General features: G+C 42.1%; 4 protein-coding genes and 1 pseudogene across 10 annotated transcripts; 2 read left to right on the plus strand and 3 right to left on the minus strand.

Moving 5' to 3' along the window:
• Positions 1-37349: 37349 nt before the first annotated feature.
• On the minus strand, positions 37350-43003 carry LOC112221536 (annotated as a pseudogene).
• A 742-nt stretch (positions 43004-43745) lies between these two features.
• On the minus strand, positions 43746-49552 carry e2f1 (E2F transcription factor 1). The gene is made up of 7 exons (XM_024384480.1): positions 48086-49552; positions 47802-47904; positions 47451-47670; positions 46990-47142; positions 46790-46904; positions 46419-46647; positions 43746-46283 (listed from the first exon to the last, which is right to left on the minus strand). Exons 1-7 carry the CDS (start codon positions 48329-48331, stop codon positions 46048-46050), a joined length of 1302 nt encoding a protein of 433 aa, XP_024240248.1. The 5' UTR covers positions 48332-49552; the 3' UTR covers positions 43746-46047.
• A 402-nt stretch (positions 49553-49954) lies between these two features.
• Positions 49955-58539, plus strand: LOC112221985 (zinc finger protein 341). The gene is made up of 15 exons (XM_024384487.2): positions 49955-50035; positions 50496-50606; positions 50775-50965; positions 51182-51331; positions 53045-53257; positions 53495-53678; positions 53816-53909; positions 54019-54245; positions 54859-55067; positions 56725-56933; positions 57108-57204; positions 57293-57425; positions 57518-57629; positions 57784-57854; positions 57987-58539. The coding sequence occupies exons 1-15, from the start codon at positions 50005-50007 to the stop codon at positions 58358-58360; spliced, it is 2406 nt and encodes an 801-aa protein (XP_024240255.1). The 5' UTR covers positions 49955-50004; the 3' UTR covers positions 58361-58539.
• A 203-nt stretch (positions 58540-58742) lies between these two features.
• itchb (itchy E3 ubiquitin protein ligase b) lies at positions 58743-81310 on the minus strand. Of its 6 annotated transcripts, none has more exons than XM_024384482.2 (25): positions 81187-81310; positions 80792-80939; positions 75459-75545; positions 74987-75128; positions 73746-73870; positions 69320-69457; positions 69132-69174; positions 68819-69021; positions 68422-68632; positions 68015-68110; positions 67676-67859; positions 66887-66956; positions 66688-66772; positions 66333-66461; positions 65652-65724; positions 65393-65464; positions 65228-65316; positions 61543-61702; positions 61295-61428; positions 60976-61116; positions 60776-60896; positions 60545-60649; positions 60324-60420; positions 60148-60220; positions 58743-60063 (listed from the first exon to the last, which is right to left on the minus strand). In XM_024384482.2, the coding sequence occupies exons 3-25, from the start codon at positions 75526-75528 to the stop codon at positions 59964-59966; spliced, it is 2661 nt and encodes an 886-aa protein (XP_024240250.1). In that variant the 5' UTR covers positions 75529-75545; positions 80792-80939; positions 81187-81310; the 3' UTR covers positions 58743-59963. The 6 variants fall into 6 exon arrangements, with proteins under 6 accessions (XP_024240250.1, XP_024240251.1, XP_024240253.1 ...); XM_024384483.2 differs by lacking the exon at positions 81187-81310 and adding an exon at positions 79855-79958 and having other exon boundaries at positions 80792-81133; XM_024384485.2 differs by lacking the exon at positions 80792-80939 and having other exon boundaries at positions 81187-81295.
• Positions 81311-105983: 24673 nt separating this feature from the next.
• LOC112221986 (calcitonin gene-related peptide type 1 receptor) lies at positions 105984-123087 on the plus strand. 2 transcript variants are annotated; one of them, XM_024384488.2, is made up of 13 exons: positions 105984-106290; positions 115459-115513; positions 115589-115739; positions 116393-116500; positions 116619-116731; positions 119350-119441; positions 119745-119871; positions 120053-120206; positions 121009-121069; positions 121234-121300; positions 121502-121720; positions 121905-121946; positions 122116-123087. In XM_024384488.2, exons 2-13 carry the CDS (start codon positions 115463-115465, stop codon positions 122377-122379), a joined length of 1449 nt encoding a protein of 482 aa, XP_024240256.1. In that variant the 5' UTR covers positions 105984-106290; positions 115459-115462; the 3' UTR covers positions 122380-123087. The 2 variants fall into 2 exon arrangements, with proteins under 2 accessions (XP_024240256.1, XP_042159811.1); XM_042303877.1 differs by lacking the exon at positions 105984-106290 and adding an exon at positions 106731-106877.
• The last annotated feature ends 21092 nt before the right edge of the window (positions 123088-144179 follow it).

The raw sequence follows: 144179 nt of genomic DNA on the forward strand, positions 1-144179 counted from the left end.
TTTGCCTGTCCTCCCCATTTAAAGTGCCACCTGCCACCACTGCAAGTATTATATAGGAATATGTAAACTTAAGGTAAAAAAAAGACCTTGTCAGTACCATTAGGGATGCATGCCTGAGGAGTCAGTGAAAGGCAGGTACTGTAAAACATAAAACAGAAGATGTCACAGATGACAGGTTTCCTCATGTCTGCTCAGCTGCAGTGCAGTCATCATGTGAGCAATGACTTTCAAGGACCATTTGCCAAAAAGTTTTTTTCAAAAATCCTTAAATCAATCAACTCTTGTTTCCTCCTGCTGAACCCCAAAGCCACCATGAATCTCCACTGTTCAACAGAATTAAATTAACTTGTACCATGATCCCTGAAGAGGCTGGGCTTTTCACACAGTGTCTGCTCACTGTGTTAATGACATCTCTTCCCCCCAATGTATTTGGGCTGTGCCGCTGGATCCTTTCCATTGAATTCCATCCGTTTCCTTTCATTCGGAGCAATATAATTTCACACAAGCTGTGAGAGCTGATTACACTAATCTGCAGAGGTCGCCAGTGATTGCATCGCAGCAGAGCAGCTACGCTGAGTGTGCCGGGCTCCACACTGTGACTTCATTATTTAACATCAGGGGGATATGGTGGCCTGACTTTGTGAAATACAAAGCATTGTTTGGCCCATGAGTAAGATGGTGCAATCAAATTAATTGCATAATTTCTTCTGAGATATTTCCACCACACACATGTTTCCCTCCACAAAACAATTGGTGTTCATAAGTGTTGTACCTACTTAAATAAAGGTTCAAACATATATCTTCTTTAATAATAAATGTGGACCTATACAGGTGTAGGATCTTAATTTGATAAATTTCCTGCAATGCATTTGAGGTTTAAAAAGGCTTCTGAAATTAGTAATTTCCACATAAAAACTTCAGACTTGATTTTTCCCTCACGAAAAATGTTTCAGCCCATACATACAGTGCCTTGCAAAGTATTCATCCCCTTGGTGTTTTTCCTATTTTGTTGCATTACAACCTGTCATTTAAATGGATTATTATTTGTTCTTCATGTAATGGATAGACACAAAATAGTCCAAATTGGTGAAGTGAAAAAAAAATGGGAAAAAAACTTGTTTCAAAAAATTCAAAAAAATAAAAAACAGAAAAGTGGTGAGTACATATGTTTTCACCCCTTTGCTATGAAGCCCCTAAATAAGATCTGCTGCAACGAATTAACTTCAGAAGTTACCTAATTAGTTCAATAAAGTCCACCTGTGTGCAATCTGTGTCACATGATCTGTCACATGATCTCAGTATATATACAGCTGTTCTGAAAGGCCCCAGAGTCTGCAACACCACTAAGCAAGGGGCACCACCAAGCAAGCGGCACTATGAAGACCAAGGAAATCTCCAAACAGGTCAGGGACAAAGTTGTGGAGAAGTACAGATCAGGGTTGGCTTATATAAAAATATCAAGACACTTTGAACATTCCACAGAGCACCATTAAATCCAGTATTAAAAAATGGAAAGAATATGGCACCACAACAAACCTGCCAAGAAAGGGCTGTCCACCAAAACTCACAGACCAGGCAAGGAGGGCATTAATCGGAGAGGCAACAAAGAGACCAAAGATAACCCTGAAGGACCTGCAAAGCTCCACATGGGAGACTGGAGTATCTGTCCATAGGACCACTTTAAGCCACACACTCCACAGAGCTGGGCTTTACGGAAGATTGTCCAGAAAAAAATAAGCAAACATATTTGGTGTTCGCCAAAAGGCATGTGGGAGATTCTCCAAACATATGGAAGAAGGTACTCTGGTCAGATGAGACTAAACTTGAGCTTGTTGGCCATCAAGGAAAACGCTATGTCTGGTGAAAACCCGACACTTCTCGGCACCCCCAGAACACCATCCCAGTGACGCATGGTAGTGGCAGAATCATGCTGTGGGGATAATTTTTCATCATCAGGGACTGGGAAACAGGTCAGAATTGAAGGAATGATGGATGGAGCTTAATGCAGGGAAATTCTTGAGGGAAACATGTTTCAGTCTTCCAGAGATTTGAGACTGGGACGGAGGTTCACCTTCCAGCAGGACGACAATGACCCTAAGCATACTGCTAAAGCAACATCGAGTGGTTTAAGGGGAAACATTTAAATGTCTTGGAATGGCCTAGTCAAAACCCGACCTCAATCCAATTGAGAATCTGTGGTATGACTTAAAGATTGCTGTACACAAGCAGAACCCATCCAACTTGAAGGAGCTGGAGCAGTTTTGCCTTGAAGAATGGGCAGAAATCTCAGTGGCTAGATGTGCCAAGCTTATAGAGACATACCCAAAGAGACTTGCAGCTGTAATTGCTGCAAAAGGTGGCTCTACATAGTACTGACTTTGGGGGGGTGAATAGTTATGCATGCTCAAGTTATCAGTTGTTTTGTCTTATTTCTTGTTGGTTCACAATAAAAAATATTTTGCATCTTCTAGTGCTAGGCATGTTGTGTAAATCAAATTATAAAAAATACAAATAAATCTATTTTAATTCCAGGTTGTAAGGCAACAAAACAGGAAAAAATGCCAAGGGGGTGTCACGTTCGAACCTTTATTTCCTTTGTTTTGTCTTTATTTTGTATTGTCAGGGCGTGAGTTGGGGTAGGCAGTCTATGTTTCACGTTTATTGTTTTGTAGTGTTCAGTTTATGTCTTTAAATAAACATTATGGACACTTACCACGCTGCGCATTAGTCCTCTGATCCTTCTCGCTTCTCCTCCTCAGAAGAGGAGGAGGAATGCCGTTACAGGGGGGTGAATACTTTTGCAAGCCACTGTAAATGTCCATTAGTTATAATTCACATAATAATTATAATTTCCTGTAGATGCAGGATTGTTTTCCTGCTGTAGCAAACTGGCTCAAATTAAGATCCTTACACACCTCACTTAAATATCCAACCTCTGTATGTTTACAGTATAGCTGGCAAACATATTTCTGTTAGTTTGTGACATTATTCAGGGTGTGTGAATCGAGGGATCAAGGAGTCTTAAACCATAGGGAAAAAAGTGTATCAATGATACAGATTCAATAAATACAGACAAGACTAGACCTTGTGGGCTTGTGCTGAAATATGTTTGCCAGCTATACTGTACACATACAGAGGTTGGATATTTAAATGAGGTGCATAAGGACAGGGGGTTTGCCGTAATAGAACAGTCTTAATCTGGAGCCTATGTTGAATGTAGGAATCTCCTTATCATCTCAGTGGTTGCAAAAAGTCTGAAATAAATCTACATTGAGAGCAAATCAGTCTCAGCAACTTTGAATAAGTGAAACTTCCTGTCCATTCACATTTGTTTTGATGAACATGGATGAATCGGAAGTGACAGATGCATGCTTGTGTGGTGCTTTCTAGATAAGGATAGACAAGCTTTAATCGTCACCACACAACATTTTCTTTGCGATCCAGAGCAGGTTAGGAGCTGCAGGATTCCTGTGTCTAACACAGCAGTGTTGGCTGGCTTGCGGTAACACAGGGGAAAGCTAATGAATTTTATATTGGAACGAATATGTTTACTGCGATGCTACGGAGGTCTGTGATTTGGTTGATCACTAAAGGACCAGGTGCAGTGCTTGGGGCAGCCAATGTGCACACACACACACACTCACATACTCACTCACTCACATACTCACTCACATACAGGCACCTAAAGACATAAAGGATAGAAAAATTGTGTGTACAAAACATTTCAGAACCTCTTGCATAAAGATGCATTCACACACACACACTTCAGTTTTGTGGTAATTTCAGGCACAAGTGATGCTTATAAATCACATTTTCATAGTCTTCAATATTCCCTATGAATAATTCTGAATAAACTCCTAGGATGGACCCAAAGCATTCAGGGACTGAGCGGCAGACATGAGAGGAAGTCTGTATCCATTAGTGCCTCTCAGAACCAGAACTTGCATACCTCACCATAAATTTTGATAGAGGGATACGTACTGTAACATGCTTTGAAAAAGCTTAAAGGTAGAGCAGCACCACAGATATTGAGATACGCGAGATGCAAGACTTTTCTCTCACATATTCACCTACCGTATCTGTGCATGTGCACAGGTTCCCTTCATGCTGTTCACAGCATGGTAGCCAGGCCACCAAAACAGCAGAGAAGTTGAGCCTCACACTTCTACACTCTTAGTGGTTGTGGAAATTGACCCACTATACAGTTTACTCTACTTTCTGCCATGTCATTATGCTCAGTCTACCTTTTAACCTTGACTTCTCATTCACTATTACATTCAATATTACAATATAGAGGTAAGGTACCATCTATTGAAAATACCTATGATAGCCTGAATACCTTATGTATTTCAAATTATTACTTCATACATTTTCCATGACTTCCAAAAGTACTAGTTCAATTTTGAATAACCTGCAGGACAGACAAATGTGCCAATTCACACACTTATCAAGAGAACATACCTGGTCATCCCTACTGCCTCTGATCTGGCGGACTCACTAAATGCAAATGCTTTGTTTGTGAATTATGTCTGAGTGTTGGAGTGTGCCCCTGGCTATTGCTTAATATAAGGAATGTGAAATTATTTATACTTTTACTTTTTATTTTGATACTTACATTTACTTTTGATACTTAAGTATATTTAAAAGCAAATACTTTTAGACTTTTACTCAAGTAGTATTTTACTGCGTGACTTTCCCTTTTACTTGAGTCATTTTCTATTAAGGTATGCAAAAAATATATATACTGAACAAAAAAATAAACGCAACATGCAACAATTTCAAAGATTTTATTGCGTTACAGTTTATATAAAGAAATCAGTCAATTGAAATAAATTCATTAGGCCCTAATCTATGGATTTCACATGATTGGGAATACAGATATGCATCTTTTAGTCACATATACCTTAAATAAAAGGTAGGGGCGTGGATCAGTATCTGGTGTGACCACCATTTGCCTCGTGCAGCGCGACACATTTCCTTCACATAGAGTTGACCTGGCCTGTGGAATGTTGTCCCACTCCTCTTCAATGGCTGTGCGAAGTTTCTGGTTGGGAACTGGAACATGCTGTTGTACTCGTCGATCCAGAGAATTCCAAACATGCTCAATCAATGACATGTCTGGTGAGAATGCAGGCCATAGAAGAACTTGGACATTTTCAGCTTCCAGGAATTGTGTACACGCCTAGTTAAATAAATAAAAGGTTACATATTATGGTGGCGAACTAATGGCACGACAATGGGCCTCAGGATCTTGCCACAATATCTCTATGCATCAGCGGAGGCTGCTGAGAGGAGGGACGGCTCATAATAATGGCTGGAACAAAGTGAATAGAATGGCATCAAACCATGTGTTAGATGTATTTGATACCATTCCAATGATTCCGCTCCAGTCATTACCACAAGCCCATTTTCCCCAATTAATGTGCCACCAGCCTCCTGTTCTGTGCATTCAAATTGCCATAGATAAAATGCAATTGTGTTCGTTGTCTGTAGCTTATGCCTGCCCATACCATAATCCCACTGTCACCAATCTGTTTACAACCTTGATATCAGCAAACCTCTCATACACACAATGCCATACACGTGGTCTGCGGTTCTCAGGCCGGTTGAACGTACTGCCAAATTCTCGAAAACGACTTTGGTAAAGAAATTAACATTAAACTCTCTGGCATCAGCTCTGGTGGACATTCCTGCAGGTCAGCATGCCAATTGCACTCTCCCTCAAAACTTGAGACATCTGTGGCATTGTGTTGTATGACAAAACTGCACATTTTAGGGTGGCCTTCTATTGTTCTCAGTACAAGGTGCACCTGTGTGATGATAATGTTGTTTAATCAGCTTCTTGATATGCAATATCTGTCAGGTGGATGGATTATCTTGGCAAAGGAGAAATGCTCACTAACAGGGATGAAAACACATTTGTGCACAGATTTTGAGAGAAATAAGCTTTTTGTGCATATGGAACATTTCTGGGATATTTTATTTCAGCTCATGAAACATGGAACCAACACTTCACGTTTATATTTTTGTTCAGTGTATATAAAACATGTTTTTACTGTTACATACACTGGATAGGTGCAGTGGAATGTGTTGTTTTACAGGGTCAGGCAGAGTAGCACAGCAGCTCTGGAGCAAATTAGTGTTAAGTGCCTTGTTCAAGGGCACATAGACAGATTTGTCAGCTTCACGACTCGGGTATTCAAACCAGCGACCTTTATGTTCCTGACCCAATGCTCTAACTACTTAACTACCTGCCACCCTATTAATCTAACAGTAAAATGATTGTGTTGAGACTGAAAGCACTCCCTTATATAGTAAGGAAGCTAATTCAACAGATGTGAGAGGTCAGGGGTGAACACAATGCTAACAGCTGCAGGGCCCAGGGAGCAGGTTTGAGGTGGATGGCAGGCTTGGATACATGGGAATCACACGGGAGCAGAGCTGAGAAAGTCAGGTGTGAGACCTTGATAAGAGCCAGAATTACATTTGAATTAAAAGTAACACTAATGGAGGCAGATAACACAAAAAGTCTAAAATACATGTGCACTTAAAAGTTCAGATTTTATGGCATTTTTAAAGCATCACCGGCATTATATATTAAACAACATGAGTCTTCGGTGCATCTAAACAAAGTCAGCAAGGTGCCCACTTTGCTGATGTGAGCCTTGAGGTGACCTCCCCTCCTCTGAGAGCATGATCCAGGCAGCTTGAAATCAAATGTTGACAAAGAATTGCAGACCCTATCAGAATGCTGAAGTGAGGGTCATGGTGACCAGACCACTGTGGTTTACTGCCTGCCGTCATGGGGCTTTGAAGAGTGCATGACCTTCATGTAAATTAGCCCACATCTCATTAGCTCTCCACAGGCGTATGTAGGGAGGAAGAGCAGGTGTAGTTGGACATATTAGGACATACAGTACCAGTCAAAAGTTTGGACGCAACTACTCATTTAATGATTTTTCTTTATTTTTTACTATTTCCTACATTGTAGAATAATAGTGAAGACGTCACAACTATGAAATAACACATATGGAATCAAAATATATTTTATCTTTTAGATTCTTCAAAGTAGTCACTCTTTGCTTTGATGACAACTTTGCACACTCTTGGCATTCTCTCAACCAGCGTCACCTGGAACGCTTTTCCATCAGTCTTGAAGGAGTTCCCACATATGCTGAGCACTTGTTGACTGCTTTTCCTTCACTCTGCGGTCCAACTCATCCCAAACCATCTCAATTGGGTTGAGGTCGGGTGATTGTGGAGACCAGGTCATCTGATGCAGCACTTCATCACTCTCCTTCTTGGTAAAATAACGCTTGCACAGCCTGGATGTGTGTTGGGTCATTGTGCTGTTGAAAAACAAATGATAGTCCCACTAAGCCCAAACCAGATGGGATGGCGTATTGCTGCAGAATGCTGTGGTAGCCATGCTGGTTAAGTGTGCCTTGAATTCTAAATAAATCAAATCAAATCCAATTTTATTGGTCACACACACATGGTTAGCAGATGTTATTGCGAGTGTAGTGAAATGCTTATTCTTCTAGATCTGACAGTGCAGCAGTATCTAACAGGTAATATCTATTCCACAATAAAACCTAATATCTTACAAATTCCACAACAAAACCTAATACACACAATCTAGTAAAGGAATGGGATAAGAATATATAAACATAAAATATATGGATGTGCAGTGACAGAGCGGCTAAGATGCAATAGATAGTGTAGTATACAGTATATACATGTGAGATAAGTAACGCAAGAGATGTAAACATTCTTAAACTGGCATTATTTTAGTGACTAGTGTTCCATTTGTTAAAGTGTCCAATGATTTCAAGTCTGTAGGTAGGCAGCTGCCTCTCTGTGCTAGTGATGGCTGTTTAACTATCTGATGGCCTTGACATAGAAACAGTTTTTCAATCTCTCTGTCACAGCTTTGACGCACCTGTACTGACCTCGCCTTCTGGACGGAAGCAGGGTGAACAGGCAGTGGCTCGGGTGGTTAAAGTCCTTGATGGTCTTTTTTGCCTTCCTGTGACATTGGGTTTTGTATGTGTCCTAGAGGGCAGGTAGTTTGCCCCTGGTGATGTGTTGTGCAGACAGCACCACCCTCTGGAGAGCCTTGCGGTTTTGGGCGGTGCAGTTGCCGTACCAGGCGATGATACAGCCCGACAGGATGCTCTCAATTGTGCACCTATAAAGTTAGTAAGGGTTTTCGGTGACAAGCCACATTTTTTCAGCCTCCTTAGGTTGAAGAGGCACTGTTGCGCCTTCTTTACCACACTGTCTGTGTGAGTTGACCATTTCAGTTTGTCGGTGATATGTACACAGAGGAACTTAAAACTTTCCACCTTCTCCACTGCTGTCCCGTCGATGTGGATAGGGGGGTGCTCCCTTTGCTGTTTCCTGAAGTTCACCATCATCTCTTTTGTTTTGCTGACATTGAGTGAGAGGTTATTTTCCTGACACCACACTCTGAGGGCCCTCACCTCCTCCCTGTAGGCCGACTCGTCATGGTTGGTAATAAAGCCTACCTCTGCTGTGTCGTCTGCAAACTTGATGATTAAGTTGGAGGCGTGCATGGCCACGCAGTCGTTGGGGAACAGGGAGTACAGGAGAGGGCTGAGAACACACCCTTGTGGGGTCCCAGTGTTGAGGAGCAGCGGAGTGGAGATGTTGTTTCCTACCCTCACCACCTGGGGGCGGCCCATCAGGAAGTCCAGGACCCACTTGCACTGGGCGGGGTGAAGATCCAGGGACTCAAGCTTAATGACGAGTTTGGAGGGTACTATGGTGATGAATGCTGTAGTCAATGAACAGCATTCTTACATAGATATGCCTCTTGTCCAGATGGGTTAGGGCAGTGTGCAGTGTGATGGCGATTGCATCGTGTGGGGACCTATTGGGCCGGTAAGCAAATTGAAGTGGGTCTAGGGTGACAGGTAGGGTGGCGATAGTCATTTAGTTCAGTTGCCTTGGCTTTCTTGGGAACAGGAACAATGGTGGCAATCTTGCACATGGGGACAGCAGACTGGGATAAGGATTGATTGAATGTGTCTGTAAACACAGACACCAGCTGGTCTGCGCATGCTCTGAGGACGCGGCTAGGGATGCCGTCTGGGCTGGCAGCCTTGCAAGGGTTAACACGTTTAAATGTTTTACTCACGTCGGCCACGGAGAAGGAGAGCCCACAGTCTTTGGTAGCGGGCCGTGTCGGTGGCACTGTATTGTCCTCAAAGCGTGCAAAGAAGTTGTTTAATTTGTCTGGAAGCAAGATGTCGATGTCCACGACGGGCCTGTTTTTCTTTTTGTAATCCGTGATTGTCTGTAGACTCTGCCACATACATCTCGTGTTTGAGCCGTTGAATTGTGACTCCACTTTGTCTCTATACTGACACTTTGCTTGTTTGATTGCTTTACAGAGGGAATAACTACACTGTTTGTATTTGGCCATATTCCCAGTTGCCTTGCCATGATTAAATGCGGTGGTACGTGCTTTCAGTTTTGCGCGAATGCTGTAATCAATCCACGGTTTCTGGTTAAGGAAGGTTTTAATAGTCACAGTAGGTACAACATCTCCTATACACTTCTTTAAAAACTGACTCACAGAGTCAGCGTATACGTCAATGTTGTTCTCTGAGGCTCCCCGGAACATATCCCAGTCCATGTTATCGAAGTAATCTTGAAGCGTGGAATCCGATTGGTCAGACCAGCATTGGATAGACCTAAGCACGGCGCTTCCTGTTTTAGTTTTTACCTATAGTAGGGGAGCATCAAGATGGAGTCATGGTCAGATTTGCCAAAAGGAGGGCGGGGTAGGGCATTGTATGCATCGCAGAAGTGAGCGTAGCAATGGTCGAGCATGTTGCTCGCTCGTGTACTGCAATCGATATGCTGATAGAAATTAGGTAGCCTTGTTCTCAAATGAGCTTTGTTAAATCCACAGCTACAATAAATGCAGCCTCGGGATATATGGTTTCCAGTTTGCATAAAGTCCAGTGAAGATCCTTGATGGCCGTCTTGGTATCCAATTGCGGGAGGATATACACGGCTGTGACGATAAACAAGGAGAGTTCTCTTGGGAGATAATATAGTCAGCATTTGATTGTGAGGAATTCTAGGTCAGGTGAACAAAAGAACTTGAGTTCCTGTATGTTGTTACAATTACACAATGAGTCATTAATCGTGAAACATACACCCCCACCCTTCTTCTTACCGGAGAGATGTTTATTCCTGTTGGTGCGATGCATTGAAAATTCCGTTGACTGTACTGACACTGAGAGCATGTCCCAAGCTAGACATGTTTCCGTGAAACAGAGTATGTTACAATCCCGGATATCTCTTTGGAAAACAACTCTTGCCCTGATTTCGTCGGCTTTGTTAACTAGGGACTAGACATTAGCGAGTAATATACTCTGGAGCGGTGGGTAGTGTGCAAGCATCCGAAGCCTCACTAGAAGACCACTCCGGCACCCTCTCCTCCGGCGGCGTTGTTTTGGGTTGGCTTCTGGCATCAGTTGAAATGCCCTGGGAGGTGCAGACAAAGGATCCACTTTGGGAAAGTTGTATTCCTGGTCGTATGCTGGTTGTGCTGATAAATTGACGTCTCTCTGATATCCAATAGTTCTTTCCGGCTGTATGTAATAACACTTAAGCTTTTCTGGGCTAACAATGTAAGAAATACAGTGAGGGAAAAAAGTATTTGATCCCCTGCTGATTTTGTACGTTTGCCCACTGAGAAAGAAATGATCTATAATTTTAATGGTAGGTTTATTTGAACGCATGTCAAAAATGTTATAAATTGATTTGCATTTTAATGAGGGAAATAAGTATTTGACCCCCTCTCAATCAGATAGATTTCTGGCTCCCAGGTGTCTTTTATACAGGTAACGAGCTGAGATAAGGAGCACACTCTTAAAGCACATTACGGTCCTGGAGTGGCCTAGCCAGTCTCCAGACCTTAATCCCATAGAAAATCTGTGGAGGGAGCTGAAGGTTCGAGTTGCCAAATGTTAGCCTCGAAACCTTAATGACTTGGAGAAGATCTGTGAAGATCTGCAAAGAGGAGTGGGACAAAATCCCTCCTGAGATGTGTGCAAACCTGGTGGCCAACTACAAGAAATATCTGACCTCTGTGATTGCCAACAAGGGTTTTTCCACCAAGTACTAAGTCAGGTTTTTCAGAGTCAAATACGTATTTCCCTCATTAAAATGCAAATCAATATGTAACATTTTTGACATGTGTTTTTCTGGATTTTTGTTGTTGTTATTCTGTCTCTCACTGTTCAAATAAACCTACCATTAAAATTATAGACTGATAATTTCTTTGTCAGTGGGCAAACGTACAAAATCAGCAGGGGATCAAATATTTTTTCCCCTCACTGTAAGACATTAAAACATCAAAATACTGCACAGTTTTCTAAGGACTAGAAGCGAAGCTTCCATCTCTATCGGCGCTATCTTCCTTCTGACAGTGTCACCAGTAAAGCACCACCACACCATCACACCTCCTCCTCCATGCTTCTCAGTGGGAACAACACATGCAGAGATCATTCGTTCACCTACTCTGCATCTTTTCTTCTTATTGGTGTCCTTTAGTAGTGGTGTCTTTGCAGAAATTCAACCATGAAGGCCAGATTCACGCAGTCTCCTCTGAACAGTTGATGTAGAGATGTGTCTGATACTTGAAGTCTGTGAAGCATTTATTTGGGCTGCAATTTCTGAGGCTGGTAACTCTAACTCAGGGTCTTCCTTTCCTGTGGCAGTCCTCATGGGAGCCAGTTCCATCATAGCGATTGATGCACTTGAAGAAACTTTCAAAGTTCATGATATTTTCCGCATTGACTGACCTTCATGTTAAAGTAATGATGGACTGCTGTATCTCTTTGCTTATTTGAGCTGTTCTTGCCATAATATGGACTTGGTCATTTACCAAATAGGACTATCTTCTGTATACCACCCTTACCATGTCACAACAACTTATTGGCTCAAACGCATTAACTTTTAATAAGGCACACCTGTTAAAACTTATTGGTGACAGGGGGCAGTATTTTCACATCCGGATGAAATGCATGCCCAAATTCAACTGCCTGCTACTCATCCCCAGAAGATAAATATGCATATTATTAGTAGATTTGGATAGGAAACACTCTGAAGTTTCTAAAACTGTTTGAATCATGTCTGTGAGTATAACAGAACTTATTCAGCAGGCGAAACCAAGAGGACAAACCATTCAGATTTTTTTTTGAGGTCACTCTCTCTTTAATGGGTTTTCATTGGGAATGCAGATTTCTAAGGGACCTTCTTGCAGTTCCTACCATTTCCACTGGATGTCAACAGTCTTTAGAAATTGGTTGAGGTTCTTCCTTTGAAAAATGAAGAAGTAGCCCTGTACAGAACGAGGGTCACTTGTAGTGTACTGTTTGTTAGAGGCGCGTGGCAAAGAAAGCGTGCTACAGTTTGTTTTCCTCCTGTATTGAACACAGATCATCCCGTTTTCAATTTTATCGATTATTTACGTTAAAAAAAGACCTAATGTTGTATTACAAAAGTAGTTTGAAATGTTTTGGCAAAGTTTACAGGTAACTTTTGAGATATTTTGTAGTCACGTTGCGCAAGTTGGAACCGGTGTTTTTCTGGATCAAACATGCGCCAAATAAATGGACATTTTGGATATACATTGACGGAATTAATTGAATAAAAGGACCATTTGTGATGTTTATGGGACATATTGGAGTGCCAACAAAAGAAGCTCGTCAAAGGTAAGGCATGAATTATATTTTTATTTCTGCGTTTTGTGTCTTGCCTGCAGGGTTGAAATATGCTTTTCTCTCTTTGTTTACGGAGGTACTATCCTCAGATAATAGCATCGTTTGCTTTCGCCGAAAAGCCTTTTTAAAATCTGATATGTTGGCTGGATTCACAACAAGAGTAGCTTTAATTTGGTATCTTACATGTGTGATTTCATGAAAGTTTGATTTTATAGTAATTTATTTGAATTTGGCGCTCTGCATTTTCACTGGCTTTTGGCCAGGTGGGACGCTAGCGTCCCACATATCCCAGAGGGGTTAATTGAAATGCATTCAGGTGACTACCTCTTGAAGCTGGTTGAGAGAGCCAAAAATGTGCAAAGCTGTCGTCTAGGCAAAGGGTGGCTACTTTGAAGAATCTCAAGGACACTTCTTTGGTTATTGTAGAATGTAGAAAATAGTAAAAATAAAGAAAAACCCTTAGTAGGTGTGTCAAAACTTTTGACTAGTACTGTACATGCTTGTCACAAACGTCGTCAGGGAAATGACCGGACTAAGGTGCAGCGTGATGAGTGTACATTATCCTTATCCATATATCCAAAATGTCGCCAACAAAACAAGAAACACCAAAAACACCAAAACCGAACATGAAGCTGACTAGGGCTTTACAGGCCACTAACACAGACAACTACCCACAACTAAGGTGGCAAAACAGGCTGCCTAAGTATGATTCCCAATCAGAGACAATGAGAGACAGCTGTCCCTGATTGAGAACCATACCCTGCCAAAACATAGAAACAGAAAACATAGAAATAAAGAAACTAGAATGCCCACCCTAGTCACACCCTGGCCTAACCAAAATAGAGAATAAAAGCCTCTCTATGGCCAGGACATGACATTCCGGACTGGAGGCCGTCGCTGGAGGCTCCGGACGGGAGGCCGTCGCTGGAGGCTCCGGACTGGAGACCGTCGCTGGAGACTCCGGACTGGAGACTGTCGCTGCCGTCTCCGGTTCTTGGGGATCGTCGCTGGAGGCTCAGTGCCATGGATCCTAAATGCAGGCTCCGGGCCATGGATCATCACTGGAGGCTTCGTGCCATGGATCATCACTGGAGGCTTCAGGCCATGGATCAACACTGGAGGCTTCGTGCCATGGATCATCACTGGAGTGAGGAGGCGTATAGGCAGCCTGGTCTGTGGAGCTGCCACAGGGCTTACCAGGCTGGGGAGACATACTGGAGGCTTGGTTCTTGGAGCAGGCACAAGACTCACCAGGCTGGGGAGACATACTGGAGGCTTGGTTCTTGTAGTCGGTACCGGATACACTGGGCCGTGGAGGCGCACTGGAGGTCTCGAGGGTAGAGCCTGCACAACCCATCCTGGCTGGATGGTTACCTTCGCCCGGCAAATGCGGGCGCTGGCACAGGACGCACTGGGCTGTGCAGACGCACCGGAGACACAGTGCGCAGAGCCGGCGCAGGATATCCTGGGCCGAAGAGACGCACTGGCGGCCAGATGCGCTGAGCCAGCACCATCCGTCCTGGCTGGATGCCCACTCTAGCCTGGCCGATGCGGGGAGCTGGAATGTAGCGCACCGGGCTGTGAACGCTGTTACGCACGCCTCTATGAAGAGGGAACGCAACACCTTGCTACAACTAAACTCTATGTGAAGCGAAAAAGGTATGGACTGTAGGTGCAAGTAAGAATGACAACAGGCAGAATGTGGTACCGTTTACAAGGACTTTATTCCTTTACACGGTAATATGGGGAAAAGGGGCTGGACGGAACCAAAGCAAAGAAAGTAAATCTCAAAGCCCCCCCCTCTCCTATTTTACCTGCCTACCCACTACTTACCTAATTTAGCACCACCTGGTGCCCTAACCAAAATACAAGGGGTGGTCCACCCAGGTCTTACCTAGTGTGTCTAGACAGCGAATATGCTACGGGTATATGTATGCCCGCGGGCCTCTTGCCTAAGCACTCCCTAGGTGCCTTCCCCTTCCCCTCTGGGAACAAATGAAACAGAATATTAAACAATTTTAAACAAACTAAGAAACAAAAGGATGTCAAATAAGCTCTATCTGAGCAACAAACTCACAGAACATACCACTTTCCAACAAAATCAACCTCTATCACAATCAATCTCAGCAATCCCTACCTCCAGCAAAATCTCTACCTCCAAAAAGAAGAGATCTCCCCCCTGAACAGAACACTGACTTTTATATAGTGTCAGAAGGAATGGGTAATTGGAGACAGCTGCGTCTTGACGAGGGGGCGGGGTCAGCTCTCCAATTAGCCCTGGAGTCGACCAATCAGCTGCTTGAGGGATTTCAGGAAGCCATTTCCTGAAATAAACACATGTAAATACACAAACTACAACACATAATCTGGGGAACGTAACAAACGCACACTGGAGACACTGTGCGCTCCACCGCATAACACAGTGCCTCACCAGTACCACGCTCCCTATGGTAATCAAACCCATTACCCTGGCGTTAAAAGCACCATGCTCTACCAACTGAGTTACAAAGGATCACTACATCAGATGAAACTTACATGCTATGAGTCTGATGTAGCACGTATGTCCTAATATGTATACCACAAGTGCACATGCTATGAACACAGGGAGGGACTCCAGAGAGGGTCCACGGTGAGATGAGATCCCCTTCTATGACTACATGAGCCATCTAAAACAGACAGACAGGGAGAGAAGGAGCGCAGGTGTGATCTTGGCCATCTACTCTTCTGTGTACTTAGTCCTCCATTTGCTGATTTTCTCTTCTTTCCCACAAGCCTGCGTTCACATTAATAAAACACAAGCACATAGCAAATATATGAATTATATTAAAATCAAATCCAATTGTATTTGTTACATGTACCGAATATAATAGGTGTAGACTTTACCGTTAAATGCGTACTGACGAGCCATTTCCCAGCAATGCAGAGTTAAAAAGTAATACAAACTGGCACAAAATGTAAAAGGAAATAGTAACACAATAAAATAACAATAATGAGACTATATACAAGGAGTACCGGTACCGTGTCTATGTGCTGGGTGTACGAGATAGTTGAGGTAATTGAGGTAATATATACATGTATGTAGTGGTAAAAGTGACTACGCGATCGGATAGATAATTAACAGGGTAGCAGCGTATGTGAAGAGAGTGAAGGTGTGTGTGTGTGTGTGTGTGTGTGTGTGTGTGTGTGTGTGTGTGTGTGTGTGTGTGTGTGTGTGTGTGTGTGTGTGTGTGTGTGTGTGTGTGTGTGTGTGTGCGTGTCTGTGTGTGTGTGCGTGCGTGTGTGTGTGTGTGTGTGTGTGTGTGTGTGTGTGTGTGTGTGTGTGTGTGTGTGTGTGTGTGTGTGTGTGTGTGTGTGTGTGCGTGTCTGTGTGTGTGTGCGTGCGTGTGAGTGTGCAGGTAGAGTCAGTGCAAATAGATGCAATAATAAATAATAAATAAATGCAATAATCAGGGTGGCCATTTGATTAACTGTTCTTCGGGGCAAGTCATTTAGACAGGTTACCTTGGCGTTCTTGGGCTCAGGGACTGGTGGTCTGCTTGAAAATGTACTGCAGGTATTACAGACTGGGTCAGGGAGAGGTTGAACATGTCAGTGAAGACACTTGCCAGCTGGTCAGCGCATGCTCTGAGTACGTGTCCTGGTAATCCCTCTATTACAAGGGTTGTAGCTGTTCGGACTACAGCGTCTCTGACTCTTCATTCAGGTATGACTATGTTATGTCCTCTATGGGTCGGGAATTGGAATATTAAATTGTATCTGTATTATAAATGCTGCTTGCATTTTCAGCCTTAGACATTTTAAAATACCAGAATTTGTTTACCAACTGAAATGACTGAGCAATTGCCTTGCAATACTGATGAAGTAAGGAGATTGGAAATTGGAAGGTTAATGAGATTTTCACAAAGTGTCCGTCTAGCGGTTTGAGCCAAGATTAAATTGACATACTATGATTAAAATTAATTGACCTGTGAAATGACTATGTCCCTCAACAGTCAGAGATTGATGAATATGGGGGTTGGGGGGGGTAAGAGATGGTGCGAGGATAAAGCAGAGACATGGCAGTTGGCTGAAAAGCTTTGAACTCCTCAACAATCACCTAATGGGAGTGAGAAAGCCAGTGCACCAAGGGCACAGGAGGGACATAGATGCTCACATGCATCATGGAACAACCCAAGACATTACAGTTACCAACTGTAAATAGGTATGGTGGTCCCTGACATGGCATGGCTAGGATGACCCCAGTGGTTGAAGCTAGCAAAAAGTAAAGAATCCTAAAATCGGACCTCTTCAAAGGAACTCGACACATCAAGTACAAGTACAAGTATCCAGGCTGCATCACATTCGGCCGTGTTTGGGAGTCCCATAGAGCGGCGCACTATTGGCCCAGTGTCATCCGAGTTTGGCCGGGGTAGGCCGTCATTGTAAATAAGAATTTGTTCTTCACTGACTTGCCTAGTTAAATAAAGGTTCAATCTTTTTTTTTTTAAGTTCCACAATGGGACAAGGGACTGCAGAGGACATAGGAAGAAATCCAACAATTTCTCAAAAAAGTCCTGGAAAAAGTCCCACTGTAAAACAGTCAGAAAATGGTTGTGATAGACAAACAACACAGGCAGAACGGTCAGAGCTGGGGACAGACTAGCATTGTGATAAAGGACAACAACAAAATCATACTTTTTAAACATTACAAGGAAAATGACAGCAGGAACTATAGGCCAGTAAGTGGGACATTATTTTCACCTCTCTCTCTCTCTCTCTCTCTCTCTCTCTCTCTCTCTCTCTCTCTCTCTCTCTCTCTCTCTCTCTCTCTCTCTCTCTCTCTCTCTCTCTCTCTCTCTCTCTCTCTCTCTCTCTTTTTTTTTATTAATTTATTCAACCAGATGTGCCAAAGCAACATTTACCCTGTGGACAACAAGTTGTAGCGACAAGCTACAGGATATTATTCACATCTAGACAATTATTATTTGTACGGTGCAACCTTTGCCACTACGACTTGTTATTATGCATATCACTTTTTTTCCCAGTTGGTGGTGACAAAGCATAAAGTGAAACGTAGCATGAAAATATAATTAATATGCAAATCAGTCATGAAAATGACTGCTGTAGACATGCAGTATCGTCTCTGTCACACACCATCCTTTGGTTTGGTTGAAATTCAAATCCCCAGTTGGGATACTTATGTGACTGTGCGCCTCAGACAAATCTTCAAAGGGAATACTATTCATATCAACAGGCTAAAAAAAAAATACAGAGTTACATTTGTTATAAATTAGTGAAAATGATGAAAATGAAAATAGTGCATAATATCCCACCAGGCACAAAAAAGTTGAGCCAACATTGTTCCAATGTTATTCCTCCATTTCTGAATGCATCATATTGGGTCAAGGTTTTCATTTAATTAAAAAAGTTATCAACACAAAGTACAGTGTTCTAACATCAATTTCACTATAGGTTTAATGCATGAAACTCCAAAATTATTTGACATAAAACGGAAACCAGAGCAAGGGTAGATGATGATCAGTTGTTAGCCATGTACTGTGTACTGTATTTACACATAACAGGAACCTTGCTGTGGTCACTGGTCTCTTCAGTTCAGTGGGGCTCTAGCTCCATGCAGCACTCCAATGCAACAAGGCAAAAGGCTGGGTTGTTGTTGCTATAGTAACATCTGCACAGACCAAAAGTCAGACAGAAACAATTTTCCATCCAGTTTTTATGTGAGTAAAGTCAAAATTATGACAGCTGAAATGAACGTTTCGGTGCAATTTTAAATTCAGACATAATTTGTTTGTTCGACATGGTGGTATTGGTGGAAATGCCTTTGTGCGTATATATTGATATAATAACCACTAAGTAAACTTGGATTCACGGATGATATGGTGTGTGGTCCTCCCACTACAACTCGGGAAAGCATGCAGTTTATTAAGCTACAGATAAAATAAGTTATGATGAACTTCACAGGGTGGTGAAAGTCCACAGTGAGGAAACATTGCCCACAACTTAATGCAAATGCAATGGAAAATCACGTCAAACACTTATCATCAAAACAGTATCATGCTTTTAAAACATTGTTTTACCTTTTTTGTGATTGATCAATTTGAAGACAGGTTGAAACTGAGTGGAAAACATGGTCGTTGCGGATGTTTTGTCAAGGCGTGTGGGTAATTACACTGGGCCCTGTGTTCTAAGGGGACGATTCATTCAACGCATTTAAGACGTTGCATGTAGAACACACAAACGCATACTGCAGCTTATACAGACGTATAGGCCCATATATGAGCCCAAAGCCCGAAAACAACTGAATTAAAATAATGATTGTGCAGTTATACAATACATAGCCTAATAGCCTGCTGCATATTACATAAATCATTTATCATTGAAGGATTCAGGGAATGTCTTACTGACACCATCATATATGGAGTGAAGAAATGATTTTCTACTTCAGTGCTTTTCGATTTGAGAAATGTACGCTGCTTTAAAAATGATATCAGATAAATCATTCAGTATTGGTTGAAGTCTGGAGAGCTATATCATATCAAATCAAGTCAAATTGTATTAGTCACATGCCACGAATACAACAGCCCCTAACCAACAATGCAGTTAAAAAGAATATGGATAAGAATAAGAAATAAAAGTAACAAGTGGTTAAGGAGCAGCAGTAAAATAACAATAGTGAGACTATATACAGGGGGTTAGTTGAGGTAATATGTACATGTAGGTAGGAGTTATATTCCTACCTATGTCAGTAGGATTTAAACAGGGATTAAATGTGCTCATTAAGCTTTGTCTTACTTTATAGGCCTGTCTATTATTTTTAGGATGTTGCTATAAACCTTGGTTAAAAATGTCATTCAAAATCATTTTCAGTTTGTATAGTTTTGCAGCACTACAATGTACTTAATTCAGGCAGCATACCGTTTGAAATGTACACTGAACAACAATATAAATGCAACATGCAACCATTTCAAAGATCTAAATGAGTTACAGTTCATATGAGGAAATCAGCTAAACAAAATAAATTCATTAGGCCCTAATCAATGGATTTCAGAAGACTGAGAATACAGATATGCTGGTCACAGATACCTTTAAAAAAGGGCCTCACAATGGGCGTCAAGGTCTCTTCAAGGTATTTCTGTGCATTCAAATTTCCATTGATTAAAGTCCAATGGCGGCGAGCTTTACACCACTCCAGCCAACGCTTGGCATTGTGCATGGTGATCTTAGGCTTGCATGCAGCTGATCGGCCATGGAAACCCATTTATGAACACTTCTTGTGCTGACGTTGCTTCCAGAGTAGTGATGGGTTGTTCGCGAATGAGTCAGCTCTAAGAGCTGGCTCTTGTAGGTGAACGTCGGGAGCCGGCTCGCATATCAGAAGAGCCGAATCTATTTAGAAAAATATTTCAAAATTATGATATCAATAATCAAAAGATTTAAATGAATAGAATTAACTAATTAAAAGAACGAAAAAATAAATAAAATAATGTAGGCCTAAATGCTCAAGCAGGCACACATTTGTTCTGACTGTCTGCTCGGACTAACATCCTCACCTGTTAGCCTGTCAATCAGACACACAGTGTCAACCAATGAACAAAAGATGCGTGAGGGAGAGCGTTTCTGCTAGTGATAGTGGTTGATAATTGTTACATTTATATGCACTTTATTTATATACATTAAAAAAAGGTATACTTTAAATGCACATGTGTAATAGCATCCTTCTTTTTTACATTCATTTCAGTTTGTGGGATGTTGCAGTTCTGCAAATTTTCATTTATTTTTCTTTGATATGGTGCAATATTCTATTATGCTGTTCAGATTGTATTCGTTTTGAATGGTTTGTTTGTTTAAATACATTAAAAAGTTATACTTTAAATGCAAATGTTTAATAGCATTATTTTTCATAACAAACCAAATACATTGTGGTTAAGGTAGAGTATGATTTCATTGAATAATTGAATTAGAATTGTTTCAACACCAATCATAGTCAAACTATCGCAAACTGTTTGACTTGAAAAAACACAAAACATATATTTTTTTAAAGAGCTGTTTGGGAGCCAAAAGAGCCGGTTCTTTTTGGTGAGCTGAGCCGAACGAGCCGGCTCACTGAAAAGAGCCGGAATGCCTATCACTATTCCAGAGGCAGTTTGGAACTTGTTAGTGAGTGTTGCAACCGAGGACAGATGATTTTTACGTGCTGCGCATTTCAGCACTTGGTGGTTCCGTTCTATGACCTTCTGTGGCCCACCACTTCTCGGTTGAGCCGTTGTTGCTCCTAAACAGTTCCACTTCACAATAACAGCACTTACGGTTGACCGGGGTGGCAGGGTAGCCTAGTGGTTAGAGCGTTGGACTAGTAACCGGAAGGTTGCAAGTTCAAATCCCTGAGCTGACAAGGTACAAATCTGTCGTTCTGCCCCTGAACAGGCAGTTAACCCACTGTTCCTAGGCTGTCATTGAAAATAAGAATTTGTTCTTAACTGACTTGCCTGGTAAAAAAAAAAATTAAATAGCAGGGTAGAAATTTGACGAACTGACTTGTTGGAAAGGTGGCATCCTATGACGGTGCCACGTTGAAAGTCACTGAGCTCTTCAGTAAGGCCATTCTACTGCCAATGTTTGTCTATGGATATTGCATGGCTGTGTGCTCAATTTTATACACTTGTCAGCAATAGGTGTGGCTGAAATAGCCGGATCCACTCATTTGAAGGGGTGTCCACATACTTCTGTATATATAGCGTATCTCTTTCATCCAGGTGACCTTTAAATTAAGGCACTTGTACATGGAAGATGAGGTTGCTATGGTCACTAAATGGAATTACACTTTAAGCACCCATTTGCTTTGTTCTTTCACTTTATCCTTGCTGGTATTGTCATCGGCACAATACAAATTCCACCTCAAAAAACCAGCAGTGAAGAAATCATATTGCCCTCTGCAGGAAAGCCTTATTGGATGAGCATACAGTATGAACAGAGATACCAAGGTACGGTAGTCATGCAATCGTGGACGACTGGAAGTATTCAGGAGTAGTTCAGCAGACATTTTTTGAGAAGATGATTCGCAACACAACATGACACATTTATCCCTGGTGGAATTGGCATTAGTGACGCACCTGAATATGTGATATTGTTAGTGTCCTGTCTTCACAATGCAAAAATGATAATAGGGGAACCTTGTGTCAGACAAACCCTTCAAAGAACACCAGCCCTCACTGTAAGATTTGTAGTCAGTGCGATTCACAGAAAATTATAAACAACAACCATAATGGCAGGGCATGAGCTGAAAATGGGTTTAGTGGATTGGACCAGCAGCATGAAGTCCCATATAAAACATACCCCCCTCTGCAGAGCTATCTGCTGGGTAGCCTAACCCCTCTGAGTGTGTACATAGTGGCAGCTTTGCAGGAGGAGAGGGGAATGATGGGAACACAGGGCCCAGTGTAATTACCCACACTCGACTATTGGACATGTGTTACACTGATAAGCCCTCTGTTCATTTATCTCTCTTAAAAATCAGTTGGCCTTCAGAAAGTTGGCTTAAGGGCTTGGCATGGACAAGATGCCTGGATTGGCATCACACTGAGCACAAACTGGTCTTTCATTCCATGGATCCCCTCTTATTCTTTCTTCCTCTCTTTCTGTTTCCATTCAGCGTTTCCATAGTTAATATGACTGCTGATTTCAAGGTCATCTGCAGCAACCGCTAGAGTTATCCTATTGCCTAGGGAAATACTGTATATTTCTAGCTCACTGCAGCTAGGCCAACATACGTATACGTGTACGTATATGTGTTGTCATTATGTATTCAGGTATTCAGGTATTCAGGTCACTTGTCTGACAGAGAAATACGAGTTGGAAGAACAGAGAGAGTCAAGCTAAATGAAAGAGCTTCGTAATGGATGTTTCTGGGCCTTCTAAGCTCTGTAGCTAAATTTCAAATGCATACTAATCTCTGCCATTATGAATTCCATGTGAAATGTTGATGAACACAAAACAATTCTCAAAAGTACCTCATCTTGAGAATCAATGCAGAAAGGGATAGAGGGATAGAGATGGCCAGCCTCCCAACAAGGCAGTCAAAGTCCATTCTCCTTAGAGCTATGGCAAACAATTACTTTGGTTCCAATTACTCTTGACACGTTCCCTAAATGTGATAAATTGCAGTAGTGGGTGGAAATAACATTCTAAAATTCATGAGATACATTTTGTTTTGTTCCCCCCCAAACTTTAAAACATAATGAATTGATTCGAAGTTCTCTCTGGTCTTAATTACTGTACTTTTTGGATGCTTTTAAATTAAAGATGTGGTTGAGGATGAATTGATTTATTTCCTGTAAGATTCTAAGCAGAATGAGCCAACCCACACTGCTATCTCTCTCTCTCTCTCGCTCTCTCTCTCTCTAACTCATTCTATCTTTCTCTCTCTCACACACACGCATGCAAGGATGCACGCAAGAACACACACAGACACACCCTTGTGTTTTCTCTTTCAATACATGCATATAACACAATGATACTAACACCTGAAAAACAGTGTAACAATTTCAGGCAGATTACAATAGAAAGGGGTTTCTTTCAGAGCTGCAGAGCACTGCGTGTTGAGTGTGACGTACTGACTCAAGTGATTCTGACAGTAGCGAAGCACACGGCAAAAGCATGAAAAGTGAAAGTGTTGATGCCTCATTGTTCATGCACAGTGGAAAACACTGCTCCTGCTCATTCACATGCATGAGCTTATCTGCCTTTGTTGAGACAGCAGCCCACAAGGATTCTCCTGAAATCAATTTACCAAGCCTGGGCCAAGGCGCTGATCAACAATTTAGAGACTATCGATTTAAGGGCTGCAGGGACTGGTTAACTGGTATATTAGGAGTCTTCGTGCTAGGCCGGTTCAATACTCCATATAGAGAAGGTATAGATTATGAACATCTCCAGATGTCGAGCAAGACAAGAAAAGGAGCATCACATATCTCCTGGGGGTATTTTAATCAGGGTTTGTTAGTGAATGCTGATTGCTATTGCACAACAAAAATGCCTCTATGAACAATTGTGTGATGAATTTCGACCTTCTGCTTATCAAACCAGTATGATGGAAATATCCCTTTTCCAACCAAGAGCTACTTCATTCCCTGCATGGCTTTGACTCTTTGCTTTGACTCTCTTGCTCTCCCTCTGGCTGTGTGAGGGAGGGTTGCCATGCAACAGCCTTATAAAACAGAGATCATCCAGTAACGCTACCTGGCATTAATCAGCATACTCACTGAGCCATGAATCATCATCAGCCATGCATTACAGAGCCTTGAGACTGCCCTTCTTTGCACCTACCTGAGAGACTATTAGACCTAAGCCCATTGGCTATGCTTGCAGGCCCTTTGCTTAGCTGCACACTCTTAGGGAAAAGTGTGAATCAAAAACAACACATACATTCTGAATTGAATAGTCAATGTGCTTGGAGGTCATGTGGAGCACAATACTATATAGATGTAGGATCGACATTTGAGCCAGTTTGCTACAGCAGGAATATAATCCTGCAGCAATAGGAAATGTGAATTATTCATATAGATTATAATTAATGGCCATTTTTTGTAGGGATTGATATGTCATTTCTAGGTGGAAATTACAAACTTCAGAAGCCTTTTTAAACCTTAAATACACTACAGGTTTACATGTCCTGCATTTCAGGAAAGTTCTCCTGCAAGAAGGTGATCAAATGAAGATCCTACATTGGTAGCAGCCACGCTTATCTCTTTACCCTGATCGGCTAATTCACCAACCTGACCACTTTTCCCTGTCTCTCCCCTGCCTCCTCTTTGTGTAATATTGATCATTTGTGGCCCCTTAGTTCTTAAGTAAGGGTTTGTGGAGGCACAGGTGATTGTAAACCTTATCTGAATCCCACAGCTGTGTCCCCATCGCCGGCTGGATCATCTGTCGACAGAAAGTTTAGTTGGGGGGTATTTAAAATTAGATTTAACATCTATCATTTCCCTGGGCTGAATGGGTTTGTGTCAGCGCATGGCAGGGGCAATCCTTCACCGGGCGTCCGTCTGTCCCGGCTCAATAGCCCATCAGTCAAGCCTGCGAGAGCAGCAAGGTGACAGACAGGGCCAGCTGTGAGAGGAGGGGCACGGGAGATAAAATATCACCACGGAACAAACCACAAACAATTTGAGAAATAAAACACAAAAGATGCCTCTGGACAAGTGAAGCAAATGTCAACGATATCAAAAGATTCCCTTTAGAACTCTCAGGAGAATCCACAGAAAGGGTCCTGACAGGTGTCTGTGGTCAATGGTTAGGTTGAAGATGGCAGGACAAGTTATGATTCCATGTGGAAGCTTAGAAAATAAACAGATTTGTGGAACCAACGCAGTTGCTAACTAGTATAGCTGGTCCCAGAGCCATATCTGGTCCCAGAGCCATATCTGGTCCCAGAGCCATATCTGGTCCCAGAGGCATATCTGGTCCCAGAGCCATATCTGGTCCCAGAGGCATATCTGATCCCAGAGCCATATCTGGTCCCAGAGGCATATCTGGTCCCAGAGCCATATCTGATCCCAGAGGCATATCTGATCCCAGAGCCATATCTGGTCCCAGAGGCATATCTGGTCCCAGAGCCATATCTGATCCCAGAGCCATATCTGGTCCCAGAGGCATATCTGGTCCCAGAGCCATATCTGGTCCCAGAGCCATATCTGGTCCCAGAGCCATATCTGGTCCCAGAGGCATATCTGGTCCCAGAGCCATATCTGGTCCCAGAGGCATATCTGATCCCAGAGCCATATCTGGTCCCAGAGGCATATCTGGTCCCAGAGCCATATCTGATCCCAGAGGCATATCTGATCCCAGAGCCATATCTGGTCCCAGAGCCATATCTGGTCCCAGAGCCATATCTGATCCCAGAGCCATATCTGGTCCTAGAGCCATATCTGGTCCTAGAGCCATATCTGGTCCCAGAGCCATATCTGATCCCAGAGCCATATCTGGTCCTAGAGCCATATCTGGTCCCAGAGCCATATCTGATCCCAGAGCCATATCTGGTCCCAGAGCCATATCTGGTCCCAGAGCCATATCTGGTCCTAGAGCCATATCTGGTCCCAGAGCCATATCTGTACTTGTTGTTGCAACGAGTTATGAGAATTAGAATTAGAATCCTCTTGGCTTAACCTTTGTCATCTTCAACCTAGGTCAATGAGAAACGGGAAGGGAGATAAAGGATGTTATATGTCTGTTCTACAAGGCCTCAGCCCTCAGCCAAGAGATACATCACGGTAAAGGTAAAGCTTGTCTGAACCCTAATCCCAAGTGATAATTCTTCCCATCATGCCACCTCTCCTGGTACAGTTAAAAGGTAGATCCCCCGCTTCCTATTCTTAAAGTCATCAGAATGGCAATCTATTTTGAACAGGATGGTTTTGTAAATCAGTGAGTTAACCATGCGGCTGTGTATGATCACAGATAGAGTATAAGAAATATTAAAAGCCATGACTTTTCCCTGAAAGATACATTTCTTGATACTATGGGGAAACAGGTCGAATTCAACATTTTAAATTGAACTAAATCTGAACTACCGGTAAGATCTAGTCACTTCCTGTAAATCCTTCTAGCAGGTTCCACATGTTATGACCACTTTGTCTTTGCTCCCCTCTCTCTCTCTCTGCTGTACTCACAGAGGTGATAGATAAGAGAAGACTAGCGAGTATTTGAACAGTTGAAGCTACTGCAGTATATAGAGGTCTGACAGTATGTCAAAGCTGAGAAATGGATTATACAGAACTTATAACTTAAATTAAATTTATGAATCTAGCAGCAGATCTCCTCAGAATATCATTATGAAAAAGTTTGCAGTGGTCTTTTGGTCCATCAGAAATACATTTTTTTTATGTCAATAGATGATTACTGTATATTATGTGCTATTTTTAACAATGATGTATTTCAATGACATCAGAAAATGTATTAATTTGTGCATGTAACTAGTTTGTTTGATGTTGTGTTTGTTAAATTGAATCTATCATAATCTGTCAACAAACACTATGTCACCAACATTAAGTTCCCTCTGCAGTGGATAGTGAGGACATCTCTCCAGTTTACACAATATGATCTAGAGTTATTTCACTCTCGTTGTTGCATATTCTTGATTTACAATCTGTGTGTGTGTTTGTGTATGTGTGTGTGTGTGTGTGTGTGTTTGCATGTATGTGTGAGTGCCAGCCTGTCTCTGGCTGTACATGCATCTCCTACAGCATCTATCTGTAAGCTAGGTTTTTCCAATCCGTTGCTATGGAACATACATAAGATCAGCCTATTTTAACCTCAAGCAGCTTATTGGCTTTGTCTTGAGAGATGTGGCAGACCTGACAGGTTGTTGACATGGAGCTCAACATGCAGAATGAGTCCATGCCTCAGTTCTACTGAAGCCATGGGCTTTGTTCCAATCACCTTTGAGACTATAATGATTTTCTTGAGCATACATTCTGCAGGGGTTGGCACTTCAAAATGCCTTTTACACTGCTAATGACTTCATACGCATGTGGTCCTGGACTTAAACATTGCCAATAGATGTGATTAATGCATGATCGTTTAATGGCTAATTGCAGCTAATAAGTAGTCATTAGATCTTAGTTATAAGGCCATCTATCGTCAGAGAGTGTGAACATTAATCACCATGGTCAATAGATTAACTAGAAACTTCAATATCTATAAAACATTTCACGAAGGTACAATCACCTTCGGAACAGCTTGAGTTATTGAACTCAAGCAATTACGATCCCTTTGAAATTTCACCATGGCTATGGAGTCAAATGTTTATCTTTTTTCCCCCATATTTTGACCTCATCTATGTAACTTGTCCAGAAAATGATAGCATGAAGTCCCCTTTGTGATAACCTATTGTGAGAACAGTTAGGATAGGAAAACATGGATACATCTGTTTTTCTGTCAGTACAGTACCTGGATGTGTCACTCTCCACACAGGGCAACGAGGTCACTGTTAGCTAACCGCTCCCTCATTACTATGGTAAAACTTACATGAAAGGCAGACGGATGACTGACATACTCACGCTAAATGTTGTCTATATTTTGATTTGACACAAACATGCGCAGACAAAACACACACACCAGCACTATCCATCTTCACATGTTCCTGACAAGCAGTTTACCTTTGGATCCATGTCAACAGCATACAAGCAGAGTTGGCAAACAATGACCTTATGTTCTACAACAGAGACAGGGATGATTGATGACCTCAGCATGTGAGCAATACCTGCAACATGCTCGGTAAAATCCAACAAGCCATCCATCTACAGCTACATTATTCCAAAAGCCTCCCACTAAGTTGCCAGACATGCTTTGCACTTTAATATTTTACTCCAGTATTTTGCGTGGTTCTTTATTATTTGGTGAATGAACCAAATCGTACATTTCATTTGGTTGTAACATTTCAGTGGTTAGAGTGGACAGTATGTTGATTGAAACGGTTAAACCTCTATAGTGATATTACACAACCTGAAACACTTGGATGATCATGCTGATTTGAGCCGATTTGCCCCCATTTCATGGCTTTCAGCAACAGTTACTACTACTCTCAGCTGATGTTTGAAAGCCAGAGGCCCACACAGATAAAACTGTTTTCCCTGTGATATACTCCCTGCAGTTTGAGCTTGTGCTGCATAGGGAATGGGCAGGAAATGATGATGATATTTCATGTCCATTGATTTCAGAAGAGAGATTTATATAAAGTATAATGTCTATTGATAAGAATGGATTGTTAGCCAGGGTTATGGGCTGGGCTGCTCCCACTCTCACTCCAGTAAAAACAAACTATTACTCTAGAGGGCCTAAATCAATGTCTCATTCATTCTCCTTTAGATATTATTCTGCTGCACACAAATAAGAAAGTGAATACAAAGGTGGCAGAAAGCGCTCCATACTTTGACTTTTGTTTTAGTCTGTCAACTCAGAAATGAGGGACATTCTAAAAAATAAAAAAAACATCCAAAGCAAAAGCAACTTTACGGATGTACGTCTACAACTATTTCACACAACAACAAAATAACGTTTGAATATTGTATACAAGTCTACTTGTGACAATCCACCAAATTACTGGGGTGTTGAAAGACAGCCGTGAAGTAAGTGTAAACAGAAGCATTGTGGTCCAAAGATGTTTAATCAACAGCAGCTACTGACTACAAGGGGTCTTAAAAGGGAAGTAGTGAGAGACAGACAATGTGTGTTGGTGTTACCTGGGCTGTTGCAATGAACTAGGACGTGATTTGGATTGGGCATTTACACTATAAGACTATACATTAGTATGCAAACAAAAGAAGATAATGTAATATACTTGCCTAGTTAAATAAAGGTTCAATAAAAAATATACAATGAAAATATCTAATGTGAATAATCCCATGGGCAAAACCCATGGTGTCTGTTGGATGAATAGTAGGAATCGACAACAGACAGCAAAAACAACCAGGGAAAATCTGGAGTAGAATGGGTAATGCCAACAGTGATTTCCAGCTCAAAGAGGAATTGATATAGAATAATTCAACTATCCTCCAGGCGGCTAGCTGGAATGAAGAGAATCTCCACTCTCTCTGTGAATGGGTTATTAAGACCAAACAGCATGGAGGCTTCAACAGGCTGGACAACACAGAGGAATATTAATGGAACACAAAAGTGGAACATCAAACTTCCAATATCACATCTGACACAGTAGACAGAGCAAATATCCGTTATTCCCCTTCTAAAGCAGAGGAAAACAACTCTCAGAGAGAGAGGACAAAGAAAAACATAGAAGTCACCAAAGTGAAGTAAATGAATCCAAAACAAAGTATATAATTGTTCTAATTTACATAACGTCTGAAATGAATTTTTGATTCTCTCTTCTTTGTGTATGGCACGTTCATTCTCTCTGCTTGTAACTCCTGGCAGAACGTTCAACGTTACAGTTCCTCTTCTGGCTGCTATCAGGGCATTCAGCGTGAAATTAAAGGGAATGAATTCTGAGTCCAAAATAAATGTGCTCCTCTGATGAGGTTGGAGTTCGTCCAAGCCACTGAGATAAAATGCGTTTACACTTATTTCCCCATCTCCTGCTTATTATTGTTCAAGATTCATGACTCATTCTCTGCAGAAAGGGAACTCTGTGCCAAAAGGAGTTTACTGGAGGAAATCAGACTCATATTTTATTTCCAGTTTTTACACATTTCCATTTTTTTTTATAGCAGTATAGCTCAGTCCCTAATTATCCAAGTAATCTTTGTCCATTGAAAATACAGATCTACAGTAGTAACACACATCCGGTAAATTGTTTCTTTCATGATATCCTATGCCGTTGTATAATGATAAAGACTATCCATTCCTGCCGTTTCAGTGTAGCTCACCTCAACAGAAGAAATCACATCTGTTTGCTAACTCTGTCATCATCTACAGTAAACTACAACAAATTTGGTGACATGTACAGTATGTTCTGACAATGATATGGATTTCCCTCTAGAAGAGGCAGATAGTCTTGCCAAGGCTAAGTGCAGTCAAAAATGAGATTTTACTGTGTTTTATATATATTTCCACACTATGAGGTTGGAATAACACTGTGAAATTGTGAAAATGATTATGTCCTTTTAGTGTAAAAGCTGTTTAAAAAAACTACCTGAAATGTTGGTCTATTTTTGTGGGAGGGAGTTTTGGCCTTCCATGGTGACATCACCATGCGGTAAATTAGTTAATAGGCCAATAAGAAAGAGAATTCCAAACTTCTCTGCCAATAACAGCTCAAATTCAGTTTTACCCTCCCTACTCAAACCACTCCACAGTCCTAGCAAAATTCTTGCTTGATAAATTGCTCTTTGCTAAGAAGCTATTTTTTTCAAATATATTTTTTAACCATTTTAATAAAACAATAGCAATTCGATACTAAATTGTTATCCAAAAATTATTTGTTATTGAGATTTTAAAAAAAGGGCTGCATCGAACCTTTAAATACTAATTAAACTTTCCAGACGAGCTGTCGCTGTGCAAATGGATGTCATAACCCCAGGGGTACAGGACTGATATACTGTAAACACTCATCTGGCACTGTTTGGCTCACCTGTCTAGTCTCTTTTTGATTCATAATATATATATATTAAAAGAGCTGGGGAATTAATTACACTGCATGGCATGCTGCTCCATTTGTACAGGTGCTGCTTATCCTAAAGCTCCCTGATATTCTACTCGTGTAAAACGTATTACACTGTACTTATTTCTGTAGGAAACAGTGTGAAGTATTATTAGAATATTAATGAAATGTAGGGAACTTCATATAGAAAGCCTTGATCAATGCTCAATAGCCTACATGACCCAAGATTATCGATTGTCAATTTTCAAGAAATTGATTTCTTACACTGATTTCAACTCCTGAAAAGATCATGCTTGTATTTGAATGGATGATTACATGAACACTTGGCTACCCATATTAGTTTGGATTCAATTGTTCATTTCTGGATGCCCTTATGCCTTGTGTATGTCTCCTGTTTTGTCTTCATCACACAAAATGGTCTCAACTCACAGCCCACTTACTGTAATTAATAGGGGTTGATCAATGGTCGGTCGGCCAAGTTCTGTGTTAGCTCTAGTTCTGCCAATCCTGCCATATTCATCATCCCCTGGTCTAATTGACTGATTAAACCCTAACAAGCATGCTGACTCACAAATGGCTAACTTGCGTGACACAGATGGGAAAGATTCAAGCTTTCTATTTCTCCACTCCTCCTTACAGTTCTAACAAGGCGGTAGCAGGTATGCTGGCTGCAATATTGGATTGAATCGTGTGACATACTGCATGTCTTCCCGCGTGCTGCTATTCTACGGCATGGAGCATGATAGTGTGGAATGACATGACCCTCTAACATGTCCTGCTGTGGCTCTACAGAGAAGTAATAGCTTTAACATGTTGTGATTCAGGGCAGGACTAGGTGGGCTAGACAGAGGTCAATAACAGTTTGTGGCAAGTATTGATTTCGCCGTAAACATGGTGACATTTAATTTCAGGGGTATCATATTTTTCTGATACAGGCACTAAAACTCCAGATGCAATTCATGTCAATGCAGGTGACCATCCCAATCCTTTCCTCTTACAAAGAAACACAGAGACCTGGGCATGAATAGCAAATTCATCAATTAATTGTTCCTTTGGTATTTTCAGGAAACCAGCGAGAACGATTGCATTTGTCGCCTGGCCCTCCATCCTGCCTCTGATGTACAGAATGGTGGTAATAAAATACCCATTTCCACAGAGGTCCCCCCAGACCAGCCACCACAGCTCTTCAGGTGTAGTTATGGGGGCCACAAAAAACCTGCAGTAGCACTACAATCCAACTTCACCAGATACCAGAGATTCAAGAAGAGAATGTGGTTAGTCAACAACAGTAGCCTTTAAAACAGAAATAGTGTAACCTGCCGCTTAGAGGCGTTGGAGAGTGGAACGACAACTATAAGATAGTTAAGGGCAGACAGAGGTATCACACAGGAGCTATGTATAACATGTCTTTATTCTCTTGAAGCAACCCCCATCTCCATCAGTTCACATGACAGACAGGAATTTATAGACACAGGTCAGGCATTACTGATGAACATCTGATTGTCATTGTTACAATAGCATACTGAAGAAATACAAGAGAGGTAAGCTAAGAACTCACTGCAGGAACAATAGCCCACCTCTGCCCAGCAGACTGCACCACGGACACAGTAAACATGCTCAATAAAACAAGGCAAGCACAACAGAACACAGATCTATACTGGGCCCAGAATACTTCTCCGTCAATCTGCACCTATTAGAACAGCCTCCAGCAAATCCACTCACATTACCTAGCCTGACCAGGAGCCAAAACGGTTTGTCTAGGGGTAATTGCAATGACCAGAGGCGACCCTCTTTCGGCTTATGAAAGAATGCAGGTTTAGTAGGTATCGGTAGCATTGGAAATATCCTCACTCACCTCACACAGAGATCAGTGGTGTGAGAAGAACCAATGCAAAGGCAATGATACAATCGCACAGCTAAATAAATGGATTGTTTCACCAATTGCGTGGCGCCTTTGGCACATTAGGCAATGTTAGTAATGAGCTATTGAAGCTGTGACCTCGGGAGCAAACCCATTAATGGGTGAAGATGGATGGGTCACTAGTAGATTAATTATCAGTCATCAAAATCTGATTACTCCCAGATCTCTTACTCAGGGCTGTTAGAGGACTATTATTACCACACATGCAATAGCTTGAATAATTTCTCCCTGACTTCCCCATTATATGTCCATATTTGCAATAGGTAACACATCATTTGGCAGTGAACCTCTGCAAAGGCTTCAATAAAACTGTTTTTGGAAAGATAAGGCATACTTCAATCATACACTAGGCTACAGAATAATGAAAAGTGAAGAGATATATCACTCTTTTTTATCCCAAACTATGAATCCTAGCACCCACTCTGCTTGTCCATTGGAGTTGTTGGACTGACATTTGACTTTGCAGCTGCGTCATTGTTCATTTGAATTAAAAAACGATCTATTTGCTCACATTGTTTCCCCCTACTCCTCTGTGAAGTTCAACAACTTTACCTCTAGCCTATACAGTACCTCTTAAATCAAATTTGGTGTGACGCTCTTTAAAGCGGCAGGGGGAGGGAGAGAGAAGCCGTTAATAATTTATGATCGCCTCAGCTTTTTAAAGCACCAGAGCGGTCCTGCTCCCCAGACATTTAATTTGTCTGAAAATCAGCAACTGTGCAGTCTGATTATTGCTCGTGTCTGCCAATGTGACTGCATGTAAAAGCCTTCCACGGGCACCAAAAGAGAGTTTACAAGGATGTTCCATATATCAGTCAAACAATATGTAGGTAAGTATTGTTTTAATAGTCATCTTCTGATCCACCAGCCCCTTACTCACCATTTGGGTGAGGTTGTATTTGTATAAGCTAAATCTCAGGATCTTCATGTGTGATCTAGGTGTTACAGATTGATGTTGACCAAAAAGGTCCAGTAGTGTTTATTTTTATCAAGACACTCTCAGCACTGGTCAAATGTCAAGAGAAATAACTGAGGCAGATTAAATTAACTTTAGCAAAAAATCATGCTTATTGTGTTTTATGATACAGCAGAACACTTGTCAAAGCAATGGCAGCATTCAAAGAACTACAAACATCATAACTTGTCATATTCACACAGAAGGGATACAAGGCAAACGCATACAGCTACAAGGGGGCGACATGAATTTTGGTGGAACTTCAATGCTTCCATCTAGTGATGACTCAAGATCATAACAGGTAGGCCTACTACACAATAGGTGAGATTGGGGTAAGTTGAGCCATTTTTTACATTCAGCATCTCTCTGTACAGGGAAATATATTATTATTTCCAAGATATCTACATATATTTCAGGATGTTGTGTATCCCTGGAAATAATCAGAATTAATCTAAAAATTAGTTTTGAAAATATTGCTTGTCCAAAGAAAGTGGTATCTTGGCACAATTTACACCTGGTATGGGGTAAGTTGAGCCGCAGGACAGGGTAAGTTAAGCCACCTACACATTTCTGTACTGAATTAAATATTACCACTACTTTTTAAAACCATGTCTATCTTTCTTTCCCAAACACAATTCAACACCATACGTTTTGTCTTTTAATCATTTTAAGCATAATTTAACACAGGCTTAACTCATAACAAACACTTTTACAAAATATATATATATATACTTTTAACAAAGACCAGGCCCTGTTGTTACCTCATATGCCAGCCATAATTATTTGCATTATGCCTGGGAAGAAAACAATTCAATTTGCTCAACTTGCCATTGGCTCAAGTTACCACATGGCCATTGAATCAACTTACCCCAAGGCAAACATTTAGACTATATTAGCCCGCACACCTGAAAGAAAGCACTTTCATGCTAGGTTTAGGACCTCATATTGAAGCTTATTGAGACCCCAAATGATGTACAGAACAATCTTAAAACAATCTACTTTGGTTTAGATACAAGCATCATGAAACCTCTTAACACAATAAATCATTTTGACTTGGTGAAAAGCAGTTTTTGGACCTAACTTGCCAACCACTTATTCCATGGTTCTTCCTTCATAGACTTCAGGTACTGATGACCTCTTCCTAAATATTTGATCATATTGTTAATTTTGTGTATGGTTTCATAGAAACAAGAGTGGCTCAACTTACCCCTCTCCCCTACACACAACCCAAGTCCTCTATAAGCTGATCTGTATCCCTTGTCCTAATAGGCTTGTTGAAGAGCACTGTCAAAATGTCCAATACACTCACCACCTACAAGAGCATGCCAGTGAGCTCCTCCTGCTGAAGAGCTGAATTTACAGAGCCTTCAAAAAGTATTCACACCCCTTCACTTTTTTTCCTCGCTTTGTTGTGTTACAACCTGAATTTAAAATGGATTAAATTGAGATTGGCCTACACACGATACCCAATAATGTCAAAGTTAAATTATGTTTTTCATTAAAAGTGTCTTGAGTCAATAAGTATTCAACACCTTTGTTATGGCAAGCCTAAATAAGTTCAGGAGTAAACATTTGCTTAACAAGTCACATAATAAGTTTCATGGACTCACTTTGCGTACAATAATAGTGTCTAACATGATTTTTGAATGACTACCTCATCTCTGTACCCCACACATACAATTATCTGTAAGGTCCCTCAGCTGAGCAATGAATTCAAACACAGATTCAACCACAAAGCAGGGAGGTTTTCCAATACTTCGTGAAGAAGGGCACCTATTGGTAGATGAGTAAAACAAAAAAGCAGACACCCTTTGAGCATGGTGATGTTATTATTTATACTTTGGATGGTGTATCAACACACCCAGACACTACAAAGATACCTGGGTCCTTCCTACCTCAGTTGCAAGAGAGGAAGGAAACCGCTCAGGGATTTCATCATGAAGCAAATAGTGACTTTAAACAGTTACGCAGTTATTAAATGGCCGTGATAGAAAACTGAGGATGAATCAACAACATTGTAGTTACTACACAATACTAACACAACTGACAAAGGGAAAATAAGAAAGCCTGTGCAGAAAAAAAATATTCCAAAACATGCATCCTGTCTGCAACAAGGCACTAAAGTAATACTGCACAAAATGTGGCAAAGCAATTGACCTTGTCCTGAATACAAAAAGTGTTATGTTTGAGGCAAATCCAATACAACTGTCACACCCTGACCTTAGAGAGCTTTTTATGTCTCTATTTTGGTTTGGTCAGGGTGTGATTTGGGTGGGCATTCTATGTTTTGTATTTCTTTGTTTTGGCCAGGTATGGTTCTCTATCAGGGACAGCTGACTATCGTTGTCTCTGATTGGGAACCATACTTACATAGCTTTTCCCCACCTATGCTTTGTGGGTAGTTATTTTCTGTTTAGTGTTTTCTGCACCTGACAGGACTGTTTCGGTTTCGTTTATTCTCTTTGTTATTTTGTTAGAGTGTTCAGTTTTCAAATAAAAAGTCATGAACACTTACCACGCTGCGCTTTGGTCCAATTCCTCCTCTTCAGACGACAACACCCGTTACAACACATTACTGAGTATCACTCTCCATATTTTCAAGCAGAGTGGTTGCTGCCTCATGTTATGGATATGCCTGTAATCGTTAAGGACTGGGGAGTTTTTCAGGATAAAAAAGAAACGGAATGGAGCTAAGCAGAGGCAAAATTCTAGAGGAAAACCTGGTTCAGTCTACTTTCCACTAGACTCTGGAAGATAAATTCACCTTTCAGCAGGACAATAACCTAAACATGAGGCCAAATATACACTGGAGTTGCTTACCAGGAAGACAGTGAATGTTCCTGAGTGTTTGGGATGCTGGTTTTCTAGGCAGAGTTCCTCTGTCCAGTGTCTGTGTTATTTTGGCCGTCTTAATCTTTTCTTTTTATTGGCCAGTCTGAGATATGGCTTTTTCTTTGCAACTCTGCCTAGAAGGCCAGCATCCCGGAGTCGCTTCTTCACTGTTGACGTTGAGACTGGTGTTTTGCGAGTACTATTTAATGAAGCTGCCAGTTGAGGACTTGTAAGGCGTCTGTTTCTCAAACAAGACACGCCAATGTACTTGTCCTCTTGCTCAGTTGTGCACTGGGGCCTCCCACACCTCTTTCGATTCTGGTTAGAGCCAGTTTGCATTGTTCTGTGAAGGGAATAGTACACAGCTTTTGTATGAGATCTTCAGATTCTTGGAAATTTCTCGCATGGAATAGCCTTCATTTCTCAGAACAAGAATAGACTGATGAGTTTCAGAAGAAAGAAAGGCCATTTTGAGCCTGTAATCAAACCCACAAATGCTGACGCTCCAGATACTCAACTAGTCTAAAGGCCAGTTTTATTACTTCTTTAATCAAAACAAGTTTTCAGCTGTGCTAACATAATTGCAAAAGGGTTCTCTAATGATCAATTAGTCTTTTAAAATTATAAATTTGGATTAGCTAACACAATGTACCATTGGAACACAGGAGTGATGGTTGCTGATAATGGGCCTCTGTACGCATATGTAGATATTCCATAGAAAACAAGCTGTTTACAGCTACAATAGTAATTTACAACATTAACAATGTCTACACTGTATTTCTGATCAATTTAATGTTATTTAATGGACAAAAAAAAGGTGATTTTCCTTTAAAAACAAGGCTATTTCTAAGGGACCCCAAACCTTTGAACGGTGGTGTATACATTGGTCGTGTAAACATTTTTTTTCAGATGTCATATCATGTGCAGCAAAATGCTCCTGTTTCTAGCTTAAGCTACAACTGTGCAGTAATACCTATCAATACAAAACAAGAAATTAAGAAATAGAACAAGCATTTTAATATTAATTTACCAAAGGCAGAGAAATACAAAAAAGTGAGCTTTGTGCAAAAACAGAGACTTTGTGGAAGCTTCTGATGGCTGTGGAAGTGTTGTTGTAAGCCAGGCTTGCCTGCACCAGTTTGGTGCCGGTTGTGGTGGGGGTGAAAGAAACCTTTCTCTCAATGGTCTGTCCTGGCTGCAGGAGGCACACCTTACGAGGAACAAAATAGTATTAGAGAATAAACCAGGATGTCACGATAAGATCTTTGAGCTCCCCTATCCTTCCACTGTTGCTAAGACCCTATAGATGGGTAAACTGACAACTTCACGAAAACGATGTGTCCGCTTCCATATGGCAGAAGTCAGCGTGTTCTGGTTAACCAGTTTTCTAGTAAGAATGACCAGAAACTGCCATGCGGAGAATCGAAAATGGCTCGTTTCCATCTTGTTTTTGATAATATGTCTTGTTTTGAGGTGTTCTGACTGATTTCATTTCAATGCAAATATGGCAAAAAGATTTGCTAGAGCCTCTTGCGTCGACCCGAGATGCAATCGTCCCATCTAGCCATCAGCAAATGCAAATGCGCTACACCAAATGCTAATAGCACTCATTAAAACTCAAACGTTCATTAAAACACACATGCAGGGTACTGAATTAAAGCTACACTCGTTGTGAATCTAGCCAACAAGTCAGATTATTAAAATGCTTTTCGGCGAAAGCATGAGAAGCTATTATCTGATAGCATGCAACACCCCGAAATACCTGAAGGCGACGTAAACAAAAGAATTAGCGTAGCCGGCGCTACACAAATAGCAGAAATAAAATATAAAACTTTCATTACCTTGGACGAGCTTCTTTGTTGGCACTCCTATATGTCCCATAAACATCACTATTGGGTCTTTTTTTCGATTAAATCGGTCCATATATACCCAAAATATCCATCTATGAAAACTGTGTGATTCAGAAAAAAACACAGTTTCAAAACGCTACGTCATTTTTTAAAATTAAAAAAGTCGACAATAAACTTTCACAAAACACTTCGAAATACTTTTGTAATCCAACTTTAGGTATTAGTAAACGTTAATAATCTATCAAATTGATCACGAGGCGATGTGTATTCAATAGTTCCACGATTTCAAATCATGTTCCAAAATCTCTCTTCCAAAACTTCCTGTCGGAGACCGGATGGAAAGTGGTCTCTCTAACTCGTTTGACCAAGAAACAACGAGAAGGCAATTGACAAGACTGGCGACATCGTGTGGAAGCTGTAGGACTTGCAATCTCGGCCCCATTTAATTTTGTGCCGCTTAAACAATACATGCAAGTGGCGCATGGATATTTTTTTCAGTTTTCAGTGATCAGTTTTTCTTGCGCTTTTCGATTAAACAGACGCTCTGTTATAGTCACAGCGGTGATTTAACCAGTTTTAGAAACGTGAGAGTGTTTTCTATCCACACATACTAATCATATGCATATACTATATTCCTGGCATGAGTAGCAGGACGCCGAAATGTTGCGCGATTTTTAACAGAATGTTCGAAAAAGTAGGGGGTCGACTTAAGAGGCTAGCTTGCTAACCAACAACTGCAACAATGTATTCGAGAGAGAGGTGCTCATTGTGCGAATGTATTTATGTTTTCAATAAACATTGGAGACGAAAAATAGCTTACATGTTCTCAGCAATCCACCCCAACCCTGTCTGTTTTTCCCATAGTTGCGCACACGTCGGTTTTGTTGCCAAACAACCACCCTGTCTATACCAGTACATATCTTTTGCATGTTGTCGTCTTACAGTCTGAGACAGGCATTACAACCTGTGTGACCTTTTCAGTGAGAGGTCAGATCTCATGATGCAACCACTTACATTCCGTTCCATGAAACTGACAATCAAGAAGAGCATACCTGGTGAATATCAAGACCACATTCTTTCCCCAAGCCACAGGAACAACAGGTTTTCCTTTGTCATTCAAACAAAGAAAGTGTTAAATGTGTTCCATATAGCTCAGCCAGAGCTTATTTGTTTTTAATCGGAATAGTTTAGAATATAATCAGTCTTTTGGTTTCCGGTGGCGATCACTTACTTTGTCTGGTCTTTGCCCTCCAACAAGCCTGAGCCTTCCGCTGTCAGCACAGCACTGCTCAAGGGCATAGCAAAACCATTAGTGAAAAGAAATCAGGGCACTGTGCTCCTTCTTTTGCTGAATGTTATCCCCTCCAACGACCTGTGGAATAAAAGCACTTCAGGATCTCTGGGAGGTACGTCAGAGCCAGAGTTATCACAATAAAGACTAGATACATTGTTAGAGAGCAACCTGTACCTCTATAGAGATCTGTGGGGCGATGATGTTGAACTCTTCTGATGCTAGGACTCGCTCTTTGGTCAGCTCATCCTTTATGACCACCGCCACATTCAGCAAGCCCTCACCAACAAGCATGTTCTCATACTCAGAGTATGGGATCTGGTGATGAACCGACAGAACTGGAAGAAGCACAGTAACAATGTAAGCAGTGTCGAGCATAGAGGGTGTCTAAATCGAAACAGATTACGAAATATTTATCTGGGAGGAGGGACAAGGGAAATGTTGTGACTCATTACCTGCTCATGGTGCAAAATGAAGCTGCTTATCGGCCTCCCAAAACGTGCCTTGTGGGCTACCGTTGTATTCTTTGGTTTGAGCATTGACATGTTCTTTCAGAACCTTGGGGACTTTCGCCCTGTTTGTGATGAACAAGCAAATGTTCTCCCCCATCGTTGGCACTTTGTCAATCTTCAGGGAAACCTCCAAACTCTGAACTGTTGCTACGGATAGAGAAAAGGCCAGGTGTGATAAACAAACATCAACAACAAAAAATGTCATGCATAACAAGCAAATTAGAAAAAGATGATGGAAAAACTAAAACCAACCTCTTTCACATGTTGCATGGGTACCTGAAAAAGACAAGTCTGTCAGACCTTTGCATCTTGACAGCAGAATAATGTTTCTACAGTTGCGTGTGATTTCATGATGTTAGCGCAATCTTACTTTCATTACATACCTGAGGCTCTGGGGTCCATCAGAGCCCACGTTCTTAGTGAGGATGTGAGATCCGACCCTCGGCGTGTCCACACTCCTCCCCAACACTAGTCCATCCCTCACTATCACAGTGACAACGTCCGCATTGACCGACGTATATATGAATGGAGCGTCGTACAAGGTGTCATAACGTCTCTTTCTGATGCCTTTCACTGGACACGGACCACAGCAGATGTTATCATTCTATTCACTTAAAGGCATGTCAGAACAATTGGCGGATCTGATCAATAGGCCATCGGTTGAAAAGGCAAACATTTGACAATCAGATATTTCAAAATGAAATTAAAACGGCACAGTCTTCAGTAGATTTCATCTTAATGATCTAACAGAAAGTGATTATTGAATAGAATGAGGTATTTGACCTCCACTTTTCTCCTGGGGAGTTGGATCCAATACCTGCCACCCATCAAACCCTGGGCCCAGGTCTGGTCGTGACATCCAGCATTCAACCCACACATGGAAGTTCCTGGAAATAGACACAGAAATCGATTTATTTATGACATAAACAATTGCACAAAATACTATAAATTGTTATGCAACCATCCAGATGACTGGGAGAAAACAATGTGCTCTTTGTTGCAGATCCAAACATATGACATGTAGAGATATTGAACACCAACCATATGCTGTCCTTGGACATGTTGATTTCCCCCCCAGTGTTGGTGTAATATTCCTCGATGACCAGGCTTCCATTGGTGTCATGGGCGGAGTTAAAGATTGTGACAACTCTTGATGGGATCCCCAAAACTCTCATAACTGAAAAAAGAAAGAAGCACAGAAAGACAACTCAAGACAATGATATTTACTGTTGTATATTACCACTGGAACGACCTCTAATTGTGAATAATTTTAAAATGGATTGTCAAATGTCAGTTACCTGTACACATGACTGAGGCAAAGACCCAGCACTGGCCGTACCGTACAGGGCTGAAATTGGATCGGCCCCAGAGCTTTAAGATGTCTGTGCTGCCCGTCCATTGCACCATATTTAAAGTTTCCTGACCAGTTCCCCTTCAAGACACCTCGATCCTCTTCACAATTGACCTGGTTATAAACAGTTATAAACACAGACACTAAACAAAGAAAATAGGAGGGCATCACACAAAGTCATTGTGAGTGTGTGTGTCATAGACAGAGGGTGGTGTGGTGAGAACACTCAGGTATTTTGAACATAACTGACTAGTATCTGCGGATTTTTGAGGTCTTGTAACTATCGAAGTGCATAACAGTTTACACACCACGGCACACACAACTCTGCTGATGTAGACAGGGTCTGCACGGAGGAGGTCATCTCCCTGCTTGTCTTTGCTGTGCTGTGGGCTGACCTGGAGGATGTTAAGGCAAATCTCCAGTATCCCCTGTTCATACTACATACAGAAGGAAGAGGAGATGGTGGGGATCGGGTTACTACTGTAGGTTCCTCAAGGAGACACAATGATTAACAATAAATTAAGGTTGCTTTTTTTTTTAGCTTGCAGCTACTTACCTGGCCAAATGACCATGGTCTTGATATGACATTGTGAGGAGTGCCCATGTACAAAAATCCTAAGTCATTTTTAATGTACTCATCTCTCTGGTCTTCAAAAGGGATGTACACTGTATCATCTGAAAAATACAAAATCCCAGTAAATGATGATAACAGTAGTGGTCATCACCATCACCATCATCACCACCACATGAACCTACACTGAAGCCAGGGGTTGCACAGCACGACAAAGCTTCCTATGGCGAAGCTGCGTTGCCCATCAAGACACACAATGTGGACTTGGAGGTCGTAGAGTCCCACAGGAGCCTTAGCAGGGGAACAGACGTGGACAGTAACCGACTGAGAATGCCTCCCCCCTGGGTGGATATGGGCACTCCACCGAGAAATAGACTCATCCTTTGACAACATGACAGGGATTTCAACAGACAGCCCACCTATACAGCAGAACATTCAGGAAAGGTGAGAAATAGCCACAGGCAATAACCAGCAGAAAAAATATTTTCATCATATGTCCTGAACAGCTTTTAACAGAGAGGCGATAACAAATAACTGCTAGGAAAAGCGTAAAGAGTTCACATCAAATATTGGCCTGTAGCCTACCCAGCAGGGCAGTAAAGATGAGTGTCTTCATCTGTGGGTTGAACACTCTTCCATGTAACAGCATGGTGACTTTGAAAGGCCTCCCGCGCCGTACTACCTGGTGCCTGGAGCTCAGGCCCAGTGTCTGGTGGGCCGTGTGGTTGTCATGGACTTCCAGATTGACATGCTTCAGATCTGCTCATGGGAATAAACAGAGTGACACCAAGAAGATGAAGCACACAGACAAACCGTTTCTCTTATCAAACAGCATAGACATGTACACTCTGCAAGAAAACACACCACTGGAGGGCAATGTGAGAGGGGTATGGGACTGTATATTTGCAAGTGAAACAGAGTGTGTCCGTGTTTGTGGGAGAAAGATTATAGGCCACACTACACTGCACTTTTGATAGCTATTCCAACTCAAGACATCTTGTGACAAATGTCACATACTTCTCTGAAAACCTTTAGCTGCCTATAATTATAAAGAGCATTTAATGAATAACCTTCAGGCCTGTCGGAATAGTTTCTGGTGTAGTTAATTTATTAGCATCTCTCAATAAGAAGAGACAGTGATGTTACCTCAAATAACAGCTGATACCTCCTTACATTTTTTTTTAATGTATTTTTTTTAAAACAGTTGCTCGATCATACTGTTGCTGAATGGCTATGACAACATTGTGTGACAGGAATGCAGTACAGTCCTATTTAACAAGGAATTGTGTGTATCTGTCTGTGCTGTGTGCAATCGGAATCAAAGGACAGTAGTGTTGCTCCTACAATATGCCATTGCCAGCCCAATATCCTTGTAACAATTACATTGAATTGTAATCTCATGGATTTGTTATTTGTATATTGCCAAATGCTAATAGGTGAAATAAAACAATGGCATAACAATGACATTCAGAAAATATATGACTAAATATTCAAAAGCATGGTTCCCTCATTGAACAGACTCAAAAGAGAATTAAACACAAAGCATGGATTTATGAGGATACATTTGATAAAGCACACCACACTATCAATATATGCATTTATTTATCTACTGTACACTAAAGTTTCTGAACATATGAGAAAGACAAGTAGTATAGATGCACAGCAGGAAAATCAAAGGCAGAGTGTATTCAAGGTTTAAAATAACTGTCCAGTGAAAATCTCACTTTGAAAAGTTAATGGTCTGTTAACTCAAACCTAAATAATGCTGTTGACTCGTCCTATACTCGTATTTGTGGCCAAAGCATAAATGGGAGAAAAATAACACTTCAAAAAAACAACTTCAAACTTGTATCTCGAAGCGAACGTTTAAAAAAATACTATGAGCTGGCCAATCAGCAGCCGGCTTGCATTGTTAATGACCGGTATGCATCCACACCATTCTGTTGGGGTACGCCTACACCAATCCAACACAGAGAAGCTGCTTTTTGACACTAATTTAGCATTTCTTGAAAGGAAAACTATTTCACTTATATTGTAAGTAATAGATAATATTTCATAGAAATTTGGAAACACTGGACAGTTAGTTTATAAATGCTTCAACATTTTGTAATTTCCACTTAAAAATGTCAGATGTGATTTACCCTAATGAAAAATGTATCCTCTATAAAAATGTTGATGAATTATAAACCACATTTCCTGTTGCTGCAGGATTATTTTCCTGCTGTGAGAAACTGATCAAACAGACCAGTTTGCTGCTGGTGTGTGTATCGCATGGTGAGCATGTCTTAATTCCCCTCGTTGTTTGAGGTTCCAGGGACAGACTGCTCTGAACCGGTCTGTGATGAGAGAAAACTATGTGCCAAGACACTGTAGGCAAATGAGACATGACCTGCTACAATCTTGGGAGGGGACAATGGCGAGGGGCCAACATAGCATAGCATAACATAAATTAACAGGTACTGCACATCCCCTCATACAGATAAACATCTTTATCAATTCTTAAGAGACATTGTTCCACTAGAAAATTAACAGTCAACCGATGATTGACTCATTGCTCAAGGCCTTGTTACTGATGTACATTTATGACAAGCCATATAGGAATGCTTGGAACGTACAGTCTCATCAGTACCTCTGCTTTGCCTCACTGAACTTCAGTCATATTTTAGTTGACATACCTATTCTCTGCAGAACTTGCTTTTAACACATTTTGTAGGGTCAAATCAAAATGTTTTTATTCTTTAAAAAACTAAGTTGAGGCAAAGCACATGCTTGAAACCATTTGTTACAAGTAATTACTTTTACCACGGAATTTGTGGCAAAAATGTTAATCTTGTAACATTGTTATAAAACAAAGCACAGAACATTATAATTTTGACTGCAGCTCAGTTTCCTTGTTTCCCTTGCACGTTGTTAGCAGTGGCTGAATTTTCAAGAACAGTAGCCTGACTGCCCCCCAAAATAGTAATCCACAACGTGCGGTTAAGAAATTCAAATCAAACACTTTCATAAACACCTCAACTTTACACACAGCATAACACCTGAATTCAATCCATCCACCAGACATCCTGACTGTTTTTTGTTTGTTTTTATAAGGCACTACATGAGTCTTGCAGAAAAGAGTTGTGATGAGGTTCATGATAATGACAAAATAAACAAAATACCTCACATTAAAAAATTACTATTAGTTCAGCTGCCATTTCAAGAGAATCAAATTGAAGGCTGAGACAGTCCGACCAATAATGTGTGTGTGCCTTGTAATTAGCTTATGGGAGGGTTTGTAATAGGCACCCACAGGTCAGAGAAATAAATAACACCTTGAGGGGAAATAAAACAATCTTGGGAATATAAACAGAGCATACCAAACATTAGGAACACCTTCCTAAATTTGCTTTAACCTGGATTGACCTATGTCACGGAAAGAGCAGGTGCTCTTAAATGTTTTGTGCACTCAGTGTATATCCTCCCATTACCATTTGCCAACATACTGCACGACTTTATAAAATGCATCTGAACTCCAACTCTTACTGTAAAAGTCACTGTTCCTTACACCTGAGACTATGGCTAAAATGTCTACTATAACAAATTCATTATTAGCATTACATGCTAATATTCCAGCTGATAATCACATCCATATCCCACAAATACACCTGCAAACCACTTTAAAAAAAAAAGCTGTACAAAAACATGATTTGTATATAAATAAATTAAATAGCCAACTAAAACTAAATTATTTTGCTAAGCAACTTAAGTGCTAGTACAGTCTGTGCTGTACAATTCTGTATTTTAACCACTTGGGTATGCTTCTTTGTTCTGAGATGGTATGGTGTGTTCCCATAGAAACAGAACCTCATTCTAGTTCTTTGGGTTTTCCTTTCCACCACATTGTCAGAACTCCAGTGGGGTCAGGTCCCCAAAGTCACAGTCAAACAGTTCGCTGATGCCCTCGTGCTCCTCTAGACCAAAGTGGTAGTCTTGGCTCTGTGGAGGTGACAGGTTGATGAAGCCATCCAGTGGGTTCCCAAAGCACTCCCCACCGAGGAAGTCAGAGGACGGCAGGGGTGAAAGGTCAAAGTCCGGCAGTACTCCCAGGTTGGGGAACGGGTCGCCTTCCAGGAATGCTTCTGAAAGACAGAAGGGAATGCACTTTTAGTGACCACAGCAAATAGCCATTGGGGAATGTTAATGTATTTCTTGGAGAAATCTCAGACATTCCTGAATCTCAGGGTGACAGTGTGACACTAGTGAGAGCAGCTTACCCGCTTCACGACATAATGGCAGAGGGGAGGAGTTCTGTTGGGACGCAGCTGTTGATGTCATTTCCTGTGTGGTGCTGCACTGTGGTTGTTCCGCATCCTGGGGCATTGTCTGGTCTGTGGCTTTAGTTGGGCTGATGCCTGTCACTGGGCTGCAGACACCAGAACTGTCCTCTGGACACAGGAAGACGTCGATGGGACCCTGAGTGCTCTTCAGGGAGACCTGATAGCCCTGCCAGAAGATGACAAAAGAATAACAGAAGACAAATCAACAGTTGTGGTTGAAGTTTAAACCACATTAACTGGAATACAGTATTTGGTCCAGAAAAAGAGTCTTGAGCAAGCGTCCATTGTTATTTTACCCTCCCACATACCTCACTGGGCTCTGAGACTTGCATCTGGGTCTCTGGAGGGGCTCTGATTACCATCACCAGCTGGTCAGGAGAGTCAAAAGACTTCCGCAGATCCTGGCACATCACATAACCCAGCGTGCCATTATGTTAAAGAAAACGGCCCTATAATGCATATTCAAACACGTACAGTAAAAAAAAAAATGTAAAAGACAAAAGGATATTTCTTGTTCTGGGTATCCTCAGTGAGGAGTCTCAGCTGAAGGTTACACTTGGTAATGAGCTCGTCCAGTTTCTCCTCCGCCTGTGTGAAGTCAGAGACCTCTTTCTGTAGGTCCTGGTAACGGGAAACAGACGCTTCATCAATACGGTTCCCCCTGTGACCAACAGAATGACCTCATAGTTAGGATAATGGGAAAAAGTGTTTCTAATACAAATATCCTGTGAAATCACTGATGTATGCATTGACTCATATCTGTAGAGGCCAGCACAATAAGGATTGTAAGTGTAATCGATGTGAAATGGCTAGCTAGTTAGCAGTGGTGTGCGCTAATAGCGTTTCAATTGGTGACGTCACTTGCTCTGAGTCATTGAAGTTGTTCCCCTTGCTCTGCAAAAGCCGCAGCCAGAAAGACCAGAACACATATTGTCATACTGCATGTACAGTACAAGAGTTCAGACTTACAGCCATTGTATGTTGTTCTTTGATTTCTTGGAGATGAGCTGGATACCCTCCAGGACATTGGTGATGTCATAGATGCGCCTCTTCTGCACTTCCAGGACCTGCGAGGCCCAGTTGAGGTCCACCACCCCGTCAGGAGACTGGGCTAGCAGGTCCAAGAAGCGCTTGGTGGTCAGGTTCAGAGACGTGTCATAGCGAGACTTCTCTGTCGAAGGCTTTGGAACTGAGAGAGAAAGGGAGACAGGTAATAAGTCCAAGTATTTTCATTCCTTTGGCCAAAATTATAATAGTTATAACTGAATTATCATTAATAGTTAGATTTAAGTTGTGAATGTAAAACAGGGTGTCTTGTACCTCTAGGAGGTGCTGGTGTGGATGTTGGGATTCTCCCAAGAGAAGGGGGGCGAGAGGTGCTCACATATTGGTGATCACTGTCCAAGTCCAGCTTCCTCTTCACCTGAAACACAATTTATAAAAAGGGGGGGGACAAGGTCAAATGTTAGTATAGATGCAACACAGATAATTCACACAGACACACTTTCTGTAGTCAGTGTACAGGTATAACAGGTATATACAGGTATAACCTCATCCTAGTCACACTCCGGCCAACACCCATATCAAAATGGTCAGTTAACTACCGGTGGTCGTCCCAGAGTTGGCCGTCGCTGGTCCTGGACCACATCTGCAGGGCCTTGGGGGGTGGCGAACAGAAGGATCTCTCCAGTGTTGCTGGGGACTGCAGAGTTGAAGCCCACATTGCTGGGAGTGGAGATTATGACTATTTGGTGGTCCTCTGAGAGGCCAATACTCCCAGCATTCAGAAGAGTCTCAAAGTCTACCAATAGATCCTCCGACGTCTGACCTGATAGGAGCGTTTCTGACATCGCACACACAACTGGGGTGCTCTAGTCCCCTAGATCGTGTTGGGGCAGAATTCAAGTCCAATGGCTTGGTATGGTAGTATTAGCACCTTTTGACATATGTCATCTCTAATGTATGTGCATAATAGTGTAAATGTATTGAAAGAGTTGGCTTTCAAATACTGAGGTTAAACATGTCTAATATTAACAGTATCTTGCTGACAATCAAGCTCCAACAAAGCTGACTCATTCGAAAATGTATGGTCAAAGGTCAAATATAGGGCGTGATTCCTACAAATTAGCGAGCTATAAAATAACGTTGAGACAGTGGTTGAGGTTTCTGACAGCTTCAGTCTAATATACAGTAGTTAGTCTGAAACCATACAATACAGCAACACTTATGGTATATTGATAGTTGAAAAAAGTGTAATAAACCACCACCAAGGTCAGCTAGCGTGCTAACTTGCTGCGAAGTTTTTCTAACTAACATTAGGTATTTTCATCTTTCCAATGACTGCGGCGAGGCCACATATAGCAACTCCTTCCCTTTGTCCATTGTCGTTAGCTAACTAGTTATTTACTGTAGCTAACGTTGATTTACATCAACGTTAGTTTGGAGCAAATTGTAAACATAATGATAATAATTTGTTTACTGTGTTGCTAGCGAACAGAGTTAATTGAATACTGTATCCAACGACCTAGAAAAGTTGAGCGAGTTAGTTAACTAGCTGGCTTGCTAGTATAGTTAGCCAAGAAATTGGGTTGTGTTCGCTTCAGGGTTAACTTTGAACACAACTCAGTTTCATACGAAGCTCACAAGCAAAACATCAGCTACAACAAGTCAACGAATCTAAATACTTATTACACTTCCTAACAAAATTGCACTACCCAGAACGTCTAGTTTCCCTTGGAAGAATAAATAACCTGATTTATATAATGCGTTCTTTCAAAATGACACAATTTGGGCAAGTTAGCATACTAGCGAGATACAGTACTAGCAAACTCAGTTCTTCACCCACTCGTTTTGGTCAACACACCCAGGAAGCAATACCGCAAAACTGAAATAATGACAAATATTCACCCAAAAAATCTACATATCCGATCAACGAATCATATGGATCGTTTCAATAAACACCGTGACTATAATCCGTGCACAAAATGTATCATCTGAGCCCCAAATCAACTATGATATTTTGTGCTATTATCCCAGCTGATCAGAACAAGAGTTGAGGTTTACCCGCCAAATCCTTTAGCCGCGAAACTGGCATGTGCAGGAATATCACGATTTCAATTGGCTGAGTGAATGCGCCCCGCTAAAGTCAGACTGGTCATTGGTTCAATGAAGTGCCACTCTCTGTGATACCACGCTTTTCGTTGTTTTGAATGGGAAAATATGTTTTTGTCAGATAAAATGTAAGAAAGTGTATATTAGACTATATCCTAACCCATTTGATTCACTTTATTATTTGGTAACTATTTTGTGATGCAAATCAAGAGGGGTGCAGGAGTTACCGCCGAGTTACCATAGCCATTAACATCTGACTTGGGATCAGCCTGTCCTACCCAATCCCAAAGTAAAAAGACAAGACAAATTCTGTTGGAACTGGTCCTGAAACAGCTGTTGGGAATCCGCCCACCTAACTTTGTCGGACACGCAGTCGTATTAATTGAGCGCCTACACACAGAAGAACTACAAGATGGCGCAGGCTATATTTGAAGTCCTGGAAGGTATCAATACATTTGATCATATTCATACTTTTATTTTAGCAACATGCTAGTGGGTTTTAAGACAAAGCTTTCTAGCAACAGTGCGGTTATTTTAAGTGATCTTGGGAGGTGAAATTATGTCATTGTGGTATGATAAGCCATTATAATCGATGCCAGACAGCTAGCTAGCTATTATTTCGTTGAGCGAATTTTTATAATCTTCCATGGATTGTTTAGATTTGCTTGTGGTAATGCATTGCTTTTCCTTTGGTTTGGTAATTCGTTGAGAATAAACAACTGCCACTTGAGCTAGCAATCATTTACCACCACCAGAAAATGGCAGGAATCGGCAGTCTTGTAGTCGGAAAGAGCAGTGGCGCACCAGTCCTATCACACGCATTTTGATTTGTTCATGTCGTACTGTGGTATATGCACCAATATTTGCACCGTTCTGAACCCCAGTTATATTATTGTGTTCCAGGGATGGACAACCAGACAGTCCTGGCTGTCCAGTCTCTGTTGGATGGCCAGGGAGGTGTGCCTGACCCAAACAGCCAGAACGTCTCAGGCTCATCTACCATTCAGTCAATGGGTGTGCGCTTCTCTTCACTTCCCCTTTCTCCTCTTGATCAGTGCATGACTGCATTGTGTTGGTCATAGAGAGGAACTACTCTAACACACATCAAACATGCATTCTGCATCTCCATTTATTGCCATTGAAATACTGAAGTGTTGATATATCCCCAATTGTTCTCTACAGACGACGAAGACGTCTTTCTTTGTGGGAAGTGCAAGAAACAGTTCAATTCATTGCATGCCTTCATGACCCACAAGAGAGAGCATTGCCAGTCCAATGCCCCCTCCCTATCTACAGTATCACTGGCATCTAGTAATGCCTACACCCCTGTGCCCTCCATTAGCTCTGTGCCACAGACCCCCGCCAACAGACAGGTGGGTACTGGCTTCTTTTTTATTGTTAGCTGAGATGTTTGTTATTAATTAGTCTCTTCCCAAAGTGGAGTGCCATGAGTGAGAAACAAGTTACTCATCTCCTGTATGGGCCAGTGCGTCGTACCATAGCATCCTCTCTAGATCAATAATTTGCTTGCATTGTAAATGCTGGCTAATGCGGTCTTCCTTTTTTCTTTGTTTTGCCATCCACATCAGGTATCCACATACATTACAGTGCCTCCATCTCCTCTTACTCACACACTTGTCCAAGGCAATGTTTTAGTGAGTGATGATGTTCTGATGTCTGCCATCTCCGCCTTCACGTCCATTGACCAACCCATGGCAGCTTTGCAGCCCCCTATTCAGGTAAGTGGTGTTCATTGAATTAAGCTATTCTTCTGGCTGTATTCACTATAAACAGTTGAAGTTGGAAGTTTACATACACCTTAGCCAAATACATTTAAACTCAGTTTTTCACAATTCCTGACATTTAATCTTAGTAAAAAATCCCTTTCTTAGGTCAGTTAAAATCACCACTTTACTTTAAGAATGTGTAATGTGAGAATAATAGTAGAGTGATTTATTTCAGCTTTTATTTCTTTCATCACATTCCCAGTGGGTCAGAAGTTTACATACACTCAATTAGTATTTGGTAGCATTGCCTTGAAATTGTTTAACTTGGGTCAAATGTTTTGGGTAGCCTTCCACTAGCTTCCCACAATAAGTTGGGTGAATTTTGGCCCATTCCTCCTGACAGAGCTGGTGTAACGGAGTCAGGTGTGTAGGCCTCCTTGCTCACACACGCTTTTTCAGTTCTGCCCACAAATGTTCTATGGGATTGAGGTCAGGGCTTTGTGATGGCCACTCCAATACCTTGACTTTGTTGTCCTTAAGCCATTTTTCTACAACTTTGGAAGTATGCTGGGGGTCATTGTCCATTTGGAAGACACATTTACAACCAAGCTTTAACTTCCTGACCGATGTCTTGAGATGTTGCTTCAATATCCACATACTTTTCCTACCTCATGATGCCATCTATTTTGTGAAGCGCACCAGTCCATCCTGCAGCAAAGCACCTCCACAACATGATGCTGCCACCCCCGAGCTTCACGGTTGAGATGATGTTCTTCGGCTTGCAAGACTCCCCCCTTTTCCTCCAAACATAACGATGGTCATTATGGCCAAACAGTTCTATTTTTGTTTCATCAGACCAGAGGACATTTCTCCAAAAAGTATGATCTTTGTCCCCATGTGCAGTTGCAATCCGTAGTCTGGCTTTTTATGGCGGTTTTGGAGCAGTGGCTTCTTCCTTGCTGAGCGGCCTTTCAGGTTATGTCGATATAGGACTCGTTTTACTGTGGATATATAGATACTTTTGTACCTGTTTCTTCCAGCATCTTCACAAGGTCCTTTGCTGTTGTTCTGGGATTGATTTGCACTTTTCGCACCAAAGTACGTTCATCTCTAGGAGGCAGAACACGTCTCCTTCCTGTGCGGTATGAACGGCTGCGTGGTCCCCTGGTGTTTATACTTGCGTACTATTGTTTGTACAGATGAATGTGGTACCGTCAGGCATTTGGAAATTGCTCCCAAGGATGAACCAGACTTGTGGGGTTCTTTTGATATTTTTTCTGAGGTCTTGGATGATTTATTTTGATTTTCCCATGATGTCAAGCAAAGAGGCACAGAGTTTGAAGGTAGGCCTTGAAATACATCCACAGGTACACCTCCAATTGACTCAAATGATGTCAATTAGCATCAGAAGCTTCTAAAGCCATGACATCCTTTTCTGGAATTTTCCAAACTTTTTAAAGTCACAGTCAACTTAGTGTATGTAAACTTCTGACCCACTGGAATTGTGATACAGTAAATTATAAGTGAAATAATCTGTCTGTAAACAATTGTTGGAAAAATTGCTTGTGTCATGCACACAGTAGATGTCCTAACCGACTTGCCAAAACTATAGTTTGTTAACAAGAAATTTGTGGAGTGGTTGAAAAATGAGTTTTAATGACTCCAACGTAAGTGTATGTAAACTTCTGACTTCAACTGTAAATCTTGTTTACTTTCCCTTCTCAGAGTAACCTGAGTCACACAGGTGCATCCTACCTCCAGCACCATCAGCAGTCCTCCCACTCTCTCCCACCTGGACAGTCTCAGCCTATGTCTTCCCAGGTGCTGTCCAGTATCAGCAACTCAGTGGTCCAGGTCTATAGCACTATGCCTCAAATGTCTGTGAGTGGTAGTGCAGAGATTCACACCCTGGGCTTGCAGCCATTCCAATCTGTACAGGTGAGCTTTTACTAAGGCAATCTGTAATTTGCACAGAATGAGGAGGATGACAGACTTGTTTATTTACATGTCTGTACTCTGCAGTGTTTGGGCAACATCCTAAAGATGTTGGACCATTAGTTAATGTGTTATACATGGCCAGGTTGCAGTTGTAAATGTGAACTTGTTCTCAACAGGCCTACCTGGTTAAATTAAGGTGAAATAATAAAATGAAAAGTTATTATTTCTGCCCCACAGGTCCCCAGTCAGTGTGTGGAGAGCCAGTCATTCAACACTCCTCCAGTATACAGTCCTGGGAAGCAAGGCACCAAGACCAAAACCTGCAGCATCAATGCAAACCTAACTGAGCTTGAAGAGTTTGAGAAGGTGATCATTCCTAAACAACCAAGAAATGGCAAGAAAGGCCAGGATGGAGCAGCAGGTATGATTTTGAGAAACAAATGTCAATATACATATAGGTCTGTATCCTAAGAAATTATTATTTATTTTTTATATGACATGTTTCTCATTATTGGCTAAATAGAATAATGTTGTCCGTTCTATGCATCGGCTTTTCAGCTGAACAAATGAAAGGAAAGTCCCTGAAGCTTAAGTGCAATTTCTGTGACAAAGTCTTCTCCAAAAACTTTGATCTCCAGCAACATATCAGAAGGTGAGTTTCACAAATCAGCCCAAATAAAAAAGCACTATCCATATGCATTGAATCTACCCAGGATAAGAATATCACATGTTTTATATTATAATCTTGGATGTCTCCACAGTCATACAGGGGAGAAGCCTTTCCAGTGCATTGTATGCGGCCGGGCCTTTGCCCAGAAGTCTAATGTGAAGAAGCACATGCAGACACACAAAGTGTGGCCTTCGGGAGTGGCCAATTCAGTGTCCAGGCTGCCCATCACGGTCAAGGTGGTACCACTGTGTGCAGAGGAGGTCATAGAGCAACAGGAAGAACAGGAGGAACAACAACAGGAAGAGGAGGAGCAGCCAGGTAATCATCTCACTGTCTAATGATCAGGGCGATTCCCTGATCCACCTCAACGCAGACGACACCATTCTATATACTTCCGGCCCGTCCTTGGACACTGTGTAAATAGCCCACCCATTTTTACCTACCTCATCCCCATACTGTTTTTATTTATTTACTTTTCTGCTCTTTTACACACCAATATCTCTACCTGTACATGACCATCTGATTATTTATCACTCCAGTGTTAATCTGCAAAATTGTAATTATTCGCCTACCTCCTCATGCCTTTTGCACACACTGTATATAGACTCTCTTTTTTTTCTACTGTGTTATTGACTTGTTAATTGTTTACTCCATGTGTAACTCTGTTGTTGTCTGTTCACACTGCTATGCTTTATCTTGGCCAGGTCGCAGTTGCAAATGAGAACTTGTTCTCAACTAGCCTACCTGGTTTAATAAAGGTGAAATAAAAAAAAAAAGATAATCAGTTCTCTATAGGCCACTAAGACCTTTTAAGGATGACATTGGCAATAAGTAACAATTACCAAAATCCAAAGTCAATGAAATATGTAGTAATGTATAAGGGCTTAAGTATGTATTATAAATGTAGATTGTGTACTGAATGTGTGTCCAGAAGCCCCAGGTGAGCCCGAGGAGAGAGACTGTGACTCCCAGACTGATGTGGACAGCTTGGGAGATGGTGACTGCAAGCAGAAAGGCCAGCAGGCCCAGACCAAGCAGATTATCCTGATCGACAGCTCCTACCAGTGCCAGTTCTGTGCCGGCAAGTTCAGCACCTACTTCCAGCTCAAATCGCACATGACCCAGCACAAGGGGGAGCAGGTGAGTCCACATGGCCAGAGGGAAGGATCTACCGGGAACAATAATGAAGCATTCATGCACAAGCTTTATTATGCACAGGGGCAATCAGTGCTAATATTATTTGGCAAACTTTTTTTGTCCTCCGATGTAGTTATTCAAATATGAATCTCTCCATATCCCAGTCTACTGTCCCCACTTGCTTCAAGATGTCCACCATTGTTGCTGTACCCAAGAAAGTGAAGGTAACTGAACTAAATGACTATCGCCCCGTAGCACTCACTTCTGTCATCATGAGGTGCTTTCAGATGCTACCTGAGGACCATATCACCACCTTACCTGACACCCTAGAGCATATCGCTGCAACATATCCACGGACGACACAATCGCCATTGCGCTGCCCTATCCCACCCGGACAAAATAAATACTTATGTAAGAATGCTGTTAATCGACCACAGCCCAACCTTCAACACCATAGTGGCCCTCCAAGCTCATCACTAAGCTCAGGTCTCTGGGTCTGAACCACTCCCTGTGCAACTGGATCCTGGACTTCCTGACGGGCTTATCCCAAGTGGTAAAGTTGGGCAACAACTCCTCCGCCACGCTAATCCTCAACACGGGAGCGCCACCGGGTGTGTTTAGCCCCTTCTTCTACCCTGTTCACCCATGACTGCGTGGCCACGCACGTCGCCAACTCAATCATCAAATTTGCTGAGAACACAATAGTGGTAGGCCTGATTACCAACAACGATGAGACAGCCTACAGGGAGGAGCCGAGAGCCCTGGTGGAGTGGTGCAAGGAAAATAACCTCTCCCTCAATGTCAACAAAATGAAGGAGCTGATCGTGGACTACAGGAGACAGCAGAGAGAGCACATACCGATCCACATCAACGGGTCGCAGTGGAGAGGGTCAAAAGCTTCAGGTTCCTTGGCGTGCTGATAACCTGAAATGATCCCTTCACACAGACAGCGTAGAAGAATGTGCAACAATGCCTCTTCAACCTCAGAAGGCTGAAGAAATTCGGGCCCTCACAAACTTCTACAGATGCGTCTTTGAAGCTATACTGTCGGGCTGTATCACAGCCTGGTACGGCAATTGCATTGTCCTCAACCGCAGGGCTTTCCAGAGGGTGGTGCGGTTAGCTCAACGCATCAGAGGGCACACTGCCTGCACTCTAGGACCTCTACAGCACCGGTGTCACAGGAAGGCCAAGAAGATCATCAAGGACCTCAGCCACCCGAGCCACAGCTTGTTCACCCCACTACCATCTAGAAGGTGGAGATATTACAGGTGCATCAAAGCTGGGCCCAAGAGACTGAAAGAGGTCCCATCTCCAGGCCATCAGACTGCTAAAGAGTTACCACAAGCTGGCCTCTACCCAGTACTCAATGCTGCACCTTAAAAACTGCTGCCCAATGTACATAGTCATGAACACTGGTCATTTTTTAATCATGTTTACATACTATATTGTAGTCATGGCTCATCCTATATAACTTATTTTAAAATATTTCTGGATTATGTGTAATTTTTTTATTGCTAGGTATTACTGCACTGTTGGAGCTTGAAATCTGCGATAACATCCGCAAATCTGTATACGCTACCAGTAAACTTTGATTTGTGTCAGATACCTTCGAAGGATGAGAACAGAGCTTCTAATGTTCCTTCCTGCTGTGTTTCAGGTATATAAGTGTGTAGTGAAGACCTGTTCCCAGACATTCCAGAAGCTGGATCTGTTCCTGGAGCACATCCGGACGCACCAGGAGCAGCTCACCTACCGCTGCCACCTGTGTGGCAAGGTGTTCCCCTCGCTGTTTGAGCTGGGGGTGCACCAGTACTCCCATTGCTTCTGTCCCCAGCAGAACCCACGCAAGGAGACTACTTTCTATAGGTCAGCTTCACCATCTCCACTCTTTTAATTAGGCCATCCTAATGCTTACAAAGTTCAGTCAGTGGCTTTGGTTAAACATTTTTATTTTCAGTGTGATCACAACTTCTCTCTGTGTTATGACCTTTAGTTTGACCCCAGGGTTAGTGGTTTCACAAGTGTTTCTATCACACTCAGGTGCATGAAATGCCAAAGCCGGTACGCCACACAAGAGGCCTTGGAGCAGCATTTATTAACTGCCTCCCATAACTTCCCCTGCCCACATTGCCAAAAGGTATGGTCTAGAAAATAAATGGTTGTCATTCACTGCTAGGTTAGCATCTAATTTCCATGCAGTTACTCTAAAGAATGCATTTTGTCAGGTTTTTCCTTGTGAGAGGTATTTCCGACGACACCTGCCCACACATGGTATCGGAGGGAGGTTCAAATGTCAGATATGTAAAAAGTTCTTCAAAACCGAGCACTACCTCAAACTGCACACTCGTATCCACTCAGGTAAGGCATGCAGACACATTAGCCCATGATGCAAATAACTTTCACTCAATTCTCTTTGCTGTGCTTATGGCAACACTGTCATTTCATTGCAGGAGAAAAGCCATACAAATGTTCTGTTTGTGAGGCCATGTTCAACAGGAAGGACAAGGTGAAGAGGCACATGCTCATTCATGAGCCCTTTAAGAAATACAAATGTCCATTTAGGTAAGTGAGACTTCTGTTCCAACAGGTCATAAGTGAGGCTATTTGGAAAGCTGAGCCACAAAGGATTCCAACAAAAAGCTGAGGATACCTTTGACGTCAATGAAACTAAGCTCTGCTTTATTGGCTTATTCAAAGCATTGTTTTGTTCTTTCAGGACACATGTTGGCTGCACTAAAGAGTTTAACAGACCAGACAAGCTGAAGGCACACATATTGTCTCATTCTGGTGAGTGTTTCCTGTCTGTAAATTATTAATAGTCACAGCTGTAAACATAATAAACCTTGTTACAGGTCTTGACAGCCATTTTAAAGTTAGGGTTCAAAACAATAGAGCCATACCTTTTTCTGTCATCCCAAGGTATTAAGCCCTATAAATGTGGGTACTGCCAGAAAGCTTTCAGCAGAAGAGCCCACATGCTGGAGCACCAGCGCTCGCACACAGACAACTATCGTTTCCGCTGTGCCACCTGCAACAAGGGCTTCACGCGACAGAAGTACTACAGAGACCACAAGTGCCCCGTGGCTGCCGTGAAGGACGGGGCGGAGAAGAGAGTGAAGAGGCAGGGACACAGGACAGAGGGGAACCAGGAGTCGGAGCATAGCAGGGAAGAGGTGGATGAAAGGGAGGAAGAAGAGATTGAGGACCCTCAGGCAGTGGAGTCAAGTGTTCCAGTTGAGGATCAGTCAGAGGGAGGAGAGGCAGAGCAGGAGGAGCACTTTGGAGACTGCTGAGTGACACTGGCTGTTTACAGCATAGCACCCATGTTTAGAGACAATGGATTGTGGCCTGAGTTACATTCAAGTCAAATCTTGATCTTGTCCTGAGACTACCTCTGCATGTGGAAGGGACTTGAATCTCTCTCCAATTAAAAGGTGTTTCTATACGTTTTATATTAAAACATTGAAGCTTGGCACTTTTTCCTGTTAGTGATTGTTATTCAGAACAGTGAGATGCCTCATCCGTGACCAGACATGTGATAATGTTTTCATCCTGATGAAAGCACTTTGTTTAAAAGGTATTTTTTTCCCACCTGCACAGTCACTCTATTGTAGACATTCCTGACTACCTTAGGCACTAATTCTATTTTGTGAAACATTTTGTAATGTATGAATCTTGAGGCATGCACTTGATGTTTATTGAATAAATTAAGCTGCATCTATTCAAAATGGATAGCCATGACTTTAAGCAGTTTCACTCTACATGATTGGAACATTGTTATCATTTGAGCAGAAATCTTTCATACATAAATCAAAACAGCATTTCACCATAAACCCCTTTTTATAAAAGGAAATTCATTTGTTATTAACAATTTACAACATGGTTTCATATACAGGGATAGCAGTTAAGATACATCTGGAGACAAAAATAAAAAGGGGCTGGCTTTTTATTTGCAATGCAACAAATAATTATTTACACATTTACTTCCCTGGGATTTTCATTCATAATCTTCCAGGGAAAAAAAGATGTATTCCCATGCCTTTGCAACAGCCAGAAAAACATCTCCCATTACTATAAAAATCGATAAGTTCGTATGCTAAAAATCTCCCAGACTATTAAAAGCTACATGTATATCTAGTCTCCAATGTGGTTAAATCTCATATCACCGAAGACATCAAGGCAATATTCTAGACAAACATTTCAGAATACTTAAAAAAAAATGTTGATCATGTCACAATGCCCTATAAAACTAGGGCCATAGTAGATTCTTGTACCATAAATATAGGGGCCAATATTGTCCCTTGCAATATTTTATTGATTCACAGATAAATGCTAAGGAGCTTTGAACAGAAGGACTGTTCTATTTTGAAGCATGTGCAGTGCAACTTCTGGATCTGGCCATTGCCTGATCAGAGGTCTTCATTTTCCTCAAAGTCAGCGTTGGGATTGTCAGAAATAGTGGTGGGTCAATCAAAGGATGGGACCGATGCTTCTGATATCCCTGTCCCATATATGTTATAGATGGTGGGTTTCCAACATTCATGCATGATGTGGGGGACATTCTGAGAGAAGGGAGCAGCTTACTGTTGTGGATCGATACCCTCAAATATTCTTCCAGTATTTTAGAGCAAGTTTTCTCCTTCAACAGCACGCAGTGTTTCCCCTAGGATTTGTTTCAGCAGAGGTGGCAGAGTTTGGTGGGGTGGCGGTGAATGGGGTCTTCTTGGGGCATACATCTATACAGCCACGTAAAAAATGCAGGAGGTAGCGTTGGTGCGCCACTGCTAAATGCATATAGGGGAAACACTGGCAAGCACACACAAAAACACACTGGTCTTCAAGAGGCTCCCTGACAAACGAAGACCACACTCCTCTGTTTATTGAGCCGTTGCTGGATCACTCCTGCCCAAAGCCCTCAGTCTCTTCAATCGCAAACATCAATTTCTCCTTCAGCTGCTCGTAGCTTTTGTAAGGAGGCAGATCCAATCGATTGAAGCTAGAGAAGGGGAAAATAGAGGCAGGTTAGTTATCTGTCGAGTGAAGCCTTTACTCTGTTTTGACTCTTCCATACAGTACTCACCAGGTGTGACTTCTGGGTAGCCAGTTCTCCTTTCCCACCTTCTCGATGCAGAACTTCTGCGGGCCATTGCTCCCTACAAAACCAAATATGTAAGTCACTAACCCATCTACTTAGAGGTAAAAATGGCAAAATGTTATATTTCATGAACTTTTACCCTTACAGGTTAAATTCCTTACCCAATAGGTCTGCAAAGCCTCCGACAGGAAGCCGGCAGGTGCCTGTAACGAACTGGAGGAGCCTCATCCGCTTCTCATTGTCCATCTCTTTGATGAGCTGGAAGGCAAGTCCAAGAGGGTACAGTATGTTCATAGATGTTCTTTGCTACACGAATGTAATGATACTGAGGAGATGTGGCACCTGAGTGTAGCACTGGTGAGGAGAGATGTGTAACACTGACCTGCCAGAACCAGAGGACCTGCTTGCTGCTGCGTGCATAGTGTCTGTAGATGGTGTTCCTCTGCCAGTCTGCCAGGTCGATCTCCTGCATCCCACACAGCATGACCTGCAGGAAGTTGACAAGTAACAATTGGCTCACTGGTACATGTGAGTTGGAACAACAGCTGTCATCTTTACCAGAGTGAATATGGTGAACCTGGTGTAAATAAGTGTGCCAAACTAAGACTCGTACCTCAAGTTCTTTGGCATCAAAGTACTGCAGGTACTGCTGTGGGAGGACCTCATTGAAGCCCTCAAAGAAGGCCTGGGTCTGCTCCTCCACACCTCTGGACAACCTCCACTCTGCTACAAGCCTTGGAGAAACACAGACGATCAAGGCACCACAGACCAAGAGGGGAGGGGAGGGGAGGGGGGGCATATGTTGAGACAGACCTGATATACTCCTCCTTGTTCTCCTCAGTGACCAGGACCTCTCCTCCGTCTGGCTTGAGCTCATGAGTGGTGATTTCACCCAGAATCTCTTTGTCCACAGAGAAGTACATCTCCAGGCCACACTCCTCAATGTCGTTCTCCCTGAAGTGCACAACAGATGACAAAGACGCGTATCAGTGGCCCAAAATGGAAAACTCATGTTATCAAGAAAAATGGGGCCATGAAGTTAAGTGTGTTCATCACAGCCACCAAAACATTAAACAAACAATATTTACTACAACCAAAGTTAATTTTAGTACAGCTTCCTCAGAAGACTCACTTAATCCAGATGAGAGAATTGTAGAATTCTGGGTCAATGGACTCTAGATCTTTCAGTGCCCATGGCTTGTTCAGCATGCGCTTGTAGAACGGTAGCGAAAAGCCTGTGTCAATGAACTTCCCGTGGAAAAGAGCCTGCGAAAAGAGATCAGGAGGTTAACATTTAAAAATGCAGAACTGCATCAGCAGATCTTTACACTCGCAAATGTCACACTGCAATTGAAAAACATAGTGACTAAAAATAATCACCATGGCGATGAAGCGTCCGATGAATTTGAAGTACTTAAGGTGATCAGGGTTGATGTAGGAGGCAGGGTTGATCTGTAGGCAGTAGTTGTCCTTCCCAGCATACTCAAACAGGCAATACATGGGATTCAGCACCTCGTGAGACAGCAGGAAGAACCACTCCCTACAAAGAGAGAAATATATAATAGTTCATAACACTCATCACAATACAAAACCTCTCTGCAAGGATCCAGTTAACAACACAATTCATAACTGGCTCAAATATCAACGTGTAGACAAACACTTATCTAGGATGTTTTAAAAGGTAATTAAAGTAGCTGAACCTTAGACCAGGGGGCACAGAAGGTTCCGTCACCACTACAATAACTTCGGTGGCGGCTCCTCTGAGGAGGGCCATTTCATAAAAAAAAGTGAAACAAAGATGCACTATGCAGAAATCGCTCCGCCATTTCCTAGTTGCTAAAATTCTTAAAAAGTTGACTTAGTCTCAGTTTGTGTGACAAAACAAGTATAGTGTAGAGCTTTCAAACTCAACTCTCATTGTTCCCCTCTAATCAGGGACTGATTTAGACCTGGGATACCAGGTGTGTGCAATTAATGATCACGTAGAACAGAAATCCAGCACCTCGTAGGGTAAGAGTTGAGTACCCCTGGTGTAGAGAATAATTAAACAGCTGTGAAATATCTTTTCCATAACCAAAAATGTTGTATTTTCAGCTGTTTGAAGCTGGTGTACAAAACCAAAAGATGCAAAAACAAACCTTCAAAACGGGAAGCATAGAAATAGCACACAGAACAGATCTACAGCTTCCTAGACATGTTTTCAATTAGAATTATAGATCTATAACTAACACTTTTATGTGAATTTTGTCAGGTTGCCCAACAAGTTACATATTGCAGCTTTAGGTTATTTTCTAGACAAAAACTATAATAAATATATTCACGTCACCACATAACTGATTAAAACAGTTTTGCAATGGTCTACAGTAGCCTCAACAGCAGTAGGGTAGCACCATGGTTTAGCCGGTGCTACCCCTGGCTACATTGATTTCAATACAAAACCTAAGAGGCTCATGGTTCTCACCCCGTCCTATAGACTTACACAGTAACTATGACGACTTCCAGAGGACATCCCCCAACCTATCAGAACTCTTGCAGCATGAACTGACATGTCCATCTAATCAAAGGATCAGAGAATGAATCTAGTACTGAAAGCATAAGCTACAGCTAGCTAGCACTGAAGCACATAACATGTGGACAAAAAAAAAAAGTGGAACAGTTTTGAACAAATTAATTTCTTAAAAAGTTGAGGAGAAACAGCAGAGATATTTTGTAATATGTTATTTTAGTTACTCTTTCACTTACGCTAGCTAATGCAGCTAATTTTGCCTACTCAACAACCTAACTCAAACAGAAAGGAATGGTATTCATGTTAGCTAGCTGGCTAAGGCTATCCAACACTTTAATTCAAGGTAAGCTTTCGGTTTTATACTGTAAATGTATTGCCACTGGAGCCCGCCGGTGTAACTGCAAAACTGCTTGCTGTATGTACACTACTGCGTGATAGTAAACCCACAATCCGATCCATGTGTACAAACACATTAACTACTAGAACTATGTTGACAGCAAATATGGTGACGTCGATGTAGGTTGTGTGTAACGGTTATTGTATGAAGGTTTGGCTTGGAGAGAGTTTTTTTTTGTTGCCTGGTGACAGACAGCTAGTGTTGTGCACTGAAGTCCACAAGTGAAGGGAAAATGTTTTAATGGCTGCTATGAAAGGGAACTGTGGGTGCTGGTGATCGGGTGTATTCATTCCGCCAATTCTGTTTCAAAACATTTCTTAAAAGAAGCAAATGGAACAAAAAGTGGATGGACTAGGGCTGTTCCGGTGACCATATTACCGCCACATCAGCGGTCACGAGTCATGACAGCAGTCATATTCCACGTGACTTTTTAGTCACGTTAATTAGGCTTCTCCAAGCTCTGATGGTCATTAGTAGCCTACCAAACTTGCTAACTGCCTGGTACTCAGCACTCTATTGTCTCTAATCAGACATCAATGAAAATGTTTCAAAAATGTAATCAAACACTTCATGAGAGCCTATGAGCTCATGTTGCACAACATTTCTATAGGCTATGCATTTGCGTGAGAATTGTGATGGCCTCTATTAAAAAGAGGAAGATCCCATCAGCTCTCTATAGGCTAGGCCTACTATATTTATTTCTCAACTGTCCTAATATTAAGCACATTGCTTCTCTTTACAACAGGATTATAGCCCACCTGCCAGGCATGAAAATGAACCCTGCCTGTTTCTAGACAAGTGCATGATAATGATCCATTCTAAATTAAAACAAATTTCACACATATACGAAATAATATGTAAATACAAGACTAAACAAGAATAGTCTGATGGGTGACAATATTAGCCGATCACTTGTGAATTATATTATCACTTGTGAATGATGCCCAGCTTGTGTGCAGTAAGGAAAGACACAGCGCAAACCTTTTCAAATCATAGTTGCACACCTCTTGTAGCCTAGCCCATAGCTTATATGTTTTGATATGGTTTGCATCACAACTAAAAAGTGGCCAAATAACTTCTTAAAATGAAGCACATTAATCCGCTTTACAATGGGTGTAGAGCCTAACTGGCATACACACGCAGTTTGAGTTTCAAGTTTGGAGAAGATAATTTCCCCCATAAAAATGCACTTTTATAATAATAATAATAATAAACTGCATAATTGCATTTGCAGTCACTTTTGAGAATGGTGTTTTCCCGCTAACTGATTGTATTTTGGAACATTGACACCTATAGCCTACTGCCATGTGCGCATTGCTGTGCTTATAATGTGAAGAAATAAACTAATACTTTATCGACAAGAATAGCCGTGCGCACTCCCTCAAATCATTTGGTGAAAATATTATTTATATTTTATTCCTCTTTGTTGAATTGTATTCTTCATACTATAAAATAATGCCACAGAATTCTAAGAAAATCTTGCCTGCCAAATGAAGTAATGAAACCCACAGCCATATGGCATAGCCAGATCAGGGCCTAACATAAGGACAACTCAAGAGTATGCTATTCTGTTCCTCTGAAATAGACTACATTTTCTTCATATCATGTTTCTGTAGACCCTTCCAAAATAAATAATGGATTTATTGTAATTGTGTAGTAGGCTATAGATCATGGATTCATTTGACTTTTATAATGTAGATGCACCTAATATCTGCATCAGTGGCTTGTAGGCTGTGTGTGGAAGCCAGGAGATGCTAAATGTGTTTATGTTAAGTAACGGTCAATTACCATGAGACTATCAGTTATTTGCTTGGCAATCACCGTCACCATGATTACTCCAGTTTGTCTCTCTACCGGTGCACCTACATTGTAAACTTGAATTCGTAGGCTAGGTTATAGCAACCTCATGATGGGTATAGGGAAAATTATAGTATTATGTAGTAGCCTAAACCCATCACTGTTACTTTGAACTGGGTGAATGGAAAATGAATGAGGCAGTCATCCAATATGCTGTAATAGAAATAAGGTCATGCTCATAAAAAAAGAAAAAACAATGTCCTGACCTAATCTTAAACGACACAGAACGCCACTGAATGACTTATTATTTATTGAGGTGCAATAACTGCATGGGAGCACTTGAAAAGAGTACATTATAACTTTACCTTGCCACCCCTCCATAATCAAGACCTTCTTCCCCAGGGAATATGATCCATAGTCTCCTGCGGAGGTCCTGTGCATTGAAGCTCATTATCTACAATGGAGAGTCAAATTAATATGGACAACATAGGTCAGTGTCAACATGCTCATTTGGGAGGATGTTTACTCACTTGTTGGAACGAGTCCTCAAACAGGGTTTTGCGGGTGACAGTGATCTTGATGTGCTGAGGCATTGACAATTGCTGGACAAGAAGAGGAAATCATGTGATTTTGAAGCATGTGACCCCCCCACACACACACGTGCCAACAAAAATAGCAGGTCATTGTTCATTTAATTATGTCACTGTGCATTGGAATTCATGTTGTTCTGTTGACCATAAAAACAATGTCCCTGTTTAACCACTCAAACTCAGAAGGCATGAGACCTACCTGGCACCAGAATCTGAAGTACTGGACTTTGGCTTTAAAGTCTCGAACATAAGTTATCTGGGGTCCATTTTCACTGTTGGAGAGAGAGAGAGGGAAGGAAAAGGCACATTCAATCACTCATCATGGACCAAATACTGAATCAACTTTGTCAGATTACCTGGCTTTTACTATAGTGTATTAGAACTACACAATAATGTCAAACCATAGACCCCAGACAGTCAGAAAATGTTACGTTTTCACTACTCTGCACAGACTAAACTGATAATGATAAATGTTTAAGCCAAAGCAGGTTACAGGTGAGACGACTGAAACAGCATTCCTGTGAAAGGCACCACAGGTTATTCCTGTTAGTTGGGGAATAGAGCACAGCCAGAGCATAGTCACTGTTAAACAGAGCAGTCATGTTGACAGTACACCAATATCACTCAGGTGTGGCTCATTAGAATACTGAAAGATACAGACAGTACATTATCTGTTCAGCCCATATTAGTCATCCTAATTTGACATTTTGGGTACAGAAAGAAAGCGTTATTATTAGCAACAGTTCCATTACTGGAGTCAAACTAGTGCCTAGGAAACAGACCCCTGTTTGCTACATAGAGTCTAATTTTAGTCTAAAATGATGCTTAGTCAGAGAGGTAGTCCAATGCTTTGATAAGTGACTGTAAAGTTGGTACGTACAGTGAAGATTTTCCAGTACGAGGGTCGATGTACGTAGTGGCTCTCCTGTTGTGGTCCACAAAGTATGGGATGCCGTCGACTGTAAACCTCATCTCCCAGCCCTCTGGAAGAGGCTTCTCATTCAGCAGCCTGAGGGAGAGAGAGTGTCAACATAAAACAGGGACATACAGTAGGATACAGATTTGCACAATGTCTGAATTTACACAATTCCAGTGTATGGGCATGTGTAGAGTACTAGATCCAGGGGCCGCGCTAATCTTACACTGTTCTAGGTGTTACAGGCTAGCACCCACTGACGTTAAAAGTAGCTGTTAGGATACATCTGTACTAAGAGTAGTACAGATGAACTTCTCACCCCTGAGTGCGAGGGTCCTCCCACTGTGTAGTCCGTGTGGTGTGTTGGACAAAGTACACTCTCCCGTTGCTGTCAGTTCTTTTCTCTGAGAATGTAAATGGGATGAAACAGAACAGTTTAAGTACAATCCTCAATTCATTCAAAAGTCTAGAAAACAGATTAATCTGTGACCTTTTCATGTGAGGTAGTGAGATCATACCCCATCCATGTGGCAGCGGGCCCAGGGGATCAAACTGCTTATTCTCAGTGGCTGGAACCTGATCCTGGAGCTTCAGTGCACAAGAGAAGATAATAATTACCAAACAAAGTTAAAAATATCCCCAACTGAAAAAGGATAAACTGTTTACAGCCCAATATGTAAAACAGAGTTAAGAGAAGCAAATTGTTTTAATAAAGATGATTATATTGTCAAACTCTCTAACTGCTAGGTTAACTGCATGGACCATCTTAGAGAGAAGCTGATAAGGCTGACACCCAAATACTATAAAATATGGTGTGGGCACTACACGAAGACCCAATAAATTACATTTCAGAGTTATAATATAATTTTCCCACAACAGCTCTGTATGGCTTGCCAGCTAGCTAAATGAAGCAAGGGGTGAGGTAAAGTGTCCCTCTAGTTCCTTTGTTCCAAATAGACTTCCTGTAATTACCCAATCCATTTGATGGCATTATCATTTCACACAGTGCAAATAGCAGCTGACTGAGGTAGTTAGCACAATGACTGGAAGTCTATGGATACCCATAGACTTCGTCATTGCACTAATGCTAGTTAGCATTGGCTTGCGAAACTCTCTCTTACTTCCTTCATACTGGACATAAAAATTGTATCCACGAGTTCATCTGACTCTGGGGAATTAAAGGGCCTCATTGCCAAAATCTCAAAGTATCCCATTAAACTCATCACCTGTTGAGTGTTTCACATCGGTTCAGTACTGTTATTGTAAGAGCTGAGCACTTGGTTTGACCAGTCAGAGTTCCCACTTACCCCATTCACTCCAAATATGAAGCGCTGGTTGAACTGCTGCATGGCACCCTGTAGCTGGTTGCGTTGGTGCTGCCACTGTTCATAGTTCCGCACCGTCTCCATAGTGGGCCGTTGCCATGTGGTAGTTCTGGTGATGTGGTCTACAAAGTAGACCCTGCCCATGGGGTCCACTCGCCGCTCCCACCTACACACAGGGCAAAGAGGAACAGGGGAGACTATATAAAGAGCTTTGGCATTTAGTATCCTCTAGTAACAGACACACTATTCTCTGCTCATCTTGTGAACTGGTGTAAATACGTGGATTGGAAAAAGATGCAGAATATGTAAAGGGGGAGTTACCCAGAAGGTAGAGGCTCAGGCCGCTCCCACGCCGTCCTCTTTTCCACATGATCTACGAAATACAGCCTTCCGTTCTGATCCACCCTCTGCTCCCATCTTCACAGGAACATGTGATTCAAAGAAAATTAAAATATTTACAACATCAGTCAGCCAACTACAAAATTTAAAAATTCAAGTCACGGCAGGTAGGGTAGAGTTTAATTATAAAAGTGATGAGACCACGTAACCCAGGAGCAATAACAACAGGTCATTGCAGTCATGACAACAGCCAAAGCCACATTCTAATCTCTTAAGTTTAACAACGCATAACAGGAAGATGATCCTGAGGGTGGAGTTGTATTGACACCACGAACCGATTAACAGTGTGTTTCTGCCTGCCAGATCACCATGGACGGTTTGACCCTTACCCAGGAGGCAATGGGCCTGCGGCGACAGCGGGGGCTCTGGGGGGGCCTGGGGTTACACTGTCTGCTTGGCTGGCTGCTATTGCTTGGCTCTGGTCGTGTGTAGGGGGTGGGGCGTTGGGGTCTGGTACTGCAGGTGCAGGTGTACTGACTGGGGTATCTGAGCTGGGGCCATCGCTTTCTTCAGTTGGAATGGATCCATTAGAGGATGCTGCTGTGAACCAGTGAATGAGAAAAGAAAATGGAGTAAGTTTGAGAAAACAAAACCACCTAGTGTCATTTTCTGCCATTATCTGACAAACACTTTAATAGTAGACATATAAAGCTAAATATTATACCAATAAATCCCCAGGAGCATTGCTGTTGGTCTGAAGATGGGTTATGAGTTTGACCGCCTCACCTGGAGAGGAGGTTGGTCTGCGCGGGGTGGGTGGAGGGGGTCGGGAGGGCCTGGGGGGGCGTAGAGGATTACCCCTGGAGCCCCCTGCTGACAGAGCGGGAGACCCTTTGCAAGACCCTGTGCCATTCACTGCGACCGCACAACCATTTGGAGAAGCTCTGTGCTCCAAACCATCCACAGAAGGAGAGCTGTCTCTACTCCACCTGCCACAATATCAACTATTAACTTTGGAGCACTGACAAGACAGTGTTGATATACAAATATAAGCAAGAGTATCATTACCACAGTAACCATGAATAAATAATATGCTTACTTCACATCATCCCCGTTTTGTTGCGATTCCCCATTCGATGTACCTGAGATCCAGAAACACAGAGTTGGGAACTGGATGTACTGAGGGGAAGGTGGAGCTTGTTTTCTGGGCAGGATGGGAAAACCCTAACTCTCCCTACAAATCAATACAGATAACACTGTGGATAACATCGCACAGAGCAGACTCACTTTGTGTGTTAGCCTCAGCAGCAGACGCAAACATCTCTGGGTCCACTTGCATGCCATCCAGACAGACAGACAGGTCCCCCACGACATCGGTCTGGTCTCTGTCTGCACTCAGCTGCAGCGTCTGCACCACCTCAGAGACTGGGCGGGAAAAAAACATGGAACAAAAGCATTGGTTATGTAACAAAAGCCCTCCTTCCACTCAGCTCCTCGCCTGTCAAAAGCCGTTATCAGCCCTTTGAATCATCCTTATCTGCCACTTTACACCAGGACTCGAACGAGTTTGGGACATGAGGGACAGTACTGCATGGATAGTACACCACAAAGACTATGACCAATGTTTCTCTCTGTTATCACCTTATCAAATATACCTTCAACAAACTAGTGGATGGAAAAAGTAATGGAGAGAGAATCCCCATAAAACGCAAGCAAACCAACCAATCAAAACAGAGGAGTTCTGTTAGCAAATATACAGACTTAAGATACAGAGTAATTATCCTATTTCAAACCAAAGTTACCATTATTTACCGATCATCAAAATAGGAGAGTGATGTGATATTTCCTATCTGGTTTGGCTTAAATGTGTTTAGAAAATAAGGATAATACTGTGCCACCGTCGCGGTCCGCGAAGAAGGACTTGATTACCAACAACGACGAGACAGCCTTCAGGGAGAAGGTGAGGGCACTCAGAGTGTGGTGTCAGGAAAATAACCTCACACTCAACGTCAACAAAACAAAGGAGATGATCGTGGACTTCAGGAAACAGCAGAGGGAGCACCCCCCTATCCACATCGAAGGGATAGCATTGGAGAAGGTGGAAAGTTAAGTTCCTCGGCATACACATCAAAGACAAACTGAAATGGTCCACCCATATCCAGAAGGCCAGGTCAGTACAGCTGCATCAAAGCTGGGACCAAGAGACTGAAAAACAGCTCTCTCAAGACCATCAGACCGCTAAACAGCAATCACTAACTCAGAGAGACTGCTGCCTACATTGAGACCCAATCAATGGCCACTTTAATAAATGGATCACTAATCACTTTAAACAATGCCACTTTAAATAATTGCACTTAATAATGTTTACTAATCTTACATTACTCATATCACATGTACAGTGGGGAGAACAAGAATTGGATACACTGCTGATTTTGAAGGTTTTCCTACTTACAAAGCATGTAGAGGTCTGTCATTTTTATCATAGGTACACTTCAACTATGAGACAGAATCTAAGGACATTGTGTAAGGACATCAGGGATAAAATTGTAGACCTGCACAAGGCAGGGATGGGCTACAGGACAATAGGCAAGCAGCTTGATGAGAAGGCAACAACTGTTGGCGCAATTATTAGAAAATGGAAGAAGTTCAAGATGAAGGTCAATCACCCTTGGTCTGGGGCTCCATGCAAGATCTCACCTCGTGGGGCATCAATGATCATGAGGAAGGTGAGGGATCAGCCCAGAACTACACGGCAGAACCTGGTCAATGACCTGAAGAGAGCTGGGACCACAGTCTCAAAGAAAACCATTAGTAACACACTACGCTGTCATGGATTAAAATCCTGCAGCGCACGCAAGGTCCCCCTGCTCAAGCCAGCGCATGTCCAGGCCCGTCTGAAGTTTGCCAATGACCATCTGGATGATCCAGAGGAGGAATGGGAGAAGGTCATGTGGTCTGATGAGACAGAAATAGAGCTTTTTGGTCTAAACTCCACTCGCTGTGTTTGGAGGAAGAAGAAGGATGAGTACAACCCCAAGAACATCATCCCAACCATGAAGCATGGAGGTGGAAACATAATTCTTTGGGGATGCTTTTCTGCAAAGGGGACAGGACGGCTACACCGTATTGGATGGGGCCATGTATCGTGAGATCTTGGCCAACAACCTCCTTCCCTCAGTAAGAGCATTGAAGATGGGTCGTGGCTGGGTCTTCCAGCATGACAACGACCCAAAACACACAGCCAGGGCAACTAAGGTGTGGCTCCGAAAGAAGCATCTCAAGGTCCTGGAGTGGCCTAGCCAGTCTCCAGAACTGAACCCAATAGAAAATCTTTGGAGGAAGCTGAAAGTCCGTATTGCCCAGCGACAGCCCCGAAACCTGAAGGATCTGGAGAAGGTCTGTATGGAGGAGTGGGCCAAAATCCCTGCTGCAGTGTGCGCAAACCTGGTCAAGAACTACAGGAAACATATGATCTCTATAATTGCAAACAAAGGTTTCTGTACCAAATATTAAGTTCTGCTTTTCTGATGTATCAAATACTTATGTCATGCAATAAAATGCTAATTAATTACTTAGAAATCATACAATGTGATTTTCTGGATTTGTTTTAGATTCTGTCTCTCACAGTTGAAGTGTACCTATGATAAAAAAAAATTAGACCTGTATATGCTTTGTAAGTAGGAAAACCTGCGAAATCAGCAGTGTATCAAATACTTGTTCTCCCCACTGTATATACTGTATTTTATACCATCTATTGCACCTTGCCTATGTCGCTCGGCCATCGCTCATCCATATACAGTGGGGCAAAAAAGTATTTAGTCAGCCACCAATTGTGCAAGTTCTCCCACTTAAAGATGAGGCCTGTAATTTTCATCATAGGTACACTTCAACTATGACAGACAAAATGAGAAGAAAAAAAATCACATTGTAGGATTTTTAATGAATTTATTTGCAAATTATGGTGGAAAATAAGTATTTGGTCACCTACAAACAAGCAAGATTTCTGGCTCTCACAGACCTGTAACAACTTCTTTAAGAGGCTCCTCTGTCCTCCACTCATTACCTGTATTAATGGCACTTGTTTGAACTTGTTATCAGTATAAAAGACACATGTCCTCAAACAGTCACACTCCAAACTCCACTATGGCCAAGACCAAAGAGCTGTCAAAGGACACCAGAAACAAAATTGAAGACCTGCACCAGGCTGGGAAGACTGAATCTGCAATAGGTAAGCAGCTTGGTTTTTAAGAAATCAAGTGTGGGAGCAATTATTAGGAAATGGAAGACATACAAGACCACTGATAATCTCCCTCGATCTGGGGCTCCACGCAAGATCTCACCCCGTGGGGTCAAAATGATCACAAGAACGGTGAGCAAAAATCCCAGAACCACACGGGGGGACCTAGTGAATGACCTGCAGGGAGCTGTGACCAAAGTAACAAAGCTTACCATCAGTAACACACTACGCCGCCAGGGACTCAAATCCTGCAGTGCCAGACAGGTGCCCCTGCTTAAGCCAGTACATGTCCAGGCCCGTCTGAAGTTTACTAGAGAGCATTTGGATGATCCAGAAGAAGATTGGGAGAATGTCATATGGTCAGATGAAACCAAAATATAACTTTTTGGTAAAAACTCAACTTGTTGTGTTTGGAGGACAAAGAATGCTGAGATGCATCCAAAGAACACCATACCTACTGTGAAGCATGGGGGTGGAAACATCATGCGTTGGGGCTGTTTTTCTGCAAAGGGACCAGGACAACTGATCCGTGTAAAGGAAAGAAATGGGGCCATGTATCATGAGATTTTGAGTGAAAACCTCCTTCCATCAGCAAGGGCATTGAAGATGAAACGTGGCTGGGTCTTTCAGCATGACAATGATCCCAAACACACTACCCGGGCAACGAAGGAATGGCTTCGTAAGAAGCGTTTCAAGGTCCTGGAGTGGCCTAGCCAGTCTCCAGATCTCAACCCCATAGAAAATCTTTGGAGGGAGTTGAAAGTCCATGTTGCCCAGCAACAGCCCCAAAACATCACTGCTCTAGAGGAGATCTGCATGGAGGAATGGGCCAAAATACCAGCAACAGTGTGTGAAAACCTTGTGAAGACTTGAAGAAAACATTTGAGCTCTGTCATTGCCAACAAAGGGTATATAACAAAGTATTGAGATAAACTTTTGTTATTGACCAAATACTTATTTTCCACCATAATTTCCAAATAAATTCATTAAAAATCCTACAATGTGATTTTCTGGATTTTTTTTTTTCTAATTTTGTCTATCATAGTTGAAGTGTCCCTATGATAAATTACAGGCCTCTCTCATCTTTTTAAGTGGGAGAACATGCACAATAGGTGGCTGACTAAATACTTTTTTGCCCCATTGTAGCTATATGTACATATTCTCATTCACCACTTTATATTTGTGTGTATTACGTAGTTGTTGGGGGAATTGTTAGATTACTTGTTAGATATTACTGCACTGTCGGAACTAGAAGCACAAGCATTTTGCTACACTCGCAATACCATCTGCTAACCATGTGTATGTGACCAATAACCTTTGATTTGAAAATTGGCAGTGGACTGAATTTACTCTTTATGAGGGGAAAGTGGTGCCTGTGCCGTGTGTGTGAGAGATAACTAGCACACAGACACAGTACAGGCTTTCATCACATAGCCAAGCAAGGTATGCATAACATGATACAAGGAAGGCACTCACTTTTCATGTCGTTGGCTTTGAGTGTGTCGCTGACCTCGAGAGCTGCCATGCCTAACAATATGTCCGACTTCAAGGTCTGGTGACTCCATACTCGGAAGATTAGCTTGCTAAAAGGAGTGACAATTCTATTGACAAGATGAAAGACAGACAATGAATGACAGTTAAATCACTAAATATAGCAGATATTGTAGGTGAGAGGCAATATATTAAAGTGTCTAAGATGATTGTCTGTTATTTTTCTACATTTCTTGTATTTTTTGTTGCCTTAAAGCACTTTGAGATTCTTTATGTAATGAATAGCGCTATAAAGGCTGAATATATTACTATTATGATTATTATTCCATTTGAAGAAATGTTTCAACAGTGTTAGCGGGGAGACTAGAAGCAAGTGTCCATGCCTACTCTAACAGCTGCTAGTTAGATCCTTAATGCTTGCAGGAAAACAGTTGTGGAAGCCCATCAGCTTACTACACCATAGTATGACTGCTCTGAATACACCACACCAAGACATACTGAAACAGAAGAGTGGCCCACTCTAAATTAAGAAGGGCCAGTAGAGTAAGAGTCCAGAGCTATATAATGAAGGGATTGATTATGTGGATGTGTTGGCACTTGCAACTACTACAGGTAACTGCCAAAATAATGTAAACACTTGAGTAAATGAGGAACACAAAGTATATTGAAAGCAGGTGCTTCCTGAGTTAATTAAGCAATGAACGTCCCATCATGCTTAGGGTCATGTATAAAAATGCTGGACAGGCCATTATTTTGGCAACCATTGGTACGTCCCCAGGAGGTGACATCCACAGGGCACGAGTGATCACTGAATGGTTTGATGAGAATGAAAATGATGCAAACCATATGCCAGTCACCAGATCTCAACCCAATTGAACACTTACGGGAGATTCTGGATCGGTGCCCGAGACACCATTTTCCACCACCATCAACAAAACACCAAATGATGGAATTTGTCGTGGAAGAATGGTGTGGCATTCCTCCAATAGAGTTCCAGACACTTGTAGAATTTATGTCGAGGTGCATTGAAGCTGTTCTGGTTTGTGGTGCCAAACATCCTATTAAGACACTTTGTTGGTGTTTCCTTTATATTGGCAGTTACCTGTATATCATGAGTGGATCCTCAGTAAAACCCTGTACACTTGCCACTTGTGTAAAGAATTTGTACTCAAATTAAGAAGTTGTTCTCAATACTGACTGTCATCAAAAACACAACGACAACTTACACTGTGAGCGGCTGCTTCCATTTGGGACTGTGGGTGTTGTTGCATTTCTCTGTCTTTTTGGACTGTCCATCAACGGCCACTTCAACATATGGACTGGGGCCAAACCAATTCTTCCTGTTTTCTTTCAGTTTTGCTGACAGCACTGAGGAGATGTAAAAAGTGTCAATTAGGGCAGAGCTAGAAGTTAGTTTGATAGTACTTCGGGTCTATTCTGTTTTTATGAGTGTAGACAAAATAAACAGTCCACACCCTGAAAAACTATTTACTAAGGACTAAAACCTTATACTACAATACAAAACATGGCTATGCAACAGACTTCAAAACCAAAATAAAAAAGGGAAATATAAAATCAGACACTATACATGCATCCTAATTCTCCAAATGTCACCGTTTAATTTCCATTCTGAAGAAATCCAAAATATGACACGACATAGACTACGTATTATGAAAATGACAGAGATCATGAACAAACCCATAATTTGCAGTTGTGCCTTCATGGGGTAGCCATTCCCAGGGCCTGGTTTAGCAACGCTGGAGGCCATGACATAGGGCTGGCTACCTGCAACAAACAAACACACATTCAGTAAACCATTCATTCAAAGGCTCAAAGCACATTCCATACAATGCAAGTCATAGCCTTTCCATCCTTACTTCTAGAAATTATATTTTTGTTCAATGCATTGTGACAAATGCTTTACAATGTTATAGACAGAGGGCTATCTAATCTTTACAGGCGTAATGGAACAAGAACATAAAATATCATGGTCAGCATTACATTAGATAACAACCCAGCGACTAAAACACATTGACCTCTTTTGAATGGTAATAACATGATATTGCTATAAAGCATAAAAGATTATGCTTGTACCAGGCATTATCCAACTAGTCCTCGCTACAAGGTCAGAGTCTGGGTGTCCAACTTATCCAGCTGAGTTAAGAAAAAATAAAAACGGATGAATAAATAATTAATATACAAAACCGTACCTAGATGTGTGATCGATTCTATGATTCCTAACAACAAATAACTCTGCAGTCTGGGTTTACTTACACCTATTGACATCTACAGTGCATTTGAAAAGTATTCAGACCACATCCCCTTTTCCACATTTTGTTAAGTTACAGCCTTATTCTAAAATGATTCCCCCCCTCAATCTACACACAATACCCCATAATAAAAAGTGAAAAAATGTTTGTTTTTTTATGGTCGCAAATGTATTAAAATAACAAAAACACCTTATTTACATAAGTATTCACACCCTTTGCTATGAGACTAGAAATTGAGCTCAGGTGCATCCCTCTTCCACTGAACATCTTTGAGATGTTTCTACAACTTGATTGGAGAACACCTGTGGTAAATACAAGTGATTTGACATGATTTGGAAAGGCACACATCTGTTTATATAAAAAGGTCCAATAGTTGACAGTGCATGACAGAGCAAAAACCAAGCCAGGAGGTTGAAGGAATTGTCGGTAGAGCTCCGAGAGAGGATTGACGAGGCACAGATCTGGGGAAGGTACCGAAAAATGTTTGCAGCATTTAAGGTCCCCGAGAACATGTTCTCCATCAATTTTAAAAGGAAGTTTTTAACCACCATGACTCTTCCGAGAGCTGGCCCCACAGCAAAACTGAGCAATCGGGGAAGAAGAGCCTTGGTCAGGGAGGTGACCAAGAACCGATGGTCACTGACAGAGCTCCAACCATCTCTGCAGCACGTCACCAAATTAGGCCTTTATGGTAGAGTGGCCAGAGGGATGCCACTCCTCAGTAAAAGGTACATGACAGCCCGCTTGGAGTTGGCAAATGTCACCTAAAGGACTGTCAGACCATGAGAAACAAGATTCTCTGGTCTGATGAAACCAAGATTGAACGCGGACCTGAATGCCAAGCATCACATCTGGAGAATACTTGGTACCATCCCTACGGTGAAGCGTTGTACAGCTGTCTTCAGGTCTCTCCAGAGATGTTCGATCGGTTTCAAGTCCGGGCTCTGGCTGGGCCACTCAAGAACATTCAGAGACTTGTCCTGAAGCCACTCCTGCGTTGTCTTGGCTGTGTGCTTAGGGTCGTTGTCCTGTTGGAAGGTGAACCTTCGCCCCAGTCTGAGGTCCTGAGTGCTCTGGAGCAGGTTTTCATCAAGGATCTCTCTGTACTTTGTTCTGTTCATCTTTCCCTCGATCCTGTCTAGGGTATTGTGTGTATATATATTAGAGGTTGACCGATTATGATTTTTCAACGCCGATACCGATTATTGGCGTGCCAAAAAAAAGCCGATACCGATTCGTTGTCCGAGATATAGATATATATATATATATATATATATATATTTGTAATAATGACAATTACAACAATACTGAATGAACATTTATTTTAACTTAATATAATACATCAATGAAATTTATTTAGTCTCAAATAAATAATGAAACATGTTCAATTTGGTTTAAATAATGCAAAAACAAAGTGTTGGAGAAGAAAGTAAAAGTGCAATATGTGCCATGTAAAAAAGCTCATGTTTAAGTTCCTTGCTCAGAACATATCAAAGCTGGGGGTTCCTTTTATCATGCGTCTTCAATATTCCCAGGTAAGAAGTTTTAGGTTGTAGTTATTATAGGACTATTTCTCTCTATACCATTTGTATTTCATATACCTTTGGACTATTGGATATTCTATTAGGTCATTTAGTTGTGCCAGGCTAATCTCAGGAGTTGATAGGCTTGAAGTCATAAACAGCGCAATGCTTGAAACACAGCAAAGAGCTGCTGGCAAACGCAGGAAAGTGCTGTTTGAATGAATGCTTACGAGCCTGCTGCTGCCAACCACCACTCAGTCAGACTGCTCTATCAAATCATAGACTTAATTATAATATAATAGCACACAGAAATACGAGCCTTAGGTCATTAATATGGTCAAATCCGGAAAGTATAATTTCGAAAACAGTACATTTATTCTTTCAGTGAAATATGGAACCATTTAATCTAACGGGTGGCATCCCTAAGTCTAAATATTGCTGTTACATTGCACAACCTTCAATGTGATGTCATAATTATGTACAATTCTGGCAAATTATTTATTGTCTTAGTTAGGAAGAAATGGTCTTCACACAGTTCGCAACGAGCCAGGCAGCCCAAACTGCTGCACATACCCTGACTCTGCTTGCACAGAATGCAAGAGAAGTAACACCATTTCCCTAGTTAAAAGAAATTCATGTTAGCAGGCAATACTAAATAAATATGCAGGTTTAAAAATATATATACTTGTGTATTGATTTTAAGAAAGGCATTCGTGTTTATGGTTAGGTACACATTGGTGCAACGACAGTGCTTTTTTCAAGAATGGGCTTGTTAAATCACCCGTTTGGCGAAGTAGGCTGTGATTAAACGATAAATTAACAGGCACCGCATCAATTATACGCAACGCAGGACAAGCTAGATAAACTAGTAAGTAATATCATCAATCATGTGTAGTTAACTAGTGATTATGTTAAAACTTCTTGTGACTCCCCATCCCGGGTCCGGGAGCGTAATCATCGCCTGACACTAATTAGCATAACGCAAAGGACATAAATCTTCCTAGAAAATCTTCCTATTCATGAAAATCACAAGTGAAATATATTGGAACACAGCTTAGCCTTTTGTTAATCACCCTGTCATCTCAGATTTTCAAAATATGCTTTACAGCCAAAGCTAGACAAGCATTTGTGTAAGTTTATCGATAGACTAGCATAGCATTATGTCTTGCTAGCAGCAGGCAACCTTGTCACGAAAATCAGAAAAGCAATCAAATTAAATTGTCTACCTTTGATGAACTTAGGATGTTTTCTCTCACGAGACTCCCAGGTAGATAGCCAGTAATTTTTCCCCAAAATATTATTTTTGTAGGCGAAATAGCTCCGTTTGTCCTTTACGTTTGGCTGAGAAATCGCCCGGAAATTGCAGTCACGAAAACGGTGGAAAATATTCCAAATTAGCTCCATAATATCGACAGAAACATGCCAAATGTTGTTTATAATCAATCCTCAAGGTGTTTTTCAAATATCTATTCGATAATATATCCGTCGGGAGAATTAGTTTTTCAGTAGGACCGATTGGAGTAATGGCTACCTCTGTATTTTAGGCTTTTGCCTGCAACATCAGTACTGTTATACTCACAGACAATATCTTTACAGTTTTGGAAACGTTAGTGTTTCTATCCAAAGCTGTCAATTATATGCATATTCTAGCATCTTGTCCTGACAAAATATCCCGTTTAAAACGGGAACGTTTTTTTTCCAAAATGAAAATACTGCCCCTAGAGTTGCAACAGGATTTATTAAGATTGATAGTTTTTATATAAGAGACGTTAAATGCTAGCTAGCACCTTACCGTGGCTCCTTGCTGCACTCGTATAACAAGTAGTCAGCCTGCCACACAGTCTCCTCGTGGAGTGCAATGTAATCGGCCATAATCAGTGTCCAAAAATGCCGATTGTTATGAAAACTTGAAATCGGCCCCAATTAATCGACCGATTTTATATTCATGAGGGGAAAAAACGATTGAATCCATTTAAGAATAAGGCTGTAACATAACCAAATATCAAAAAGGTCAAGGGGTCTGAATACTTTCTGAATGCACTGTATAATCATGCTTGCTCTCTGGAAAATGCCACAAGAGAATATTAAACGGGTGAAAATAACACCAGGAAGCCTAGTCTTCTTTCCTGCTTTGTGGTAACTTCACTGTACTTCTGCATAATGTATGTTCCCCTGCCTACCTCCACTGTGCAAATGAGAGAAAGAGCTCTGGATAAACTTTCACTTTGACTGTACCCAGAGTTAATAATTTATCAGTACTGATTCTGTGGCCTACAGAGAAAGGATCTGTGTGTTACTCACAGTGATGGACTGCTTTGCAAGCCAGCTAAATGACTCACAACAAGTCAGGAGCTCATCAGATGAGACAAGGAAGAAAGATTCACCATCAGCCAATGACTGTGTTTCTGTGAAAGTGTCAGATATTCCATAAACTAATCAAAAGTGAATAAAATATGCTATTACACTTACCACAGAACTGAAAAAAATCTACTGATATACACACAGGCATGTTTAACTGTTGTTTAAAAACATGGAATGGTTACAGAGCAACATTACAAAAGGAAGAGCTCTGAATCTTGAAGAAAATAACTTACTCTATGTACTTAATACTACTGTCTTGCCCATCATAACACACAGTGCATTTGTGAGAGGTTAACTACATTTACCCAGCCCCACCCCTCAGCTCACAAAACAAAGTGGAAAGGTAAGGCTGGTGAAATGACAGAGTATGCCGTTATTTACACAAATGTGACCAGATGACAGCAAGAGATACCCAACTGCATCTTACTCAATAACAATATTAGGGCTGGATAGTATAAACACAGATAATAATGGCTGCATTTAGTTTGCCATCGTTAGGATTTGACGTTATCGTCAGGCGCATGACATTGGCAAACGGCTTAGTGACGACCTGTTTGATTGACAAGGAAGGAGGCTAACGTTAGCTTAGCTAGCTGAATAGCTAGCTCGGTCTCAAAATGAGTGAAATGACAACCTTGAAACTCCAAAATCTGATTGCTAACTAAATGTTGTTTACATATGCTGCATTCAACTCCGGGATGCAGAGTTTGTATTCAATATCTTTGAAACGGTGTTGTTGTTTACGTGTTAAATGTCATCTGGCAACTGATCGCAAAAAAAAGCTAGCTAGCTCGTGTCATGGCTGGCTAGCTCAGTGGAAGAGTGAGTTTGCAAAATATTGTGGTTGAGGACTTTCCACCTCGGTCCTTTCGCTTACCCGAATCCAAGGGCAGAAGAAGTTCAAGACGTGACGTTACAGGCAACTTTCCGCAATATCCCTGTCTGTTTTGGGTTCTTTTGCGGCTTCACTTCAAGAAAGAAACTTCCACCATCTTCGTAATCGTCTCACGTGACCAAAACCATCTCTATTCGAGGAGGACATAAAAACCAGCGATAAATTATTAGAAACGTACAACGCGCCACCCGGAAAGACTGTCGACCAATCGCGTTCACGGCGTCATGCAGCGTCACGCGGTTGCTACGATAATCGTCAGGCAATCCCTTCTGAAAGTCAAGGTATGAGTCGAGAAACCTGCCTATTTTCCTCGACACTACGTAATGTCACGACTTCAAAGCTATACGATATTACAGAGAACAAGTTCATTATCTCACATTTGTAATGTTGTACATGTTGTTCACGTTATTCATGCTGATGTTGGGTTTTTCAATTAGCGCCCAATTGACTCCCATTCTCTTCTTGAAGGACTGATCTCCTTGTCCGATAATCACCCAAAATGCACCTCGCGTCCCAATGACAAGGCATGGGTAACACAATGGGAGTTATGTCGCATTCAAATGTCAGTCGGAAAAGAAAATGTGGAAATGTCCGACTCCGACTTCCTAACTGCTTGTAATTAGTTATCCACGTGCCGCGTTAAACAAATCAGAAAGTCTGAAATGTTCGAGGACCAACTAGTATAGTAATATAGAACGTGGCATTTATGCGATTCCAATGGAGTTCCCATCTCCTCAAAAAAAAATGTTTAAATTTTTTTTTAACAACAAATCAATTCAGAAAGTACATGGGGGAACAGAAGTATATAAACATGATATACAAAGGGCAATTGGGCTAGGGGGTACAATTTCACAGTACACAAGGACCTCAAGGGACATACATACACTTATCATTCTAACTGCTTTTTTGTTAGTAGAGTATTTGATTGGCTTAAAATATAGTTACATTTCTTTTTGTAAGAAAATGTGGTGTTTTGTTTGTAAATTTACATTTGTGAATATTACATTTGGCCAAAAGTTGAATGAAATTAATTACATAGAAATAAGTATTATCAATAAATCCATTTCAATAAGGCATGACATAAGGTTTAGATACAACATCTTATTGAAACAAGGTTCGTATCGCTCTGTTGTTGAATGGACCAAAAGAGAAAAATCAGTCAATAGGGTTAATGGAAGGTAGGTTCAGAGAGTCAGGTCTTGACATGCTCCTGAATAATAAAGCAACAACTGAGGGAATGGCATCTAAAACAATTGCAAAATCTTTAAGTGTTAGAGGGATCTTGTAAAGTGATACGAATTCCTTATAACTAAGTTTTTAACTAAGTTGGCTCACCAATAAGATATTATTTCGGAACCCATATTCTAAAAACAAAGAAGCATTTTTATACAACATATCCCGATTATTCCATATATAATATCTGTGTGGAGAAAAAGTATGCTTATAAATTAAGGACCATGACAAGAAAACCAGCCGAGTTTCACTGGAACTTTGTCAATATTATAATTGCAAACCAACATGAAGTTAAGGTCACCAAAAGTAGAGAAGAAATTTTGAGGAATAAAATTCCACACAGAAGTGGGTCTTCTTAGGAATTGTTTTATCCAATTGATCTTAAAAGTATTATTGACGGTAGTGAAGTCCAGAAAACTCAGACCACCATACTCATAAGTGTTCATTGCAACAGTTTTCCTAATGTAATGGGTACGATTTCTCCACAGAAAGTTGAAAAGCATCTGGTCTATCTCCTTGCTTATTTTACCGTCAAGGCATAAAGATAGAGCACCATATGTTAGCTTAGAGATAACTTCAGCAATGGTTATTCCGATTCTTCCTTTTAAAGATAAGTCCCTCTGTAGCCATTGATTTAGCTTCTTCTGGGGGTTTTTAATAAGAGGGTTCAAATTTAGTAATCCTCTAGACTTCTGATCCTTTGTAATGGTTATGCATAAATATGTAAGTTCTTATTTCACTGAAATACCATAACATGAAGGTGTCACACAATCTTTGACAGACATGATTTCACATTTATTAATGTTAATATAGAGACCAGATGCTTTGGAAAAGGATTGTATCACATTGATCAATATGGGAATTTGGTCTTTCAGAAAAAGTGTAGTATCGTCTGCCAGCTGGCTTATAATATTGTTTTTACCAACTATGGAAATACCCTGTACAGGACTATTATTTAAAGAATTTGTAAGAAGTTGGGTGATTAAAAAAACAGATACGGAGAGATAGAGAGGAATTAGGCAAGGTTGTCCTAACTCAAATCTATGTGAGGTGACTTGTTTCAGTTTGATAGAGCTGTTACCATTTGTATAGAGAGTCTCAATAGCCTTACAGAAAAAATCCCCAAAGCCAAGTCTCAAGGGAGTGGAAGAAGAACTGATGATCTACTGTGTCAAATGCTTTAGAAAATTTTTAAAAATGATATGAAGCTATCCTTTTGTTCTTTAGATGTTTGATAGACTCTATAATCTCTTCAATTTGGATGGGTTCATCACACTGTTTAGATTCACTATCACTGATAGAGTGAACATTATTCAGTGAGTCAAGAAACATATCTGCGGATTCCTGAGAGTACGTAGAGCAATACAATTTTCTGTAAAAATTGCTACAGTATTTAGAGATTAATTTTTGGTCATCTCTAATAACACCACTAATGTTTAAATTGTGGATAGTGTTATTTGTAGAGTGACATGTCTCAAGTCTAAAGAAATAGCATGAATTCTGTTCTCTCTCCTCGAGTCATTTTTTTTCATAGATCTAATAAAGGCTCCTTCTGTTTTTAATCTATATATACACAGTTGAAGTCGGAAGTTTACATGCACCTTAGCCAAATACATTTAAACTCAGTTTTTCACAATTTCTGACATTTAATCCTAGTAAAAATACCCTGTCTTAGGTCAGTTAGGACCTTTATTTTAAGAATGTGAAATGTCAGAATAATAGTTATATAACACAAGTGCTGACAGGAAACAACACATAGACAATAACCCACAAAACCAAAATGGAAAAAGACAACCTAAATAGGATCCCCAATCAGAGACAACAATAAACAGCTGCCTCTGATTGGGAATCAATTCAGGCCACCATAGACCTACATTTACCTAGACAAACCAAAGCCCCATAGATATACAAAAAACCCTAGACACGACAAAACACACGTACCACCCTCGTCACACCCTGACTTAACCAAATTAATAAAGAAAACAAAGATAACTAAGGTCAGGGCGTGACAGTACCCCCACCCCCCCAAAGGTGCAGACTCCTGGCCGCAAACCTAAACCTATATGGGAGGGTCTGGGTGGGCATCTAACCTCGGTGGCGGCTCTGGTTCTGGACGCCGCCCCCCTTCCCCACAATAGTCCGCTCCTGTAGCACAGACCCGTGGATCATCGTCGGAGGCTCTGGACTGGGCACTGTTGCTGGATAACCCGGACTGGGGACTGTCGCTGGAGACCCCGGACTGTGCCCCGTCGTCGGAGGTTCTGGACTGTGGCCCGTCGGAGGAGGTACCGGACTGTGGCCCGTCGTCGTCGGTTCCGGTCTGTGAACTGTCGCCGGATGCTCTGGACTGGGTAATGTCGGCGGACGCTCTGGACTGGGTACTGTCGCCGGACGCTCTGGACTGCCGAGGCGCACTGTAGGCCTGGTGCGTGGTGCCGGCACTGATGGTACAGGGCTGGGGACACGCACCTCAGGGCAGGTGCGGGGAGGAGGAACAGGGCGTACTGGACTGCCGAGGCACACTGTAGGCCTGGTGCGTGGTGCCGGCACTGGTGGTACCGGGCTGGGGACACGCACCTCAGGGCGAGTGCGAGGAGCAGGAACAGGGCGTACTGGACCCTGGAGGCGCACTGGAGGCCTGGTGCGTGGTGCCAGAACTGGTGGTACCAGGTTGGGGACACGCACCTCAGGGCAAGTGCGGGGAGGAGGAACAGGATACACTGGACCGTGAAGACACATTGGAGATCCAGAACATAGAGCTGGCTCAATACGTCCTGGCTGGATGCCCATTCTAGCCCGACAAATGCGAGGAGCTGGAATAGAGCGCACCGGGCTAGAATAGCGCACTGGAGACACATGCGTGCGCATCTCTGCATAACACGGTGCCTGACGGTCCCAGTCTGTTATTCAAACTCAATCAGCATGACAGAGTGATCTCCAGCCTTGTCCTCATCAACACTCACACCTGTGTTAACAAGAGAATCACTGACATGATGTCAGCTGGTCCTTTTGTGTCAGGGCTGAAATGCAGTGGAAATGTTTTTTTTTTGTGATTCAGGTCATTTGCATAACAAAGAGGGACTTTGCAATGAATTGCAATTCATCTGATCACTCTTCATATCATTCTGGATTATATGCAAATTGTCATCATACAAATTGAGGCAGCAGACTTTGTGAAAATTAATATATGTGTCATTCTCAAAACTTTTGGCCACGATTGTATATCATTTTCCTGCCTCATGATGCCATCTATTTTGTGAAGTGCACCAGTCCCTCCAGCACCCCACAACATGATGTTGCCACCTCCATGCTTCATGGTTGGGATGGTGTTCTTCGGATTGCAAGCCTCCCCCTTTTTCCTCCAAACATAACGATGGTCATTTTGGCAAAACAGTTATATTTTTGTTTCATCTCTCCAAAAAGTACCGTCATTGTCCCCATGTGCAGTTGCAAACCGTAGTCTGTTTTTTTTATGGCGGTTTTGGATCAGTGGCTTCTTCCTTGCTGAGCTGCCTTTCAGGTTATGTCGATATAGGACTTGGTTTACTGTGGATATAGATACTTTTGTACCTGTTTCCTCCAGCATCTTCACAAGGTCCTTTGCTGTTGTTCTGGGATTGATTTGCACTTTTTGCTCCAAAGTGCGTTCATCACTAGGAGACAGAACGCGTCTCCTTCCTGAGCGGTGTGATGGCTGCGTGGTCACATGGTGTTTATACTTGCATACTATTTTTTGTACAGATGAACGTGGTACGTTCAGGCTTTTGGAAATTGCTCCCAATGATGAACCAGACTTGTGGAGGTCTACAATTTCCTTTCTGAGGTCTTGGCTGATTTCTTTTGATTTCCCCATGGTGTCATGCTAAGAGGCACTGAGTTTGAAGGTAGGCCTTGAAATACATCCACAGGTACACCTCCAACTGACTCAAATGATATCAATTAGCATATCAGAAGCTTCTAAAGCCATTACATAATTCTCTGGAATTTTCTAAGCTGTTTAAAGGCACAGTCAACTTAGTGTATGTAAACTTCTGACCCACTGGAATTGTGATACAGTGAATTATATGTGAAATAATCTGTCTGTAAATAATTGTTGGAAAAATGACTTGTGTCATGCAAAGTAGATGTCCTAACCGACTTGCCAAAACTATAGTTTGTTAACAAGAAATTTGTGGAGTGGTTTTAGGTTGGAGTTTTAATGTGTACACTTCCGACTTCAACTTTACATATATTGTGGCAGACCAGGGGGTTTGGTCAAGACTTTTTCATAGATCAGACACGGACAGAGTATGATTAGCTTGGTTTCAAGGGTGTTTATTAAATAATAAATCAAAAAGAAAAGAACAGGTCTCCCCCATGAGACCCTCTCCTGGGCACCAGGGCTTCCTGTATGGTACACAAACTCAACTCCCTCGTCTTAGCTCAGGTAACTGTATCCAACCACCTGGAAGTCACCTCACTTCCCGTAGTCCTCCTTGTGTGCTGCCCTTCTGGCACCTTTATGGGCCTCGCACAGCTGGTGAGCAATCCACCCTTGATTACTCACCAGCTCCCAATCAGCCCCAATTAGTCCTGTCCAGAGAGCCTGTCAAGACCTGGCACGTCCAGCAGATGGAGCCACCGCCTCGTGCTGTAAACTCCATCAGTTTTATATATATATATAAAATCCAGTTTATTTAATCTATATATAATCGAGTTTATTTAATCTATATATAATCAAGTTTATTTAAACTAAATATGTTATCCAGTTTATTTTGTAACTCAATCAGTTCCATCTTCTCCTCCCCCGACAGGCCGGCTGGGGACCTCTGAGAAAGGGAGGTTATCTTAATGATCACATTTTCCTCCTCAGCTCTTCTGGTCTTAACAAGATTACTACCATATTTTCTAAGATATTTGGACACCTCAAATTTAAATAGCTCCCAGTTCTTGCAAAAAGATTTTTCTTCACAAGGCCTTTCCCAAAAGTGTGAGAGCAAATATTTAACCTCAAACTTAACTATATCATTATTTAATAACGAGCTATTTAGCTTCCAGTAGGATGCCCTACCAAGGTTAATATCAGGGGTAAATATTTTCATGTCAATGTAAATGGCCCTATGGTCTGTGAGGGGAGTAGTACAAATATTTTTAGTGACACACTAAATTTCAATACATTTGGATATAAGCCAAAAATCTATTCTGGATTGTCTGGAACCTGTTTTGTTACACTAAGTGAATGATCTGTCTCCATATATCAGTAAGATCAAACTGTTCCATAAAAAGTATTAACCCAAAATCTGACTGGTTTGCCTACCTGGGGGCCATCTATCAGTTGAATTATTTATATTAATGTTAAAGTCCCCTTCTATCAATAATAACGAATTGGGAAATTTACATAACCAATTAAGCATACGTTTCTCTACAGATTCAAGCAACTCATCATTCTCATGTTTGGTGTTGTACCCGTAGAAGTTTACAGTAATGAGTGTAATGTCATTGTAACTGATCACAAGACAAATAAAGTGACCAAAGGGGTCACATTCCGAGTGTAGAATATTACCACCAAAGGTATTTTTCATTGTAGTGATACCAGCGGAGCGTTCAGATCCATGGGAAAGCCAAATATCGTTGCCCAGCTGTGACCTCCAGAAGTTGGCATAAGCAGAAATTGAGTGAGACTCTTGAAAAAAGCAAAAATCGTTTCAAAATTGTTTCGCGCTTCATTGTTTTGTAACCCCCTAGCATTAAGATAAACTATGGACAAAGACAAAACAACAAAGATTATATAAAAGTATAAGCTGTAGGATGAGACAAAAACGTAGGAACAGTGAATGTAAGTGATAAGGAACCGAGATCTGCACCATTTATGTCAACTTAATGTGAAAATAGCTTATACCATAAACTCTGAGCTAGTTGTTATCTGGCTTTCAAAATTCAACTCAACAGAAAATGATGTTCAAGACCAAACCAAGGGTTCTCTGTAGTAAGAGAGACTAAAAACCCTCTTTAGTGTAATCAGGAACTATTCTGGGAAATAAACATGAAGTACAAAATAAGTGCATATGAAAACTGATCATAAAAAAAGAGTAAAACGTGTTTTACATATTCACATTCCTAAGACCTTTTTCACTTGGAAATAATTATTAATAACTAAATAGAACAATAATATGTCAAGTCAGAGCAGACCTGTAATGCCACTTTAAAAACAGTATCTGAGTTACTGTAACCATAAAAATAAGTACAACTTTCAGTCGTCTCCTCAAAAGTATTTCTGCCAAAACAAGGTGGGGCGCACGTCATAGGATAATCCTTTGGGGTTTCTCGCTGGGATGAAAGTCCGTCCTCATAATTTAATTTCAATTTAAGGGATTTTTTTCGCATGGGAAACATATGTTTACATTGCCAAAGCAAGTGAAATAGATAATAAACAAAAATGAAATAAACAAGAAATGTACAGTAAACATTACACTCACAAAAGTTCCAAAATAATAGATATTTCAAATGTCACATTATGTCTATATACACTGTTGTAATAATGTGCAAATAGTTAGAGTACAAAAGGGAAAATTAATCAAAATAAATATAGGTTCTATTTACAATGGTGTTTGTTATTCACTGGTTGCCCTTTTATTGTGGCAAAAGGTCACAAATGTTGCTGCTGTGATTGCACACTGTGGTATTTCACCCAATAGATATGGGAGTTTATCAAAAACCCTCTCTCCTCCGTGACCCAGAAACCGATAAGTGGCAGAGGAGTGTACCTCGGGACCACTTCCATTAGACCAGTAAGAATAAGCAAGACCTAGGCTTCCGGTCTAAACACTTAAAAGTCCTTTTTTAAAATAGTTTATTAACAACAAATCAATACAGAATGTATTGATGTATTGGCGGAAACACAATCATCGCGGGATGAACAATGAATTTCCGTGCAAGGGCGGTCCATTTAAAAATCATTCCTTTTTTATTAACAACAATTCAATACAGGAAGTACATGAGGGAACACAAGTATATATGGATGATATTCAATGGACAATTGAGCTAGGGGGTACAATATCACTTTACACAAGGACCTTAAGGGACATACAGTGGGGCAAAAAAGTATTTAGTCAGCCACCAATTGTGCAAGTTCTCCCACTTAAAAAGATGAGAGAGGCCTGTAATTTTCATCATAGGTACACTTCAACTATGACAGACAAAATTAGGAAAAAAAATCCAGAAAATCACATTGTAGGATTTGTAATGAATTTATTTGCAAATTATGGTGTAAAATCAGGGGGGTACTGTCACGCCTCCCACCAAAGGTGGCTCCCCTGCCTGTTCGGGCGGCCTACTAGCCGCCACCGATCCCTTTTTTCCTTTTTGTTTAGTTTTGTCTTGTTGGTTGCACCTGTTCCCTGTTTCGTTTCTTGATTTATGTCTATTTAAGCCTGTTAGGTCCACCTAGGTTTGTGCTGGATTGTTACTCTGTTGGTTGTGGATGTGTTCGCTTTCTCCGGACTGTGTTTGGGCAGGTCTGTTTTATGCGCCCTGTATTTCGTCGTGACCGTTTTGTGCCGGAGAATATTATGATTTACCGAGCTCTCTGCGCCTGAATCCAACCCACCACTCCTAGTAAACTCTGACATTCAGTTTGTCCATGAGGCCCCTCATTACAAATTTCATAAAAATAAATCACTCCATCTGTGTTTTCATTATTCTTGGGCATTTTTTAAATATGCAGGTCATCTGCCTTCAATTTAGAACCATCAAAAATCAACTGTGTGACCAGTAGTGTCCCTTTTTTGCTGTTTTGCCTGAGTGGCATATACCTGATCTCCATCTGTATGCCTGCCTGTTGTTGCCAACTGGAATGTCAATACTACGAATTTGGGATATCAGATCTCGCCTAACTGATTTACAATCTGAGGTAACACAGTTCACTTGAAGGATAAGAATATCTGGATTGGCAGTCCACCGTGTTTGTCTGCCTAGCACTAAATAACATTTTCTACATGTACTCGATGCATCCCCCTTGTGAATAAATGCTGGAAAATGTCAGCAAAGGATTCTGTTGATAGACCAACTTTATAAACAGAAGTTGGAATGACATTCTGCAAAAAACAGGTTTTTACATTTCTCACAGTTATCTATGTATTTGACATTGACAACAGTTTTAAGGCCCAAATCATGTAGTCACGACATTAACTTATCAATCAAATCTCGCAGATCATTACATCAATCTATTAACAAAGATGAAACAGTTGTATTGATCTCAGTCAAAACATTTCTCATCTCACCATTTTGGGCAGTGTGGCCAGGAGTCTGACTTGTAGACTGAAGTAAAAGAGGAAAGTTATCTTTTATCTGATTTTTACTGGTAATGATCTGGTTGTCAATTTCTTTGAATGTTTTCTTCACTGCCTGGAGATGGAAAAAAGGACTGTAAAGATGAGTATAGCCTACAGTTTAAGCTTGTTTGGTGGGATTTACGCATGTCTCATATAACCACACTCACTGAATCCTGGGGTGATCCTAGATCATTTTGTACAGTAGGTTCATTCCTATGCTTCTGGATGTGTTTTGTGTAAACTCTGTGGATTTGGAAACTAGAAGTGCTCCTGAGTAGAATGGATGCCCCTTTTACTGCGACACAACATACAGATAACTTTGTATGGTGCAATATGTATGTCCTATATGAAACAACTATTGGATCTAAGTTGATGGGTCACTCTTTTGCAAAATGAGCAGTGAAGCTTCTCTGGGTGTAAGCTCCATGGGTTTGGTAACTAGAAGTGGTCTTTTTACTGCAACACAATGTACAGGAAATTGTGTACTACAGTGCAGCATGTCCAATGTGAAAAACGCACCGAACATCATGCAATATGAATGGGCTAATTTACAATGGGATTTAATAGTGTTTTCTAAAGTTGATTAGGCTATTATAATGATAATATTATTATTACTATTATTATTAATAGTAGCATTATAAATAATATTTTGTCTCAGGTCGCCCTCGGCCTGTCCCGAGAGGGCAGAGTTCATTTGAGTGAGTGGTGAATGTGCTGCTAAAAAGGCAAATCCAGGAGGTAAATCCGGAGGACGCAGGCGAACATAACGAATCAAATCAAATCCAATTTGATGTCACATGCTTCATAGACCACATGTGTAGACTTAAAGCCAATTTATGGTTGATCTGCAATGTGGTCGGATGTTTAGAATGGAGAGTGTGTGACGCAAAGGCAGAGCCTCTGGAGACACGCAGAGACCAAATCGAAGGTTACGTATGTAACCACGGTCATGTGAGCTATTGGATCACTCCTATATGGTATCCTTCCACGCGGCAGGATACATTCCAAGTAAGCATTTCTGACAAGTCCTGTGTACCGGGTAGTGCTGTGGCTGACCCCCATAAATAGCTGCCGAGGCGCAAATGTCATTGAGGGGAACTCCTCGGAGCAGTGCCCACGATGTAGCTACCCCTCTAGTAGAATGCGTCACTACATCAGACGGCAGAGGCCGGCTGGCCAGCCGATATGCTGTAGTAGTAGTGTCCACAATCCAGTGTGAGAGCCTGTATCGATAGGCTTTGGCCCAGAACTCTCTCACCATAACAAACAAATAGCCAATCAGACTGTCGTATTGCCTGTGTCTGTGTAATATAAGTGTCCAAGGCCCTGACCCTGGGCAGAGCACACTTGGGGAAAATAACACCCAATTCACCCACAGCCGCAGGGAGGAGCACATGCGGACAAATGTAAGGGCTGGTTCACATGTCAAACAGGGCCTTCGGCAAGGGTGAGGAGTTAAGACGAAGGGTGACACTCCTCTTGTCTGGACCCATTCAGAAAAACATTCAGTGCTCACTAAAAGTGCATGAAGTCCACTCACCCTCTTAGTGGAGTTAATAGCCAACAGGAATGCTACATTCATAGATAGGTGCTTCAAAGTCATCGACTCTAGGGGTTCGAGGGCGGCTTAGCAAACGCTGACAGCACCACGTCAATGTTCCAGTTTGGTAACGAGCGAGCCATTGTTGGACACAGATGTCAAACTCCCTTCATAAATTTGGAGAGCAATGGGTAGCCAGCCATGGGTCCCTCTTGGCCATAGTCATGGAATGCTGAGATAGCAGCTAAATACACTCTCAATGTGGATGCCACATGAGAGTATTAAGCAGTGACTATGAAAACCGTAACTATGAAAACCATAAAACAGGTACAGAATATGCCGCACCACATTTGATATGACGCATTGGTGGAAGAAACCATGGCACTCCGCAACGTGTTCACCACGTTGTCCTGAAGTCCTAGACTGGTCCATTAACACCTCTCAGAGGCCAAGCCCGAAGATGGAGGCAGTGTGAGTCCAAATGCCACAGTGTCCCCCCAGCCTGAAGAGAAGGTTGGACCTCAGGGACAGCTGCCACGGGGTCCCAGAGAAGAGAGACGACAGGAGGCTAAACCCTGGTGATCTTGGCCAGCATGGAGCTATCAAGATGACCCTGTCTAGTGTAGCTGTGATCAGGAGAAATGTTGGGAAAGCTTAAAGTGGTGTTGCCGGCCAATCGCGAGCGAAGGCGTCCAGACATATAGGGTCCGACATTGAGAACCAGCTGGGGCAATGAGTGTTCTCCTGAAATGCAAACAGGTCCACCTGTGCTCTCCCGAACCTGTCCCAAAGCTGTAGCACCACCTGAGGGTGTAGACTCTAGTCCCCCCTGAGATAGATTACCTTCCATGAGGGGGTCAGGTGACTCTTCTCCTCATTTAGGGTGAGGCCCACTCAAATGTGGTTCAACAGGGTTGTGGCCTGTTCCCTGGATGGTTCAAACTATCCAATCATCCAGGTAAGGCATTTACTCCTCCAGTAGAATATGCCACCACAGCAACAGACAAAGGACAAACGCCTGCGGGCCAGCTGAAATGCTGCAGTAACAGTGTCCACCATGCAATGTGAGAGTCTGGTCGGATAGGCCCTGGTCAAAAACTCTCACCATAGTTAACGAAAACTGAAAAAGCTTTCATATTTCCTGCATCTGTGAAAATGGTCAATTGCCGTAGCCAGGCACAACACACTGGGAGAAGCCCCTAGATCACCCTCAACAGCGAGAGGGGCGTGTGTGAACAACTGTAATGGCCGGTTAACGTGTCTGTCAGACAGAACCTTTGGCCAGAATGAGGGGTTTGGATGTAGGTTGACACTCCTTCATCTGATCTCATTCGGAAACATTCAGTCAACCAGGGCGTCAACAATAGAAGACCCTGCAACATTTGATGAGCCAGAACTATAGCATTAGCCAGCATCGGAGTTGGAGCTCATAGCCTTCCATCACTGTATTCAGTGCCCATGGGGACTCAACTTGCCTCTTAGTTTGGCCTTTGGGCGAAGGCCAGAAACGATCAATGCCAGCAGCAAGCACCTCAGGATGACTGCACAGTGCCATCCTTCTTAGACGCAGTCCGCTGCCTGTTGGCAGGGACACCCCACATTTATCAAAGCAAAAAGCTATATTGGAAATGATAGTTTCTCTTTGTGGGAAGAAGAGATGGGTAGTATACCCTGCAGTATAACAAAATAATATGGCAACCCCAGCTACATACTGTGCAAGACCAGCAGTGTAATCTAGCTGTTATGTTAGTTTCTAAAGGAAACTAGGATAGATATCTTTACTGTAAACTAATGTAACAAAACTATAGTAAACTCAGCTACATACTGAAAACCTCAGTGTAATAGGGAGGTGGTGAGGTGCCCTCGGAGTGTGGTGTCAGGAAAATAACCTCTCACTCAACGTCAACAAAACAAAGGAGATGATCGTGGAAAGGAAACAGCAGAGGGAGCATCCCCCTATCCACATCGACAGGACCGTAGTAGAGAAGGTGGAAAGTTTTAAGTTCCTTGGCGTACACATCACGGAAAAACTGAAATGGTCCTCCCACACAGACAGCGTAGTGAACTGTGCAATACTTTTCAATAGTATAGAATGGGACCTACAGTATCAGCCTTTGTCTCATACACTATCTGAATGAAGGAGAGGTGAAATGAATGGCTGTAACTTTTCCTTGTGGATAAATAATTAAGCCAACAGTGTAAACTGCTTGACAGTGAAGTGGCAGAGCAATCTACCTCACACACGTTCATAGCTTATTTCTTACTTTATACATGTGGCTTAGAACCGTGCTTAGTCCTGCAATGGTCACCTCTCGTTAAGCTAGCTACTTTGCATAGCTCGTTCACAGTGGAACACACAAGAGTCTAGGCAAGATGGTTGTGCCCTGTGGGAGATGAAACCTGGTTCTCTCATTGGCGAACTACAAGCCGGCCGGAGCTAAACATACGCAGTCTCCCGATCTTGCGGGGTAGGTGTGGTCCCCGAACCCGAAGGCTATAACCGGGAGGGTTCCGTTGGACAGAAAGTCCCACAGACTATTAAGTGGAACCCTAAGCGCTGCAATACTGGTAGACCAAACCGAGTATCGCCCAGGTTGGTACACTGTCCCAAGTAATAAAAACATGGATGAAACCCAAACGAGATGGCACAAGCCATACTGAGTGGGGGGACAGCAGAGCACCCTGATGGAGAAGCTAGCCAGCTAGCAGTTCCAAGCTATCAGAAAACATTCTTAGAGCTCCCCTTCACACCAGGTTTTACCTTTGGGCCAGGTGTCGACAACATCATAGAGCAAACTTCAAAACTGTGCAAAGACAGAGAGACTTTGCTTGGGTTCTTGGCAACTGCACGTTCTACCGCCGCCCCTCAGAGGAGCTGGAAGACAGGGCAGGATGTCTTGAGGGTGGACCAGCAACATCTTGGCCCCAGTCCTCCACCACCGAGACAGCAGGGGCAGGGAAATGGGAACCGCCGTTTTACACTCTGACAGCAGAAGGACAGGCCAACTGCCATCTTACAGGGCATCTGGGTCACCTTGGTGGCAGATGGGATGAGGAAGGAGGTGTTCCAGTTGGAGATAGCCTCGCTCCTGAGCAAGGATGCAATCAGGAAAGTAGTGCCGCTAGATCGGCTAAGTGGGTTCTACTCCAAGTATAGTTCCAAAAAAGGACGGGAGCTTTTGGCCAATCCTGGACCTGCGCGGCCTCAACAAATGTTTAACCTTTTGTTCCGCTAGAGACCCACCTCGACAACATCGGGTGAAATTGCAGAGCCGCCAAATTCAAACTACAGAAATATAAATATATAACATTCATATAAATCCAAGTGTAATAATCAAAATAAAGCTTAACTTCTTGTTAATCCAGCCGCTGTGTCAGATTTCAAAAAGGCTTTACGGCGAAAGCACACTATGCGATTATCTGAGGACAGCGCCACGCATACAAAAACATGAAAACCATTTTTCAACCAGGCAAGTGCAACACAAAAGTCACAAATAGCGATATAATAAATGCCTTACCTTTGAAGATGTCTCAGTGACACAATGAATGGTCGATAAATTCCTTCTTTATATCCCCAAAATGTCAATTTATTTGGCACATTTGATTCCGAAATACACCGGTTCCAACTCGCCCAACATGACTACAAAGTATCTAATAAGTTACCTGTAAACTTGGTCCAAACATTACAAACATCACAGCACCTCCACGAAATGGCACGGGAGCTCTTGCTGTGTGCTCAGACCCGCTTAACATCACTGCGGGCAGAGAACATTCCCAGGGTCTTGAACCGGGCAGCAGAGACGCTTTCGAGAAATGGCATGCCGGAGAGGGACTGGAGTCTGCATCCTGAGGTTGTGTTACAGCTGTGGGAAAGGATTGGGAGAGCGCAGGTAGACCTGTTTGCATCTGTACAGATCAAATTAAATCAAGCATTATTCATACAGCACATTTCAGACATGGAATGCAACACAATGTGCTTCACAGAAAACAAAACAAAAAACATTGAAAATAACTGAAATATTTAACACACAACAAACATTAGGATAAAAAAAAGGATAACAGCAAAAACGGAATGACTAAAAAGCACCCCAAGGAAAAGCAAAGCTAAAAAGATGTGTTTTAAGATCTCTGTTAAATATGTCCACTGTTTCAGCCCTCCTCAGGTTCTCTGGCAGATTATTCCAGAGGCCCTGAGGGACCTACTGGGTACATAAGCACATCTGACATGTATTGGAGTGCACAGTTGTGGATGGATTTAAAAACCAAATGAATAATCTTAAAATGAATTCTAAAACTCACAGGCAGCCAGGGCAGAGACCTTAAAAACAGTGTAACGGGTGTTCTTTGTCTGGTCTTGGTCAGTACCCGTGCTGCAGCATTCTGTATGTTTTGCAGTTGACCAATGGCTTTCCTGAGTAGACCAGACAGGAGAGCATTACAGCAGTCTTTCTGTATCAGCCTGAGAGAGAAACGGCTGCACCGTGGCAATGTTCCTCAGGTGGTAAAAAGCTAATTTGGTCACAATCCTAGTGTACGATTCGAAATTGAGTTCAGAATCTCAAAAAATACCTTGTTTTTTTTACCTGGCTTTTTATCTTTATTGCCGTGATCTCAGCTTAGAGAGGAGAAACCTCGAGGTTTTGGTCGGTCACATACTATGAAACAGTATTGGTCGGTCACATGAATGAAACAACACGGTTATGAATGCATTAATTGTGCAAAATCATGGAAATATAACTTGTCTCTGTATAGCCATATATAAGACAACTACTGGGTCTGCTCAGGGTGAGCTCCTGGTTGACATGGTGCATTGAGTTGGTTGGAACCTCTTCAGCACACTGACAATCAACAATGAGTCATTTAAGATTGACTTCAAGTGTCCCTGTGTAAGAATTTTTCCACAACAGCACATTTCATAAAACTTCTCAACAGGTCTTACTTGACTGACCTCCCACCCTCACCTACCATCAACCAATCATGTCAATGCAAAGGTATACGGAGCCCTCCGCATTGTTGGAATATTTGAGACGTGCACAGCGGTACAGAGCACAATTTGGCCTCTGCGTGCCTCTGGAGGCTCCTCATTTGCGTCACACCAGCCAGCATAAACGGTCTCTTACTGACAATGAGGGAGAGGTTGTTGTTCTGACATCACACTGCCAGGTCTCTGACCACACCATCTGTGGATCTGTTGGGGCAGTATACAAATTGGAGTGGATCCAAGGTGTCTGGGATGATGAGCCATGACCAGCCTTTCAAAGTATTTCATGGCTACAGATGTGAGTGCTACGGGGCGATAGTCATTTAGACAGGTTACCTGTGACTATGGTGGTCTGCTTGAAACACAGAATGGGTGAGGGAGAGGTTGGACATTTTTGTGAAACAGTTGCCAGCTGTCAGGTAGCTCGTCTGGTAGACTCGTGTTACTGGGCAGCTCGTGGCTGGGTTTCCCTTTAAAATATTTGATAGCTTGCAAGCCCTGCTACATCCGACGAGCATCAGAGCCGGTGTAGTAGGATTCGATCTTGGTCCAGTATTGACTCTTTGCCTGTTTGATGGTTTGTCCGAGAGTGTAGCAGGATAAGCGTTCGGGTTAGTGTCTCGCTCCTTGAAAGCGGCAGCTCAAGCCTTTAGCTTAGTGCAGATGTTGCCTGGAATCCGTGGCTTCTGATTGGGCTATGTACGTATGGTCACTGTTGCGACGACGTTGTCGATGCACTTATTAATGAAGCCGGTGACTGATGTGTTCAACTTCTCAATGCCATCAGATGAATCCCTGGAACATTTTTGGGGTTGGTTACTATCTAGGTGTTTATATATGTCTATGGTTGCCTAGATTGGTTCTCAATTAGAGGCAGGTGTGTATCGTTGTCTCTGATTGGGAACCATATTTAGGCAGCCATCTTCTTTAGGTATTTCGTGGGTTATTGTCTATGTCTATGTCTAGTTGCCTGTGTCTGCACTAGTATTATTATAGCTTCACGTTCGGTTTGTTGTTTTATATAGTTTGTTAAGTGTTCTTCGTCTTCATTAAAAGTATGTATTCATCTTGCGCTGCGCCTTGGACTCCTCCATACAACGAACGTGACACATCCCAGCAACTGAGAAAAAACACTTTATATCGGCGTTGTCTCGAGATGGCTGTGCATATTCATGGCATGAGGCTAGTAGAATAGCATCTCTCTCCTTTGAATACAAGCAGAAGACGTCAACAACCCTCATTGAATATTAAAAAAGGATTACAATAATGAGATGTATCCACTAATCCAAAGAAAGGATGGGTGGGAGCTAGAGAGCCCACTGTGCTGCTTTGTAGACAACAACTCCCATTGTTAGGGCGGAGAGATGTATCTTGTCAGTATCCATAATCTTTCGTAAAACGGATTGCAATTTTACTGAATTAAAATCAATCGGCAACTAGGAGTGCTGCAGCTTGCTATTTATAATTCCACTCGTTTGCAGAGGCAGGTGAGATTAGAACTCAGTCAGATCAAGAATATAAGCGTTCTGAGCATTGATCAATGCTGGGAGCAATATTTATATGTTGACCCATAATTGATTTTCTTTATTATCTACTTCCGGCGCCGACAGAGATGGCCGCCTCGCTTCGCGTTCCTAGGAAACTATGCAGTTTTTTGTTTTTTTACGTGTTATTTCTTACATTAGTACCCCAGGTCATCTTAGGTTTCATTACATACAGTCGAGAAGAACTACTGAATATAAGATCAGCGTCAACTCACCATCAGTACGACCAAGAATATGATTTTCACGAAGCGGATCCTGTGTTCTGCCTTTCAACCAGGACAACGGAATGGATCCCAGCCGGCGACCCAAAAAAACGACTCCGTAAAAGAGGGAAACGAGGCGGTCTTCTGGTCAGACTCCGGAGACGGGCACATCGTGCACCACTCCCTAGCATTCTTCTCGCCAATGTCCAGTCTCTTGACAACAAGGTTGATGAAATCCGAGCAAGGGTAGCATTCCAGAGGGACATCAGAGACTGTAACGTTCTTTGCTTCACGGAAACATGGCTCACTGGAGAGACTCTATCGGAGGCGGTGCAGCAGGCAGGTTTCTCCACGCATTGCGCCGACAGAAACAAACATCTTTCTGGTAAGAAGAGGGGCGGGGGCGTATGCCTTATGGCTAACGAGACGTGGTGTGATCACAGAAATATAAAGGAAGTCAAATTCTTCTGTTCATCCTGATTTAGAATTCCTCACAATCAAATGTCGACCGCATTATCTACCAAGAGAATTCTCTTCGATTATAATCACAGCCGTATATATTCCCCCCCAAGCAGACACATCGATGGCTCTGAACAAACTTTATTTGACTCTTTGCAAACTGGAATCTATACATCCTGAGGCTGCATTCATTGTAGCTGGGGATTTTAACAAGGCTAATCTGAAAACAAGACTCCCTAAATTGTATCAGCATATCGATTGCGCAACTAGGGCTGAAAAAACCTTGGATCATTGTTACTCTAACTTCCGCAACGCGTATAAGGCCCTGCCCCGCCCTCCTTTCGGAAAAGCTGACCACGACTCCATTTTGCTGATCCCTGCCTACAGACAGAAACTAAAACAAGAAGCTCCCACGCTGAGGTCTGTCCAACGCTGGTCCGACCATGCTGATTCCACACTCCAAGACTGCTTCCATCACGTAGACTGGGATATGTTTTGTATTGCGTCAGATAACAACATTGACGAATACGCTGATTCGGTGTGCGAGTTCATTAGAACGTGCGTTGAAGATGTCGTTCCCATAGCAACGATTAAAACATTCCCTAACCAGAAACCGTGGATTGATGGCAGCATTCGCATGAAACTGAAAGCGCGAACCACTGCTTTTAATCAGGGCAAGGTGACTGGTAACATGACCGAATACAAACAGTGCAGCTATTCCCTCCACAAGGCTATCAAACAAGCAATTCTCAATTCAACGGCTCAGACGCAAGAGGTATGTGGCAGGGTCTACAGTCAATCACGGACTACAAGAAGAAAACCAGCCCAGTCACGGACCAGGATGTCTTGCTCCCAGGCAGACTAAATAACTTTTTTGCCCGCTTTGAGGACAATACAGTGCCACCGACACGGCCTGCAACGAAAACATGTGGACTCTCCTTCACTGCAGCCGAGGTGAGTAAAACATTTAAACGTGTTAACCCTCACAAGGCTGCAGGCCCAGACGGCATCCCCAGCCGCGCCCTCAGAGCATGCGCAGACCAGCTGGCCGGTGTGTTCACGGACATATTCAATCAATCCCTATACCAGTCTGCTGTTCCCACATGCTTCAAGAGGGCCACCATCGTTCCTGTTCCCAAGAAAGCTAAGGTAACTGAGCAAAAAGACTACCGCCCCGTAGCACTCACTTCCGTCATCATGAAGTGCTTTGAGAGACTAGTCAAGGACCATATCACCTCCACCCTACCTGACACCCTAGACCCACTCCAATTTGCTTACCGCCCAAATAGGTCCACAGACGATGCAATCTCAACCACACTGCACACTGCCCTAACCCATCTGGACAAGAGGAATACCTATGTGAGAATGCTGTTCATCGACTACAGCTCGGCATTCAACACCATAGTACCCTCCAAGCTCGTCATCAAGCTCGAGACCCTGGGTCTCGACCCCGCCCTGTGCAACTGGGTACTGGACTTCCTGACGGGCCGCCCCCAGGTGGTGAGGGTAGGCAACAACATCTCCACCCCGCTGATCCTCAACACTGGGGCCCCACAAGGGTGCGTTCTGAGCCCTCTACTCCCTGTTCACCCACGACTGCGTGGCCACGCACGCCTCCAACTCAATCATCAAGTTTGCGGATGACACAACAGTGGTAGGCTTGATTACCAACAACGACGAGACGGCCTACAGGGAGGAGGTGAGGGCCCTCGGAGTGTGGTGTCAGGAAAATAACCTCATACTCAATGTCATCAAAACTAAGGAGATGATTGTGGACTTCAGGAAACAGCAGAGGGAACACCCCCCTATCCACATCGATGGAACAGTAGTGGAGAGGGTAGTAAGTTTTAAGTTCCTCGGCATACACATCACAGACAAACTGAATTGGTCCACTCACACAGACAGCATCGTGAAGAAGGCACAGCAGCGCCTCTTCAACCTCAGGAGGCTGAAGAAATTCGGCTTGTCACCAAAAGCACTCACAAACTTCTACAGATGCACAATCGAGAGCATCCTGGCGGGCTGTATCACCGCCTGGTACGGCAACTGCTCCGCCCACAACCGTAAGGCTCTCCAGAGGGTAGTGAGGTCTGCACAATGCATCACCGGGGAAAAACTACCTGCCCTCCAGGACACCTACACCACCCGATGTTACAGGAAGGCCATAAAGATCATCAAGGACAACAACCACCCGAGCCACTGCCTGTTCACCCCGCTATCATCCAGAAGGCGAGGTCAGTACAGGTGCATCAAAGCTGGGACCGAGAGACTGAAAAACAGCTTCTATCTCAAGGCCATCAGACTGTTAAACAGCCACCACTAACATTGAGTGGCTGCTGCCAACACACTGACTCAACTCCAGCCACTTTAATAATGGGAATTGTTGGGAAATGATTTAAAATATATCACTAGACACTTTAAACAATGCTACCTAATATAATGTTTACATACCCTACATTATTCATCTCATATGTATACGTATATACTGTACTCTATATCATCTACTGCATCCTTATGTAATACATGTATCAATAGCCACTTTAACTATGCCACTTTGTTTACATACTCATCTCATATGTATATACTGTACTCGATACCATCTACTGTATCTTGCCTAAGCTGCTCTGTACCATCACTCATTCATATATCTTTATGTACATATTCTTTATCCCCTTACACTGTGTATAAGACAGTAGTTTTTTTTTTTTGGAATTGTTAGTTAGATTACTTGTTGGATTATTACTGCATTGTCGGAATTAGAAGCACAAGCATTTCGCTACACTCGCATTAACATCTGCTAACCATGTGTATGTGACAAATAAAAATTTGATTTGATTTGATTTATATGTATGATTTTCTTTATTGTGTACACTGTATATATTCTTGATCTGACTGAATTATATATACAGTACTAGTCAAACGTTTGGACATTGTAGAAAAATAATGAAGACATCAAAACTATGAATAACTCATATAGAATCATGTAGTAACCAAAAAGTTATATTTGAAATTCTTCAAAGTAGCCACCCTTTGCATTGATGACTGTCACGCCCTGACCTTAGTTCCCTTTTTATGTCACTATTTTGGTTTGGTCGGGGCGTGAGTTGGGGTGGGCATTCTATGTTGTTTTTTCTATGTTTTCTTTTTTTTGTGTTTTTTTTTTGTGTTTGGCCTGGTATGGTTCCCAATCAGAGGCAGCTGTCAATCGTTGTCTTTGATTGAGAACCATACTTTTCCCACCTGGTGTTTGTGGGTAGTTGTTTCCTGTTTTGTGTTTTCACCTTTCAGGACTGTTTCGATTTTCATTTCTTACGTTCACTTTGTTATTTGGTATTTTCGTGTTCTGTTATAATAAATAATCATGGACTCTTACCACACTGCGTTTTGGTGCGATCATTCCTACTCCTCATCCGATGAAGATGAAGATCGTTAAAGAACTACCCACCACCAACGGACCACGCAGCGTGGTAAGGAGGAGCAGAGGGTTTGGGACTCCTGGACTTGGGAGGAGATATTAGACGGTAAGGGACCCTGGAGTCAGGCTGGGGAATATCGCCGCCTGAAAGTTGAGGCGGCGAAAGCGGAGAGGCGGCGATATGAGGTAAGGCAGCGCAGCAGGCATGAGAGGCAGCCCCCAACTTTTTTGGGAGGAGGCACACGGGGAGATTGGCGGAGTCAGGTGATAGACCTGAGCCAACTCCCCGTGCTTACCGGAAGCAGCGTAGTAATTGGTCAGGCACCGTGTTATGCGGTGAAGCGCACAGTGTCGCCAGTGCGCGCTCATAGCCCCGAGCGCTATAGGCCAGCCCCCCGCAAGTGCCATGCGAGAGTAGGCATCCAGCCAGGGCGGATTGTGCCAGCCCAGCGTGTTTGGTCTCCGGTGCACCGTTTCGGCACAGGGTATCCTGCGCCGGCTCTGCGTACCGTGTCTCCAGGGCGCTGGGAGGGTGCTGTTCGTCCTATGCCTGCACTCCGCCCGTGCCGGGCGAAGGTGGGCATTAAGCCTAATGGAGAGGTGCGAGTGGTAAGCACCAGATCTCCAGTGCTTCCCCACAGCCTGGTTCGACCCGTGCCTGCACTCTGGAGGGGCCGGGCTAAAGTGGGAATTCAGCCTGGAGGAGTGGTGCCAAGGCTGCACACCAGAGCTCCAGTGCTCCCTCACAGCCTGGTTTTTCAGGTGCCTCCTCTACGCACCAGGCCTTCGGTAGGTCTCCCCAACCTGGTGGGTCCTGTGGCAGCCCCACGCACCAGGCTGTCTCTGTGTCTTCTCCTTCCAGAGTCTCCCTCCTGTCCGGAGCCGCCAGAGCCGCCAGTCAGTCCGGAGCCGCCAGAGCCGCCCGTCAGTCCGGAGCCGCCAGAGCCGCCCGTCAGTCCGGCACCGCCAGAGTCTCCCGTCAGTCCGGCACCGCCAGAGTCTCCCGCCTGTCCGGCGCCGCAAAAGTCTCCCGCCTGTCCGGCGCCGCCAGAGTCGCCCTCCTATTCGGGGCACGCTGCAAGGGTCCTCAGTCCGGGGTCGGCGGCAAGGGTCGCCGCTCCAGAGGCGCCACCTAAGTGGGCCAAGACTAAGGTGGAGTGGGGTCCATGTCCCGCGCCAGAGCCGCCACCGCGGATAGATGCCCACCCAGACGCTCCCCTATGGGTTTAGGTTTTGCGGCCGGAGTCTGCACCATTGGCGGGGAGGGGGTACTGTCACGCCCTGACCTTAGTTCCATTTTTATGTCTCTATTTTGGTTTGGTTGGGGCGTGAGTTGGAGTGGGCATTCTATGTTGTTTTTCTATGTTTTCTTTTCTATGTGTTTGACCTGGTATGGTTCCCAATCAGAGGCAGCTGTCTATCATTGTCTCTGATTGAGAACCATACTTAGGTCGCCTTTTCCCACCTGGTGTTTGTGGGTAGTTGTTTCCTGTTTTGTGTTTTCACCTTTCAGGACTGTTTCGATTTTCATTTCTTACGTTCACTTTGTTATTTGGTATTTTCGTGTTCTGTTATAATAAATAATCATGGACTCTTACCACACTGCGTTTTGGTGCGATCATTCCTACTCCTCATCCGATGAAGACAAAGATTGTTACAGATTTACAGCTTTGCACACTATTGGCATTCTCTCAACCAGCTTCACCTGGAATGCTTTTCCAACAGTCTTGAAGTAGTTCCCACATACAGTATGCTGAGCACTTGTTGGCTGCTTTTCCTTCACTCTGCAGTACAACTCATCCCAAACCATCTCAATTGGTTTGTGGTCAGGTGATTGTGGAGGCCAGGTCATCTGATGCAGCACTTCATCACTCTCCTTCTTGGTAAAATAGTCCTTACAAGCCAAGAGGTGTGTTGTGTCATTGTCCTGTTGAAATACAAATGATAGTCCCACTAAGCGCAAACCATGCTGGTTAAGTGTGCCTTGAATTCTAAATAAATCACAGACAATGTCACCAGCAAAACATCGACACACCATCAAAACTCCTCATCCATGCTTCATGGTGGGAACTACACATGTAGAAATAATCTACTCTGCATCTCACAAAGACACGGCAGTTGGAACCAAAAATATCATATTTGGACTCATAGACCAAAGTACAAATTTCCATCGGTCTAATGTCCATTGCTCATGTTGCTTGGCCCAAGCAAGTCTCTTCTTCTTACTGGTGTCCTTTAGTAATGGTATCTTTGCAGCAATTTGACCATGAAAGCCTGATTCACGCAGTCTCCTCTGAACAGTTGATATTGAGATGTGTCTGTCACTTGAACTCTGTGGAGCATTTATTTGTGCTGCAATTTCTGAGGCTGGTAACTCTAATGAACTTATCCTCTGCAGCAGAGGTAACACTGGGTCTTCCTTTCCTGTGGTGGTCCTCATGTTAGCCAGTTTCATCATAGTGCTTCATGTTTTTTTGTGACTGCACTTGAAAAAACTTTCAAAGTTCTTGAAATTTTCCAGATTGACTGATCATCATGTCTTAATAAAGTAATGATGGACTGTCTTTTCACTTTGCTTATTTGAGCTGTTCTTGCCATAATATGGACAGGATCTTTTACCAAATAGGGCTATCTTCTGTATACCACCCCTACCTTGTCAGAACACGACTGATTGGCTCAAACGCATTATGAAGGAAAGAAATTCCACAAATTAACTTTTAACAAGGAACACCTGTTAATTGAAATGCATTCCAGGTGACTACCTCATGAAGCTTGTTGAGAGAATGCCAAGAGTGTACAAAGCTGTCATCAAGACACATGGTGGCTACTTTGAAGAATCTTAAATATAAATATATTTGGATTTGTTTAACACTTTTTTGGTTACTACATGATTCGATATGTGTTATTTCATAGTTTTGATGTCTTCTTCCTAATTCTACAATGTAAAAAATTGTAAAAACGTATATATATTTTTTGAATAAGTAGGTGTGTCCAAATGTTTGACTGGTACTGTATAGAAATATATATAGAAATGAAATGTAAAAAATGACCTAGGTCCGCACCACGGTGTCCTTAAATGTAGTTACGGCCATGGGTTTTAGAAAGACTAGTCTAGAATATTAATTAATGTTGGATAGTTATAAGTAGCCAATCACTATTTACCACAGACACAAAGTCATAATTATGGCTAAACCCGGCCTATTTCTACAATTTATCTTCTTAAAATCTGATTTTAAACGTAACCCTAACCACTCTGTTCACCGTATGCTTAACCATAACCTTAAATGAACACCAAAAAGCTAATTTTTGTTTTCATAAATTTTTACAATATATGCCTAGACTATTTGTACTCAGTGGCTGTAGTAACTAGTGACAACCAAGGCCTATGTTTATGTAATTGGGAACGCATGAAATTGTTACAAAAAAATCACACCCTCCTCAGCAATGAATCATGCGTTTTATATTTAATTTGACTGAAGCAGCAGCTTGCTAGTCTAAAAGACTCATAACAGTCAGTTGCAGACGAACTAATTTACAGTGGTAGTACCAGTGTAAGCATTGCTTCAAAAAATTGAAACACTGATTCAATCATAGAAATAACCAATTAGGCTCTGAAATCCAAATTTCACGTTGATTATTAAAAATTAAAAAAAACCTGAGACGGACCGCCCTCAACAATCGCCGCTATCAATTCAATGCTTTGGTGCGGACTGGACACAGTGCCTGAAACGTTTACACTGGCACATGTGAAGGTGGGAAAATTTTGGAAAGTAGAGAGCATCCAACAAATTTTGAAGGTATGTGTATTTTTGACATATTTTCCATTATAGCTGCAAATGTTTTTGCTTTACACACTATAAGAGCTTTTTTTGTGTTTTTTTTTGCAAGCTACAGATTGTGATATCTATGTTTACTGTCATAGACGCGATTGTCTGTCATTAGCCTATGCATGCCCAGCGAAAAAGAATTCCGTGTCATTTTAAGAAAATAAAAATGAATAGCCTATCAACTAAACAATATCAATTAGACAAATAAAATGCATTTGGTCATATGGGCACATTTTGGGCACTAATGCACGCGCAGTCTCCAAGTAACCCCGCCCCAATCAGGCTGCATGACAAACACGCCCTGGCCAGTTGGTTGCCTTGTTTGGAGAATTTGGAGGGTATACATTTAAGTTTAAAAAAATCTAAATTGTGTGTGTGCTCGTATGTGCCTGCGATCGTGGTTATTGCAACAAGTTGGCTTTCTAAGAACAAAGGATGGAAGTTAAATTAAATTACGAATATCCTTGACTGTTGTGCCTTCACAATTACATACTGCACGTGACTGTTTTGTATCTCACTCAAATGTAACATTAAAGGCTTCGCATCAAAGGCTATCAGTAAGTAAGCAACTTGAGGTGTTTCCAGGTCTGTTCTATTTGTGCATATTGTGTTGCTGGTTTTAATGGTTCTGTTCAGGAGTCCCAGCCCTCCAACATATCTTTGCCCTAGAACACACTGCCCCTGCCAGGCAGCTGTTGAGTGGTATGTGTTGTGCCTGCTACTTTAGTGCAAAACCCTTTTGCAATCATGCCAAGACCCTGTGCTGAACTAACTGCTTTTTCTGGGTAGTGGAAGTTGGGGGGACCAGGGGTTAATGTTACCTATGGATTATTTTGAGTAGCAGGATGGTATATAAACTGCTGGGGGGGGATGCATAAACCCTTTCAGTAATATAACCACAGGAGGTCTGAAACATGTCATACCTGCTCTGTCAGTGTTATGGATATCAGTACAGTGGGGGGATGGTTGGTGGCAAAATCTGGATCATAAAATAGGGATCATATTTTTGTATGTGTTGGAGTGGGTGCAGTATGTCCACCCAGTCCTACTGGCACCATGGCCGGTGGGAGAGTGTTTGTTTGGGGTATCACAGTGATGGGACAGTGTGTTGGGGAACTGTTGTGGACGGTCTGATCTCTCTCTGTCTCTGTCTCCCTCTCTGGCAAAACAGTATGGCATGGCTCCAAGCTTGGAAAACTATTTCTGGATCAGCTATGGGAAAAGTCCATAATCACTCACCAATAGACAGCTTTATGAAAAATCCTGGAAAACAAAAGTTGACTCTGAGATTTATGGAATCAGAGTAAAAGTAAAGAATACTCTACCTTCCGTATGTCATAGTAGACTTTTCACTGTGGTCCATACATTAGTTGAAGTTGGCCTACACACAGTATGTTGTTGACTTGTATAACATAACTGTTCTAGTTTTATCAAAGTCACGTGTCCTGGCAGTTATATGTTTAAAAAGAGTTAAATGATATTACTGACACCTAATGATGGAAGTTCAAAGTTTACTTCCCTCTAAAACCCTAGGCCTTTGTGTAGGTGTAGGCTAACAGCTTATTTTTAACCTGTGGTTGTTGGGCGAGGGGGGTGGAAGTGCCAGGACAACAGAGGAAGAGAGGCCTCCTCATACTTCATCCTTCCTGGGATTCTGAGAGGCTCTCCGCAGCCCTTTTGTAATACAAATAAACAGGCTTCTCCTCAGTGAGTTAGTCAGTGAGCTATGACAGCCTGACCTACAGTAAGCAAAAGAGGGGGGGAAATTAAGTGTAAAGGTCGTCCCTAAGCTCAACTACCACCATTCTGTGGCAAGAAACAACAAATTGGCGTCAGAGAGCCACCTTCAAATAATGTGCCTCTAAAACAGGGTTTCCCTAACTCGGGTGCATGATTTGTTTTTTTGCCCAAGCAGTACACAACTGATTTAAATAATCAAAGCTTGATGATAAGTTGGTTATTTGAATCCGCTATGTAGTTCTAGGACAAAAACCAAAATGTGCACCCAGGGAGGGGGGTTGGGAAACCCTGCCCTAAAGGACAGAAAGATGCATTGCTCTCGGCGGTCATGGGGTCGTCAAAGGAGCTGGGAAATCCAAATAATTTTCATGAAATACGGAATGCATGATTAGCATCTCTTCAAGTCAAATGGTTAAAGATGCTTCTAACGTGTGGGTGGAGATTCAGTAACCAAGTAGTCATCAAGGTCTGTCTCAGAGGAATTAATACATCTGAATGAAAGTTAGAAAGAAAAAAACTGGGAAAGGAAATGGCAAACTGCTCAGGGAAATGTTGGTGACTGTGGTAGTTAAGGTGAAGACTAACAGTGAAATGCTTACTTACGGGTCCTTAAAGATAAAATAGAAATAGTGGCACAGAGAATAAATACACAGTGAATAACAATAATGAGTAAAAATAACATGGCTATGTACAGGGAGTACCAATACCGAGTCGATGGACAAGGTCATTGAGGTAGCTATTCACATATACTGTAGATAGGGGTAAATTGACTAGGCAAAAGGAAAGGTAATAGAGGAAGAGGCTCTAGGGTCTGATGGTGATGGTGCTGATGTGAGACATGACTAGCCTATCTAAGCACTCCATGGCTATAGATGTGAGTGCTATGGGACGATAGTCATTTAGGCAGGTTACCTTGATGTTCTTGGGCACGGGGACTATGGTGGTCTGCTTGAAACAAGTTGGTATTATTCAAGATGTTCAATATGGTTCAAGACACACTCTAGTCACATCTGTACTTTTCCAGTGGCAGGCCTCTTTGGTAGAAAATGATGTAAGGAAGGGTGAACTTGAAAATATCCATACACTGAAATGGTACATTGATAAAGAGGTTAGCAAAGCGCTTCAGTGTTACATGTAACACAAGGATATTTAAAACAAGTTACAGTACTTTGATTTGATGGTCCTATATCAAAGCTTAGAATAACTCTGAGTCCGCCTTAAAGAAGACTTGGACTGGAATGACAACTTCATGAATTTTCTTGAGTGGTTATGAAGAGCCTCCTGAGTGGTTATGAAGGGACAGTTTCTAGCAGTAATTACATTTTTATATAGTCATATCTTGAAACTGTTTGTCCTGGTCTGCAAATCAGTGAATAAATACATCTAAATAGTGTAGTGCATTCATTTTTGCTTAACTACAGGTATTATACTTACCAATTATATATTGAATGAAGTGAACTACCTGGGATGCTGGTAGACCAATTATATTAATTCCTTGAAGCTAGAATCCTTAATTGAAACAATAAGAAAGCGGTCACCTCAAATTCATAGACATAGCTAAAGATGCAAGGAATGACCAATGATCGTAACCATAGCCATGTTGAGGCTATACAGTGTTTGTTCCCATTCACATTGTTTACAAACATTGGAGTAAAACAAGCTCATGTTTTAGGTTCTGATGGGGTATGACAGTTGAACTAAGCTGAGGCATTTAAATTTAGATTTGTTAAGAATCAATGGGCATACATATCATTAAAAAAATGGATGCAGCAACCCAAGGATACTATCTGTTTTGAGTTGGCATTCTGCTTAACCTAGATTAGGGCTCAGGTTAAGGGGCCAATAGCCTTGCAAGGCGCCTGAGAGGTATACTGCTAAAGCTAGCCAGCTTCACTTAGCTTCCCATTCCAGCTCAGACTTTATCCATACTACATACTACAGTACGACGGTGGATATTGCTCGTTCACCTGCAGCTAACTCTAGCAGGCTTGTACCTGTGTGTATGTCGCACATGGCTCGTCGAACGCCAAACTCTTCATTGAAACAATGCTGAAATATCAATCCGTGGACAAGTCAGTGAGACATTTTAATTTATGCCGAAATCAAAATGAAAAGTTCTCGCAAATTCAGAAGGCTATCGTGTGAAATATTGTTTTTGAAGTGCTGTTTTTATTTTCGTTTTGGTGTGCTCTGGTGTAGTTGTCAATGGACAGGCACCTTTCCCCCCCACTATTTTATTAAGTCATACAAAAGTTTTACTGTGCGTGAAGTTTCAAATGTATTTGACATTACTGAAGGTCTCTCGCTCTCATGAAAAATATCAAACTACTATTACTACAAAAAAAATTACGCTTCAACCACTTTTATTTACACTAATACCACAACTATCCCTATTACCACTACTAGCTATCATTTCTAGCTACTAACACTATTACTACTATTATCATCGTCCCTGTATTTGTGATACAACTACCATCATTACCATTTGGGATAATAATCATGGAAATAAAAATAGCGAGTGTTACTGCTTAATTAGGGAGGAGATTGTGGATCTGTCTCAGTCTGTACTTTCGTCACACACGATACCTCAGACAGCACTGTTCTGATTTTGACTCAATTTGGATGAATTATGCGTCTTGCCATAGATCCGGCATTTACAAAATGACACTGATTGGCCCAAGGGCGAGAGCTATAGTAATTAACTGAAATGTGTTAGTCACGCGCAATATCGCAATTGGGCCAGTGTCAGGCAATGAGTGGCAAATACATATTTGGCTGCAAGAGGAGCCAACACTCCTTCGTCAATGAGTATTTAACATTTTTCCTCTGGGTTTAATATATATATATTTTAAATAAATTGAGTATTTTCTTCAAAGAATGATTCTTTCTGAATAATATTTTTTTCAATGGCGGAGGAAGTGCATCTCCATCTTTACTTCCCCTGTCGTGCATTGACTACATACACACACTCCTCTTTGGGTAGCCAAGTCTTTTTGTGTCTCTTTTTTCTATAGCCAATAAAGCCCCACAGTGGAAGTGTCATAAAACCTAGCGGTCAAACAGGGACATTTTCTTAATCTTTTTTCCACCAATAATTTTTCCCATAGGGAATTTTATAAGCACTTACAATTAGGTCTGTGCTATGTGTAGGTTTACCCTGGCGTGACGTTTTGATAACCATGTAAATCTCTCTCGGACAAAGTGTCTTATCGATATATTCAGCTCTATTTACTCTCAGATTTGAAAATGCTAATTAGATTAAAAGTAGACATCATGCAAGACTACAAATCCCTGCAAGCTCCTGCATGTCATCTCTAGGGATTTGTAGTCCTGCATGTCATCTCTAGCTGACACCTTTGCTAACAGGTATTGTCAATTTAAAACTTGGACAAGACAGACGATTGTCGATTTTAAAGAAATGTTGCCAATTTATTAATTACTAAATGTAGTTAAACATTAGAATCCAGAGATTCTTACATTTTCCTCGATTTGGCAGTCTCATCCAGATCATCATGACATTTGTAGTTCTTTGTGATAGCCACATTAGCAGCTAATTCGCTTTTAATTTTGGGGGGATAAATACAGACATGTATTGATCAAAGTCACCTTGTCCTAGAGATTTACAATGTTATCAGAACATCACGCCAGGGTAAGCCTACACGAAAAAGCCCTTATTTAAAGTGTTTCTAAAATCTCCTATAGGAAAAATGAATGGTGGAAAAACAATTGGAATCATTTCCTTGTTTGACCCCTAGGTTTTATGGGTATTAGTACTCATTCTGTGGTACTGTATTGGTGGTCACTGAGCTTGTATCTGGTCATGTTGTTTCTGTTTTGTATTTCTGACAGGGTAGAGCGATTCTGCTAATTTATAATCTCTTTTTAGGGCCGAATAGCAATTTGGTATATCATTTGTTTTTGTTTCATTTTCCCAATATGTCTAATAGGAGGTTTTAATTTCTGTAACAATCTGATTGATTTCCCTGTGTGCGTCTCTCTCTCTCTAGGGCTCGTGTCATGTGACACTTGACATTTTTTATATAGTGAAACAAGTCTGATTAATTGATATCATCAGGATGTAATATCCTGCTCATTACTACTCAGTTCATGATAACAACCAGACTGTAATTACAGTTCTCATTTCAGTTTGTTTTCCTTGGCATAGGAGGCAAATAGCAGTTTTACAGACTGAAAGGGAATGGGAAGTTGCTTGATTGTGAAAGGGTGTTGTATAGCGTTGAATGAGATCACTACTGAGCACTTGTGACACCAGTGTCCGTCCTGGGACTTTGGTCAGGTGACAAGCCATTGAAGAGATATAGAACTACACCAGCACACTGCCTGATGGAGAATGATGATGTAGTATTTACAGCCTTATCCATAGATTTGGTTTTACCTTCAAACATAAATGGATGTCAAATTGATACATTTGTGAAGTGAAACTATAGAAACTGACAGTGTTTAGCAGTTATCAAACTATATATGTTAACTAGGCACTACATCAGTTTTGAGCAGTTTGATTAAGTGATAGTTAGTTGTATTGTTAGCAAATGACAAAATCATATTACTACTACAAATTATTTAATAAAAAAGAAGTTTTTACTCAGTGTGTTTGTTTACCTTGTATAGGAGGCAAATAGTAGTGTTACAGACAAAGGAAATGGGAACGTTGCTTGATTATGAAAGGGTGTTGTATGAGAACACTATTGAACAAGTGTGACACCTGTGTCCCTCCTGGGACTTTGATCAGGTGACAAGCCATTGAAGAGAGTGGACCCTATATATAGACTACACCAGTGTATTGAGTTTCTGGGCCAACCGTGCGCCTCTGTGAATTGTCCTGCCATAGGGGTCAGCCATTGGGCTTGTGTTCTGCCTCTGTACCAGGTCTTACCACCCCCCCCTCTCTCTCTGTATTCCTCTCTTTTATCGCTCTATCCTACACCCATGGTCACAGATAAAAGGTCAAAGACAATTTACAAGAGATCTAGAGCAGAGCTGCAGTAAGATGCTGTGGCTCCCTTCTTAGATTGTGATCCACACCCATCTCTGTGTGACCATTGACAGTTATGACATTTGCAAAGAACCCGGGGTAAGGAGTGAGAGAGCTGGAAGTGTGTGACATCCTCCCTTACTAACAGTCTTCCCCCACAGCTCCAAAGCATTCCACATTCTATCCTCTCTTTTCCTCTGGTCTTTCTCTCCCTTTGCTCATGTTTTACACTCATCATTTTTTAATAACTCACTAAAAATATGTTTTCATATGTATCTTAGTACTCAAAGATCAATACTTCTATGTTCCCGTTCCAGCTGGAATTTGACTGTGCTTTATAATTCAAAAGGTTTCTTTTTGCTGGGTTAGTGAATTAACATTTTGTAAGAAGAGTGTGGATTTCACGAGGGACAAGCTTTGTATACTTTTACATCAGATTTCAGCGATCTTCAAATAAACATCCTCGTCTTTCTTGGTATTATAAATATGCACGTTCCCTGACCATGGGCGGAACGACTGTGACCTGTTTTGAGTAGACATCCTGTCTGAGACCCTGCAATGTGTGTTCCGTCAGCACATACACATAAACAAACATGTATTTATGTTGTCTCATATAGTATGGCCAATTACTGTTGAGTGGTCCATTCAAAGGGAGCTATTGCTGCAAATAATTTCTACCATGAACCAGACCATAGAAGTATATCAGTTAGAAATGCAGCCGCTCCCCTCTACTATTTCCATGCTTGTGATTCCTCTCGTCATACAGTGCCTTGCAAAAGTATTAATCCCCCTTGGCGTTTTTCCTATTTTGTTGCATTACAACCTGTAATTAGTTTCTTTAATTTGCATTTCATATAATGGACATACACAAAATAGTCCAAATTGGTGTGATGAAAAAAAGAACACGTTTCAAAAAAATTCCAAACAGAAGTGGTGCGTGCATATGTATTCACCCCCTTTGCTATGAAGCCCCTAAATAAGATCTGGTGCAACCAATTACCTTAAGAAGTCACATAATTAGTTAGTTTGCACACAGGTCAACTTTATTTAAGTGTCACGTCTGTCTGTCTGTCTGTCTCTGTCTGTCTGTCTGTCAGTCAAAAATCAGTCAAAATTCTGAAAGGCCCCAGAGTCTGCAGCACCACCAAGCAAGTGGCACCATGGTAACCAAGGAGCTCGCCAAACAGGTTGGGGACAAAGTTGTGGAGAAGTACAGATCAGAGTTGGCTTATAATTTTTTTTCACACTTTGAACATCCCACAGAGCACCATTAAATCCATTATTAAAAAATTGAAAGAATATGGCACCACAACAAACCTGCCAAGAGAGGGCCGCCCACCAAAACTCACAGACCAGGCAATGGGGGCATTAATCAGAGAGGCAACAAAGAGACCAAAGATAAGGAGCTGCAAAGCTCCACAGTGGAGATTGGAGTATCTGTCCATAGGACCCTTTAAGCCGTACACTCCACAGAGCTGGGCTTTACGGAAGAGTGGCCAGAAAAAATACATTGCTTAATGAAAAAAATAAGCAAACACATTTGGTGTTCGCCATGTGGGAGACTCCCCAAACATTTGGAAGAAGGTACTCTGGTCAGATGAGACTAAAATGTAGTTTTTTGTCCATCAAGGAAAACGCTATGTCTGGCACAAACCCAACACCTCTCATCACCCTGAGGACAACATCCTCAAGGTGAACCGTGCTGGTAGCATCATGCTGTGGGGATGTTTTTCATCGGCAGGGACTGGGAAACTGGTAAGAATGGAAGGAATGATGGATGGTGCTAAATAAAGGGAAATCCTTGAGGGAAACCTGTTTCTTCAGTCTTCCAGAGATTTAAGACTGGGACAGAGGTTCACCTTCCAGCAGGACAATAACCCTAAGATTACTTCTAAAGCAACACTCGAGTGGTGTAAGGGGAACATTTAAATGTCCTAGTCAAAGCCCAGACCTCAATCCAATTGAGAATCTGTGGTATTACTTAAAGATTGCTGTACACAAGCTGAACCCATCCAACTTCAAGGAGCTGGAGCAGTTTTGCCTTGTAGAATGGGCAAAAATCCCAGTGGCTAGATGTGCCAAGCTTATAGGGACATACCCCAAGAGACTTGCAGCTGTAATTGCTGCAAAAGGTGGCTCTACAAAGTATTGACCTTGGGGGGGTGAATAGTTATGCACGCTCAAGTTTTCAGGTTTTTTGTTGTTGTCTTGTTTCACAAAGATTTTGCATCTTCAAAGTGGTAGGCACGTTGTGTAAATCAAATGATACAAACCCCACAAAAATCTATTTTAATTCCAGGTTGTAAGGCAAACAAATAGGACAATTTCCAAAGGGGGTGACTACTTTCACAAGCCACTGTAGTTCACCTATGCTCACTGGCAACACCTCTCTTTGTCCCATATAGAAAAATGTGGAGGATCCCAGCGCTATGGCTTCCGGTGCTTCTACTGGCCGTTGAGGTGAGAGACTCCTGAATATGTGTGTTTTTGTCTGATTTAGAAACTATATAAAAGGGGCTGTTAAACATCCAATAGGTATGCCACTGTGAAGATGTGGGGACCATGCTGGCATCCGAGGAGGTGCCCAACATCCCTTTGTCGACCACCGTGACCCGCAGCCAGATCCTCTCAGCTCAGTTTGAGTGCTACCTGAAGATCATCTATGACCCACCACGCAATGAAGCTGGTGAGGCACTACACACACGTGCACACACATACAATATAGCGGCGTGGTGCAGGTCAGGGGGGAAGGGAAGTGACTACCCTCAGGTCTGAAAGGAGTGGTCTTTGTGTCCAAGCTGCCCCTGTATCTCAACCTCACTAAATAAAGGCTTTTGAAATGCTGTTTTGCACTCTATTTCTGTACATACAACCTGGACACAGACTTCATTGTATTGTTCACTAGGACTGTTTTTTTTAAAGTGACTTTTGTTTGCACATGTAGCTGTTTCTCTGTTTTAAATGCATTTATACTATTTTCAATGTAGTAAATAATATATTTTGAAGAGACATTATAAACATTTAACAGGTGTCTGCTTTTTTGATCTTTTTTCATTACTCTGCTTTCGCATGACATTCACAGGGAATAAGAGACCGTTTTCACTTTGTCTTAAGTGTCTCAACACTGTATTTTATGGTGACAGATTTAGCCCTAGGTTTTTTAGACGTTTTAGAAGTTCTAATATCACTAACAATGTCACTCTCTTTATATTATGTCCATGATATAATAAAACAGTTCAGAGATAACAAAGGCAATGAACCTAAACATTTGAAATATGGAACAGATGCATTACTATAATACACTGTACACAGCTACTCTTCTGTTGTCACCCCTTGCAGGCACATTCTGTAACCGCACGTGGGACGGCTGGCTGTGTTGGGATGACTCTGCACCTGGCACGGCCATGCAGCTCTGCCCTGTGTACTTCCAGGACTTTGACCCCTCGGGTAAACAGCCCAGCCACACATCTAACAATCACAATTAAACTGACTTGATATTTAATAATGATGCCTCGCCTGAAGTGTTTTTTTGACACCCATCCTCTCCCTGTGTCCATTCAAACAGAGAAAGCAACTAAAGTGTGCAACTCGGACGGACAGTGGTTTCGTCACCCTGAGAGCAGCCGTATTTGGTCCAATTACACCCAGTGTCAGATGTACACTAAGGACAAACTGACGGTATACTTCTAAGCCAACTTGTTTAGTAATTTTGACAGTGGCTTAGACAATTTTGTTAGTCAATTTAGTGATTGTTTTTAAGTTCATCTCTCTCTATTGTGTTTATTTAGTTAACACCTGTTAAACTCTGAGGGTTGTTTTGGGCCCACGGAGCTTAACTGCTACCCACTCTGTCAATTTCAGTCAGAAAATAGAAAGTGGCATATCTTTCGAAAGCTACAGCACTTGTATTTTTGGAAATCTGGCTCAAATCTTACTACTGGCGATGTCATAAGAATCCTCCCGTAGGCCATAAATCATGTGCTATGCTATGGTCATAGTAATAGAGAATGTAATTTAGGTCAAGTCACCAAAAGTGCAAAAACGTTGTATGAATGGAAAGAGTACACCCTGGTGGTCACCATAAAGCAATACATTTTTTTCCCCATCCACATTATTGTCATGACCTTGAATGCATCCTCCATATTCGCTGTTGATCTCTTGTTTCCAATGAGAAAAATGAATCGTAAAATAACTTTTCATTTCCTTCACATGTCTGTTACATTTTTTTTAAATGATAACTTTTGGGTCATTTTAAAATGTCAGGCTTGAAAATCCGTTCAGCCATTTTTGGACTGAGGTACTACCCAAACCAGACGCCTCTAGTTTCAAGTGGTCATGTCATGTGATCTTCTAGTGGACGAACTGGGAATCTGACATGAGTTGATTACATGTTATGACTTCAGCTTTCTCCTTATACAGTGCCTTCAGCCTGAATTAAAAATGGATGAAATTGTTTTCTCACACATTCAACACACAATACGCCATAATAACAATATGAAAACGTGTCTTTAGAAATGTTTGCAAATTTGATTTCAAATTAAATACTGAAATATCTCATTAACATAAGTATTCACACCCCTGAGTCAATGTTAGAATCACCGTTGGCAGTGATAACAGCTGAGCCTTTCTGGGTAAGTCGAAGAGCTTTGCACACCTGGATTGCACAATATTTGCACATTATTATTTTTTTTAATTCTTCAAGCTCTGTCAAGTTGGTTGTTGATCATTGCTAGACAGCCATTTTCAAGACTTGCCATAGATTTTCAAGCCGATTTTAGTCAATTGTAACTAGGCCACAGCAACATTCAATATCCTCTTGGTGTATATTTGGCCTTGTGATTTAGGTTATTGTCTTGCTGAAAGGTACATTTGCCTACCAGTGTCTGTTTTAATGCAGACAACCAGGTTTTCCTCTAGGATTTTTCCTGTGCTTAGCACTCTTTATTTTATTTTCATCTTAAAAAACACCCTAGCCCTTGCCTATGACAAGCATACCCATAACATGATGCTGCCATCACCATGCTTGAAAATATGAAGTGTTAGTGATTTGTTGTATTTGCCCCAGACATCACACTTTGTATTCTGGGAATAAAGTAAATTTCTTATCCACATTTTTTCAGTTTTACTTGAGTGCTATATTCCAAACAGGATGCATGTTTTGGCTTCCTCCTTATTTTCATTAAGTTTAGTATTGTGTAGTAACTACAATGTTGATCCATCAGTTTTCTCCTATCACAGCCATTAAACTTTAAAAAAAACCTGTTTTAAATTGGCCTCACTATTGGCCTCATGGTGAAATCCCTGAGTGGTTTCCGTCCTCTCCGGCAACTGAGTTAGGAAGGACGCCTGTATCTTTGTAGTGACTGGGTGTATTGATACTCCATACAAAGTGTAACTAATAACTTCACCACACTCAAAGATTCAATGCCTGCTTTTTAATTTTTTTACCCATCTAGCAATGGGTGCCCTTCTTTACGAGGCATTTAAAAACCTCCCAGGTCTTTGTGGTTGACTAAGGTTTACATTCACTGCTCAACTGAGGGACCTTACAATTATCTGTATGTGTGGGGTACAGCGATGAGGTAGTCATTCAAGTGTCCATGCAACTTATTATGTGACTTGTTAAGCACATTTTTACTCCTGAACTTATTTAGGCTTGCCATAACAAAGGGGTTGAATACTTATTGACTCAAGACATTTCCGCACTTGATTTTTCATTAATTTGTAAACATCATTCATTAATTTCTAAACAACAACAATTCTCCTTTGACATTATAGGCCAGTGACACAATCTCAATTTAATACATTATAAATTCAGGTTGTAAAACAAGAAAATGTGGAAAAAGTCAAGGGGAGTGAATAACTTCTGAAGGCACTGTATGCATAGCATTCCTGTAAGAAGGCATGGCACGTTGCATCGGGCCTGCACTTTTAAAATGGCTGTCTTACTATAGGAATTTGCACATGTTTTGAGTGCCAGGAAAAATATATGACAAAAAATGTATCCTTTTGGAATGGTAATTGTGACATATTTTATTTCAAACCTAGACTTTAAAATGTCTTATTCCCTAACATGGGGCCAATTTTGGGAACGTTGTTGCTGTACACCTGTATCAGAATCCCACAGTTCTTACCTTTTCTAACAATACTAGGCATGCGTTTCTTGGACTTTTTGAAGTCTAAATGTATTTAATGAAGGGAGTTTACATGTTATGTGTCGTTTAGAAAATACCACCAGATGGTGTCTGAGTTTACCAGGTTAAAGAAGGGAATTAATGCTTCCCCTTCTTGCCCAGTTTGCGTTTAGCTTGTACTACTTGGCCATTGTGGGACATGGATTGTCTGTGGTGTCTCTCATCATCTCACTCTGCATCTTCTCCTACTTCAAGTGAGTCATGCATTGTTTCATCTATGGACCCACCAGATAGACTGTGCTCTGAATGTCACTTTAGTGTACCTTTTCACTGTACACCCTCTAATCAAAGTGATTTTGTTTGTATTGCTCTTCCTACACCAGAGCCCTCTATTCTAAACAGAGGTCTTCGGTTGTTCCCTACATTGCAAACATTAATTCACATAGTCAAATGAAAGACTGAGCTTTTCCTATGACCATATACGAGCCAGTGTAGATACATTTACACACTTGTTTGTTTCCTAAGTGTGCCTCTCTCTGTTCTAATCCTCCCATTAGGAGTCTGAGCTGCCAGAGGATCTCCCTCCATAAGAACATGTTTCTGTCCTTTATCTTCAACTCCATCTGCACTGTCATCTGGCTCTCTGCTGTAGCCAACAACCAGCAGCTAGGGGCCAGCAACCCTGTAAGTACTGTGCACCTCTACCATCAGGGTGAAATAGCTACTAGTTGAACTCTGTTGGTGAACATTTTGAGGTGCTACACTCCACAATGTGTGTAAATGAGTGCCAGTGACCGCTTAAAGTTTAGCATTTTATAAAAACAACCTCTGTCCTGAGGCTTCTCCCTGTGTTGTTCTCTCTCAGATTGGATGCAAGATCCTGACAGTCCTGAACCAGTATACGTTTGGATCCAACTACTTCTGGATGCTGTGTGAGGGGATCTACCTGCACACTCTCATCATCGTGGCTGTGTTTGTGGGAGAGCAGAAGCTGGGCTGGTACTATGTCCTGGGTTGGGGTGAGTGACTACATCTTTATTTTTCACTTTTCAAATTGCTGTCCTGCTCTGCTGTCTGATATTCATTGTTGTTTGACCATCCTGATCCCCTAGCACATAATTGACTTAAATTACTAAAATGTCAATGTATCAGAGGCCCGGGGTGCCGTGAGTTATGTAAGATACTCGGGGTAAGGTTTCAGAAGTTTTCGCAAGATAGGCAGGGACTCCTCTGTACCTGACTTAAGGGGGAAGATGGTTCCACCATTGGGCTGCCAGGACAGAGAATAGCTTTGGCTGGGCTGAGCGGGAGCCACCCTCCCGTAGGGGTGGGAGAGCTAAGAGACCAGAGGTGGTGGAACGGTTGGGATGTAGTGTTTTGGCATAGCCTGAAGGTAAGGAGGTGCAGTTCCCCTTACATAATGTGCAATGAGTCTTCTATGCTTTCATATCTCTATCACATTGAGTGAATGATTGGTATCTAACACATGGAAACTGCGTGTTTGATATACCATTTATTCAGTTCCAGCCATTACCATGAGTCTATCCTCCCCAAATAAGGTGCCACCAGCCGCCTGTGCCTTATCAGTTCTTGAACCTCTCCTCTGGGATGCCCATTCGATCTATACCAGAGCTAGCACACCTGATTCAACTTGTCAACTAATCAAGCCCTTGAATAGGTGAATCAGGTGAGCTTAGTTCAGAGCTACAACAAAATTGTGAAATGTCTGGGGGTCCCCGAGGAGAGCTCCATTTGTTATGTCATATCTATGAAGGCCTTATGGAAGCTTGACAGTCATGAAATCCTCCGTCTCTCTCCCAGGCTTCCCCATCATTCCTGCCATCACACATGCTGTGGCACGTGGGCTCTTCTATGATGACAGGTAATGTGTCACAACTCCCTCTGAATACAGTGCATATTAGTGTCATAGATTGACATTCTGCGTTTTATACTGCATTAGAACATTGTCAGTTACTGATATGTCAGTTAAACTCAGAATCAGATGTTTCTGTCTCAGTTGAGCTCAGGTTTGTCTCTGTCTCCCAGATGCTGGATCAGTTCCGACACACACCTGCTCTACATCATCCATGGGCCTGTCCATGCTGCCCTGCTGGTGATTCTGCACTACCAAAACAAACATTTAGCAGAAATAGAAACCAAAGTGTTCTCAAACAGTTCTCAAATGTATTTTTTAAATCTAGTATTTGGTTTGAATTGCAAGTACCCAATTGCTCATGGAAAACAATCGATCACTGAATGCAATCACTCAATTCACTCACTCTATTCCTCTTCCTCTTCTACACTCTCTCTCCAGGTGAACCTGTTCTTCCTGCTCAATATAGTGCGTGTGTTGATCACCAAGCTGCAGGTGACCCACAGTGCAGAGTCTAATGCCTATATGAAGGTGGTGAGAGCCACTCTCATCCTGATCCCTCTGCTGGGAGCCCAGTTCATCCTGGTTCCCTGGAGGCCAGAGGGACGTAAGGCCAGGGCCATCTACGAGTTCATCATGAACATTTTTGCACATTTCCAGGTATAGATTGGATGGTGCTGCTCACAGTTCCATTCTATACAAACCTAAATCGATGTTTGGTAGCATAGACAGTGCCTTACAAAATAAATATAACTAGCCTACATACAGTATGTATCATGTGTTCAAAACATTGGTATAACCTTTCCACACTCAATATTCACTGAATTACTTTTATTTTATGTAGGGACTCCTGGTCGCAATTATATTCTGCTTTTACAATGCAGAGGTAAGTGCCAGCATCTTAAATATGATTATTAAGCTCAGTATACCTATTACAATTTACATTTCTATTTAATAATATAATCATGATCATTCAGAAATTCTTATGTATTTACTGAGAATGTTCAAGCTAGCATTTATGCTGCTCTTAAACCACTCCGTGTCTGGTTCCATAGGTGCAGGCATGTCTTAGGAGGAAATGGGCACAGACCAAGCTGGTGTGGAAATGGACAGATTCCTACTCCCACTACAACACCAACTCCTCTGGGACCGAGACGAGTCGCGCTACAGTCAGCCTGGAGCTCACCGCTCCTGAGGAGGACACCATCATTAAGCCAGGTGGCAGTGTGCACTACCGAGCCAATGGACAGAGCAACGGCAAGCGCTGCACCAACGGGGAGATGGACACGCCCAGGATCCTGGAGGCCACGGATATCTGATAGCACTGCACTGTCACTTCCCATAGGCACCATCACATGATGCTGTGACAAACAGGCTCACGAAACTCACAGATTGGCCACAGACAATTGATCAATGCAGAAAATGGGGGGCCATGACCTTTTGTGTCATTGTAAATGTTGGATCACACACGTGGTAAGAATATACACACAAATGTGTACAAGGTACACATGCAAACACACAGACAAAAACCCATATACAGACATCTGATAATGGATGAGCAGCTTACAGGGTCCAGTTGAAACCTTACAGACAATTATTTGCCACCAGACGTATATACATTTCACTGTAGCTTTTAATTGTTGCTGATTTTGGCCTTAGGCACAAGATATTATGGAACAATCCCAGTGATAAAATGACCCGATAAAGAGGGCTATCTCTGGCAATGTTTGATATTGGCCTTCAGTGCCGATCAGTGTCTGATGTAATCAATTCCTGTGGGCATATTGGACAGTATATACACTGGCAAGAAAGTATGTGAACCCTTTGAAAATACCTGGATTTCTGCATAAATTGGTCATAAAATTATCTGATCTTCATCTAGGTCACAGACAAAAGAGTCTGCTTAAACGATTTAAACAATTATACGTTTGTCTTTATTGAACACACCATGTAAACATTCACAGCACATGGTGGGAAAAGTATGTGAACCCTTGGATTTAATAACTGGTTTACCCTCCTTTTGCAGCAATAACCTCAACCAAACGTTTTCTGTAGTTGCGGCTCAGATCTGCACAACAGTCAGGAGGACCATTCTTTACAAAACTGTTTCAGTTCAGCAATATTCTTAATGTCTGGTGTGAACTGCTCGAGGTCATGCCACAGCATCTCAATCGTGTTGAGGTCAGGACTTCTGTTGAAACCATTCTATTGTTGATTTACTTCTGTTTTGGGTCAATGTCCTGTTTCATCACCCAACTTCTTCTGTTGAGCTTCAATTGGGAGACAGCCTTACATACTCTGGCAAAATGTCTTGATAAACTTGGGAATACATTTTTCCGTCGACTATAGCACGCTGTACAGGCCCTGAGGCAGCAAAGCAGCCCCAAACACGATGCTCCCTCCACCATACTTTACAGTGGGGATGAGGTTGATGTTGGTGTGCTGTGCCTTTTTCTCCACACAGTGTTGTGTGTTCCTTCCAAACAACTCAACTGTAGTTTTATTTGTCCACAGAATATTCTGTCAGTAGCGCTGTGGAACATCCAGGTGCACTTTTGCAAACTTCAGACTTGCAGCTTGCAGTTTTTTTTTGGACAGCAGTGGCTTCTTCCGTGGTGTCCTCCCATGAACACCATCCTTGTTTAGTGTTTTACGTATCGTAGACTCGTCAACAGCGATGTTAGCTTGTTCCAGAGATTTTTGTAAATCTTTAGATGATTTAGGATTCTCACTCTAGGATTCTTCTTAACCTCATTGAGCATTATGTGCTGTGCTCTTGCAGTCATCTTTGCAGGATGGCCACTCCTAGGGAGAGTAGCAACAGTTCTGAAATTTGTCTTACTGATGAACATCAAGGCTTTTAGAGATACTTTGGTAACCCTTTCCAGCTTTATGCAAGTCAACAATTCTTAATCTTAGGTATTCTGAGATCTCTTTTGTTCGAGGCATGGTTCACATCAGGCAATACTTCTTGTCAATAGCAAACTCAAATGTTGAGGTTTTTTTATAGGGCAAGGCAGCACTAACCAACATCTCCAATCTCGTCTCATTGATTGAACCCCAAGTTAGCTGACTCCAATTAGCTTTTGGCGAAGTCATTAGCCTAGTGGTTCACATACTTAATCCAACCTACACTGAATGTTTAAATTATGTATTCAATATAGACAAGGAAAAATACAATTTGTGTGTTATTAGACACTGTTTGTCTATTGTTAGGGTTACATCCTTTCTCTTGGCACTGTAAGTGTTGGTATATTAGGAATTTCTGGTGTCCTTTAATTATTTTTTATTACTGACACGGCTAAGGCTATATTGTAAAGTTTTAATCAGTATTTTCTGTAACTTTAATGAAGTTGAACTTATTATTTAAATGTGTTACATAAGCTTGCCTTTTTTAGAAACATGAAATGACTGCTTAACTTGGCATAGTTCTGACTGCTGAATGTTAAGTTCTCTGAGGCAAGTAAGATGACAGTGTATAAGGAATACAACACAATGAGGAAAAGTGTGTGCTTTGAATCTCTAATAGTAGAACCTGTGATGAGGGAATGCCCTATGTCTGACACAACACTTTTTATCCAGTGTTACTTCCTTATGCTTTAGCGAATCTTGTATATTGAGTTGCTATACACAATCTTTGAAAAATCAAAGAGGATACATGTATTATACCGCTGAGCTGCAGTTGAACTGTGCATACTCTGTATGTGTGTAGTGGGGAGAATTTACTATGCAGTGTATGAAAAACATTCCACTAACTTCCAAAAAAATTGTGTTCTAAGTGTAAAAAAATAATTTAATAAAAATGTATCATTTTGGTTTGTGCTAGAGTTTTCTTGTCCATTGAATAATGGTTTTGGGGATATTTTTTTTTACAATGTAGGTCTGATTCGCTCAATGTATTAAAATAAATAAGGAGTGAAAAGCTTTTGTTAAAAACGGACACTCATTAACTTTAGTTAAACTTGCAAGTCGAAAGGGGATATTTCTTGCAAACCATAGAGATTGCTATTAAAAATGGGCTGGTGTTTTTCCCAGACTCCTTTCATCTTAGGTGGATAAGGGCCTGTATCAATCCTGTCTTAGAAATTAAAGTTACTTTTTAGGGGCTGGTGTTACTGCTCTTTGTCTTAGGTTAGGTAGCTTTTTTTAATGTGGAGAGAAGCCTAAAGTACATACTTGATCACATGAACCTTACAAATAATGCTGGCCTAAATTGGATGTAATGGCAATTCCTTATGATACACTATTGGTACAGGTTGAGAGCAGTTCATGAGGCGTCCACATAATGTAGGTAATTGACGTTCCAGACGTAGGTCTTTAGTTGGGTGATGTTCCCATTTATTGCAGATATTGAAGATGATGAACAGAAGGCCTACCGTGCAACGTGAAGAGTTGCACTCCATAATTGTTTGTGGGAATATTGTCACATCCTCTTCTGTTCCTCTCCTCCGGCATACGACATCGCCAGAATACTAACGAACGGTCCTTGGATTCATCATTACACACACCTGGCACTCATCATTATGTACACCTGTTCATGATTCACACCTGGACTTCATTACCGTCATCATTTCCTCCCCTTTATATGTCACTCCCTTATGTTTTCCCACCAGTTATTGTTTTTGTTTATCGGCATGTAGCCGATACATGGAATTGGATTTGTCTCGTTACTGGTTTCGCTGTTTTAGTAAACGTTTCAGCTGCTTCCTGACTCACAGCTCCGTTATTATAAATATTCTCTGAAAGTCGATTAAAAAAAACTTAGCCTGTATTTAAATAAATTATCATCTGACTGTTTCTCCAGTTTACAATTTTCCATCTAGCACCTTAGCTAATTGGTTTTGGTGTACAGTAGATTCTACCCATAAATACAGTTGAAGTCGGAAGTTTACTTACACTTAGAAGAACATTCGTTTTTCAACCACTCCACAAATTCCTTGTTAACAAACTATAGTTTTGGCAAGTCGGTTAGGACATTTACTTTGTGAATGACACAAGCAATTTTCCAACAATTGTTTACAGACAGATTATTTCACTTATATTTCAGTGGGTCAGAAGTTTACATACACTAAGTTGACTGTGCCTTTAAACAGCTTGGAAAATTCCAGAATTGATGTCACGGCTTTAGAAGCTTCTGATAGGCTAATTGACATCATTTGAGTCAATTGGAGGTGTACTAGTGGATATATTTCAAGGCCTACCTTCAAACGCACTGCCTCTTTGCTTGACATCAAGGGAAAATCAAAAGAAATCAGCCAAGACCTCAGAAAAAAAAAAATTGTAGACCTCCACAAGTCTGGTTCATCCTTGGGAGCAATTTCCAAACGCCTGAAGGTACCACATTCATCTGTACAAACAATAGTACGCAAGTATAAACACAATGGGACCACGCAGCCGTCCTACCGCTCAGGAAGAGATGAACGTACTTTGGTGAGGAAATTGCAAATCAATCCCAGAACAACAGCAAATGACCTTGTGAAGATGCTGGAGGAAACCGGTACAAAAGTATCTATATCCACAGTAAAACAAGTCCTAATTTGACATAACATGAAAGGCTGCTCCGCAAGGAAGAAGCCACTGCTCCAAAACCGCCATTAAAAAAAGCCAGACTACGGTTTGTAACGGCAACTGGGGACAAAGATCGTACTTTGGAGAAATGTCCTCTGGTCTGATGAAATAAAAATATAGCTGTTTGGCTGTAATGAATATCGTTATGTTTGGAGGTAAAAGGGGGAAGTTCGCAAGCCGAAGAACACCATCACAACCATGAAGCACGGGGGTGGCAACATCATGTTGTGGGGATGCTTTGCTGCAGGAGGGACTGGAGCACTTCACAAAATAGATGGCATCGTGAGGAGTAAAATTATGCGGATATATTGAAGCAACATCTCAAGACATCAGTCAGGAAGTTAAAGCATGGTCGAAAATGGGTCTTCCAAATGGACAATGACCCCAAGCATACTTCCAAAGTTGTGGCAAAATGGCTTAAGGACAACAAATTCAAGGTATTGGAGTGGCCATCACAAAGCCCTGACCTCAATCCTATAGAAATTTTGTGGGCGGAACTCAAAAAGCGTGTGCGAGCAAGAAGTCCTACAAACCTGACTCCGTTACGCCAGCTCTGTCAGGAGGAATGGGCCAATATTCACCCAACTTATTGTGGGAAGCTTGTGGAAGGCTCCCCAAAACGTTTGACCAAAGTTAAACCATTTAAAGGCAATGCTACCAAATAAGAATTTAGTGTATGTAAACTTCTGACCCACTGGGAATGTGATGAAAGAAATAAAAGCCGAAATAAATCATTCTCTCAACTATTATTCAGACATTTCACATTCTTACAATAAAGTGGTGATCCTAACTGGCCTAAAACAGGGAATCTTTACTAGGATTAAATGTCAGAAATTGTGAAAACTGAGTTTAAATGTAGTGTATGTAAACTTCTGACTTCAACTGCCTATATATATATATATATATATATATATATATATATATATATATAATTACAAAGCTGTAAAACATTATCCTAAATATAACACTTCAACTTAGCAAATACCATTGGTTTAATAAAAGGATTTCAGCATGAAAACTCCTTTATATTTATATGCACTTTTATTTATTTTACTATATCAATGTCTATTGTAAATGTTTTGGCACAAACCTGGTGGCAGTGTTGAAAAAAAAGTAATTAGTTGGTTGAGTTGCAGAGTTAATTGTTCAGATGCTTTTTGAATTAGTTTGGCTATTTTCTCCTGATCCATATAGTCTAGAAACTCATGGATAATATGGACACAGACACAATATATAAAAAAAGTCAAACATTGTTTTTGTAATTACCAAAGTTACCATTTACTGACTGAATTCCTCTAACTTTGAAATACTGACTTCTTCTACATTGCGGCTAGATGGAGAATTAAAAGACTCATCTCTGTGACAAATATATTTATAACTAAACTGAGAATGTATCTGTTTTCTATGGGAGCAAATGAAACATAATGGGCATAACAAGCAAGGAGGTGGGCAGAGCTCAGCACAAGCTAGTGAGAGCCTATTGGCGTTAGGGAACGCCTTCTCTGTAAAGTGTTCGTGAGCAATCACTCAAAATTCTCCCTTGCAAACGACACCATTGTTTTGAAACTGACAAATGGTCAAGTCTACAAAACTTAGTGCACTCTGTTCATAAAATATTATTGTTTTGGGAACCGAAAACTGTATTGAGAATGGGCTTTTCTTCTACCAGAAAATCAGCAGAATGCCTGCCTGGCTCCATCTCGCTCCCTACTATCACACGGCCAGCCACTGGGCTTCATATCCTTGCCATATTTGGTGGGGAGAGGAAATTCCAACCGGATGCTTCAGATTTATAAATCCGGTGACACATCAGGCTACTTGTTCCATCTGTGACGTAGGTGAGAAGTAAACAGCATAGTGGGTCAATTACCACAACTAAGAGCTGTGAAACACAAGCCTAAACTTCACTGTTTTGGTCCTGTACCTACCACAGTGGGAGCGAAGACTTGCATCTTGCTCCTCGCAATGGGCTTGTTCGACATTGCCTCCGACAGTGCAGGTCGACTGCCGACTGACTGATCTACAAATCACCTTGTATCATAAATAACAAATTATTATTATTTGTAGTTCAGTCAGTCAGCCACAATTTACCCATGATACATCACGGTTTTGATGCTCTCGAATATGGCTATCATCTGTGGTACTGCTATTATCTGTGGTGCTGCTCGCAGCAACGTAATTTAGCTGAGTCTTCCTTTAATGTAGCAGCTGGTTAGGAGAATGATCCTTGCTATCCGGTATACTTGGGACTTCCCAACCCAGACACTTCCCCATTGAAGTTGAAATGTAAAATGGTTCAAGTAAGGGTTAGGTTTAGGGTAACGGTAGGGGTTAGGGTTTAGGGTAGTGGCATCCCAAGGATCATGGATAGCACTAACCTTAGGATAATTAAAGTAGCAGGTTAGGATAATTAGGAAAAGGTTTAAGCTTAGCTGAAATGCTGTACTCCATCTAGCCACAACAGTAGAAGCCATCAGTGTAGAGAAACCATCAGTATCGCGACACCAGTAGTTTTGCAAACCTATGCAGGAATGAATCAATGCAGTTTGATCCACAGTCACACAGTGTTAGCTTTTAGAATTTTTGCACAGTGATATCAGCACTCTGTGTGTCTCAAAAGGACAAGGTCCTACTGAGATTTGAACTCAGATCGCTGGATCATTTCACCATAGGACGCTAATAATTTCACCATAGGACGGGATGAAAACAGTTAAATAGGATTTTGCTTAGTGTAAAGGATGATCGCAGGAATATGCTATTTTCTGAATTAAGTAAACTACTGAACTGCTTGACATTTTAATTCACCAGAAAAGTATTACCTCTCAAAGTACAAAGCAACGATGTACAGTAGCTCAATAGCTATGGTAAGCTATAGAATAGAATAGAATAGAATAGAATAAAACTTTATTGTCCATCCAGGATGGACATTTTTCTTTGGCATCACCTTCATTACAGTACATTCTCACATCATACACATTTAAACCAGTCAGTCCATCATGTTGCATACACTAACAACACCTACAACAACATTAATACATTCAACCGATCACTGTCTCAACTGCACTAGATACATAAGTATATATACCGCTACAATTTACTTTGCATTTAGTAGTCCAACAGAACAAGGAACAAATGAATGTTTGAACACGTTCTTCTTGTCCATGGGCATTCTGAAGCTCCGGCCAGAGGGAAGCCTCTCAAACTGAGGGTGTAGAGGGTGGGAGGGGTCACCAACGACAGCCAGTGCCTTCTTTATGGTTGACTTGTGGAACAGAATGCTCAAATGTGCCTGTGGTCAACCAATTACTTTGCTGGCTGTGTTTACCTCACGCTCAGATTACCGTACTGTCAGACTGTCATATTGAACGTGAGGATGCTCTCCACCAAGCTGCTGTACACCCTCTCCAGAACATCCTGGCTGACCCCAAACCCCTTTAATTTCCTGATTAAGAACAGGCGTTGGCTTGCTTTAAAAAAAAAACTCTCTGCATTCTCTGTAAAACTCAGCTTGTTATCAATATGTGTCCCTAGGTATTTAAAACACTCATCCACCTCCACTGGTTGGTCGTTCAGAGAGAGTGGTTGGGACATTGGTAATCTGTTACCATTGATGATCTGCTCCTTTGTCTTTTCCACATTGATGTGGAAGGCACTTGACCGACATAATTCTTGAAGGTTGTTGGTCTGTTTAAAATAGCTGTCCCCATCTGACGTAGCATCTTTAAAAAGAGTCCTACCAGAGCCATGTCATCCACGTACTTAAAAAGGCTCACATTGTTTCCTCGGATCTTCATCTAGTTAGTGTAGATAGAGAACAACAACGGTGAAAGGACACACCCCTGGGGCGCCCCTGTGTTCAGGTTCAGTTCATCAGAGAGGGCCACATTCATGAGGACCCTCTGTGGGCGATCAGATAAAAAGTGTTTGATCCAACCTGTGAGACCTCTGTTGACATTCTGGTCCAGTAGTCATTTCAGCTGTATGTGTATTTGCATTGTATTGAAAGCTGAACTAAAATCAATAAATAAAATGTGTGGATATGATTTTGCATGTTGATTTTGCATATTAAAGGTGACTAGCCACCATGTTCACCAAGGTCAGGATAGCATCCTCAGTCCCCCTCTGTGCCTCATAGGCAAACTGTAATGGGTCCAGTTGATCTGCTATGGAAAGGGTAAGGTGCTTACTGACAACCCTTTCCATGCATTTGGCCGAAAGGGGCGTGAGGGCAACAGGTCGAAGGTCATTTGGGGATTTCTTAGGCACCGATACAATGGCCAACACCTTCCAGGATTTTGGCACTGTACAGGTGCTCAGCAGGAGTTGAAACAGTCGTGTGAGAACTCCCTTGAGCTGGTCGGCACAAACCTTCAGTACTTTGCCCCGTAGTCTGGGCCCGGTGCTTTGTGTGGCTTAATATTTGACAAGCATGAGTCCACCTCGTTCTCTGTTATCTGGACAGGAGAGCATTCGGGGATACTCTCACATACTGGTTTACATTCGTCTTTAAATCAACAGTATCAAATCTTCCATAAAACAGTTTAGGTCGTTTACAAAAGATGAACAGTCTGCCATATTATTGTTCTCTCTTTCTCTTCCCATCATTACATTAAGCCCTTCCCATGTTTGTCTTGGATTTTCTGTACAGAACCTCTGCTCCACTTTATCCTTGAAGTCCTTTTTTGAATTCCATATTTTTGACCTGAATTCATTTTCATTCTCCTTTACAGCATCAGTATCTCCTTTCAGGAATGCAAACTTTCTTTCATTGAGGCATATTTTCAAGTCTTGAGACACCCAGGGCTTGTTGTTGGGAAATACTCGGACAGTTTTTGTATTAATGACAGTATCCTCAAAGAACTGGATGTATGATGCAATGCTGTCTGTCAACTCGTGGGGGATCTCTGCATGAGTCAAAGAACACCTCGCCGTCTGTGACATCAAAAGCAATCCTTGAATTTCACCTGGGGCCTGTAGAGATGGATAACGTTATGGTCTGATTTCCCCATGGGTGCTGGGGGGGGATTTAGCCATTACCCCCACAGATCCAGAGATGACCAGGAGGTGTCCACATGCCTTAGCCTATGTTTGACATATTTCCTCTAGTTATCAGTTGTTGCCCATCCAGTACATCAAAACTACTATCCATTTTTAAAAACTACTACCTGTTTTTAGGCCTGTTTAAGACAGGTAATTAGTGGTGTTGCCTACATCCACATTCCCCAATAATCCCATGAATGTCACTGCTTTCACCCATTTATTATTCTCCACATGCCCGTCCACAAAGGGAACGAGTAGGATTTGGAGAGCAATAAATACCCTGCATGTGTGTTTCCACGGTTGCGATTTTCTTGTTTCACAACCATAGTGTGTGTGTGTGTGTGTGTGTGTATGATGGTGTCCTTGACACCTCTGATGACTCTTCAGGTTCTGTGGATGAACCTTCTGTTGGTTCTTCTGGCCTTTGGTCTCGGCCCTCTGGCTGTGGTCTCCCCCGTATCTCCTCTGGTCCCTCCTCATCGGTGGATCTCAGCCTCCAAGTAGGAGGACACAGAACTAGCCATCTTGGCTGGTTCCATTTTCTTTTATGGACTCGTAGTTTCACTCAGTCTCCTATGCAGATGGTCAGAGCATCTGGATCCTCACCTGGGATTGGTTCCGCTGCTTTCCTAGTGTAAGAGTTGAGAAAACTTACAACAGAAGTTAGTTCCTTCATGTACTCAAGATGGTCACACTGTGTCTCAGTTATGTCTATCTGTCGGTCAGTCATAGGACTCACCCCTGGGGTGTTCATTGGTCATCTTGTTAACATTTCATAAGGTGTACACCCAATACCTTTGTTAAGGCTCCTGCACATTTTCATCGGGACAAGGGCAAGCATTTCACCCAGCTAATTTCTGTGGAATGGCAGGCTTATGCAAGCCCCCCTTTAATCATTTGATTAGCCCTCTGTAATCCCGTTACTCCACGTATGATAGATGGACACAAACTTCTGGTCAACACCAATCATTTTGGCCATTTGGGCAAACACATCTCCTATGAGATGGGTCTCATTGTCTGCAGACAAAACCTCAGGCACTCCGAACCTGAGTATAATTTCCCTGACTAGGAATTTTGCAACTGTTCGTGCAACGCAGTTGGTGGTGGGATTGTTCCACCCACCTGGTAAACATGTTAATTATCACCAGGCAGTATTTCTTTCTTTGTTTTCGTTCTATCATGTCTATGAAATCCATAGCAAGGTGGACAAAAGGTCATTTTGGAGTGTGGAACTTCCCTGGTTGCATTGGAGTTCCCTTGTCTATGTTATATAACAAACATGTCACCCAGTGATAAATGAACAGGGTTTTTTATACGTGCCGATTCAAATTTTTGCAAAACCATTGGGCCAAAGTCTTCTCCACCTAAATTTTCTCCACCTAAATCTTCTCCTCCTTAAATCTTCTCCTCCTCCATATCCCTCCTTTGATGAATGGCTCAACTCCCTAAGCCAATTAGCAAATATTAAACATCATGGTTGATGGTAAACAGTGCATGCCAGACAAAAGATGTAGCCATAAGCCAGACCTAGGACAGAGAGCACACACTCTCTCCCTTCACACTTGGTGATTGAAAATATCAGCCTGCTGCTATTTATCAAGATCAGTAGTTTCAAATGACACAAACGACTAAAAATAGAATGCATGTGTGTGATAACGGGTAGCAGCCAATGTGGCCTCCTCATCAGCTATGCTGTTACCAATTCTAGCATAATCACACCAACCTGTGTGTGCCTCAACCTTAACAATAGCCAATGTGTTCGGTTTTCACATAGCTTCAATCAACTGTTCAACATAAGGTGTTCCTGTGGTATTAACAAACCCTCTTGCTTTCCAAACCCTACTAGCATATGCTGAGTTTGAGTAGAAAGTAAGGGCCTTCCCTTCCCCCAATTCACAAGCTGTGTTCAGAGCTAATAAATCTGCCTGTTGCGCTGATAAATGGTCTGGTAGGGGCCGTATAACCTCAATATCACCTTCCACATCTACTACAGCAAATCCTACATGTTTCTTCCCTGTGCTTTGATCTATATAGACAGAACCATCAATGAACAGCACCATGTCAGAGTCAAGCAGAGGTTCATCAAACAAGTCTTTCCTGGGCTGTCCCAATGTCCCTGTTATTGATTTGCTCAGAGAAGCCCAAACAACTTGTCCAGGTTTGCCTATACAGGAACAGTGAGCTCTAATGTCTGTTAGAAATGGTAGGTCATGTCCATTAACAATAAGAGTAACCATTGGCTCTTCTCCTCCATCATTGAATTCATACTGAAGCAGGGGAATCGGGAGCCTTCATTGTTGATTCTGAGGGAAATAAGAACTGTTGGTGTTCTGATTTCCCATTGGCCATGGCTGTCCTTTGTCATTCACAACGTTTCCTCTTCCTCTGCCAGGCCCAAAGTTTCCTCTGCCCCTGTTGTAACCTCTTCCATTTCCCCCACACTGCGAACTCACATGCCCCAACTGCCCACAGGTCCAGCATTGAGTGTTGTTCCATTCACGAAGGGCTCTGGCGGGCCCACCTCCTCTTCCAGTCCATGTTTGTGGGTCACCATAATGCTGAGTGGTGAAAAGCACATACCCTGCAGGCACCAGGTTCACAGGTGTGACTAATGTGACTGTGGGGGAGCTGCAGGCTGTGGTTGTGGTGAGCCTGTAGAAACAACTTGAGCAGATGTCTAGGGTCTTCCAGTCTGTTCCTTTTTGTGGAGTGAGTTGGGGTGGTGAGGGAAACTCCCTCCAGGAACTGTGCCTTGTTTTTCTTTCTTTCATCCAATTCTATTGTTCTCATGTCACTTGTTGCTGCTGATGTGTCATCCACCTCCTTCAGAGTCCCCTTGAGGATAATTGTGGTTGCTTCTCCATTTTCTTCTGTCAGTGGTATGAGAGGGTAGATCTGTGTATAGTCACCCAGGGGTCCTCTGGGTTGATTCCCATATGGCAGCGGGGCGGTGGGGAGTACTGCTGTTCTGCCTCTGTCTGACACTTTTCTTTTCTTCTGCACTCTATTGTTTCCTCCAGCTTTAGTTTGGTCTCGGTAGCCTTGTTCGTAAAGATCTGTCCCTCCAGCATCATCATTCCCATCACAGTTTCTGATACAAGGGCACTTCACTTCATGCCCATTCTTCCTGTCTGAATTATCTCCTTGACTAAATCCATCCTAGTCTTGTTGAATGAACCAGCCATTGGATATCTATTTTCTCCTGCCATCTCTGTCCAGACATGCCATTTCTTAAAAGTGAACGTAAATTCCACAGCAGGAAACTTGTTTTGCATATATTCAGTAGGCGTGACAGGCTTCATTGCTCCTATCTCCTCATTCTGGATTGACTGCGCCATGGTGCTCCGGCTTTTTATTTAGATAGTCTGCGTGTAATGTGTTTTCCAATTTCTATAGGCTTATTCTAAAGTAGGTGTAATATGTATGAATATGCCTAGATAAATTCTTCTCTATCTCCTTTCAGTGTGTGTTAAAAAACAGTGGGTGACACTGTAATCATAATTCTACTCTCACTTAATCCAGGTTATAGTAAATGGTTCTACTAAACTCAAATATATTTCACACACGGGCCTCACATAGACAACCGCATGCTAGACATCAATTCCTAATATTATATCTTAAGGGTGTAGAGTAACAGTAATATATTATTCACCAGTGTCCCCTGGTGATAGCGTCACAAAGTCATTTTCTATGGAAATCTAAATCAAATCAAATTTTATTTGTCACATACACATGGTTAGCAGATGTTAATGCGAGTGTAGCGAAATGCTTGTGCTTCTAGTTCCGACAATGCAGTAATAACCAACAAGTAATCTAACTAACAATTCCAAAACTACTGTCTTATACACAGTGTAAGGGGATAAAGAATATGTACATAAGGATATATGAATGAGTGATGATACAGAGCAGCATAGGCAAGACACAGTAGATGGTATCGAGTACAGTATATACATATGAGATGAGTATGTAAACAAAGTGGCATAGTTAAAGTGGCTAGTGATACATGTATTACATAAGGATGCAGTCGATGATATAGAGTACAGTATATACGTATGCATATGAGATGAATAATGTAGGGTAAGTAACATTATATAAGGTAGCATTGTTTAAAGTGGCTAGTGATATATTTACATAATTTCCCATCAATTCCCATTATTAAAGTGGCTGGAGTTGAGTCAGTGTCAGTGTCAGTGTGTTGGCAGCAGCCACTCAATGTTAGTGGTGGCTGTTTAACAGTCTGATGGCCTTGAGATAGAAGCTGTTTTTCAGTCTCTCGGTCCCAGCTTTGATGCACCTGTACTGACCTCGCCTTCTGGATGATAGCGGGGTGAACAGGCAGTGGCTCGGGTGGTTGATGTCCTTGATGATCTTTATGGCCTTCCTGTAACATCGGGTGGTGTAGGTGTCCTGGAGGGCAGGTAGTTTGCCCCCGGTGATGCGTTGTGCAGACCTCACTACCCTCTGGAGAGCCTTACGGTTGAGGGCGGAGCAGTTGCCGTACCAGGCGGTGATACAGCCCGCCAGGATGCTCTCGATTGTGCATCTGTAGAAGTTTGTGAGTGCTTTTGGTGACAAGCCGAATTTCTTCAGCCTCCTGAGACTTAAAACTTGCTACCCTCTCCACTACTGTGCCATCGATGTGGATAGGGGGGTGTTCCCTCTGCTGTTTCCTGAAGTCCACAATCATCTCCTTAGTTTTGTTGACGTTGAGTGTGAGGTTATTTTCCTGACACCACACTCCGAGGGCCCTCACCTCCTCCCTGTAGGCCGTCTCGTCGTTATTGGTAATCAAGCCTACCACCGTTGTGTCGTCCGCAAATCTCTACAGAACTCAACTTCCTTGTAATAGTTTTACTGGTATACAAGGGTTGTACATTTCCTACACTATCCTATGGTAGGAAAGTGTCACTAACAAATATGTTTAACCTTTTATTCAAATACCTTCTGTCCTACTCCTAACTTTTTATTCCACCATTGGGCCATTACTGTCACGTCCTGACCTTAGTTCCTTTTTTATGTCTCTGTTTTAGTTTGGTCAGGGTGTGAGTTGGGGTGGGCATTCTGTTTTGCATTCTATGTTTTGTATTTCTGTGTTTGGCCTGGTATGGTTCCCAATCAGAGGCAGCTGTCGATCATTGTCTCTGATTGAGAACCATACTTAGGCAGCCTGTTTTCCCACTATGGGTTGTGGTTAGTTGTTTTCTGTTTTGTGTTTCTGCACCTGACAGGACTGTTTCGTTTTCGTTCATTCTCTTTGTTATTTTGTTTAGTGTTTCTGTTCCTAAAAGATAACGTGAACACTTACCACGCTGCGCCTTGGTCCTCTTCTCCTTCTCCCGACGACAATCGTTACAATTACCTAATAAAAACCCATTTACAGGCCTTTGCGGACATGGTGAGCGTCAGTTAGGTTTTATTTGACAGTCAGCCGTGTAATGATAATGGTGTAGGTGCCATATGTTAGCCTTTCCTACCTATTATCTAACTTGCAATAATGTCAGTGGGTGTTGTATCAGTTTGAACTCTATTTCATCCACTGTCTTCTTATATGTCCATAAAACACAACCTCTCCACAATTCCACTTAAAAGGCTCCTTAACCATCCTTCTACAAGTAATTATAGGTTGAATTTCAACGAATACAAAATATGTTGAGGGTATTACTAGTTCCTCAGGGTGTAGGGTAATACATGTTTTATAGGTATTATCTTTATCAAACCTGCCTTTTCTTATACAATGACAGAACTCCTTCCTGCCGCCCTCACTTATACTATTCCAATTGAATGCCTTTATCTATATATTGTTCCTCATCCTCCTCTTTATCAAAAATCCACTTACACCGACTCTCAGTCCTCAGACCAAATAACAAATTCTCGATTTGTTTATCTCCCCACCCACTGCGCATTTCACTCACACCAAACAAACATATAAGGACAGACAATATATTATTTCTATCATCCAGGTGCCCCATAGGTTATTGCCTGCTCAGAACTGTTCTCTCAGATACAGCTTCTGTCACTAATTAAACAACTTATCTCATGTGTCCCATAGGTTATCGCCTGTTTCAGAACTTTCACGCTAGATACAGCTTCTGCTCCTACCTACTCTTGAGTACCCTTCCGGAAGATACCCCAGCACCCCAACGCGCAACTAGGCGAGCTACTGTTTTTAATACATATAACATATAACACACATTGACATACAACAATTACCACACATTCATTGACTGATACATGCACATTTTAGGTTCCTTTGTTTTCATAATTACAAGAAGGAGGCGGCACTTTTACATACCAGCGAAACACTGAACACTCACTTCTTTTAAATTACACACTTCGATAAAAAAGGTGTCTGCTTACCTTACAATTTGGTGATCAGAGAAGGGGGTTCAGGTTCCGTCCAGTAGTGTTGCACTCACTCCCCCCTGGCAAGCTCGCCAAATGTTGTTTCTGTTTTTCTGTGCACCATTTTATTTACTTAACAAATTAGGAACACTCAAAATGTGCACTTATAACTCAGAACAATTTTTAAAATCAAAATACAGCTGTAGACAGAAGTCAAACATCAAGCATTATACATACAACTGATGTCTCTCCTGAGTTCTGCAAAATAGGAAAAGTCCCATGTTATTTTATTAAGCCCGAAGTCCAGCCCTAGTGATGTCACTGCATATGTCATTACCTTCTACTCATCAGACCAAACCCATGTATACACAGCTATACAAACTTGCAAGAGAGATACAATAGTTCCAGTGTTTTCTAAATGCTCAGCAGTAAATATCCACTCCCCAAGTTGATTTATAGGGGTATGTCTGACTAGTCTCTTACCCTATTTCCCTGCAGGGTTCTGTGTTTATCTTTGAGTTGCTTTTCTCACATACTGTTTATAAGAGGCAGAGACTAGAGAAGAGCTGTGAAACAATTTTAAACCTTAAAAGATTATTCCTTAGTTGTTGATTTTCTCAAAATCTAAAGGCACAACCTAGATTCGAGCCAATGTATAAACATCCGGTGAAATTGCAGAGCGCGAAATTCAAATGACAGAAATATAAATATTTAACATTCATGAAAATACAAGTATTATGCATCAAAATAAAGCTTAACTTCTTGTTAATTCAGCCGCTGTGTCAGATTTCAAGAAGGCTTTATGGCGAAAGCACACCATGCGATTATCTAAGGACAGTGCCCCGCATACAAAAGCATGAAAAACATTTTTTAACCAGGCAGGTGTGACACGAAAGTCAGAAATAGCGTTATAATAAATGCCTTACCTTTGAGGATCTTCTTCTGTTGGCACTCCAAAAGGGCCCAGTTACATCACAAATGGTCCTTTTGTTTGATAAAGTCCTTCTTAATATCCATAAAACTCAGTTTAGCTAGTGTGCTTCATTCAATAATCCACCGGTTTCCCTCCTTCAAAATGCATACAAAATTAATCCCAAATGTTACCAATAAACTTATCCAAATAAGTCAAACAACGTTTATAAACAAACCTCAGGTACCCCAATACGTAAATAAATGATCAAATTTAAGACGGAGAATAGTATGTTCATTACCGGAGATAAATAACAAAGAACCCGCTTTCATCCACGCGCATGGAAACACTACAGCCAAAATGGGAGCCACTTAGAAAAACTACTACTTCTAGCTCATTTTTCCAAAAACCAGCCTGAAACTCTTTCTAAAGACTGTTGACATCTAGTGGAAGCCCTAGGAACTGCAATCTGGGAGGACTTCGCCTCATAATACACATGAAAGCCATTGGAAACAGTGGTAGGCTGAATATTTTTGGGGGATGGTTTGTCTTCGGGATTTCGCCTGCCATATCAGTTCTGTTATATTCACAAACGTTTTAACAGTTTTAGAAACTTTAGAGTGTTTTCTTTCCAAATCTACAAATTACATGCATATCCTAGCTTCTGGGCCTGAGTACAGGCAGTTTACTTTGTGCACGCTTTTCATTCGGACGTGAAAATACTGCCCCCTACCCAAGAGAGGTTAAGTAGTTGAACATGTTATTACTCCAACCTTGTGAAAGTGACACACTGACATGTTTTCATTTTCGTCAAAAACAAATTTATATCGAAGGAATGCCTTTGATTTGATGGCCTGCATATACGCAGTTCGGCGCGAGACGACCGTTAGAGGTCCACACTGAAGACAGAAGAAAGAGAGTTGAGCAGATGAGCTTCTGCATTTTTCAGCATGTTTATACAAAAATATAGATTTAGAGTGAGATAAACTTGGATTTTTTTTGGCATAACCACTCCAAATCAAAACTCCAAACCCACAATCTGATTTTGGACAAAATAACATGGAATGATTCCTTCTACCAAAGATACTCATTTCCAAGCTATACAGCAAATGCTCTAGCAAACAAACAGAAACCTGAAAACACCATCCAACCTGGAACTGAGTGAGTGTCATGTTTAGTCTGAATCTACTTTTAAAGCAAAGAAGAAAAATACATTACAATTATATATTTTATAATGATTGAATGCCAAGTTAAGGCTACCAAGCTTGCTTAGACAGAACATATCTGACTGCAGCTTCAATTAGCACTGAGGTGTGAAGTGAAAGGTGTCAAAGCCCTTGAGCCCAACAATGGCAGAAGAGTTTCACAGCCTACCCCACCCAAATGCAGAGGCATTTGAAGCCCCCTCCTGCTATTCAGAGGTCATTACAATACAGTACAGTCTGGATATAAAAAATGATAAGGCACAAAAAAGTACAAAAAGAAGCTCCTTATGGAAAATCAACAGACACTTTTTGCTGACTATTATACAAATGGGAACATAAGCAACTTAATCTCCACACAGACCATCCCCTGGCATGGCGCAGTGCTATATTATTAACACACTACCCCCCTGTTAAAAGGGGGGTGTTAGCGATGGGTGGAAACTCAGTATATACTCAGTAACGAGGACTCTGACAAAGCCCATGTCAACTTGTACAAGTCTGGAACAGTAATGGTACAGGGCAACCCCAAACAGTTTCAGCTGGACTTATAATTATCAAAGAGATAGCTCAGCAGGATAAGCTCTCATTTGAAAAATATACTCCCACCCCGAGCGTGTCAGACCAGACCTCTTCAATATCCAACGCCACAGACGAGCAACCCCACGCAGAAAGTCAACCTCCCAGCACAGAGTACTACTCCCTCCTTGAAATGAAGGATAAATTAACCCAGCTGGAGGTACGGCAGGTGGAGCTGGATCAGCATGTGAACACACTCCAGTCAGAACAAAAAAATAGTCCAGCTCAACAACACCCCCTCAACCAACCCTGGAGAGGTGGAGAGAGACATATCTTCACTCTGGACTGTGGTGAGACAACATCAACTGGAGAAAGAGCAGGAGCAGTAGAAGAACAGAGCACTAGAAGAGAAGGTGAAAGTGCTTGAGTAGAAGGTGAGAATGATGACGTGTGACAGAGAACAACCAATTAGAGAGCTGGCCACCCTCGCAGAGAAGCCAGTAGAACAGCTCACCTCAGACCCTGACCAAAGTCTCGACACCACAGCAGAACAGTCCACCCCAGACCCTGACCATAGGGTGCCTCGACATCACAGCAGGACAGACAAATGAAGAACCCCAGGCCTGGGGGATCCAACCCCCTCTGAGCAGCCCCCCTGTCAGCCACCCTGATAACCCCCCCCACACCCACTGAGGACATACACAAGCCACAGATTGTAATACTTATGGACTCAAATGGGAAATATATACAAGAAAATACACTTTTTCTCAAACACAGTGTCTAAACTCTGGTGTCCAAAAACCCAGTGCACCTTAGACCTCCTGTCTCAGGACAGAAGGTTGAGGGTCACCCAGAACCAACTAGGGTCACCCAGCCACATAATAATACACACAGCTACAAACGACCCGAGAACACAGGAAAGGCTGGCCACAGCACTCAAGGGAGTGATTGCAAAAGCTTCTTTTACTTTCCCCAATGCACAAGTGGTTATCTCAAAATCACAGTCTACTTGAAAAGAGCAATACTCAATCATGACGCATCAAAGCCAAAGGAACTAAATAATAAGAAGAAATGCTAGAGATGGAAGGAAAGTAGTTTGGAAACCTACAAAAAAACAATTAGGCAACAACAAATTGAATCCCTGGACAAAACAGATGTTTTTATTTCGGTTTTATTTCCTGCAGTGTCTATTAATTATCCAAACGCCGTTTTCCCACTCTACAGTATATTGCTATAGAATTTTCACTTGCCACTTCAATGTTACTTCACATGACTGTTACCACCATGATAAAAAGGGTCATGAAGAAAGCCCTACAACGTTATGTTTTTCTAAGTAGTGAGAACGTTCAGGAGCAGGCGATTTTGAAAAATGTATCTTTAGACATGTACTTTTCTTAAATCTAGTTTTGTAATTGACAAAAAAACAGACAAGAAAATTGCAAATGTGTGGGGCGGTAAGAAACAAATGAACAAACTTAAGTCTATTGTGTGTACTTGCAATGCGAGCAGTACATCATGCACACCGGTGGTGGAAGATAAAGGACACTGGACAGTTCTGCAGGCCGCCCCGCAGGTCATTCAACTGGGCCTTTTAAATGCAAGATCCATGAACAACAAAGGCTTACTTCTGAATGACATCATCAGTGATACATGTCGAGACTTTCTCTGCCTCACTGAGCCTTGGCATCAGGCCAATGAATACATATCAAATCAAATGTTATTGGTCATGTCACGCCCTGGCCTTAGTATTCTGTAGATTGTAGATTGTTGTATTTACATCTTTATTAAAGATGTACAAAACTAACCACGCTGCATTTTGGTCTGCCTCTCTTTCACCAGAAGAAAACCGTTACAGAATCACCCACCAACCAAGGACCAAGCGGCGTGGTAAACAGAGGCAGCAGCAACAGCAGCAGCAGGAGAAGCAACAGGTGCAGCAGGAGCAACAGCAGCAGCAGCAAAAGCAGCAGCAGGAAGAGCTAGCACGGCAGAGCGTCTGGAAGCCCGAGAGGCAGCCCCAAAAATGTCTTGGGGGGGGGGGGCACAGGGAGAGTGTGGCAGAGTCAGGAGTCAGACCTGAGCCAACTCCCCCTGTTTACCGTAAGGAGCCATGGATGGAATTGGAGCTGTCGGCGAAGCTGAGTGCTGAGTCTGAGAGTGTTGAGGATGTATTGGACAGAATAGAGAGAAGGCTGTTGGTTTGGCATAGTATGCAAGGCATTCGCCCTGAGGTGCGTGTCCCCAGCCCGGTACCACCAGTGCCGGCACCCCGCACTAGGCTGTCTCTACGTCCCATCAACACAGGTGCGCCCGCCTGTCCAGCGCTACCGGAGTTTCCGCCCCTCAGTCCAGAGGCGCCAGAGCCCCTCAGTCCAGCACTGCCGGAGCCTTCCTCTCCAGCGTTGCCGGAGCTTCCAGTCTGCCCAGCGCCATCAGCGCCGCCTGAGCCACCCGTCTGCCCAGCGCACCAGTGCCGCCAGTCTGCAAGGAGCCGCCAGTGCCGCCGGTCTGCAAGGAGCCGCCAGTGCCGCCAGTCTGCAAGGAGCCGCCAGTGCCGCCAGTCTGCAAGGAGCCGCCAGTGCCGCCAGTCTGCAAAGAGCCGCCAGTGCCGCCAGTCTGCAAGGAGCCGCCAGTGCCGCCAGTCTGCAAGGAGCCGCCAGTGCCGCCAGTCTGCAAGGAGCCGCCAGTGCCGCCAGTCTGCAAGGAGCCGCCAGTGCCGCCAGTCTGCAAGGAGCCGCCAGTGCCGCCAGTCTGCAAGGAGCCGCCAGTGCCGCCAGTCTGCAAGGAGCCGCCAGTGCCGCCAGGCTGCCAGTGCCGCCAGTCAGCCAGGAGCCGCCAGTCAGCCAGGAGCCGCCAGTCTGTCAGGATCCGTCAGATCCGCCAGTCTGCCAGGATCCGCCAGTCTGCCAGGATCCGTTAGATCTGCCATTCAGCCAGGTGCCGCCAGTCAGCCAGGATCTCCCAGAACTGCCAGTCAGCCAGGATCTCCCAGAGCCGTCAGTCAGCCAGGATCTCCCAGAGCCGTCAGTCAGCCAGGATCCGCCATTCAGCCAGGATCCGCCATTCAGCCAGGATCCGCCAGTCAGCCAGGATCTGCCAGATCCATCAACCTGCCTGAGCTTCCTCTCAGTCCTGAGCTTCCTCTCAGTCCTGAGCTTCCTCTCAGTCCTGAGCTTCCCCTCAGTCCTGAGCTTCCCCTCAGTCCTGAGCTACCCCTCAGTCCAGGTGGGCCCTTTGTTGGGGTTAGTAGGCCGGGGTTAGTAGGCCTGGGTCGGCGACGAGGGTCGCCAATCAAGGGACGCGAAGGAGGTGGACAGAGACTATGTTGGAATGGGGTCCACGTCCAGTGCCAGAGCCGCCAACATGGACAGACACCCACCCAGACCCTCCCCAATGGATTTAGGTGGCGGCTGGGAGTCCGCTCCTTTGGGGTACTGTCACACCCTGGCCTTAGTATTCTGTGTTTTCGGTAGTATTTTGGTGAGGCCAGGGTGTGACATGGGGATTTATGTGGTTTGTTTTGTCTGGGGTTGTTTGT

This window comes from Oncorhynchus tshawytscha, linkage group LG22 (genome assembly GCF_018296145.1).
Source record: "Oncorhynchus tshawytscha isolate Ot180627B linkage group LG22, Otsh_v2.0, whole genome shotgun sequence".
Lineage (NCBI taxonomy): Eukaryota > Metazoa > Chordata > Actinopteri > Salmoniformes > Salmonidae > Oncorhynchus > Oncorhynchus tshawytscha.

Bases quoted from the DNA above. Each gene is read 5' to 3' on its own strand.
- itchb (XM_024384482.2), bottom strand. From the start codon at position 75,528: ATGGCCTCCAGCGTTGCTAAACCAGGCCCTGGGAATGGCTACCCCATG. The intron at 65,725-66,332 runs GTACGTACCAAC...TCTCTCCAACAG, and splicing joins CGTACTGGAAAATCTTCACT to TGAAAATGGACCCCAGATAA. The intron at 60,064-60,147 runs GTGAGTACTGTA...CCCCTTCTCTAG, and splicing joins CTACCCAGAAGTCACACCTG to CTTCAATCGATTGGATCTGC.
- LOC112221985 (XM_024384487.2), top strand. From the start codon at position 50,005: ATGGCGCAGGCTATATTTGAAGTCCTGGAAG. The intron at 53,679-53,815 runs GTATGATTTTGA...TCGGCTTTTCAG, and splicing joins AGGCCAGGATGGAGCAGCAG to CTGAACAAATGAAAGGAAAG. The intron at 57,426-57,517 runs GTAAGGCATGCA...ATTTCATTGCAG, and splicing joins GCACACTCGTATCCACTCAG to GAGAAAAGCCATACAAATGT.
- LOC112221986 (XM_024384488.2), top strand. From the start codon at position 115,463: ATGTGGAGGATCCCAGCGCTATGGCTTCCGGTGCTTCTACTGGCCGTT. The intron at 120,207-121,008 runs GTGAGTGACTAC...TCTCTCTCCCAG, and splicing joins GTACTATGTCCTGGGTTGGG to GCTTCCCCATCATTCCTGCC. The intron at 121,301-121,501 runs GTGATTCTGCAC...CTCTCTCTCCAG, and splicing joins CTGTCCATGCTGCCCTGCTG to GTGAACCTGTTCTTCCTGCT.
- e2f1 (XM_024384480.1), bottom strand. From the start codon at position 48,331: ATGTCAGAAACGCTCCTATCAGGTCAGACGTCGGAGGATCTATTGGTA. The intron at 47,671-47,801 runs GTACAAGACACC...TTTCTCTCTCAG, and splicing joins CACACCAGCACCTCCTAGAG to TTCCAAAGCCTTCGACAGAG. The intron at 47,143-47,450 runs GTAAGTCTGAAC...TGTTGGTCACAG, and splicing joins AAGAACAACATACAATGGCT to GGGGAACCGTATTGATGAAG.